The following is a 144179-nucleotide window of genomic DNA, read 5'->3' on the forward strand; positions in this document are numbered from 1 at the left end:
TGCTATCTGATAGAGTAGGTCACTTTGATAGCATACTTCATGAGACCTGCCTGCCCCAGAAGAATTATTTGATTTCATTATAAGGTAATGGCTTGTTTCAAAAGATCAGTCTCATCCATGCTTTCTCTGCTATTCCTTTTTAAATAACTAATCTAACACCTTAAACCTCCCAAGTAATTTTCTTGTCACAAAGAACATGCAGAAGAGGAAAGAAAATACCACTGCTTCCTCCCTCCATCCTTTTTCACTGTGTTATTTGCTTGTCTCTCCACTTCCCTTTTTGTCAGCTCTTTCCTGCAACAGTCCCTCTTCTTTCTGACTGGTGTATTTGTGTATGTCTATCTGCATAGTTTTGCAAGTAATAAATGACAAGGAATAGTATTTTACTGTCTTTTTTTAATGAGGTCTTCACACTATTCTTTCGTAGTCAGATAATGATCCTGAAAAATAGATTCTGCCTGCTAATTAGTGAAAAGAACTGACCTGTTTGCCATGTGTAAAAATGGCTAAAGCCTCTGCTTTGCAGTATGCAGCAGCCGAAGTAACAGGGAAGAGAATATTCCAATACCAGGTTACATGGTTATATTTACTGGAGTTTTTCCTGCTCTGGAAATAGAAGAGACCCCGAAATCTGCCACAGGTTTTCTCTGCTCCCCTGCAGGAACCTGAAGAGAAACCACGTGGTCTGCAAACTGTGAGCAGCGTGGAAATGGTTTCCTTTCCCATCACAAATATTTAAGCACGTTTGTCTTTTTATTTTGCTTTGGCAACTTTATGTCAGTAAATATTGTTTTAAATTGAAAAGTTGGGTCTTCAACAGTAAATGCAATGTTCATCCACTAACACCCATACTCTGCTTCTTCTATTCATCACAGCCTTTAGGACTTGGAGCCCTTTCCTGCCACAGGGCAGTAGTTTAAGCCATTTCTTAAGTTTGATCTCAAATCAAAATATAGTTGTTCAAGAAACTGCAAAAACACACCAGAATGCATGAATATTTCATTTGTAGACAGTCTTTGTTCATCTCGCTTCAAAGCAAACAAAGCCTTTTGGCTTCCCTTGTTGTGTTCTCTTAACATAAATGGGAACTCTGCTTTCTGCAGGATTGTGCAGATAACCTAACATCAAAGAAAGGCTGCCATTTGTATCAGCATGAAAACTCCTGCAGCACTGCACTTACTCTGCAGTTGCAAGCTTCTCAGCTGCCTTTTTTGCCTGCCGTGCAGAGGAAATGTGGCTGCTGCTTCTCTGCAAACGTAGAAAGTGTTAGAGTGTAAGAAAGTTGAAGGCCCAAAGTAGCTGCAGTTTGTCATGTCTTCTTTTGCTTTCAATTTTGTGCCACTCTAATCCTACCCATCTTGCAACATGGAAAACTATACTTTAGAGAGAGCTCTGGGCATGTTTGCTCCACCTGTGATTTCAGTTCTTTCCTCCCAGCTAATGAGCTAATTGCCAGGTTCTATTTATATGTTATAACAAAAAAAATATTCTCTTCTGTTATTGATCATTGTAACATCTTTGTTTTAAAAGAACTATGCCTTTTTATATGAGAAAAGGAAACCAGTTGGGTTTAAGATGTATTCTCTACTTAGAAAGGCATTCCTGTTTGACTGTAGTAGCTCACATGGATAATTCTGTGCCCTGCCTTAATCTGCATTATCTATTATACATCCACTGTCTGCTGGATTTTGCTGTCATGCAAAATAAATTCAAACTGGATTTTGGAAAAAAACAGTTGGAAAAAAAAGAAAACTAGTAAGAAAAGTAGTTAAAAGCAATGTAGAATGCTCTAATAACCAATGTAAGCATTTATAAATCAATGTACCAATATTGTGTCATTTAGGTTTAAATTAAGGCATGACATACTATTTAACTTTTTTTTTTTTTTTTTTTTTTTTTCCACCACAACAAAAATGAGGGAAGTCTGCCTTCATTTACTTGTCAAATCACTATCCTGCAACATAAATGGCATTGGCCCCAGCCCTGGCTGTATCTACCTTCCCAAATTCTGCACTACATATTGGATAATTTCTTTGGTAAGTCATGTAACATAATCAATTTGGGAGCAAGGAAATTCATTGGGCTCCTGCCTAGAATGGCTCTTCTTTTTTGTCAATGGGACCGCTGCTTTTCTCCAAAGGTGAGTGCCTAGAAAGTATCATCCTCCCTAGTGAAACTGAGATAGTGTAAAATCCTCTTAGCTCTGATACCAGACCTGGGTGATGTGCTGCTGAAGACTGCTATGAAGGTTTTCTATAACATTGTAGAATGATCAAGCTTTGTCCTGAACACAGTTCAGATTGTTTGAACAACACTTATAATCTCCTATAATTAATCTCATATGAGGGCTCTGGTTACTGATGCCAAGCCACATGCCTGAGCAGCATCTTATCAGCCCAGGGTTGCCCAGGAGCTGCACCTCCACTGCTAAAGCCAACCAAGGAAGAAACTTCAGGGCAGACACCTAGAATAGTTGCCACTGTTTTGTTTACCCTACTTTTAAAACCAGATAGGCAAAAGCACTAGAATCTCTTTAGAGTACAGGATGGCACGTGTGTAAAAGGTGCAGCAGGGTGTAGCAGCTTCTTCTAAGAATAGAGAAATAACCTAACCAGTGCCAGTTAGTTCTTTAGTATATTAGCAGCTGCAGTCATCTCTCCACTTATAAAACTACACACATTAAAAGTTTACACTGCTCATTTTAATTATAAAACATTAACAAAAAAAGACTGTGTAGGTCAGGTCTCACACATGTGTATTTTTGAACAGTACAGGAGGGAAGAATTTTAGAGAACGGACCTCAGTCCATACCATGCCTTTCATACAGCAGTTGCTTGGTACTTATGGCTTGCAGCTGCTTAATCATATTGAAATGAGCTAAATCACAGGTTTGCAACACATACCTTTTATTCAAAAATCTTTCTCTTTATTTGGTTCTACAGCATTTCATATAGTTATCCTTAGAGATTTCCCAGAATATCTTTCAGCCTTGTGTCTAAGCAAGCTCTTCCACCATACTTCCTTCTGCTCTCAAGAGAAATGAGTTCATTTTCATCTGAAGTCTTTTGAGTTATTACATGCATTACAAAATATTAAGATGTACAAGGTTTTATTTCTATAATTTCTATTTTATTACTATAATTTCTATTTTCTTCCCCCTATTCTGGCATTATTATTTACTAATTATTTACATTTACTTTTAGATAAATAATATTTTAAATGTCTGCTGACATCAGAATCTTTTTTAATAATTAAAATTATTTAAGGAAAGTTGTCTAATTTCCCATTTTGCACAGGATATTTCTTGGAACGTATGTATTTTGGGGGCAAAAAGTTTTGATACAAGATTTTTACTTAGGGTAAAATTTTCTCTATCAGAACTGTACCAACAGTTTCCTAAAACCTAAGCATCAACAATTTTTTACATTAGAATTTAATATTTCCTTAAAAGGAGAGACCTGAGGAGTCTAAACTTCTAATAACATTTTAGAGTCCCATTGGTCATTTTGTTATTGATTGAAATAATAATATATTACAAACAAACCATAAAGAAGAAGGAATGTAAACTCACATCCATCTTGGAGGACAAGAAGGAGAATCTGAGGAAGTCCAGGCCACTCAATCTGAACTGCATTCCCTGGGAATGTTACAGACTGGATACTCCTACAAGCTGTTTCCGAGTGCAAGGAAGATAAGGAGGTGATTTGGGAACAGCCAGCACAGAATTACAAGGGCAAATTATGCCCAAACAACCTGATTGCCTTCTGTGATGAGATGACTTGCTTCTGGGGTGAAGGGAGGAGCACTGAAAAGTTGTTTACTTTGATTCTAGCAAAGCCTTTGATATGGTCTCCCATTATCTCCCTGACATGCCCAATTAGAAAGGTATGGACTCTTGTAAGTGGATGATAACATGGATAGAAAATCAGCTGAACCACTGTGCTTGAAGAGTTGTAATCAACAATATGAAGCAGAACTGGTGACTGGCTGTACAAGTGGCATCCCTCCAGGAGTCACAGTGGGGATAATGCTGCTTAATATCTTCCTTCATGACCTGGGTGGTGGGATGCAGGGCACTCTCAGCAAGTCTGTGAGCAATATAACATTGAAGGGAGCAGATGTTATGTCTGTTATGTTGGGAAGACAGGGCTGCTGTTCAAAGGGATTTGGATAGTCTGAAAAATGATCTGACAGAAACTCAGAGAGAACAGGCTCAGAGATCTGGGTTTGTACAGCAGTGAGAAACGAAGGCAAAGGGAAGGTCTTACTGCTGCCTCTGAACACCTAATGAGGAGAGAAGCACAGAGAAGACAGAACCAGGCTCTTCTCAGAGTTGCTCGGTGACAGAACAAGCAGCAACAGAGACAAATCAGAGCATAGGGAATTCTTATTAGATATGTAGAAAAATGTTTCCTGTGCTGGGTGGTCAAATATTGGAATCATAGAATGTTGGGTTGGAAGGGACCTTCAAAGGTCATTTAGTCCAACCCCTTCTGCAATAAGAAGGGAGATCTTCACCTAGATCAGGCTGCTCAGGGCCCATCCAGCCTGACCTTAAATGTTTCCAGGGATGGGGCATCTACCACCTCTTGGCAACCTGTTTCAGGTGTTTCACCATCCTCATCATAAAAATTTTCTCTTATATCTAGTCTGAATCTACCCATTATCACTCATCCTATTGCTACAAGCCCTACTGAAAAGTATGTCCCATCTTTCCCATAAGCCCTCATTAAGTACTAAAAGTCCTCCCTGGAGCCTTCTCTTCTCCAGACTGAATAATCCCAAAAAGGGAAGATTGCAGGATTTCCTTCTTTGGAGACTTTAGAACAGGAATGGATGAAATCTGGAGCAAAATTCATGTGGGTGAAGTGCTGGACCATGTGAATTCTTTAAATATATGTAGAGCCAGATGTTTTAAATGTTGCTTTGGATAGATACCATATGGATACATGGGAGACCTGGTTTTCACAAAGCCTGTGCTGCTAGAGCTTCAAAGTTCTGTTACTGTTGTCACTTAGAGGTTTTCTGTCCAAAATGGAGGTATCCAACATAAAAGGATGGGTTTATAAATAGAGCTTTGAAAATTGTATTTTACTTTTCTATGATTTTTTCTAAGGCTAACCTAATTGGCACGAGGGTAGCTTTTCAATGTCTCAGCAGAAAAATGCTAGAAAGTCCTATAGCAACATTGAAAAAGCACAAACTTAACCTTCCCTTAAAACAAAACATTCAGTAACAGTGGCAACTGTCAAGAATAGAACATGTGGGAACAAACTGTAGTTCTCTAACAGTTCTTCAACTATTATAGTTCCTGTGATTAAATTCAGTAAGCAAGAAAGGCTAAAATGGCATGTGCCAAGGAGTCCATATTTCTGGGCTACAAACTGAAAAGGCTGCTCAAGTTCTGTAGCAGAAAGGAAGGTTAGTCTGAAATTTTACATAATAACAGCTAGAGGAAAGTGAAACTTACAGTGGTTTTCACTAAATAAGATAAGCCCTGCACCAAGCTCTTTTCTTAAAGGATGTGGAAGAAAATAAATTACATTTTATTTTCAAACTCTTATTAATATGTGCCTTTTTATATTCTTGAGTTTTTTAAAACAAGAAGCTTAAAATATCTTCAATAAGAAAACCAGCATATTTTGAAAAAATTAGCTTCCAGACAGGCATAAATGCAATTATTAGATTATTCAAGTGATATTTACAACCTCAAGTTAAGCAAAATACCTTTTAAGAATAAACAAGATGTATACGCAGAACATCCTCATTAAACTTACATATGTTTGATACCATTAAAAACAACCTCAACAATTTTAATAGCGAAAGCAATTATTTTGGATTTATTTGCTGGGGGAAAAAAATTACTTAGATATTGTTCTATATACTGCCTTCTAACACCCCCAGATGGAGCAACAGTTCTGCAACTTCCTAGCTGACTACACCTGATAAAACAGGAGCCAGGATCAACCGAGAAACATCAGAAAATCCCAGTTACTGTAGAAAGCTGCACACAAACAGGTCAGAAGTTTGGGCTGCAGTCACTGCACAGCTAGAAAGAGTTAAAAGCCTTCACTGCAGAAAAAGGAAGAGGTTAGCCCTTAAAGACTATATAAGCTGCAAAACCTGGCAGTTGTGGCTTGTTAAACTGCTGGGAGGTGGAACTGACAGCTGTGCTGCCTAAGTGGGGGAAGTCATAAAAGGGAAGCAGAGGGCCCCGGAGGGAGTGGGATATCTGGGCTATAGCATATCTCTGCCTTGGGAGAACTGACTCTGTCTGAACTAAAATGAACATTGCTACTGCTGGATGCTGATCATGGAGAGATTTTTAGGTGGCCTGTTTATGGAGGGTTGAACAAGGTGAAAAGAAGCTGTCCTCACTTCTGCCTCTTACAGGGTTGTGACAAGGAGCTATGCCTGTCTGCACCCATTTCCCAAGCCTAGACTGAAGCAGGTTGTCTGTTTTTCACCTTTAAAACTCAAACAAACAAAAAAAGAAAGCAACACTTAGGTTAGATGCCTGATCTCTAATTGGGGCTGGTAGTCTCTTTGCAGGTCTTTGGTTATGTACTGTGCTTCCTGCTTCCTTTCTGCTTAAGAAATTGTAACATTGATCTTTGTGAATTAAATCATGACATTTTGATTTTGTATTTCAAGTTTTGTTCCATAGATCATTAGGAATCTCTTGTAATAATGTGAAATTCTGTGAATACTGTAGCTCTTGATAGCACATCTGAAAACTGGCAGGCAATGCTTTCTGCCAGTAAATGTGTGTTGCCAGTAGGCATTCCCATGTACAGATTGTATTTGTTCTTCTGAATACATAGCAATTAAGGAGTCTGTGTTTTAAATAATTTCTAGATACTGTTTTTCTATTCTTTCTTTTACAAATGAAGGAAAGGCTTTGTCTTAAAAATATTTGCCCTGATCCTTATGTATTTCCAATAAAATGTTTAATAATTTGACATATTTGTAGGCTTCATGCTCTGGTAGAAGATTAACTCACTTCAGATATTATTTATTTTCATCATGTCTGTAAGACATGTTCTTTATAAACTGGCAGTATTTTAGAACTACAGGCTAGATTTAAAGTAACCCAGCTTGGCTTGAAGTGACATGTGCCCAGACCAATTTATAGACTAATGGAAGAATTTATGAGTCTGCCTTAGTTGAAATTAGTTTCTATGGCAGTTGGCCCAGGGAAACTCTGTGGGCCTTCTGTTCTTTGCAGCTACATAAAATAATTGTGAAGGGAAATATTACCTTCCAGTAGCTAGACAAAGCCCCACTGACCTACTATGTGATATCCTCTTCCTTAAAATTAGAGATGCTAATTCACCAGTAGAATTGGTCTTGATGACCAGTAAGCAAAAAGCAAGTGATTCATATACTTTTTTTCATATTGGAATAAAGTAAATAAGAAAAGCATTATGTTTAAATAATAATGCTGAACAAAACTTTGTGGCAAGCATCATAAAGAGCAAATAGTTTTTAGAAGTGAGGCTGCAGTTGTGGTTTATCACAGGCTTTTCTTTGAATTCAAGGTGAGACCTCACACCCATGTTTTAATTTATTGTAACTGGTGATGAAGTCAGTTAAGGAGAGCCATTCATTAGCATGGTTCTGTTAGATCATTCACACTTCCTCTCTCTCTCCTGTCCACTAACTTCTGTGTGAACGTATCTTGCAGCAGAAGTGGAACAAAGCAGAAATTTAATTGCAATGGCAGAAAAAACCTGAAGCAGCCAGGACAAAATAGTTTTCCTCAAGCCTTCCTTGCAAATTATTTCAAGCCTAAAAAGGATCTTCTTCTTGGTCTCCACAGAAGCTTCCAAATACATTCTGTTCTATTTAGGATAGTAAACTATCAGAGGCAGAGTACATTCTGTTCTTGCAAAATATTAGCTTGGTCCACTGATGATATCACACCTATTTAATAAAGTTTCCATGCACTATGAACCTATCCTGACAGTGCTCCCCTCTTCAGTCCCTGTGGAGTGCAGAACTTCACCTTCATGTACCACAGAACTCTGGGTATACTGAAGAACTCTCAAACACTTGTATATCTATGGGGTGTGGATTTCTTTAAAGTCAAATAGGAAGTGCCAGCCAGGATTTGAAATGCACAGTAACTCAGAGAATTCATCTTTTCTTCTATTTTCACGAGTGTTCTTATCAACACTGGAACCTACAGACCCTGAGTAGACATTCAAAAGGCAGCTAAGGAACCAGTGCAACCTCAGAAGAAGTTGTGTTGTCATCATTGAGCCATTCAGTCTCCTGTCAGTGCCTGGACCATGACCAGTGTCTAGGGTAGTTTGCTCACAGTTTATCTGTGAAGTGAAACAAGCAGTTTCACCTGCAATGCAGCATGAATGCAGTGGTGGAAATACATTGCCCAAGAGCTGTCTCTCTGTAGGCATTACAGGCAATACCAGGTTTGGTCTTAGCTCTAAAGTTTTTTAATACTGGCCCAGAAGGTCTTTCATCTCCCAGCAACATATGTACACTATGAATGCTGACTGAAACATATACACACATATTCATGCTATAAAAAAACTCCTAACTGACTGAAATACAACTTTCCTGTTATGCTGGGCTGCGTGAACTCTGCTCTCCTTCTTAAGAAAACGTGTGTCCAAGGCTCAGCCTGCAGGAAGGATTAAGGGCTACAGTTAGGTTTGGAGCTGGGGGAAGGACAGCCTGTTCCTGCAGCTGGAATGGGGTTACAAGGAAGCTTCAGAGAATAAGAGTGGGGTGCAGAGGGGAATTCGGAAGGGGAAATATTATGGTGTGGGCACTGGTGGGGCGTCCTTGTCTCAGGCTTGCCCTGTGGTTATGGTTAGGGCTGAGAAGAAGAGGATGCTAAGAGAGGGGCTAAAGCTACAGTTGGAGGGGACTCAGAGGGGCTGTCGAAGTGAGGGGTGGGCTGCAGAGACAAACCAGCTTCAGGAACATTTCTCTGTGGACATTGGCTGAGGGCTATGTCTGAGGTTCAGCCTCTGGTTTGGCTTAAAAGCAGATCTAAGCTTGAAAGAGAGAGCCAAGAGCAGTGGCACTGGGATGGAAGGGATAACTGAAAGGGTAGGCTGCAAGGAGAATTTGGTTGCCAGAAGATTTTGGTTTGGCCTGGTGAGTTCTAGTCCAAGGCTCAATCTTTGGTTGGATTTATCAAAATGGTTCTGTGGTGGATTTACCTTGGCTGGATGTCAAATGCCCATCAAGTGATGCTATAGTTCCCCTTCCTCAACTGGATGGGTGACAAAAATATAACAAAAGGCTCATGAGTCAAGGACAGCTATATCATTCAAAAATGACCATCAGGGGCAAAACAGGCTCAGCTTGGGGAAATTAAATTAATTTCTTACCAATCAAATCAGAGCGAGATAATGAGATGTAAGAACAAATCTTAAAACACTTTCTTTCCCTTGCCCTTCATCACCTCCCTTCTTCCCAGGGCCAGCTTTAATCTCAGCTTCTCCACCTCTTCCTCTTGAGTGCCACAGGGGGATAGGGAATGGCATTTGTGGTCACTGCATTAAACAGACACATCTCTGACACTCCTTTCTCCTCACACTCTTCCCCTGCTCTAGCACAGGGTTCCAATCACAGGAGACAGTCCTCCACAAACTTCTCCAATGTGGGTTCTTCCCACAGGCTGCAGTTCTTCATGAACTTCTCCAGCATGGGTCCTTTCCATGGGGTGCAGTCCTTCAGGAACAGACTGCTCCACTGTGGGTCTTGCATGGGTTCTCAAGTCCTGCCAGCGAACCTGCTCCATCCTGGGCTTCTCTCTCCACCAGTTCACAGGTCCTGCCAGGAACCTGTTCCAGTGTGGGCTTCCCACAGGGACAAGATTCCTTTAGCCACATCTGCTGCTTCAGCCTGGGCTCCTCCAAGGGCTGCAGGTGGCTGTCTGCTCCACCATGGACCTCCATGGGCTGCATGGGGACAGCCTGACTCACCACTGCCTTCACCACAGGCTGCAGGAGAATCTCAGCTTCAGTGCCTGGAGCACCTCCTCCCCCTCCTTCCTCACTGACCTTGGTGTCTGCAGAGCTGTTTTTTTCACATATTCTCACTCCTCTTTTCCTGTTGCTGTGTTTGTAGCAGGTTTCTCCCTTTCTTAACTGTTAACTCAGAGCTACTGTCACTGATGGCCTTGGTCAGTAGTGGGTCCATCTTGCAGCCAGCTGGCATTGTGGATTTGGCTCATCTGGACAAAGGGGAAGCTTCTGGCAGCTTCTCACAGAATCCATCCCTGTAGCCCACACCCCCACTACCAAAACCTCGTCATGCAAAATTTAATACAGGCTGGGATTGGGATCAGGGTTGACAGAAAGACAGAGCCTAGGGTCACAGTGAGTGTGGAGTTAGAAAGGGGTGAATTGCAAGGAGAAGATGACTGGGTGAAATATTTTGGTGTAGGCATTAAAAAGATGGGCTGCAGCATCTGGTCAGGTTTATGTCTGGTTAGAATTTGGGTTAGGAGAGAGCCTAGCATTCCAGCTGGAAAGGAGTGAGAAAGGGGTTTTGAAGGGAAAGTCTAAGCTCAAGGAGACCTTTGCTGGGCTGCCTGGTCTGAAGATCAGGACCTGCAGCCCTCAATAAAATATTTTCTCTGACACATATTCTTTACACTAACGCCCTTCCTTTTTCCTAGGAGCTTCAGACCAAGAGTCTGTGATCATTTCATTAAACATCATCTCTGATACTCCTTCTTCCTCACACTCTTCCCTTGCTCCAGCACAGGGTTCCAATCACAGCAGACAGTCCACCACAAACTTCCAATGTGGGAGAAGTAGGGAAAAGTGTTAGGGATCTGTGCTAGTGTCACGGTGGGCATTCAGACAGAGGCAGCCTAGAGATGCAGTGGGAGGGGAGCCAAAAAGGGAGTGTGCCAAAATAAAAGGTGGGGAGTAAAGAGAATGTGGCCTTGAGAATGTTTTGGTGTGGCCACTGGTTGGGGACCCCGGGCTCTGGCTTAGCATAGGATTAGGTTTTCTCTTTTACACAGGGTTAGTGTAATAGCTGGGAAAGAGAGCCCTCGAGTTCTAGATGGAAGGGAGCAAGAAGGGGGTTTGAAAGGGAAGTCGAGGCTCAAGAACTCTGCTGGGGAAATCTTTTGCTTGGGGCTGCTGAGGGAGGTGGTGTTGGTGGCTTGTCCCAAAAAGCCTCTGGTTAGTTTTGTATTAAGGGGTAGTGTTATGGCTGAGGGAAAGAGCCTGGAGCTCAAGCTAAAGCAGAACCAGAAAGAGATTTCCCAGAAGGAGTTCAGTCTGCAAATGTAATCAGGTAATCAGGTTTTGTCTCTTCAAGTAACCCATGTCCTGCTGCATGTGTATCATGTATTCAGTGAAACATCTGTACCCACAGTGGTTCCTACGGGGTAGACAGGTACAGGCTATCATCCTGTTCTGGGTGCTTAAAATTGGAGAGGACAAATCTTTGCCCCAGACCTCGTCATGAAGATAGCCCAGGCCCTTGATTTATTTTAATTCTGCTATAAAGGCTATAGTCAACATCTTTTGTTCCCTGATGAAACAACCTCCCTTGGTAAGGATTAATATTTTCCAGGAAGAGCTTTCTAGAATCTAGGCCAAGATGACAAGGAAGTCTCCCGGAAAAAAAGAGCAACTTCCTTCCTCAGCCTTGTCTTCCCTATAACAAACTTATTAAAATGCTTGCTATTTATTACATATTTATAAACAAAAATATTTCACTATATGTATTTACTCTGAAGAGATGGAAGACACATATGTGGCAGATGTTGGTGTTTGCAGCATTCTGCAGTGCTCAGATGTCATGTTCCAAACATAATGTAAGGAACAGAATGGGTACTGAACTCGTCTGAAAGTCTGACTTCAAATCTATATTTAGGCATCTAAGTGACCTGCTTTTATTCAAGGTGCTGACTATCCAGCTGCTTCCATTGACTGCAGTAGAAATATAAGGGATTTCTTTGTTGTTGTCTCTGTTTTCCAGGACAGAAATCAGTTTAGTCTTTTTGTGACTCCTGAGTAACTCCTTGCTTAAATATATATATATATGTATGTATGTGTATATATATATAAATATATATATATAATCTCTGTGGTCTTCTACTCTCTATAAGGTATAGAAAAGGGACCAGATAATAAATCCCAGTAACTGTTTCTATGCAGGACGGAGATAAACAATACTGGTTTGGGTTCCAACATGGTAGATAACTTTGCAATTGAGATAACAATGGCAAAACAGAAATGGAGAGAATGAGACTCTTAACCACCAGTGTTTGGTGGGACGAGCTGTGTAAGTCTGTGTCAGGGCTCTGAGCTCAGCTATTGACCTCAGTTGCCTTGAACAGCCTCACCTGGGAGAACCCTCTGCCCAGGACCTCCGTTTAAGCTCAGAGAGGGCTTGGTTTAGGTCTTTGCCTGAGCTATGTTGTAGGTGTACCTGACTCCAGCAGTGTGTTCTGGTAGGTAGCTTGTCTGCTGTCCTGTTTCTGTCCCTGTCTCCTGGATGGACCCTGTGTCTATGTTGTGCCTTCCTAGATGGACCTGGTTCACACCTCAGCTTCCCTGGGACAGGGACTGTGCATGGAGCCTGTGGGACTAGACCCCATTGCTGGGGCTCGGGCTGGGTCGACCCTAAGCTTCTGGTTTGTCCACCTTCATGGAGCAGCCCTGCCCACGCTTTTCCCTAAGGATCTGATCACCTTGCTGAATGATCAGTTGAGGAACAAATCAAGACCCACAGCAGGAAGGTCAGTTTCTATGATACAGAAGATGATAAATGACTTACTGTAGATGCACAGAAGATGTATGGTTTGTGCTATCTGTGTGTATTGACCCTGAACAGTGACTGCTGTTATCATTAGGGTTCCTCATTACACCGTGGCAAAGTGTTTGCTGTGTACAATTTTCTGAGTGGGGCAGACATGCTTTTGAAGGATGTCATCTATCACTGACCACATCCTCTGTGGCCACAGAGGCAGCTAAGAAACATTTTCTATTATTTTGCTGTCAGTATGAGCTGGAAAGTGCAGTTTATGGGAGTGCAACACTTCTGTAGGAGACTAGAGTTTTGTGTTTGCCGTCTACCAGCTGAGGCGAACCGCCCTGCTCACAGAGCGGTGCAAGGTCAGCAGCAGATGGCCAAGTCCTGCCCTAGGGAATCCTTCTCACTTCCAGAGGTTTCATCTCCCCAGAGACTCGGAGATGACTGCGTGGGTGGGCAACGGGGAACTGGGGAGGGGACGAGAACCCCGGGAGCCTTTCCGGGGTTCCCTTCCAAAGTCCCCTCACACCTCAGCGGGTGCAGCTCCCTCCTCGCCGCCTTCCCCCTCCTCCCGTCTCTCCCCTCCGCACCCCCAGGGCCACTATGACCGCCCCGCTCCCCCGTAGCGCTGGCGGCGCAGGCGCGAGCCCGAGGCGGGGGCGTGGCGGCGGTGCTGGGCATGCGCAGTGGGGCGGCAGGAACCGAAACTCCGCGGCGTTCCCGCGCCGGGAGGGGGGGAAGGGGGGCGGGGCTCTGGGCGCGGCGCGGTGCGTGGCGGGCGGCGGCTCCCCCGCGGCGGGAGGAGGAGGGCGAAGGGGGGGGGTGGCGGGGGCGGGGCCGCGGTGCGCGAGCAGAGCCATTTCAGCGCGCGGCACCGGCGGCCAGGCCGGGATGCGCGCGGCATCCCGCGGCTGCCAGCTCGCTGCTGCCGCTGCCGTCGTCGTCCGCCCCCTCGCCCGCCCGCCTCCGGGGCCGCGGCCGCGGCGCCGACTCGCCCCCTCTTTTCTCTGCCGTCCTCCCGCCGCTTCCCCTCCGCCGTCGGCAGCGCCATGGCGGCCCCCAGCAGCATCGTGCCCGTCATGGCGAGTAAAACCAAGACCAAGAAAAAGCACTTCGTGGCGCAAAAAGTGAAGTTGTTCCGGGCCAGCGACCCGCTGCTCAGCGTCCTCATGTGGGGGGTCAACCACTCGGTAAGCGCCGCGGCTCAACCCGCTGGCCGTCCGCCCGCCCTCCCTACCGGGGCATCGCCCCCCCGCGGGCTGCGAGGAAAGAAGGAGGGGGAGCGGGCGGCACCGGGGAGGCACGCGCCACCGGGAACCGCCTGCCGGTTGTCGCCCTCAGCCCCGGCGGGGGCCCGGGAGCGCCTCCCCGAGAGCGATGGGTGCGGGCGGGGGGCGCCGGGAGAGGCTGCGGAGCGCTGTCGGGGCGGGGGCGATGCGGGTCTGCCGCCGGGTGCCCGCCGCGTCCCATCGACCCGCGGCGCCGCTCGGGTAGCAGCGGCAGGGGGGTGCCGGTGAGGGGACGGGACTGCCGCCGGAGCCGCCACCCGCGGGCGGGCGTTGCATAAATGTACTGCGGTGAAAAAACCCAAACCCCGGCTATTCGCGTTTAACTAGAGAAGTTTTTGCCGTCTTCCGAGCAGTTTGCTTAAGCAAGTGTCTCTTGACGGTTTTGTGCGCTTGGGGGAGGGGAGGAGGGCCGGTGTTGATGTGGTAAAGCAGCAGAATTGCAACATTTGCGGAGTGCTATATCACCCTGCGGATGATGGGCTGCTCTGCCTTCAAAAGAGTCCCTATACTGGGTGCAGTAACGTTGGACTGCTGCTGGTAAGCGTTGAAGTTAGGAGCCTGGTAAAGATGTCACATGGTTTGGGCATTATGAGGCTCAAGTCGCAGCTTTACATCTTTAAATAGCTGACATGGGCAGGTTAAAAGTGTAGAGCCCAAAGATCAACTAATTTCGGGCATTGGAGCAGTTAGGACAAAAACTTCCCCCCTCTCTTGGTGGTGCAAAATCTGTACATCCAAATGTTGGGTTTACATTGTTGTTTCTTGTTGCTACAGAAAACCTAAGAATAACTGTCAGTGTGCAGTTCGAGGTTAGACTACAAATTTTGCAACAAGGTCATGAAACAGAGCAGTCTGAAGTATTAACTCAGTATTCCTTTTGTTTCCTACACATCCATATCCTGTGAGTTTTTACCCTTGTATACATTTCTGTAATTCTTGCCCCAAGCCTGGAGTCTGAGCATCAAGACAAGTGCTGTTAGATCTGTGTGAAACAGCACAGTTCCTGAAGTGATGGTCTAGGGGAAATGCTTTAACCCTGTGTACCAATAAGGAATAGGTGACACAGAGGAAGCTCTAGCGAGGTTAAATAGTCTGCTGAAGAAAGATAGTCCTCTGAGTCCTTAGGAAATGGTGACAAAGGATTTCAAGTTTTCTGTAGGTCAGTTGTAAGCAGAGAAATCCTATGCCCTGAGCTGATAAGAAACCAGATATTTATCTACAGAGCAAAAAGATCTCCAACCATGGAAGTGTGTGATACGCTGTTTGCCAGGGTTAGTCTTTACGATGTGAGTTTCTTTCATTCCTTTTTTAGTGGCTAGCATTACTTATAGAAAAATTCCCAAGCAGGCCTCTTCAATGAAAGCAAGCAAGCTGATAATTACAGGGTGAGAGAGTTCTTTCTACTCAGTGGCAGTGTGCTAGCTGTCGGGAGTCTCCCTGGGGAGATTGGGAGATCTCTCACAAGAACTGAGGTCTTCCTGTTGCCACAGCTCCTTACTGCATGTGTTTGTACTTTCAGAGGAAAGACCTCTCCAGTACAAACAGTAAGTCAATAGTGACAAGCACAACACCATGCATAACTCCTGTGGCCACGTACTGTGGCATACGTAGCTGTTCTTTTTAGAAAATGTAATAAAGAAGCATACTGGTTAATGCCCATACAATTTAAAATTGTAAAGTAAGATCCTTTCATTAGGAGGGGCTCAAAGAGCAAACTCGCCAATACAACAGGGTCTGAGAAATGCAGCTTCAAATGAAGATGATGGTTGTAGGCATGAGTATCTTGGAGGTACTCTTTCATTTATTTACCCTGCTGCAGGATATGATAATGAATAATACTTCTGGCTTCCACGGAACCAAAATCCCTCTTAATGAGGGAGCATAATATAAGCTAATTTGATGTGTCTGAATCTAAGACATCTCTTGGCTAAGAACACTGCATTGAAGTGTTGCAGGCTCCTCTGTTAGATGCTTACCCTGTCAGTTTGTAAGTCTTGATGTGGCACTGTCCAGCAAATGAAAGTGTGTTCAGTGTGGCTGGACTCAGTTATCGCAAATGAGAGTTTCTCATGGGAGAAATACAAATTATGTCTGTGGATTCATTAAGAGCAGGAGTTAAGGATCCTTAAATTTCTCATCAGAATAAACAGAAATCCATAAGGAAAAGACTAGGAAATGAGCATAGATTATAGTTCATTATGATAGTAATTAAATAAACTTAGAATATACTAGTCTTTTGAAAAATTTTACTTAAGGCTACTTCCAGTGTGGCTCATATCAATTAATGAGATGTTAGCAGTCACTGAAGCTTACAGGCTTAGGGCATAAGGATGTATTGAAACAGTGAAGCTGAGATGCAGTTTCCGCATCTCTGACAGGATGCAATATGTACTGTAAGAAAGCAGTTAGTAAAGATAAGAGAATAGCAGATTTTTCTGCAGGCCTTTTAACTTTTTAATCACAGCTCCAAAATACTACTATGCTTAATAGTTGAGCTTTGGAGGATTTTCTGCTTTTCTTGTTGTTCTTTTGATTTGTTTTTTGTTTGGTTGGTTTTTGGTTTTGTTTTTTTAAATTGAATGGGTGAAGAACCTCGATGTAAAGAAGTTAGAAGAATTGTTTCAGCTTCCTGCCTGAGGATGAAACATGACTCTAGAAAGGGAGATCTCAGGCATTGATGTAATCAAGCAGAAGGCTTACAGCAAAGGTGTGAAATCTTAATGGGAGGGAGGTGTCTGTAGCCCAAGGTTCTTATAAATTCTCTCCCCCTCCTTCCCCCCCCATCCAAGAAGCTGTAAGCAAATTGATTTGCTGATCTTGGTTGTTGCTTAGGTGGAAGCAGAGAAGTACTTAAAATTCAAAATCCTATTTGGTAGTGCAGTCAAATTCAGTAATAACTTAGAAGGTCATGTGAGGGGAAAACATGTAAACATATACCCAGAAAGAAAATATATGCTCACATTCAGAGATTTAAATTTGTTTCTCTATGTTGAACTAAGCTGTTGAATGAAAATTTCTAAGTGAAAGGGAAAGCAACTGTGTCCCATTCTGCAGATGAGATTATAACACCAATGCTTTGCAGTGAAGACTAATTGTAGGTGCACTTGGATCTTGCAGGCATCTGCATCATTACATATTGATTTTATCTGTCTTTTATCCTGTGCTACTGAAGCAAATACTTAAACTGTTGTTAGTATGACTTGAAGCTATATTTTTAGGTAGTTAACACAATTTGAATAATACTTCATTTACAACTCGAGGTACATAACATCCTACTTCTTACCTCCATATTGTTACTGCTGCTGAATTTCCAGTAACTGTGGGCATGTAACTTTTTGCCTAATGCTTTTGGAAGTAACTCTCCCTCCTTGTTTTCTGTGCCAAAAAAGAAAGACAGGCATTCTGTGCTTTTTGCAGCCTATGATGATTGTCCCAGGCACAAGGATGATGAATCTGCTGTCACTAGGCTTGGTTCTCTACTTTTATTGGAAGCTTGTTAGGAAAGCTGGGAATTTGTAGGGAACTTGGCTTAGGTGGTCCATAAAATATCACCCTCAAAGATGGAAGAAAATTGATTATTTTTGTAACTAATTTTGAATGAAAGAATGGACTATTGGAGGCCTCACCTGCTGTGTCAACCATTAAATTAAATATATTTAGGAGAGGAGAATGAATGCCTACTGAAGTTATTGAGCATACTGTACAAATTTAAAACAAAACAGAAACAAACAAAAAAACCCCAAACAAACAACAAAACAACCTGCAACCAAAACCAAACACCACCACCCTCCCCTCCCCAGCCTCTGGAATCTGTAATCGCCATCTGTTTCTTGGATGATTACAAGCTGATCTAAAAATTTAGCACTGCCTGACTTTTCAGTGGCACTTGCTGCCTAATAAGCAAGCAGAACAATAAGAATACATGAATCAAATGACTTTTTTTTCCCCTCCAGCATATTTCACAAAGGGCGTGTGTTCCACGGGTGAAAAATTCAACAGATAATAAACTCTATGACCTCCTTCATTTGCTCCCATGCAGCACTGTGAGCCTGATGCTGTTGCACACTCAGCTGTAATCTGGCTTGGTCTTTTTAACGAAACTGGAACACCACCAGTAATGAGAGTGAGAGCCCTGAGCCTCTTCTACTGGCCTGGGCAACCCCTGGATTCATTCACTGTTGTGGTTAAAAGCGAGGAGGGGAAAAAAGCATCTTTCTTTCTCCCTCATACGTGTTAGGATATATTTGATCATGTTAGGAAAGCTTCTGTAGCTCTGCAGAAAGCTGTAAAACGTCTGTGTTCTTGTCAGTTCTCAGTTGTTTGTTTTGGGTTTTTTTTCTTACCTAGTATACCTGTCCTTCCTGCTACATACTCTTATCCAGACAAATATATAAATAGCTCACTTATTCATACTTGTCCTTATATTTTAACGTGGCACTGGAGAGCTTGCTAGGCAAGTGTGTGCCCTTTTTGTTTATGGAGTAACTCAAATGTCTTAGTTCTTGGGAAAAAGGCTAGGTAGGTCAATACTTTGTATTTTGAAACACTTTGTATTAAGGAAAAGGTGCTTATTTATTAGATCTTTCTGAAGATGAAGCCTAAAATAATTAAAAGCTAGGTTATGTGCTCTGGAATAAAACCTGCTGACTTATGTTTATGATCAGTTTCTTTGGGGGTGGTGGTGTTGGTCCACAAAAACAAACCCTCATCACTTACAACAAGCAATAATACATCTTCATACCTTACAGGAATTGATAGCTTCTGGGTCCATGTGTCAACATACTCTTAAATGATGATATGTTGACTCGGGACGTTGGTTGGCTGTCAGCACAGCAGCTTTGTTGGAAGCTCTTGAGACAAAGAGGGCTACTCAGCAGTTACCTGTTCAGCTGTGTTGCTTGTTTTTGTATTTAATGCCGACCATAAATACTGCATGTGTGCTCTAAGTGGCTTTTCAAAATGAGACAAAGTAAAACTAAAGTTACTGATCTCGGTTGTTAACTCGAGATTTGTAACACTGAGCTTGGAAAAAAAAACCAAACCTTAGTAATTGTCTAGTAGTGGTGATGGTAGACTACAGGGGAGAAGGCTCTTTCTAAGAAGCAGGAAGAAACAATGTATTAAAAAGCATTGATTACAGCAGAGCAGATAATAAAGCAATTAAAACTATTTTAAAATGAAGTCATCTGGGCACTCAGCCCAGATATTTATATATAGAAGGAAGTAGAACAGGAAGAGCTATTTATTGAAAATTTGCTTCTTTTTTGGGTGTCAAGCTCTGTACTGCAGAAATGAATTTGATACTGCTTTTGCAACTGAGTAGATGGACTGGTAAAAATACAAATTATTTATTATGGTTCAGTTAAAGGTAGTAAACATCACTTCATGAAATACCAATGTGAGTGATATTTCATGTCCTTCTCTGAACTTCTGAAAGGGACACATACAATAGCTTCTAGGGATGAGATGGGAAGAGCTATGAGAAAAGCTCTGACAGCAGTTTCAAAGCTGCTTTCTGTAGTTTCTTCCACTCTGCAGAATAAGGTGCAGCAAAGGCTAGAGGATTTGTTTTGCCTGTAGGTTTTTGAAACTGAATTTCATTGACCCCAGCAGGGAGGGCTGGATGATATTCAGCAAGGCAAACAGGTGGCACAGATTTGTTTTGATGAGTCAACTTAGTCATCTTATTTGAGTATCCTGCACCAGATGCCTTAAGAAAGAGTCTCTAAGGGGATTATTTTTGAATTCCTTGCTCATTAAAGCAGACACTTGCATTATGCTTATTGGCCAGAGCCTGGAAGATGTTTATTTTCCTCCTGTAGTTTCAGGGTGACAAAATTTATTTAATATAACTGACTCACCCCATCCTGCAGTTCCTGCTGTACAATGCTTTTTTTTCTGCTCTTCCTTGAAAACATCATGTGCCATAGGGTTCCATGGGCTAGCTGTACACTGTGCTCCTTCATGACAGCTTTTGAGGAAGGTGAAACTACCTATTATTTACACATCTTTCGTGTAATTTGGCCAGAGCTGTGTGCTCAATTACAGTTGTAGTCATGTTGGCTTACAGATATCTTGACTTGTTGAAAGGTTAGTCCTATTTGTTGTTGAACTACAAAGTTTTAAAGGCTTGAAAGAAGTACATGTTCATCTTCATGTTTTCCTGACTTTTAAGTTCTGACTTCAGTATGAAATCATTATTTTAGTTGTACTCCCAAGGACACTTTACATGTTTTTTTACCACTTTTTGTATTTGATGCTTACTATTTAGCGGTCTAACAGAAGTCCTAATTTCCTCATTTTCACTGTTGGTAAGAGACATGTTTGCACTTAGCAAAACAGCTGAAGCAGTCTAAGAAATTGCTGCCTTGCTTATGGGTTGGCAATGATAAACCGTGTTAGTTTTCACAGTCTGCATCCTAATATGTGGTGAAATGGGTTAGCTTTGAATTGTTGAGATGGTAACTTCTTGTATGTGGCTTGTTATGTGAACATCTGTCTTATGATCCTTCCTTATAGGGTCTGAGCTGTTCTATAATAACTTCATTAGTTTTGTGTTGATAGATTGCTTAATAAGGGTGTTGTGGAAATTGTTTGAAGTAGCTGAATGCTGTAGTGATGGATGTCACAAACTGAAAAGAAAACATTAGCTTTATCTTCAAAGAGAGGGGTTGAATAGTTTGCAGTAGAAATACTTAATGGCCGTACACCTTTTAGAGTACTTATTTTTCATCAGACTTTGTGAACAGCTACCTTGTGTACTGAGGCAAGGTAATTAGTCTAATCCAACTCTTTTGTGTGCATGGTAAGTTCCCAAGGCAACCTTAATATTCTTAACACAGCTGTGAGTATATGCATGATCCCTTTCGATTGTAAGAAAAAAATGAAAAAATCTCATTCCCTTATGTGGCATTATTAGAAGGTCTGTGGATCTCCTTGGTGAGGCTGAGACTTCCAGAACTACCTTGCAGCTGCTTGAGCTAACTCATTTAATCTTTCACTTTTCCCAGTCTCCCTCTTGATGTCTCAGTTGTACGCTGTTTCGTCTCTCACAGCTCTGGTGCTCTTGTGTCTCATTTTATCAACTGGGGCTCTGCCATTCCAGTCTTCCTGGTTAACAAGTTCAGCCCTATTTGTTTTCCAGATCAGTAATTACTGAGCTCCAAAGCAATAATCTAGCAAACATAAATCATTTTGAGGAATTTTCAGGTGGACTGTAATTCACTGGAGTTCATTGTCCTGCCACACTCACAATGTGCCAGCACAAAGAATGCAGAATTGGTGCAGGAACAGAAAAGATGGGGCAAAACAACTGCTCTGTAAGAAAATGCCAGCTTAAGCTACCATAAGGTTAGGATGGTTACTTAGCATAAGGTGAATTAAACCACAGCCATTAGCTTGCTTTGGTATTTGTAAAACTGGGGCTGCTGGACTTGTTGTTGCTCTCTGGCACTGATCTGATCCTGTGTTAAGTTCATTTGGGGAGATGCATTGGAGGCAAAATCAATGCAGAAGAGTGAATAGGGCAGGGGTTTGATACCACAACAGGCCATGTCCACAAATGTTAGTCCCAGGCCAGAGGAGCTGCAAGCACACTCCAGGGAGAGTGGAGGGAAGAGACTGATGTATGTGTACTTTAAGATGAGCTTTTGTGTTTGCTTGGGACAGTGGAAGGGCCTCTGATAGCTTTAACGTGTACTCTTTGACTGACCAGTGATCTCCTGTCTACAGTTCAACTTCATAACTGGTAGCCTGGAGTCACACTGTGACTCCAGTAGTCCATAGTAAAAAAAACTTGAGTAGAAAGCTCTCATTGTGGATTCTGCACTTTAAACATGGAGACCTTTCTCAGTTATTTTAACCTTTTGAAGTAGTTGTGTATTTTCTAGGACATGGAAATGTGTTCCTGTCGGTTTCTGATCATATTTTCAGTCCTGGTCTTTGGAACATGCTGAACCATTTAACCACATAATTTGTCCATCTGGGTAGAGAGTAATTGTCTTCAGAGAAGTTGTGAAGGCTTCTGAGGGGCTGAGATTTTTGAATTTGCTTTTAGAGGTAAATGCCAGTATTTGCAAGACCTTCTAAATAATAGCAATTCTTGTGAATCCAATCTTAAATGTTCTCTTGCAGGGTGCCAAGCCTGTGGCAATAGCAGTCACCGTTTATTGGGAGTGAGGAAAATACCACCTTGGTTAGCCTAAGACCAGTCAAAAGAAAACAGCTTAACAATTTTCTTCCACCAAACTGATGCTGAGCAATCTCTGATTAGCTTGTGGTGCCAAGCCTCAATAGGTGTTATTAAAAGAATGGTTCTGAAATAATGCCCTTCATCTCTGGAGTGTCCTGTTGCAAAGTAGACTTAAAGCTGTTTTGTGGAGTTTAGTTTGCTTTGATCATACTGCCTGATGCTTTTCAGACCTTTGTTAGACCATTGAAGTACCAAAACCATTTTTTGGTCCATCTGTTTCTGATGTTGGACTTGCTGTCTGTGTTTCTATTAGTTTGGTATAGTTTTTAATTTTTCTCTCAGCTGTGCAAGTTGCTTGTAGTAAAGAGTATTTACTGGTGGTTACTGTGTGGTGTGGCCCTCTTTGTGGGCTGGGTTCCGGATGTTTGTAACAGAAAACCTTCTAGAGGAGCTCAGGTAGAAATACTCTGAAGTACAAAATTTACAGCATGCAAATCTGCTATAGTTGTATGGAGCTGAGCAAAAATCAAAAGACTGACATAACAAAAAGCAAAGTTGCTAATCTCTGAGCTTCCTGTTCCAGTTTTTCTAATTTTCTGTATTTTAAGCTTAGAGCCTGCACTGGAAAGCAAAATTTCAAAATAACAAAAATTCAGAAGGCAGTTGAGTAAGGAATGTCTTTCTGGTTTAGGTTTTGAAGTTTTGGGTTTGGTTTTTTGTGTGTATTGTTTTGTTTGTTTTTAATAAAGGTCTAGTGATAGACAAGGTTACTTATAGCTTCAGTGTCCAGAGAGCATTAGCACAAACACAAAAATTCAGGGTAGTAGTTTTAAAATCTTTGCCTCTTTATTTGAGTATATTTTATTTCTCTGGAGTTTGTACTTGTCATGTACTATTCTATTCCTATGTTTTTTTCCTACCTTTTCCAATCCGGAAAGAAATATAATGTGATCTTTTTCAGATTTACTCAGACAGCCTATATAAAAGATGTACAACTCCAGTTTTAAAGGTGGTGTGCAAATTAGTTCTTTATCCATGAAGTACATATCTGAGACTGTTTGATCCAAGTAGTGATATTTAAAGGCTTCTACTTGAAATAAATGGGTTTTTTTACAGTAAGTCCTTGAAGTGAAATTACTTATCAACCCATTCTGTCTCAGCTGGCTATTCAAAAGTGCTGGTTGTCTTTCCGGGAAAAATAGCAGTCTGAAACAAGCTGACTTCACTGGAAAGCCCATACCCAACATCCTCCTCTTTAGTCACCACAAAGTTGCAGTTGGAGGCTCAGAAATGACTCACTGGGAAGCAGAGTCAGATGCTTGGCGAGGTGCTGCAGCTCAGCACCACTCTCTTGTGCAGCATCTTGGGGCTGATGCAAACCAGGGTGTCCTTGCTGCTCTTTGTTTTTCCTCTCACTGGTGATAATAAGGGTATTGAGGACTAAAGAGAAATTTTCTGTCATAATTATTCTTTTGGGTGTTAAGCAGAATTGTCAGATCTGTGAGTTTTCAGCCCAACTCATGCTTCATTTGCAGTCAGTGATATGTAAACCAGCTTTTTCCTGTGCTTGCACAGTGGATAGGACTAGACAAACAAGAAAAGCTTTCACCCAGCCCACAGAAGACAAGTGGTAAAACTAATTTACAGAATCAAAACTCTTAGTGCTTGTTTACAAACAGGTGTACCTGCTCAGGGGCAAAAAGCCCTGCAGCCACTGTTATCAGAACCTCTTGCCCATTTCTATGGATGGAGGGAGTTCCTGATGTAGCAGATTCTCCAGCTGTTATTTTGTGCTTCATCTTATTCAACAATGCTGCTTTCTCTTTCGTACCTACAGCTGTGGGCAATTGGAGCTGGTAATTTTATTTCAGTGAGCAATGTCCTTTGGGCTGTTTTGGCTCAGGGATGTTAATAGGGTTCAGATATCTCTGGGCTCACAGAATCCTGCACTCCTCATCCCTTCTCAGCTTGTTCTGTTGCAGTACATCAAAGCAAAGCAGTATTGAAATCCTGTGTATCTTGAATCTTGCTAGTGCTCTATGCATTTTTCTTGCTTGGTGTGGGGTAGATTTTTTTTTCCTTTTCTACCACATGTTCCAATACCACTTCTCAGGAGTCTTTTTACCCACAAAGAGCAATTGGTTGGTAGTGGTGTTTTTAGTTTGCTTTTCAAGCTAATTGCTTTTTATACATTATTGTGTCCTTGCTGAATCTTTCAGAGGATGTGTGTTGCAAGTTTCTCATTGGAAGGAGTAATTTGGTAGGATTTAATATTCACATCTTGTTGATGAAAATGTCCTGGGCTTTCATATCGAAGTCATCAACTTTTTCATTTTTCTGTGTCTTTCTAAGGTTTTCTGGTTGAACGTGGTTTACTTCACAATTAAAGGCTGAGCACCTCAGAATTTACAGGAAGAGCTTGAAAGCAGTGATTCCTCCTGTGTGATATGTTGATCACCTGAAAGACTAAGAGGGTCCATTGGGATATGAATGATGGTGATTCTTTTGTATGGGCTTGTTCTTGACAACTAATATGCAGTGATGGGCCTGACCCCTTGTCCACACCATTATAAATGCCCTTTGAAATGCAGAGAAATTTCTTTCCTGAAAAGCCAAGTTTCTAGCCCTTTTGCAGTAAAACCTATGTAATGACTTGTAGTTTAGAGGATGTCCTTGTGCTGCTGTCCCATCCTTATGTTACTTACCATGTAAAAATGCTCATCTATCTACTCAAGAGTTACTCAGGCAGGAAAACATTCGTATTGTTTGGCTTTGTCACAGGATACTGTACTATTCTTGTGGAAGCATATTGCTGAACAAAATTTCTGAAATTAATTTTATTAAGAATGGAGGGAGCTGAGTGGTGTAGAAATACAGCTAGCTGGCAGATAGTAATTCAGTCACCTAAGTAGGTGTTGCTATGAGTGAGTGTTTAGCTCAAAAACATGGCTACCAATTGTATAAAAACAATTAAAAAATTAGTTTAAGGGAGTGTGTGGTTCTTTAGGATGAAAATATGATGGTTTAAAGCAATGTGTGTTACTTTTGGTAGCTGAGCTGGCCAAGGGCATAGACATTCTTGTAATGAGGTTGGTGGGAAGTAACACCTTAACCTCAAGCAGCCTGCTTGCTTTATTTGTTGTGCCATGGGACCCCTCTCTGAACTGAATATATCAGCCAGGAGATTTGTCATATATCAATACATAACTAATATTTCAGGTTGCTTGTTCTTCAGACTTGTAGTTTGACTGTTAGCCTCTTGATGAGCAAAACCAAAAGAAAGCTGGATTGTCTGTCTTAATAGCTGTTCCTCAAAAAAAAAAGGGGGGGGGGGGGGGGGGAAGTCAAGGGGGAAAGAGGATTTGAAGTGTTCTGTGAACATCACCTCCCTTGACACCCAGCTTTGCTGAGGAATGGAAATAACTCAGCTTTTCGGATACTGGAGAGTATATCTGAAGCTTTGCTCTGTGATTCTGATGTGCTCCATTTTTTCTGTACCAGAATGCAGTATGGGCTAATAGTAGTTGTCTGGGTGGTCATTTTTTTTCCCCTCTCCTCATGTGCTTGTTGTGCCCAATATTTTAATTATAAATCTGTGGGCTGTAACTGTGTAGAGTACTTAGTTCATGATAATGAGCTCTTGGGTGTTGAAATCTATTTACTTGAGGAATGCTAAACCTTGTTACAGTATTGTTGTTGATGCAGCTGTACCATACAGTAATCTCTACAATTTGTGCTGAATTTCTTAATCACTTCTTAAAAAACATCCGTGCCTGACAAAACTTCTGATATTAGCCAAGTCTTCATGTGCATCTAATGGCTTAAGCTTGAGGTAGGATGGGCAGAAGTGTCCAGTCCCACCTGCTCCATTTGATGCTGAATTAATTTTGCCATAATGGCTCTTCCAAACTAAGGCTTCAGAGACTGTTGTTGTTTTTAACAAGCCTGGCAAACCAGGAACAAAAATGCTCAGCTATTAGACTCCTTGAACACAGAATAAACAGTGTGCAGTGAGTCATAGCACTGCCACTGCATAACTGAGGGGAGCTTGTGATTTTTTGTTTAATATTTATTTTTTAGAAACAGACTAGTCAAGCCATTGCTATTGTTGATTTGTACTGTATCTTCCAGGACAAAACAGTTGATTCTTCTGCCTGATTAACCTATCTCTTTGTGGATAGTTTTCTAAAGCCTTGAGCTCCAGTGTGTTTACACATATTTGCTTAAGTAATTCGAGGAAAGTGCAGGATTCACTGTTGCACTGGCTACCGGTTTCCCAGCTCCCTCTGTGAGCAGACAGTTTTGCAGCTGCTTGGGAAGGCACATGAAATGAGAGAGTGGTAGAAATGCAGTCAAACAAATCCAGCCCAGAGCACTGCTCTGACTCACGTTGGCCCAGGTTATGGGCAGTAAAATCTGCTCTTGAAAGTATACAAGGTGACTGATTAGATAGAGTTGCTTATTGTGTTTTGGAACACGATAAAGTTTTTATCTGAAGTTTTGGAAGGATAATTGCCTGCAGTAGTTTGAATGAAAAAAAAAAAAGGTGCAAGATTGCTTCAAAGCTGAGTTAAGCTATCAGCCAGTGGAAACTCTCAACAATTTTATTAATCATACTGATCCAGGCTATGACTGCAGAATGCTTGCATTGCTTTATTAGAAATATTAACTACTTCCAGTGTGCATATAATCTTTTACATAAGTGGCATTTTCCTTGTCACTTAGCACCAATGCTGTGAAACTGAAGGTGTTTAATTAATCTTGTTAACTTTCCATGGTGAATTACAAATGAAGTTTTTCAATTATTTATTAGCACTTTTTTTTCCCCTCTCAGGGGTACTTAGGGTCAGGAAGCATGAAATAACTAACCTGAAGCCAGTAAAGCTGCAGTCTAATGGCCTGAAGATTTCCAGAGTTGTAAAACTGACTTTTCATCTTCCTTATCTCTGTTTGAAAGGGGAAGAGGGTGTATCCTACATCAGAGGAGAATTTCACTTGAGGTATTACATGTTTTGGGACAGAGTTGTTTCTCTGATTTCTGGCCAAGCAAGAGTGGGCAAATGTGGTGGAATGGCAGTGCAGTGGGGAGGTCCTGCCTAAAACCTTGTGTTCTGCCAGCAGTGCCAGTGTGTCTGTGTTGTCACCAGGATCAGCTGTGTCTTGTGCAAAGCCAAACCTGGCTGGAGGTGAAGAGGGAACAGCAGAGAGAGGATAGGGATGGGACATGAGTTGTTCTTGTTTAATTAGCAAAATGAGTTCATTTTCCTCATGACCTCTTTAAGCATTGGTAGGACCAGTTACTGAGCAGGACAGCAAATGTGGAATTTGAGTTGTGGGGTTTCTTGCTGCAGAGGAAAGGCTGAGTCTTGGCCTAAGCCAGATGTGAACCAAATCCTCTTCTAACTTGTATTTGTTTCTCTCCCTGTGCTGTGACTTTGAAACTTGAAAAGGGTCAACTCTGGTGATGATCAAGAGGCAGAGCAATAGAAGAAAAACTGAAATTGCTTCAGACTTGCATTTAATAAAACAGTTTATTCTTGAGTTTGTCCTCTAGCAACAGACATCAAATTATCTGATTGGGTTTCCTCTAATTAGGTCCACCCCTCTTAACACTTAATATGGCACTTTCTATGTCATGAAAAAATCAGTAAAATTTGATTACTCCATTGACAGTTTAAATACCAGTGTCTTCACTTTTTCAGATGTATTTGCAGCAAATGTTAGTCAGCTCAAGGGTCAAGGAAATGAAGGTGTAAAGTCTGTATAAAATTTTATTAAAAAAAAACAACCCAAAAACAAACTCCCCCTTCCCCCCAAAAAAACCAACCCCAACCAAACAAAAACCCCTATTTTGTAATGCAGACAGTCCACATCCATGATAGCTTTTGGGGATCTTGGAAATGCTTGTTTGTCACAGTGGGAGACACACCAAGACTAAGTCTATTGCTGAACCTAAAAATGGATGTATTAGACTTAATCCTTCTTAGTATTCTGTCTCTAATGCTGTGGATTTTTCTGTTTTCCTCTAAATGGTAAAGAAATCTCAGCAAACTGTTCTCCTGCATCTTTGTCAAGAAATAGGAAAATTATTGTACTTCTTTCAATTAATCTGCTTCCTGGCATTATGTGACACTATGGAAAGTCTTCTTTACAGAAAAGAAATAGAATCCTTTTTTTCCATGCTTAGAGTCTCTTCCATTCTATTTTGGAATGTACATCACTTGTGCTTCTATGGCTCTGTCTCTTTCCACTCTAGGGCTGTGTTTCAGTAAAACTTTCCCCTGAGGGACAATTTATGCTTACCCTGAATAACAATTTGCCAGATAGGTAATGTTATATTAGCTTGTTTGCATCTACATGTCTCTAGGGAATGGGACTGTACATTCCCAGTAGGAGTCTTGGAAAGGATAACTTTTAACTTGTGGTTCAATTTTAGATGTTACTTCACTTTTATTTCCTTTCAGCGGCAGGAATTGTTGGTGTTGGTCCTATTCTTTTCTTCCTTTTTTTGCTACTCTTGGTATCATGCCCTTGGCCAAGCTGTTTAACTTAGCAATTCAGCAGGAAAAGAACCTTTTTGCGGAGGAGGAGATATTTTTAGGAGATTAAGTAATTGGTATCTGGTGGGATGTGACACGTATGAGAGCCAGTGCAAAAGGGGTAGGCAGAACTGCCCAGCAGGGTGCAGGGAGTAGCTGGGCAATGAATCTGTCTCCTTCAAAATGGGACCAAGCTGTTTGGTTTAGTGTCTCTTATTCCTTAACTTCATTCTTTTCAGTTTTAACTTCAGTCATATTGGTTGCACATGCAAACTCTCACAGAAGTACTACTCTATAGCTGCCTTGAGCAGGCAGATATAATATTTACATGGGCAAAAAAGGTAAGAGTACTATTTGAAGGGATGTGGATTTTTCTGTGTAGCTGCAGTGCACTGCAGTGGTACATGCAGTAGCTAACTGGCTTATTAAAATGAACAAACAAACAAAAAACCAAAAGCCAAAAACCCAAAACAACCAACCAAAATACTTAATCTACTGCTAATACACTATTTTGTCTTTGTTCAGAGGCTGACACAAGTATAATTTCTCTGCCACTTGAGTAAGACATGCTATAAATTCAAGTAGTTTCTCCCCTGAGCAACCTATTTATTTTCTCTTATGTGGCCTTCCTACTAAACTCTGTTCCATCACTACAGATTGGAGCAGATCAGCAGCACTGACTGTGGTATTGATAACTCTGAAGCCTATCTCAACTGTCTCTGTGGTTTTAATAAAAAGAGGCCCTGTTTCTACACTTCAGTTTATGCTGGCTCTAGTATTTGTCTGATCGTTCAGTACATCAATTCAGCTTGCTAAAAAAGACCAGAGATGAATCTGACAAAAAGTCTGTGTCTTGGGCGTGCATTGTATTCTCATTTTTGTTGGGTTCATTGACTGAATCAGCTTACTTTCTGATCGGAGGGCTTGGTAGAGAGGGGAAGAGGAAGTGAAGCTGTTCTCACTTGCCAAGTGGCAAACTGTGTAATTCAGCTCAGCTGTGAGCAAAAGGCTGGAAACCCGCAGCTGGAGCTGCTCTGACCGCGGGTACTGCCTGGGTTGCTCTCCACCAGCTGAGCTCAACAAAAGGACCATCAAATGCCAGAGGGGTAGGAGGCTGGATCTGGCCAACAGAGCTAAAGTCAGATGATGATGAGCAAAATTAACACTCTAGTGCTGCATTGTGTTGTACAGAAGGATTTTGAGTTGGAAGTAGTTATACTGACAATGAGTATTTTCACTGTCTTATGCTGTTAGCCTTCCCTACATCAAACCTGGTATCTGGCAGTACTTATGTACTTAATGTGTCTTCAATACCATATTCTAGGCTATTCATGAGCTACGATGCATCCACTTTGTGCAAATATTCTAGCTCTTTAATGCTGGCAGGTCTTGCTGTGGGCTTGAGGACTCTTCAGAGTTGAGTTGAATTAACTTCATGTAGGATGTGCATGAAATACTTCTGGAGTATTCTGAACATGCTGCTGAACCACTGTTGTGTTTGGGATTTTTTTGTTTTGCTTTTTTTCTGCTTCCCTTTCTATAATTGTTTCTGCAAGAGTTGTTTCACTCATGGCTATCTACCCCCTTTTTTTTTCTTTTTTTTTACACCATAACCTTGATTTTTCTCTCTTACCTTAGATCAGGAAAATATGATCTGAAGGTCTTCCAGAGATAATTGTGACTGAATGCATGTGCAAAATTTAATGGGAAATCTAACACCCCCCATCTTTCTTGTTACGTGACTGAGAAGGCTTCTCTCGTTGTGATGTTATGTCATAAAAACGTTTATTGTGATTGATTTTAACATATCCTTTTCCTTTCAGCATTTTCTGTTCAATGCTATTGTAAAAACTAGCATTAGTCCATGTCATGTCTGAGCAGAAGACTTGACTGAAGTTTCTGGACAAGAATTTTTATATCTGCCTGTAGTATACTTGTAGATAGCACCAGCAAGTGCTTTGCAAAAGATACCAAACATGTCTGAAATTTAGGTGAGATTTGATTGTCTGACTGTATACATCTGCAAAATGCAAATGTATTGGTGGTGAGTTAGACAGTTGCTTCTTAGATGCAGCAAAAGAAAATTGTAAATGCCAAAAGTGGAGAATGGCATATGTGAATATATCCTTGTAATTTCAAGAGACTTAAAACACAATCAGTGGTCTTGGCAGATGGCCAAGGGCACAGGCGGCTTCTGGAAGACTTCCAGCTGCTAATGGAGTGTGGATTTTGGTTAAATTTAACTGTGACCGCTGATTCTTGGATTGCATGCTTCTATGTGTTAAAATGTATGGGGTTTTTGTAATTATTAATATTTCATTCTAAAATCTATTTTAATACTCAAAGGCAGCTGTACAGTAGCTTCATGACATGGATCTCTCCTGCATGTTTAGTACAGATTGAAAGACTGAAACACCAGCATTATATGAATGGGAGGATGCAGTCTACTACATCACATTTTCTAGTGCTCTACTATAAAAACTAGGTGTTCTAAGCTTGAAAATACTTTTTTATGTAGGCAGCCTCGAAACCTCCCAAGAAACACTACTCTATTTAGAGATACAAATTCTTTTCTATTGTTGACATAGTTGACTGGTTTAAAAAACAATTAAAATCTAATATAGCAGTGTGGTAGATGGGGGCTTTGACAAGACTTCAGACTTGTAGTTCGGACACAAGCCTGCTTGGATCAGTTGCCTGTTCATCCATTTGGCTATAGCTGAAATGGTTGCAAAGAAAAGGAACAGTAGGGCAATCCCTCATACTTCAAGATATGTTGGTGTAGAGAAGAGCATACTAAAGCAGGGTGGTCAGATAAGGTTATTCTTTTAATTTAATTTGGAAGAAATGAGGAATTTCTCAATGTCAAGCCCCAAAGAGAAAGTCCATAAGAACTGGTAGGGTAATGTCAAAGTCAAGTTCAGTTCTGCAAGTGCATGCCTTCTAAAATGTTTTTTACTTTGATATCACAACTAGTTTGGGAGAAGGGGAAAGTAGATTAATGTAGCATTTGTATGCAACTGCACTGATGTCATAGATAGGTTTTAGAGTATTTGAAATGTCCTTGTCTTTCCTACAGTGTTAAATTCTGTAATAAAACTTGCAATCTTTTGGTGCTGTTACATATTTTATGTTATAGAGGTATATGGGTTTTGAATACTAAGTTTTTAATAATGAAAATGTGTCTGATTCACTGCTGCATAACTTTTGGTCCTTCCATTGGTTTGCTTGCAGCTACTTAGAAGTGAAAAGGCAGAAGTCTGTCCATGTGTAGCAAGGCTGCTAAGGTCCTGATGGACTTCATGGTGTTTCTGATGAGGCTTCAGCAGTACTTGCTGCATTGTATCTTTAATCAAGACTGACTCCTGTGTCTTTGCTATGCATTTTCTTTATGCTGAAGAGATGAACCAAGACTGTATAGTGAGGGGAGGCTATTGTGTGTGGGATATGTTGATTCTTACAGAAATGGGAATATGGATTGTGCAGAGGAGAATTTTTCTATCTTGAGACTGTGGTAATTGAAACCAAGGGTAAAGCAAAGAAAAGGTGAAATGAGGGTATTAAGTCCTGTCATTCTCTTAAAAAACAAGGTAAAGTGAATTGCTAACGTGTAGATGAATTTGTTTCAGTGTGTTTTAGAGACAGTGTTCTAGTCTTCCAATATTTCTTTATACTTGGGACTATCAGTTGGATGTTAAATATGTCAAGTACTGAAATCTGATTTTAAACACTGAGATTTTGAGGGAAGACTAAAGAAATAAAAATGAAATCAATTTTTAGTATTTCTGAAACTCCATTTTGTCTTGTGGGTAAATAGAAGTCCTGCCTTCCCACTCTGGAGCAAGGTAAACTGTTTTGAAATGCATTAGCCTGGTTCTAAGCACCATTATTTTAGAAACTGATGAGAACTAATTCTATAGCTAATGCAAATCTAATGTTGCAGCATAAATTATAGAAATTTCTATCTTTATATAAGAAGTGATGCACAGTCTACAGCCTGTTGGTGGGAAAATGGACAAAATTAAGACTGTGTGACATGGTTCAGGTCTTTCTAGTTCCTGTATACTTAAACTCTTGTTCAGCACAAGTTTTGTTTTATAATTTGAATGTAACCTTATAGGCCTTTGCATAAGAAAAACTATACATAAGATGATAGGTACTTGGCACTACAATGTGTGTGTATGATACACATGAACTAACACCTGAAACAGTGAAACAGTTGTTCTTATATGTAGTTGCTCTATTAATTTTTTTGAGGAGAGTTTCCCCTGCCTGTCAAACCAGAACTGACCCTTTTAAAGCTGTCATGATGTGTCAGGTACATCTAACAGGTTCCTGAGCAGCTAACACAAAGCAGCCTGTCCAGCTACCATTGTAAAGGAGCAGCAAATGTGTATTGAAGATCATTTAGTGCTGCTCAACTATAGTTTCTGTACAGTAGTATCATACTTGTTTTAAGACTATTTTTCTTCTCTGTTTTTCAGTTCTGGATTTAACTCCTTTCATGAAGTAACCTGGGGAGTCTTTTCCCCCCAGTAGTCGAATATAGTTGAGCTCTTTTTAGAAAACCATTGGCTTGCATGAAGCAGGGAATTTGCCTGCTCCCAGTCCTTTCTCTCAAAAAGCACCAAACCCAGCACATTCCTGCCCAGTTCCCAGTCTCTGCTTTCCGATGTAAATCACCCGGGGGGGTGGGGGTGGGGTGGGAAAGGGCGGGGAATCGGGAGAGGAAAGAACTTACTTATGGTTATTTGTAACAACTGTAGCTAGAGGAAGAATCTTGAAGGAGAAATACCTATGAAGTGTGGATATTTCCAATTTCCCTACATAATATACTTTAATTTGAAAAGTCCCAGGTTGCCCTTTCTCTGATCAGAGCATTTGTGTTTGAAAGGACACATACTACAATGTTTCCTTACTGCTATAAAATGAAAGCAAGGTGAGGTTGAGCACAGAAAATGAAAGCAGATTATACTCTGCAGCAAATGGCTTAATGTCTGGGCTGCTCGTGCAGATCTGACTCTTATTCCAAATTGTATCAACTTAGGGATGAAAGCAACAAATAAGTATCTGTAAATAATAAAAATATACAGATATTTTCTCCTATACTTCAGGAATTGAGTTGTTAAGACTTTTTCAGTAATTTCAGAAAGTAAGTTCCGTCAGCCCACATTTCAGCAGCTATTGGAAAAGACATGTTTTATGCAAAATAAAGTACTCTGGCTAAAAATAAGTTTGGGGTATATGGCTTCCTTCTGTTTTGGGGTGAGAGGAAGTATAGGTAAAAGACATAACCTCAGTCCTTTAGTCATAAACTGCAACTTGCTCTTAGTTGTTGCAGTTGGTTTCCTTATTGATTAAATAATTCTTGGCCTTAATAATCATCTAAAAGTGTTGGAGTTATTCTTCTGTGCTGGGATTGTAAATCTTTGCAGTCATTTGACTTTTAAGAATGCTGGCATATATAGTTGCATTGAAATAAACACTCTATTATGCATGTTGGGTTTCTGCTTGATGGATTTAAGTGGCTGCTATGACCCCTGGAGACTTAATGAAAATACATTTTTCCTTGTGATGTATGTGGAACATGCAGTCAAAAGTACTACTTGCTTTATAAGTCATCTTTAATTAAGACTTTCTATGAATAAAGAACTTTTTATAATGGAAAATACAATGGAAAATAGGCAAAACAGACTTGAGAAAATTAGTTTAATTTAACAGCAATCATAGGAGAGAAATCTGCTGAGAAATAAAACCAAATCTTATAACACCTTTACCCCCACCTCTCCCTTCTTTTTGGACTTAACTTCAGATTTTTCTACCTCATCCCCCCAGCAGCATACGGGGGTGAGGGTTGTGGTCAGTTCATCACATCTTGCCTCTGACACCTTCTTTCTCTGGGGGAGGACCCCTCACACTCCTCCCCTGCTCCTGTGTTGGTTGCCACCCATGAGGGAGAGTCCTTCACAGACTTCACCAATTTGAGTTGTTCTTGTGGGCTACAGTTCTGCTTAAACTGTGCCTTCCCATGAGCTGCTGTCCTTTAGGAACATCCTGCTCCAGTGTGGATCCCCTGTGGGATCACAGATCCTGCCAGCAAGCCTTCTCCAGCCTGGGCTCACTACTCACTGGACACTGTCTGCACCACAGACTGCAGGAGAATCTCTGCTCCAGCACCTTCAGCACCTTCTCCCCCTCTTTATTTGCTGACCTTGGTGTGTGCAGAATTGTTTCTCTCCCTCCACTCCCCCAGCTGCTGTTTTTGCACCAGGTTTTGTGGGGTTTTTTTTGGTTGGTTTTTGTTTCTTCCCCACTTCTTAACTGTTATCCCAGAGCTGCAATCACCAGCACTGATGGCCTTGGTCAGTGGTGGGTCCATCCTGAAGCCAGCTGGCTTTGGCTCTATTGGACAAAGGAGAAACTTCTAGCAGCTTCTCACAGAATCCACCCCTGTAGCTGCCCCCCACTACCTAAACCTTGCTATGCAGACCAAATACAAGTGTTTACCCAAACTACTGATTTATGCAATGTATTGACAGGTAAATTTGAAGCAGGGTAACCTATTTGAAGTTGGTGTTAGCAAAAATTTTAGTTCCATGGGGCTTCAGCTGTAAAATTGTGTATACGTAACAACACATATGAAAGGATCAGATTAAAGATAAGCAGTTACTAATTCCTTTAGGAAATGCTTCAGATTGCAATCTGTATAAATCTGATCAGCAGACTTAAATATGGGAAATGTCTGCCAAAAATTTGAGTCTTAAGTCTGTTCCATCCTGGCCTTCTCATCTATTTAAATTGAGATCCTGACGCAACAGATTCATGTTTTTTATTGTTGACTTGTTTGGTTTTGGAGTGGCCTTTTTTTTGGGGGGGGGGGGGTGTTGCACTTTTTTTGGTGTTTTTTGTTGTTGTTATTTTGGGGGGTGGTTTTTTGTTTCTTGGTTTGTTTGGGTTTTTTTTAGACCAATTGCCTGCTGTAGTACGATGTAGAAACTTAATCTTCTCAGCTTGAAGCTTGGCTATTGAATGCATGGCTGCAAAAGGAGTAGCAGTGGTGCTCTTCTAGGTGCTGTGGCACCCTGGTCAGTAATAGGGTGCTATTAGAAGGCAGATGTAAGTTGGAAGGAAAATGAGATTCTCATACTGTCAGAGATATGATCTGTGTATTGGGAGTCTCAGAGTGTTGGGCACAAGTGGTTTGACAGCAGTATTTGATTATCAGCCAGTAATTAATGTATGCAATTCACCTCAGCTTGAGTAGCTGTGCACTGGCTGCTTCTAGTGCAAGCTTTGGCCTTGCACTCAGTACCTCTGGTACATTTCTGCTGTGTTGCAGCCTCTGGAGCTTTTTTGTTTTCTGTGACATGAGATTTTTGTGTTGTTTTTGTTTTTTTTAGTTTTGTATATTAATGCTCAGCCATACCAGTTACCAAAAAGGATGATGGAGATACTTTTCAATCTTTCATTTCAGAAAGTTGAAGAGAATGGTTCTCTTCAGCTGCTTTTAGCTGGTGTGCTCAGAAAACTAACTATTTTAAGCCTTTTCTGATTATGAAGAAACTTCTCCAAATAGCACAAAGTGAGAGCTCAGCCACTCCCCACCCCTCCTACACACTTCCAGTACATGAAACATCATACACAAGGATAATTCCTCTATGTTTATATCTCTAGGCTCTGCTTCTGCTGGGGAGCCTGACATTGACTTCCTCCAAAGCTGTATCATTACTGAGAGAAAAATAGGCAGCTTAATCACTTGCCTAGGGAATAACCCACGTGACTAAAAAAAATAAGGGGAATAGGTCAGATCTCCAGTTAGTGCCACACCATGTGTCTCTGAACTGCTGACTTACCTTTATTTTCTTCCAGAGGAACACTTCCCGCTCCCCCACAAAGGGATTTAATCTTCCTCTCCTCCCTCAACTCCTGTATGTTCCAGATTTTGGAGTTATCACATACTTGAAATGAAAATCCATGCTACTGCTCCTCCTATTGTGCAAATTCCTCAGTATTTGAAAGCAGACATGTATTTAGCCTATCTGCAAAAGACTTCTTTAAATGGATTTGACAGTACTGAGATAAAGCACATGCTTGTAACTAATCATATCTTAGAGCACAAATACACTGGTTTTCCTGTCATCTCTTCTTTAAAAATGTGTTACCAGATCAGTCATGTTTCTGTAACCTTTTGAAGCTTTTTAAACCAAACCTTGATCTAGCATGTGTGATTAGTGTAAAAGCAGTGTCTCTGTGTGCAGACTGGATCACAAGTGATTAACTATTGCCATGTGCTTCTTTCCTGTAATGGTTAAGGTTTGTAAACAAAATAAAGTGTTCTTGCCAGTGAGTGGTTTCAGGTTGTTTGTCGATAATCCACATGGACCCTGTCTATGAGGTATCTCAGGTGGTTTGAAGTTACTGACTTTCAGGGAAGTACTCCACAGTCTGGATGATAACATGGTGAGGGGACTGTGGTGGGGGGAGTTTGATCTTCATGTTTTCTTAAATTAACCTATAAATTAATTATGTGGAAACTGGATTTATAAATTAATTATGTGGAAACTGGATATATTCCAGTGCTGGTATCTTGGTGTGAGGAGGAGCTGGTGAAGAAATAAAGTTCAGCTAACACTTTGTATAATAAAACAACCAACAACAACAAGAAACCCTCTCCTCTCCCCCTCCCCCCCCCCCCCCCAAAAAAAAAACCCAAACCCAAAAAAATCCAAACCACCAAATTAACCAATCTGGGTGAAATTTTAGGAGAGCCATAACTTTTAACTTTATCAAATCCATGTTTTTATATCTTTGGAAATTTTTTTCTCTCTCCTTTTTTGTGTGGTGGTGTGTTTGTTTTTTCAGGTAATTGAGACATAATTTAAGAGTAAATGGAAGGTCTTCTTGTGTAACATTAGTACTGTGGTGTGGACCAGCTTATTACACAGTTTCATCACACAGCATGGCTCAAAGAAGTGGTAGGTGAGAGTAGACTAGTTTGTGTTTTTAAAGGAAGATTTAAGCCTTTGTCTCTTGTACATGATCAAATACATTTATCAAAGTCTGTCTCATTCAAAGAGATGCTATAAAAAAAAAGACATGTGGTGTGTGGTAGGGAAGCTTCTTGAAAAGAAAGTAACCAGACAGTTCTTAAAACCTAATTCTATCAAGGTAACAGGAAGATAGTGAAGGAGATGGAGATAGAGGATCTGGAGATGGTATCTGAAGCAGCGTGTGCCATCTAATAAGAAAACTGCAGAATAAAGCTGGATGTATGAAGGAGACAGCTGCAAGCAAGACAGCAGCCTTCAAACTAATAAAACAGGAACATACAATGAGTTTAATAATTATGAGTCTAATAGTCTAAATGTAAAAAACCACTTGAACGGTTTGTGGTTAACAGAAGGCATAAGGATTGATAATAATGCTTTCTTTCTACAGCTCAGGAAGTTTCCAGACTGCCTGCAGGAATTGTTAACAATCATGATGTTAATAGATTATATGTAGTAGGTACAACTTTTGCTGAGAAAGGGCAGAGGAAACTGTGGTTATTCTGGTTTCTGATCTCTTGCTTACTAGAGAGTCCAGCTGCTGGGTCTAACACAGTAGAGATAAGAGAGAGTGAAGTAGCTGGCAAACATGGTCAACAAAGTGGCAGGGCACTCTGGTTCTAAAAACTGTAAGAGGAAATAGTTGAATTATTGATGTGGTATATCAATTGTCTAAATCTGCCATGGTACAAGGGGTGCACAGAAACGAAAGCATTATGCTAAAGTTTAGGTATGGGAGACTATAATACTTTCAGGGCATAATCCTAATGTCTGAAGCAATCAAATTAGTGTTATTTACACATACCTGCTTCTGTTCTTTATTATAGTCTCTGTGTGGGAGAAGTGAGATTTTTGTAAGGAAACCTGTCTTGCAATCGTGAAGGCTGAGGGCGGGCCAATAACCAAGTGGATAAGACAAATTTAAGAGTCTTATTTTCAAGAAGATTTTGAGAGGATTGCTTTCCCAAGGCTTTAAAGTAAACTAGTTAGCCATAGTATAAGAAGGGAAGGCCTTTGTGTGGATAAATAATTATGTAAGAGATGAAGGACCTAGGGTAGAAGTAAATGCTGGCTTTATCAGTGGAGAAAGTCACTTCTAGGCAGAAAAAATTACTGAGGGAATCAGACATTTTCCTGAATTACCTAGAAGAACTAGAAGACTAGTGGTGAAGAAAACTTGAAGACATTAAATTAATTGCGCTAGAAAGAGTGAGGTACAACCACAAAGAGCCCCAGAGTAACTCAGGTGATTGAATTTCCAATGTTATCATTTGCCAGGGTAACTCTCTGCAAGGGGTGCATTGAGAGGGGCAGCCTCAGCTGTGTGTATAAACTGATGGATGCTAAATGTGCCACAGCCATTCAGGAGTCGGGTCTTAATGTTATGCCAGTATTCAATAGGAGTCAAAAAAGCAGTTGCTGTGAGTTACTAGAAGAGGAATAAAGAGTAAACAAGAAAATATTGCTGGGATCTTTGTAAACCCATCTTGCATCCATATTTTGAATGCTATGTGCTGTCCCCTCCTCATGCCAAGTGGTATAGCTCAGTTGAGGGCAGCAAGGATAGCCAAAGCTACAGAACTGCCTTTGATGTGAAGACTTGACTAAGAGTTAAGACTTCTCTGGCTGGAAAAAAGATGGCTGAAGATGTGAGATATCCTAAAAATCCTGAGTTAAACTCAGGCCTGAGGAGGAAGAGATTTTTGCTTTTTTCCGTGAAAGACACAGAAGCCAAGGTCAAAACAACCAAGTGTAGTTCTTAATGCAGTGAATCTGAGCTTTTAAAGTATATGAACTAATAATATTTAATCTTTGATCACAAGTCATTGTGACAAACTATAGACTTGCTGTTTACATTGCAGCTAGACCACTGAATTTCAAACTATCAAGGTGATATCTGCTTTATAGATATCTGCTTTATCAGTAACAAATTAACTCTAGTTCAAAATTGATGTAAGTTTTCTTTATTATTTAATCATCTTATAGTACAATACAAACTTCATAGCATTTTAGTGATCTTGCCATAGTGAATTTAAACCAAATCCAATTACAGCGCTACCTATGTTTTTATTTTGCTTGCCTTAGATTTTCCTAGCTAATTCTTTGCAGATAGTTTATATATTGCATATTTGTTGTTAAAATAGTTTAAATAGAAATACTGCTGATCAAGAAATATTGCACTATGTAGTTACTCATACGAATTTACACAGGGGATGCTACTCTGATAGGGCTTAACATTCCCTCATCAGTTTAACCTGTGAAACTTCAATTATATTTTAGACACAGTTCAAAAGCTCATCACTTTGAGGAAGGCTAGTTATAAATAATATATCAAATATATGATATAATAATAGCTGAAACTGTGCTTAGTCTTTGCTTTACCATTTAATTTTGATGCTTTCAGTTGTCCACCTGGATAATTGAAATGATTTCCCTTGTAAAGGACAGATGGAGGGGGAGCTCTGCTGAAGAGTTTATTGTAAGAAGTAAATCTTGCCCTTGCCTTTGACAGACTGCCTCAGCTAAAATTAAAGACTATTTCCTTGATTCAAGTAATGAAATCAACAGCTAGGTTAATAGCTTTTTCAAACACAGGCTTTTTACAGTGGAGGAGTCTCAAACCTTTATTTCAAGTGCTGGATCATCCAGTGGTGATGGCTCCTGCTTACATGGACCACTGACTTCCTTCAGTATGTATATATGTATTTCTGCTGCTGTGTTAGCTCTATCTAATTCTTCTTTTTCAAAATGTAACTAAATCCTGGTCCTGCATGGAGTGATACCATTGTCATTCACTTTGATTTAAGAGATGTGTAAGAATGAGTTAGAATTTTCATTTTTTCCATAGAGCTTTTAGCTGACGAGATGGATAAGGTACAAAACTGTGAGAAGTGACCTTTTATCGAAGCCCAAAGCTGCCACTTGTTCTGTTTGAGTCTTAATGAAAAAATGTAAGGCTGAAGTGAAAGAAAGGAATTTCAATGAAGGGTCAAAGTTGGACACTATGTAACGTCTCTACAGTATCTAACAAAATAAAGCTGTTTTCATGCTTTTACTCTAGGCTTTAACAGGATCTAAGCAGTTACGAATGTGAATTTTATGTAAAAAAGTATTAAAGGAAATTAATGAATTATTATTAATCCACCTCTCTGTAGTGTATGATGTGTAGAGTTAAAGGCTCAGTGTACTCTTTATTTATGTTAAACTATTTTTATTTATATGAGTATTTTAATAAACAAAAGAGGTTGTCATATGACAGCATGACCTTTACATTTGTTGAATTTTTATGTTCATTCTAGACTTAAAGTCTCTGGGTAGTTTCTCATTAGATACTGTTGCCCCCTTATCATAAAACACATCTTAATGTGCCCTGTAAGACAGTCATAAAAATTGCTCAGTCAGATTGAGTTTATAGGAAAATATGGCTTAAAAAAACTAGTGGTTGGTATTGCTGGAAGGTAGACATACTTCTTAATATAAAACCTCTTAAACCTCCCTGATGTTATGGTATGTGGTCTCAGAACTGACCTATTTATTCTCTTCAATCTGCCACCCTACTTACTGTGTCTGAAAGTGGATGAAAATTATGCTTTTTTCTTTTGTGTGGTAACTTTTCTTTTTTTCTGTGTTTCTTACTTGCTATTTTTTTGCAGTGCAAGCGTGTTGCCTACACACTGAGGCACATTAATCCTATCGTAGTTTATCATCTTTGGTTTGCTCTGTAATTTTGGGGTTTTTTTTAGTGTTCATTTTCTGTGAGTAAGCATTCTGTGTTAAAAGTTCTACTGATGTTTTTACAGATTGAAACTGACAGTGCTTTTACTTTTCCTTAGACAACTTCAATCATCTAAATGTACACAAGGAAAATCTGACTTTGTGTCTTCCTTGGCTACCTCTAGGTAAAAGGAGTTGCTCCTGGCACATCAGGGTGACCAATGGCATCAGTGGCTTCTGTGAGCCTCACCCCTTGGCTTTACCAGTGCAGGCATCATTGGTTCTGTTCCTTGACTGAATTGTGGAAAACTCCTCTGTTTAGTGGTCCTGAGAAAAATGCCTTCTGCATTTTAAGCTCTAGTTTCATTTGAGGATATTTAAGGTTTCACTAAGGATCACCTCTTCCTCTTGCCCCTTAATGCATGCTGCCTCCTCCAAAGCAGTTAATTTGTGGTTGTAGAACACCTTTGCCTCACAAAAGGCTGCTGTGTCAGGGTATTGGAGGATCAAGTTTCTGCTGTTTGTAAATTGCTGCAAGTCTTCTAAGTGTATAAAAGAACCTGGTCTACAATTCTAATACCTATAGTTTACTCACTCATATGCTGAAATATCTTGTTAGTTTTGTGAGGATCAATAAGAGCAGTATTTATTAACCAGGGTCGTTGGAAGGAGGTCACAAGACAGCTGTATTGACTTGCAATCAGGGAAATTAATCCTCAGTGACCTTGTTCCATATTAAGAGATTGTTAAAGATCTGTAGCCCTTTTGAAGAGACTCTTTGATAGCTTTTGTTGCACAAATTAATTCAATTATTCCTGAATTAAGACTGTAACTGTCAGCTTCAAAAAAATTATTAATATCAATATATCACTAAGTCTGTAGGAGGAAACTCTTTCCCAGGAAATGGGGCAGTTAATCTTGTCTTTTAAGTATGCACTGTGAAACAAAAACCTGTACAGTAGCTGCAGAAAAGAAAAGCTGGGTTTTCTTCACCCTCAAGTGCCAGCACATGTGGAAGGGTAGACCGAAATGACCTTCCCTCTTATCCATAGTCTTTTAGTTTAGTAGGCACTACCTCTTACCCTTTTCTTTGCTTTCATTATTTGTCTCTGTTCATTTCCTTTCCATAGTTCTATACCTATCCCTCTAGTTATCCCAATTAATGTGAACACTTACAGCTTTGTTTTTCTGCCCTGAATTTGGTACTCAAAATTACTTCATATACTTGTTAAATTTTGCGAATTGTGAGGTACCTAAGGCAGAAGGGGATTTTAATAAAATGTCTAGGTTTTTTCTCAGGCTTCTCAAGATCCATCTTTCCTGGAGCTAAGAGTAGTTTTGGGGGGCTTCCAAGATACACAAGTATATTTTGATTTCATATTTGATGAGTATGTCATAGAAGTAATATTCCAACTATCTGAGGAGAATACTTCTGTATTGTAATATTTGCTCCCAAGTGATGTCAAGCTGCATTGCTAACCAACCTGGTCGGGCTTGAAAGACAGGATTCCATTAAGCTCCTTTAACTTCTTGGAATAGCAGAAAGTTATCCTGTGCTTCCTCTCCATTTGCAAGTTTAAGCAACTCCTTAAGAGCAGGCAGAAGGCAGGGGCTCTGGAGCAGGTGGGAGAAGGCAGCAGGAATCTTCCTTTTTGGTACTCCTTGGGCTGTTATATAGGCTTCATAAAATGTGATGAGCCACACTCTTAAAATCCTCATGGATTTTCAAGAATTGAGCAACTTCTGAAGTCTAAACTTAAACTGTTGCTAAAATTTGAAACCAGATGACTGTCTACTTTCTTTTTCTTTTCCATGCATAAATGCAAGAGGTTGGAAGAGTCAAGTGGTGAATAAAATAAAGCTGTGCTGTAACATGGTGTGCTATAAGGAGTAAGAGCTCTGTTCCTCTGTTTAGGGTATCCTACCTGGACAAAGTTGGTAGTCATTCTGTGACCATCGAGCCTTGAAAACTCTGCATTCAACTCCTATGTTTGACTTAACTTTAGAAGGGAAAGCATTCTAGTGCAGGTTTATTTATCATAATCAAGATGAAGGCAAGTAATTTGTATGTGCAGTATTATCTGATGACTTCTCAGTATGGAACAGAAGCTTCGTTCTATGGTAGTGGATTGGGTAGAATACACTTATGGGTTGGTGCCTCAAGAGCAAGGGATCAGGTACTGCAGGACTAATTCCCCAGCAGAACTGACCTCAACAGGATGTGCCCATCCAGTTTTCCTGGTGGATAAAGCATTCAGATGATTGCTTCCAGTTTTTGGAGGTTGCATGAAATATGTTTACAAAATGTCTAGGTAACAGTGCTGTTCATAGCATAGGGGTTTTAAATCTTGTATGCAATGAGAAAAAATATTGAACAACTTCAATGATTTTCATACTACTTGTGGCTGCACCAGCCCAGCAGTACTGTTAGCTGCTGATATAAAAAAAAAGCAACTAACCATCCGCTGCCTTCTTTCTTCTGCTCTTTTCTTTCTCCTCTCCTCTCTTTTACAAAAAACAGCCTCCATTTTCTGTATTCTTTAAAGGGTGATTTAAAGAAATCTGAATTATTTTGTATCAAGATTGGGGTGCACAGGGTGGGACATTTTTCTTCTTGCAGACAACCTTTTCTCTAAAACTAAAACTAAAAAATAGTGAACAGTAGTACCTATTCACACTGTTTTGAGGATCTGACTTACTCCTGCTCTATCCAGGTAGTTACTGAATGCTCAAGGCAAATGTGGCCAGCAGCTCAAGCCTTTTCCCAGTGGAAGAGACTGAGGTCTTCCTAGTGTAAGAGACTGGGTTGCAAAAGATCAGAGACTGAAAAATAAGATGGCCCAATTATTAAATAAATGCTTCTTTAAAACTTGGAAGAAAATTATCTTGTCTCAGCTCCAGGGGCCTGCTACCCACACATCAGCATCAGCTGGCTGGCTCCATCTGGAAAATGCAAACATCAAACAGCAATAGAGACAATGCAGTCAGTTCCCAGGTACTCAAAAATAAGACCTGGGGAATAAAATTAAAAAGTAATTTTTAGTTTCAAGCATCTATGGGTTATATACTTTGGCATCTTTTGACAAGTGTGTGGGACAAGCATTTTAACTTTGATTTTATATTGAAGATACCAACAGTGATCCTAGAAACTAGAGCTTTTTTACCCAACAAATTAGCAAGATTTAATAACTCCAAAACAATACTGCTGTGCTTTAAAATCAATAGTAACAGGTTTTTGTATGTTGTTGGAGCAAGTAGGGATTTTATATTGTAGATGTACATATTGTGGGTTCTTTATTTGTATCTCTGTAGTAGAGAAAACAATTTTGTTGTCTTGGAAAAAAAATATATTCTTACTTTCTGAAGACAGTAACTCATAGTCTCTCAACTATACCATTTTAAGTAGCTATTGAGGCTATATCACAAAACAAATTGAGGGGGTAAGGGCTCATGGTAAAACAACAGGAAAATAAAATGTAGCAAGCAGTGATTGTCAGCTTGTCATGGATTTGCTTAGGATTGTTTTTTGCAGAAGGTGTGCATCCACCTGCTGGCTAGCATTGCACATGCCTTTCCAGCAACAGTGGCTATCAGCATAGAAGCGTAGCAGTAGAATCTGAGCTTTTAATATTAAAGGAACATTCTTGAACATGTAAATAGTACTGTAACTTCATTTGGTGTAGGAAAATAAAGATCCTGGTTAGAGCACAAATATGGCTTACATACTCCCATTTGACATGTGTTCACCATTATTTGTTATAATGGGAGCCATATAGATATAATATAGGTTTGTATATTGAATATCTGTATGTTCCATATAGAGCAAGCCATGGTTTGATTGAAGCATAGTAGAAAGCATTGTTACACAATTAGATATCTAAAGCTTTATCTGGTTTCCAGTTAAATCAGTAAGACTTAACTGATTCTAATGGGCTTTTGATTCTCACTCTGCCCATTTGCTGATGGAGCAGGGAACACAAGGGACTTGATTTTCTTACTATCTTGAGGGAAAAATTATTTCTGGCACTACCTTCTTGTCCTAGATCTGACTCTGCTGCCAAACAGTCAATTAGCAGCTTTTTCCAGACCCAGAGTTTGGACCTGAAAACCAAAGTGTGGCTAGGATATACATGTGTCCCTTCTTTAAAGAAGAGATAGTAAGGCATAACCCTGCTGCACATGCCTCTTGGCTGCCACCTGCCTTTGGAGGGTGGGCTCTTTACTGCAGCCTCCCCAGAGCTGGTGCTCACTAGATCTCGCCTAGACATGAAGATTCCTCACAGCACTTCAGGAGGTGGTTATGCCTAGAGTTTTAAAAATGATATTTTTTGGAGAAGACAAATGCCTGTTTAGGAGGAGAAGCAAGGCATCACCTAATACCTTCACCCCAGTCAGTTATGCAAGCAAGCAGTCATCCCTTATACAATATAAACTCAGTGGTCATTTGAAAAAACTGTGGAAGTGTAGAGTTTTTTAACATAAAGATGAATGCAAATGCAATATGAATAAAAATGTGAGTGGTAAAAAGCAGAGAACTGCAGAATAATGGGTTAAAAAATGGCCTCTGTTGATAAGACAAGGACACCATTCCTAGTTGTAAAATGTGAGGAATGTGTTGTTTATGTCAAAACTGAAAGCCTGAAAAAAAGGCTCTGAAGACTTCCTGCCAGAAGATGCTGCATCCCAGCACCAGGAAAATGGTGGTGAAGCTCTACGTAGGGCACCCTGTGTGTTCTCCCTGTTCCTCCTTGCTGGGGAGGAAAACCAGAAAATGGGCATGCAACCAGACCTAACTCTTATGGAAATGGAAGTTTAAGTGTTTTTGAGACAGAGGACCAATTGCTGTCACTTAGTGAGTTCTAAATGTCTGTCCAAAATTCGGTCTTTATCACCACTTGGGAAGCCTCACTATTTTTGGATGGCAAGATGAGGAGGTTTCCCTCTGTGGCAAAACTATGTGGTGGACCCAACATCACTGGGATTATAAGGAAGTGAACAAGGGAGATCTGAGAGTGTGTAAACAAAAAGTTACCTTTCCCCCCCTACCCTCCCAACCAATTTTCATCTTACCCTTCATGTCAAAGCTTATACTGAGCTGTATGGTACTGATTTTTTTACAGAAGCTTTGTGGAAGATGTTGAATACTTCATTTTATTGTTGTTGACATATTAAGTTGTCAGGGAAATTTAAGTTTAAAAATATATTGAGACACCCCCCCCCCCTTACCCCGTGAAGGGAAAAATAGGATCAAATATGTTTACTTAGAGAGTCCAACTGTGTGCAAGTAGGGATGTAGTTATACTGCAGGGTATCTAAAAACTCTGGGATTTATAACACACAACAAAGGAAATTATCTTACATTTTGGGTTCTTTGTCATGCTGATATTACTTGCTGCAGGGAAGTATGTGTCCCATGGGAGAAGTATTCATGACCATCCTCCTTCACATTGCATCTTCTCTGCTGTCTTCGTCTAGGGATGGGCTAAACTAATGCTCCTGGTGAATCTTGTTGAACTTTCAAAATTTGTCTTTGCAGCACTTGATGATGATGAGCTGAGGATAAGACTGGGTTAAGAACATCTTAGCTGTTGCCTGTGTATGTTAGTTCTGAGAGATCTCTGGAGGATACTTTGCAGTAAAGCATTTGAGGGCTCTTGCCTCTTGTCTAAGTGGTATCCTTCTGCCCTTGTGGCTGCAGCATTACAGAAGCCTCCTGAAAGTAATGCTAAAAGCCCGGTGGCACAATAAAGACTTGCCAGATGTACTGGCATGTGAAGCTGCCACGTTAAATTGTAAAATAATTAAAACAGGTGCAAGCACTTCCAAAACCTTCAACCTCCCCCAAAAATAGTTGCTCTGATTTGCAGGGGAAAAGAGGAGAGGTGACTCTTGAAGGACCAGTGAGGAAACACTAACTGTGGGACCTGCATTTCCAAGATGCTGTAGGGCCAAATACAAGAACAGGCAAAAAGGAAAGGTATCTCTTCCTAGGAAATACCCCTTTTTTTTTCTTGCTAAAAGCAGTCTTATGTTGAAACTACTCAAGCACTCAACAAAATTTAATACTTCTGTGGAATCAAAAATTCTTGTATTACTATAGCAGGAATATAAGTATGTAAAGATCATCTGTGAACTCTAAGAACAATTTGCGAAGCATTTGCATCTTCTACAAGTGTTATGCTTTTGCATAACAAAAATAGTAAAAAATACTGACAAACATGGATAATTATTGCTCATGTGTCATCATCACAACTGAGAAAAGAGAAGAAAAAACATAATCCAAAATTGTTCTCTACAGCTCTGGGGAAGTTTTACTTTGTTTCATCATATTAATAATGCAATGTTATTAAAAAGTATGAAAGACCACATAGGTGGTTTATCACGCTGCCTGCAACAGGCTCAAGAATTGCTGCCTCGTGAAAGAGAATTCATGCTCATGCAGCAGTTATTCAGTCCAGATGTTTGGCATATAGGAACAGCTGGAGCTGCAGCTAACCACTCCAGTTCAGGTCAGGTCACTGCTGCTGTACAAAGCCAAGTTCACTTTTTGGGGGGAAGGAACTGGTGTGGACTGGTTAGTGGTGGGGGGGGGTTAATATCTTAAATTCCTATAAGCTTCACATTTTAATCCAGATACATTAGAACCTAAAACCAGAAGGTTTAAGTTGTTTTGGCTCTGCTCCTTGACCAGGTGTTTCTGAACAGAAATTTTACATCATAATGTTAATATCATATTCTCTTTTATTTTTGCAGCTGATTCTTACTACAAAATTCTTGTCCCTGCAAGGTAGCTTTTGTTATAGCATCTGACTCAAAGTTTGGATTGGTGGGGTTTTTTTTTCCTGTAAGTAGAAAAGGGTCAGACTGCACTGTGGTTCTATTTAGGATTATAATCACTTTACACTGGAATTTGCCGCCTTGGAGTGGAGGACTACAGTTCTGTATGGTTACCCTTAAAGCATTTTAATCTAATTTTGATATTGATCATTCATAGTGCATGCATTAAAAGGAAGTTGATCTTCACATTCTTTTTATACTGGACAATTTAAATTTAAATAACATTGTGAGAGTTTTAAATGGATCATAAATAACAGCTATAACAACTTTTATTGTGCCTACTTTTTAAAGTGCTTTTTGCAAGTGTTGAATGCTTAGAAAAATGTCCTTCGGTGACAGGAGAATCAGAAGAAATCTACTTTACAAAGCAGCACTTAAATATTTTAACATGTAAATTAGTCTAGATTCTACAGTTGCTTTTGTTCTGATGGAAAAAAGAGCCGAAACTGGGCAAGCCTGGCTCTGTTTACATGGCCTCAGTGCTGTGTGTGACAGTTAATGACACCATGTTCCTCCCGAGATGGGAATGGCTAGTACAGATCCAGCTACAAAGAAAAAAACATCCTTGTGTAAGGAGGCAATTGAAGCTTTCCATGAAAGAGTTCAAACGGACAATAATTTCCATTGAAATCTAATTTTAAACCCTAAATATTGAGGCCACAGAGGAAACAATAGTGAGCTGGCTGTAGCACAACCTTTACTCAGTAAGTTAATTGTCTTTTAGAAACTGATTTGTTCATGGATTTCTGTGGAAACTTGGAAACATAAGGAATACGAAATTGCAAGTTTAATAGCTTATAGAGACTTGAAGTCTAATGGAGGTGGAATGGAACACCAGTTATTGCTTGCCTGGAGAGTGGATGTTGTCCTTGAAGAGAATCTGTTTCTGTAGTAAACAGCACAGGTTTCTTCAACAGGAATGGATTCTGTTATGGCAGTGTGCATGGGAATGAAGTTGAAAATTTCAGATTTGTGCAAGGGGCAGGCACATCACATCCCCCCCTCCCAGACTGCCCCTCCAGGAGAGAAAAGAAAGAGTTGTTGCCAGATGAGAAGCTTGCTGCCCAGACTTTACTTAATCAAATAGTATTCATACAAGAAAAAGCCCACCAAATAGGTCAATTTGCAGTCCTTGCTTATGCTGGGAATGGACTGAATTTATACTCTCCATCCTAAATTTCTGATATAGTAAAAAAAAAAAATTTTAATATCAACAAAACATTAACAAAAATAGCTAATTCAGTAGTGTCAATGAGAAAATCCTACACAGGCACAGTCACCTTCCTAAGAAATACCAAGCCCCTTCTGTTGCCATGCCCTGGACATATTTAAAAGACATGTAGATGTGGTGCTTAGGGACATGGCTAAGTGGTGGACTTAGCTGTGCTAGGTTAATGGTCGGACTTTATGGTCTTAAAGTTCTTTTCCAGCCAAAATGATTTTACGATTATCTTTCTCTCTAAAGTTTCTATCTGCTCTAATCTCCCTCTGCAGGCAAGGACATAGAAAGAATGTATCCTGGTGTGATTTTATTATTCATATTTTTATACTTATCTTTGTTACATTGAAATCTTTGGGATCTGGCATTTGTTCTTTTTAAGAAAAGGTCTTTAAACCTTTAATTCAGTCATTGCAGATGATTTGCTGCAGCACCCTGTAGTTCTTGAAACCCGGAGTAGGGATGCATAGAAGTCAGGAGTTGGCAGAGATTGTGCCAATATGCTCTTATAGGCTTGCACAACAGCAGATGAAATGTTGGTCCTTAATTCAATCTATATTTTTCACTTATCACCAAAAAATGAGGTATCCCTGGTATACAAAACCCTATTGAAAAGACAGAGAAAGACTGAATTAACAATAAAATTACTTGTTAGAGAAGTCCACTGTGTCTGGTGTCTGTAAGCAGTGATAAATTGTTTGTTGTGAGAACAAAACTATTTAGTAGTGTCAACTTCTTGTGTGGTGTGGGGTTTTTGCTGTTGTTTTTAGTGTGCTAAAATAAAAAAATATCAATAGTTGAAGGCAGACTCTATTTTCATCCTAATTCTTTGAGATTACCCCAGGAGTGGAAAACAGCATCCAGCCCTAAAAGTTCACCTTGCTTGGCTAGGGATTTATAGTACAGTTATGGACCCTGCTGCACCTGCAGTTGGGTTGGCAGCACCTTAGTGACTGGGACTGATCCGTGGCTGCTGCTGGTACTGTAACCACAGGAGCAATCCACACTGCTGTGCTTTCTAGAAGTGTAAGATTTATAGCTCCTGGGATGGGTTTTTGTGGCTTGGGTGGGGCTCATGCTGTGCATGTGTGGGCTCATTAAATGTATGCCCGTGTGAGCTCCTACTGAAGCTGTCTAGATTTAAGTAAAATTTCAGGTCTGATAAAGCTGAAGTTACTTGCATTGCTCTGCAATTTGCTCCCCAAGTACTGCTGGAGTAAACCTGGAAAACTTGGGCTTTTATACTTACCAAGGAGCTGGTTTGGACTGATTTATAGGAGCTGATCCAGCTGGGGAGCTTTTAATGCTTTTTACATTTCTAAATTGAGGATGTACTTTTAAGGGCATTTTTAAACTTTCAGGAAGATTAGTGCTATAACTAAATATAGGATTTTTCGTGGGACTACTTAATTTCTTTTATTTTCCAAACTGTCTATCAGACACTGATCACAAAATGTGATTTTCCTTGTACTAATCATGCATTATGGTTCTACTGAAGTTAGTATAATCAGGGTTACTACATGATCTTAATAGCAACCTGAAAATGTGGTGGTTCATAAAGATTTTTATTTTACCTCATTTGAAATTAACATAGCTTATCTGACGAGCTTAAAAAAATTAATATAGTCACACTGAGCGCTAAATGCCCTATTAAGCAGGTTATGGAGTGATTTGGTGCAAATATTTGGTTTTGGGGGGTTTCTAAGTTGAGGAAAAGCTGTATTTCCTGGCTAACCAGAGATATCCCAGAATAATCATATACTAGAACCTATTGTTAGCATTCTTTTCCAAATGAAACTGTCAGGATAGTATGAAAATAATTAGTTCTGTGAATTCAGTGTTTCAAAACATAGAAATACATCTTGGCAAGCTTCTGGAGTTTCAGAAAATTATGAGGCATGTGCTGTGTCATTTGCCTATTTGCAACTGTGGTCTGTCACAGTCCTATCCATCAGTGTGCTGAGGAGGTCCCCTTCAACTTGAGGCAAGGTACTTTTTGGTTAGATCCAGTTGATGACTTGGCAGCAACAATAAATTAATTAAAAAGTATTGATACAGGCTCACCCCGAAATTACTGCAGACTGTTCAGAATGAAGTACTGTACCACAGTATAATATTCTGCCTACTTTGCTGCCTGCAGTCATGCTATGTGTGTCCCTGTCCCACTCTCTCTGCTGGCTTCAGTGACAATGGGATGCAGTGGCAAAGCATTTCAGCCTGGTAAATCGCTGAAAGAAGAAGGAAAAACCACAGAGCAAAGCACCTTCTGGGCAGTGGATGCAGGGAGATGGGGAGGAAGGAGAGAGGCACAGAAGGGGGATGCACTGCAGCTCTTTGCAGCTTCTCAAATTAGTCAGCACAGGACCAAAAAATTGCCTTGATACTAGGTGCCACAAACGACGTGTATGGAAAGGGCTTTTCACAGAAGAAATGAAAGGCCACTTTGAGCACCCTTTGTTGTTTCTTCATACTGAGCCATTAGGATTTTGGTTGTTCAGCTTATAGAAAACAGTTAAATGTAATTGAGAAGGCAGCTGACTTAGCGCTTCCTTGCAATAATAAGATTTGGGTTAGAAAAGATTGGAACAAGAATAAAATGCTCTTTTCTATTCAATTTTAAGTGCTTTCCTTACAATACAGAGCTGCTGTTTTACCTGTATTATTGGTCTGTCTCCTTTCATTTGCTTTCCAGATCACTGTCTATGAAAGGCCAGGTAAGTGTCTTCTCTTCATTTATTTATTTAAAAACATGCACAACTACGAAGATGGACAGATGATAAATTTTAACTCCAAAAATAGATGGTTTAGGTTGAGCATCACGCTAATACCTTAGATTTTGCCTGGGGGGTTTTTGGCACTCTTTCTTCCTATTGCTGAGTTTCTCTTGCCTTCATTTAGTTTCTTTCTACAGTTCTTGGCTTTTCTTCCTGTTAACCTGTTTGTGTTCATGGGAATTTCTATTAAGTTACTGTAGTATGAATGCTGCATCCTAGGCCTTAATCTGTTGGATGTAAGGAAGACAAACACTGACAGTCTGATTCACCCTTTTTATTGCAGTGGCTTTGTAAGGCAGCTCCATAGACATCACTGGAGATATTTTTGATCCACAGCCTCTGGACTGAAAGCATTGTCAAGGCTGTGAACATCAGCAGAAGCTTCTAATATGAGTGTGCATCCTCACTGGTATCCAGAGACACCAGTCTGCTACCTTTGGGTTGAGACACTCATGGGTTCAATTACGTCGAGTTTGGAAGCACTAAGGATGTCTTCAGCACTGCTGCAGGCCTGAGCAGCTTCAGTCAAAGGCACCTTTATTTGAAATGTCATCTCTTTAAAGTATCTGTCCTGTGTTTCATACAGTATTAATTAGTTTGTCTTGCAACTCAGTATTGACATTGGCGTTAATTCTGTGGTGCAAAAACCAGTGCCTTTTCCCCCGCATGAGATAAAACATTTCTTTGTTCTTTTCTTTCTGTTTTAAAGGCTCTGGCTTGTTTTATCTTGCATGCAATGTTTTGTGGCATTTCAGAGAGAGGGGAAGGTTACCCACAAAAAAACCCTGCTGTCACAGTAGTTTAGTACATTTTGCTTTCCTTGGTTACTGGTGATTCAGCAGAAAACTAAGATTATTTTTTAAGAGACCCTGATGTGCATGTAGAAAAGACACCATATAGATAAGGGCCCGTTCTTGAATGCCAAAAAGTCTGTGAGGAATCTTCTGGCTGTAGACTTTTGCACACACTTTTCATAGTATTTTTTTGTTCATCCTGATGGTGTTCACAAATACTTTATATGTCACACCCAGTCCAAGGCTTCCTACAGAGTATATTTTGGGATGGAGTGGGAGAAGGAAATCAGTGTTTGGACTCAAATCCTGCTTTGCTTAAAGACAGAGATCTTTACTGGAGCTGTAAGACTGGAATGTGAGTGACTACGTTGTGAGCAGAACTTCCTCCTGGGATTGCTCTGGTCTTGTCAAGGAGCAAATCCAGGCTGTAATCAGTTAATTATTTACATTTCACTTGGAAACTATCTTTACGACTTTATCATTGTTGCATACTTCCGTTTCTGTTAATAAAGATTTCTGCTTCTGGAAGCTGAACATGTTTTGATTTTTCTGGAAGAAGAAAACTGGTTATTTTTGGCACAAGCCTGCTTTCCAGGTTGTTGTTCATCACTGTGTTGCTAAATTGTTCCTCAAAAATGTGGCAGTAGGTTTTTGCCTCTGTGCTTTAAGATATGTGCATGTTGCTTTTTGTAGGAATTGATCTAAACCCTGTCAAATCCTTCCTAAGGGTATGGCTGCACTCCTTCAGTTCATTAACCATTTCTCATGGGAAATGCTCCTGCTACAAATAAATATTTTAATCCAGACAGTGACAGATAGGAAAAGCATGGCTTCTCCTTCCATGGCAGCACTTTTCATTTTTTGTAACTCAGATTTCCTAACTAATGAACAGAAAAATCTCACTAAATCAAACTTGATGTAATTGTAGGTTAAAGAGTACACACAGGATTTTATATTTAAAATATTTGGGAGCCTTTCTAAAATTAAGTGAAGGTAGGTGTGGATTAGTGCACAAAATATAAAAGATTGCATATAGAAATTAAGGGTGTTTATAATTATATACTAATCAAAGAATCAGACTCACTCCACGTGAGGTGGACAGTCTTCTGGCATGGTTAAAACTTCAAAAATTAATAAATACTTTCTGTGGTGTAAGTGTGTTTTCTAGTTAGTATTTCCAGTCTAGCATTATTTTGGCTAATAGCTATTTTTTTTTCCTATATGGCCTTTTATTTAAAAGTGGGTAGCAATCTGTGTCTGGTTGTAAAATACAATTTTAAAACATGAAAAAAATTATCAGGAAACATAATCCACTGATGTAAAAATAGAACAAATCTCCAGCTAGTTACAGTAAAAATGACTGATAATTCAGATTTAAATTTAAGGCCAGGAAAATATTTTCTGTCAACAACGCTGCATATTTCATGTCAAAATGTGTTGACAGATACATTCTTGTGTATAGAAGTCACATCAAAATAAGTTTTGAAACCAAAACTGTGGCTTTGTATTTTTCCTCTTGCTTCCTTCTCTTCAGCCTTCTCACCCTGCATCGAGCATCGAGCAGTACTTCCAGTACTTCCAGTTCAAAGTAGTTGAACAGTTTTAATTCCTGCGAAAAGAGCAGCTACTTACTGCCTGCCTGCTTTTGTGTGACTATACAGCACTGAGAGGGTTTTCTCTTCACACACTTTTGCATCTGCTCTTTGCCATTTGCTCATCTGAGTATCTGTATTTATATTCTCTGTGTGGTAAAATGTATTTTGCTTTAGAGTCAACAATCTTTATTCTCAGATTCCAAAAATTGTTAATACTACATAATAGTTTCCAGTAAGTTGTGAAGGAATGATAAATAAAATCCACCCTGCCTCTACAGTAGCAGATGTCTAGAGCCAAAATAGTTGCTCTCATATCCACTTGGAATTAATACAGAGATGCTTTAAAGGCGTATCCTATGGCTTGTTTTAAACACTTGACCCTATCAAGATCAGTCTGGACTCAGTTTATTATTGACTAGATCTCCATCATAGTATGTGTAGCTGAGCCTTGTGCCTGAGCTCATACTCAGTTGGATTCTGCTTTGTGCATGTGTTGCTGCTCTAATGCTTCAGTAATAGTTGCAAAAACTATTTAGAACTTTAACAGTTGCCTTAAAGCAGCCTCAAGTTAAATCCTGCAGTTGGTGCAGTATCTGCCTAGGGAATCCAAAGTTTGCTGATGAAAGATGGAGGAAGGGAAGTGAAGAGAGTGAGCAGTGACTTAGGTGTTTGCTGTATTTCCTGAAAACTGGGAGTTACTAAAAGCTGATTTTGCTTAGAGGGCAGTAAGAAGAGAGGAGGTGAAGAGGCTGACAACAACTCAGTATGAACACTTTAGGTGCTTCTTGGTCAGGGTGCAACTGCGAGCTGGTAACAGTCTCCAGCAGGTGAGATCTTGGGTTTTATTTGTGCTTGTGAATGGGAACTGTTGGCAGCAACTGAAGCAGCAGCAAGTCTGAAAGGTAAGTAGCTGCTAGTGAATAGTCTCTGGGTTGTCCTGGGCATGGGATGTTTCTTCTGCAGTAAAAACATGCAAGTGTTTTGGAAGTGTCCTCACCTCAGAGAAGGAACACCAGATTTGCTTCTGGTGCCTGCTGGGAGGCATAATGTAAGTAGGGTACTTGAGCATACCATCCAAAAGCATTTGGTTGCCAAATTCAGTCGGTTGTTCAGGTACATTAGTAGTGCAAGGAAAGAAGGCAATCTGTAACTTGTGGTGATGTAAAAGCAAGTTATATAAATTTCTTTGTTGAAACAATTTACTTAATGTTTCTGATGTTGTTTCCCTCTTTATTAAACCAAACATTTTCAATATAGTTTTAAATTGAAGTAGATGTTTAATTGATAAGTTACACTTAATTTCCCTAGGTTCTATAAAACAATAAATACAGTATTTTGTAAACTCAGAAACATTTTCCCTTTAAGCACTCTCCTTTCAAAGAATCTACCACAACAAAAATTAAAATGACCAATTGTATAAAGATGGGATAGATGCTGTTAAAGACAGCTATCTAGAGATGCTGTTAAGCATTTCAATAATTTTCCTGCAAATGCTTCTCTTTCTCTGAGTGGAGCATTAAGTCCTTCTTGTGGTCTGGGCTTTTCGCTTCCTCCAGACCACTCATTAAACCAGAGTTCAAATGTCTGGTGTGCTGAGATGGTCTCAGGAGCTGAAAGAGAGATTGTCTGAGCAATGTTAGTTTTAGCAAATTGTTCTTTTTTTTTTTTTTTTTTTTTTTTTGAAAACAACAAAAAGCCTTGCTGCTGGTGACAGTTGGTGGGTTAGAGATACTGAAAGAGAAATGGTACAACTATGGTTTTAAGATAATTATAACTCTTCTAACATTTGCTCTATCAAGAAATTCTTTAAATATAAAAATTCATACTTTCTAAAATTAATGTTTCTCCTGGTTTGTGTCGTGGGCTGTAAGACCTGTATATTTTACAGGAAACATGATTATTGGCTAACAAAGTACCACTAGTCAACAGTGAATTTACCATTTAATGCTAACATATTAACAGAAGTATTTGCATAGTATCTGTTGTGGATTTTTATTGTGACTGTAACTGACAGAGTTTTCATAAGAAAGAGTCCTTAACAGCAACTAACGCTACTTCAGTCTGAAAACTCTGACTAAAATAAATCTGCATTGGTAAGGTTTGTCTCCTATTTCAGACCTCAGTCAGAAACATCACCTAGCTGGGGCTTAGGAGTATGACTTTCCCAAACTGAACAAAAGTCAGCGGAAGCTGTTTTTGTTGGGCACTCCTGAAAAACAGACCAGAAATGCTCTAACAAGGGCACCCAAAAATCCGTGGAAAGTTGAGTGCTGCAGACACGGGTGCACTATCCATACTTCTTGTGGCAGCTGGTTGCTGACACGCATCGCTGGTAGGCTGGAGCCATTATGTGTTTGCAGTTTGCTTTAAACCATACTGCTTTCAAAACAGTTTGAACCAGCGTCTCCACCTCATATGAGGTGAAGTAAGCTACAGTGGCAAAACTGCAATTTTTTGCTGGTATAAATTATACCTACATTGTGTTTTACTGGTGACACTTCTCAATTGCAGAGCACTAACTCCATTACAAGCTGGATGAAACTAATAATTTCCACGTGATTAACCAAAATGAAATACTATGACAATACAGCATTCTGTATATATAATTTTCATGTGTACTAAAACCTCAGAAGTGTCTTTCTGGGTGGTAATAGTCCTTGTTTCTACCTTACTGTTGAGGAAATTTGGCTGCTTTCCTTATGGTTTTCATCTGAACTAGTCATACTCAGTTCTCCTTTACATGTTTGATTTCATTAATGATTTCCTGAGAAACAATACCTTTCCTTCTGATGGGGGAGATAAGTTGTCTCATTTCTTTGTGTTCCCTTTACATTGTTCCCTCCAAAGCTAATGCCATGGCATCTATACTGCAGGTGATGCTCTGAGGCCCTTGTCTTGGAGGAAGGGCAGGACTTTTTCTCTCCTAGGTGGTGTACAGACATGGAGCAAAATATTAATTCTTGCTTCTAAGTCAGTCCTGGGTTTGGTAGGTGCTTTCACTGCTATGGTTAGAGTGGTTGCAGTACAACAGCATCTGTTTATCCATCATTCAGTGTTTTAACGGAGATTAATATGAGGCTATTTTTAGCACTGGCAGGACTGGCATGCTATTTTAGAATGTGTATTTATGTAGTTGTTTTCTTTGATGGTATCTGTGATAGTATTTGAGGTCACTTGAACGAGCCAGGGCCGTAGGACTCATTTTTATCCCATTAAGTTTACACATTATGGTCTAAACCAGTTCTTTTTAGGTTTTTTCCCCCCCCCCCTTTTTTTTTTAACTCCCTTGGAATGTGACCCTAGAAAAACAACATATTCCTCTTGCTGTGCCAAGTGCAGCTGTCCTGAGAACTGGCACTAGTTGATCTGTCTTGTTTTTTGGGCTTATCTATTACTAGACAGGAGAAGTGGGAGGGAGGCAATACAGAAAGCCTGGAGACGAGAAGACACCATTAGGGTGCTGGCAGCCTTCCTCTGTTTGAAGCCTGCAAAGAAGTCTTCAGCCTAAGGAAGAAAAATGGAGATGAGCATTGGAAAGATGTTTCAAACTGACAGTCCAGCAGAGCTTTTTAGTTTACTGCTGTTTGAATTCAAATTTTGGAGTTTGTGACGTGAAGTTTGCTGACTGATAAAGAGCTTGTTGATGATCAGCTATGTAACCACAGGTATAAGCCCAGGCAGAGATAGAGTGCACTAAAGAATTTATTAATTACTTCAAACTTTGAAGTTCTACAAACCTAGTCCTATGTGTTTCTTTTTATACATAGAGTCACTGTTGTGGTTTTTTCTCATATCTGGATAGGATACCTCAGCTTTGTATTTGATAAATAATGCAAATTTAGCATGAGTTTCCTTTTATATTGAGACTAAATTTACCTTGGAAAAATGTGTAAATACTGAAAACCTGTTATACAGATGGATTAGAGAACTGCAATATTTTAAGATTTAAAGAGAAAACTTGTTGCTGTTCTTTCCAGTGTTGTATATTTTTTCAGTCTTTCTGAGGCTTAGTCATGGAAGTTTTTAGGCAAGCATTTAGTTTTCTTAAGTACTTCTTAGTAGTTGTGTGTATTCTTGCTGTGAACAGATAAAATTCTATTTTATTTGGGAGTAAGGAAAATCTCTTCCACTGAGATTCCAAAAGTTGGCCTGAAACAAGAACATGTCAAACAAGGCTCTCCCTAAGTGAGCCTGTAGAACTGAGGCAGAAGACTGTAGGGAATTTTAAAGCAGAAGTTTAAATTTAAATGAAGCAACTGATTTTTATTAATATATCATTTATTTTAATTCTGTTTTGAATTTGTATTTAATGAAGTAAGTACTGTCTTTCTAAGTAGGAAGGTACTCTGCCTGTCTCCTCTGAAGATCTTTAAGTGGGCTGGCAGGCAAGAGTTTGTTTTTTAACGAAGAGACCTTTTTTTGAATAACTTATGTCAAGCTCTGTCTGATGAATTGCAAAGCAATGCACTAAGCCAGCATTCTGTTTCCCAAGTTAAATAAAACAATCTTAAATATCCTGGATCCACAAAGTGGAAAATAACTTAATCAAATCAATTTTTATACTTGACTTAGTAATATTTTTTTTTAAAACAAAGGAAGTATTATCTGAAGACTATAATTAGTTCAACTTATGAACATGCCTTAAGATTTCAAAACTCGATCTCATCTTCCATAACATTTTTTAATTAGGAGACCAGAAAAGGAAAACAAGTAATTTTGCTTTTTTGACTCCCAATTGGTTTCTCAACTCTGAATGACCTGTCTGTTCAACTTTGTTAGCTGAATGAGCATGAATCAAGAAAATATTCTGCCTGCACCTGAAAAACAACTTAGATACCCAAAGCTGATTTTGCAGTTCAGCAAACTGATATTGGGGGTTTTTTAGCAGCAAAAATAAATGTTAAAATTGTTTTGTGTGCAGGAAGTTCAGTCTTTAGTGCAAATTACTGTTATTTCTCACTGATGTATTTTACAAGGTATTAAAGTTACAACTTCGATTTCAAAAACAAAGGTTCAGATTAATCTTTATCCATCTGGTAATAACCAAATCTAAGACCTCTGGCAGCACTTCCAACTTAAAGGTTTTTAGCTCCAAACCATGTAGTAGTCTGAACTTTTTAAACTAAGGAATTGAAGAAAGAAGCATTTCCCTGCTGCCTTTGCTCTCTTTCTGCCTTGAAGAGAGGGGGACTGGCAAAATGATAAAAATAAAAAAAATTATTTTTAACAGGTTTGGGTTGGGATTTAAGGTGGGTTCATCACACTACTGTCCACACATCCATGTAAGACAGGAGAGGAAAAATAATGGTTCAGTAAGTGCTGCTTCTGCAAGAGTGTGTTTTCTGCAACACCCGTGGGCTCACTGAACCCATTTGCCTCTTGAGTCCTTTCTTGTAACTATATAGAGGTGTCTCTTCTAGATTTCCTGAAAAAAACTTGTATTTATTGTGATTTTCAGTCAAAAGTTGTATAAAATCAAAAATGCTTCCATAAATAATTGGAGGGGGGAAATCAAATACAACAAAAAAAAATCTCAATCCTTCCTAGTTTCTGGGTCTTTCCTTATGGCAGAAAAATAACAAGCACATTCCTTAAATTGCTGCTTGTGTACTTCATTCTAACTCCTCATGGCTTGGATGATCACCACCTTATCCTTGAGCCATTCCACCTTTCTGCCACTGAAAAACTTACTGAACAGTAGAAATTAGTGTCTGTCTTGTGTTCAGGAAATTCAGTCATTAGTGCATGTTACTATTATTTCTCATTTTATGATGCATGTTACAAAGATGGCAGCTTGGTCTTGTGTTCCTCGAGAAAAATGGGGGTAGCTTCCCTGTGAATTTCTTTTTCTTTTGTTTTTTCTTATTTTTTTTTTTTAAAAAGGATCTTCTTTCAGTTCTTTAGGTTTATATTAAAATTAAAACTAAGGGCAGCGCTTCCTTTCCACTGCTGTTCCTCCGAAAATATTTCTTAGTGAGGCTGAAAGTGGAAAAAGGAGTATGTGAGCACTGAGGAATGTGGAGGGCAGGAGGGTGCACATTCCAGATCGCCTGTGCTGGTGCCGTGATGCAAAGCAGCTGCAGCTCCAGTTAACTGCCCCTTGTACTGCCCAGGCAGCCTGCATGTGCCTCTGCTTCCAAAAATATTACTTGGTTTTATAGGAACTGGCTTTAGATCTTCAGAAACCCATTGGTGTGCTCACTCATTATTCAGAACTCTTTTAATTTGCACTGGAGAATGATTAGCACTAATGGTTGAAAATGCATGTTGGTAGCTCAGGGCTTTTTCCATTAATTTATTTATATGTGTATGTGCATGTAAAATATGTATTACCTGCCTATGAAATTCTTGCTTAAGGGATACGTTAAGTCTGTTAAATGTATTTGATTTCGATTTTCAAGTATGGAAGTAATCAAAAAGCTAGATTTTCATTCTCATACTATTCATCAGTAATACATAACCTGAGTCAAATGTCAGTTATGAGAGAGTTTCTGTGGGCTGGTTCTGCTCTCTGAGTCCTGGAAATGTGATTCTGGAGTCCAGAAAAGGAAATGAGTGGCAGCTGATCAAATACTGGTATCACTCACCTAATAATGGGAAAATGTTTTTTGACTGGATTTGGAACAATGTTACCGTGGATAGTATAGTAGAAACTACTACAGAATTTTTTTTATCTCTATGGTAAAAGTGATGGGTTTTTTGTCAGTGTGTTTACTGAATGACAAAGTTTGGTAATTTCTGTTTGCTCTGCCTCCAGAGAGGCACCATGATACAGGTGTGCATTCAGATTAACAACACTAAAACCACGAGGGTTGCTTATTATTTTTATGGACTATGACAAATATAAATAGAAAGGATTTATGTCATCTTGCCTATTGAGCATATCCTGTTGTCCCCCTAAGCTCGTGAAATCCTCCTGTAACAAAAGTCTGACCTGTACACTGAGGAAAAAGGTCATGCAATTTTATTACATTGCTTTTAACTTAATATCTTTCATTTCACATCAATGGCTAAAAAAAAAAGTTGTTTACCTTGAGTTGTATAATCATTTAAAATCCCAATTTAATTGGACTAAGAGGGTGATGAGACTTGAGAGTCGAAGAGCTGCTGGCAGCTCGGCTGCCCTTTGCTTGCACCCCTCTTCTTCTCTGAGGACATGGAGGCTTTCTGGGGATATGAAATACCAGGCAGTAATTTAAATGCTGTCACAAAACGAAGGTTGCAATTGTTCTATCTGGGCAGTTATTATCCCATGTGTAATGATAAAACCATACAATTTTGTATAAACTCTTACTACCAAAATAAATCAAGATTTATTTTGAATAACTGGCATGCAAACTCATGACACCAGTAGCAAGAAGCTGCAGAATATGTGTGTGTGTATATGAATGAACGTGTATTTCTTATGTCTGTCAGAAGGAGAGAGTAATGCATATCTAGAAACTCTGTTTGAGAGAACAAGCAAGAGTTTCTGCCTGTACAACCACAGACGACATGGACAGGAAAGTGCTAAAAATCAGTCCCAAACAGCTGTTCTGATATTCCCATCCTTCTCAGGCTCTTTTTGGTTTCTTTGGGCCTTAAGGCCTTTCACATCTCCTGCCAGGAACTGTCATGCTGTCCTGACCATGAACCATTTCTGCTTTTGCTCTGACAGGATCTTTATAAACACAGCCGGTAAAGAGGTTCAGCTGTAGCAAGAAAAATATATGTCTGGATGCCATAATGATAAAATCTGGAAAACTGGTTACCCTCTCAGGTGATTACAGATCTGAGTTTGGCCTCAGGCATTGCACAACTTAAAAGGGGAAAATTTTGTGATAAATGCAACATGAACACAGTGCAACCAAGATGCATTGGGGCGATAAATAAAGGAATATTTCTAAACCAAGGAAACTCAACACAGTGCTGCACAAAATTATGAGTTCTCTTGTAAACTAAAAAAAAAATAAAATAGAAATGCTGGTTTAGATGAAGGCTAACATGTGCTGGGAGCACGTTCTATATGTTGTGCTATCAGATTCCTCTGTAAATATAGAGGAGAACGAAGAAACAACTGCTGTACTGCTTTACAGAGCAGTTAAATTCTTGTAGTATGACCTTTGTGTATTTCTGGGGTCTCTACCATTCAGCTAATAAACTTAAAAAATTAGATTTATATAATGCAAATGGTATTGCTTACAGAAAATTTGCCTCACAGCTTCAGCCTTCACCTAATCCATAGTCAGAAATAGCCAGAAAGTATCATGTTTTATTGTCATCTTTTCACAAGTCAGCAGTTTTCTGAATAATGACCTACTTGTAAAGTTGGTATGTGTGGCACTACATTAAAGTATGTTCCCAAAACGACAATTTAGAAGTTGGTCTTCCTTCTCCTAAATAATAATAATGTGAAATACATTACATTACATACGCCAGTATAAAAATAACCGAAATGTTCGGTTTTTCTAAGTTTTTTAAATTATTCTGAAGCCCATCTGATGCCTTTAATTGATGCTTCTTTTTCTGTTGAATTTTATTTTGCTGTTACAGCATTAAGGTAAGGCTACAGTCTCTCTGTATCTGTTCAACTGCATTGGCTCATTTTTCCTGTTCAGAAAAATTTTACTTGTAAAATATGATCTTAAGAGCTGTTATGAGAGATAAGCATTATATAACATGCTCCTTTAAGTCTTCTTTTTGGATGGTTGATTGATTGATCAGTTTGGTTGTTTTCCAGATCTGAGTAACACGATTCATGGAATATAGGTGTAATTTCTTTTCATTTTGTTACTGCTTGTTGAACTTCTCTTCCAGAATCCTCAATTGATAATTTAGAAAATTATCACAGCATTTATCTGTGAGTTGTGTATTACTTTGTATATTGAACTTTTTTTTGTTAAATGTTTCAGTCTTTTGTAAATAAATAGTTGGTGGGTACTAGCATCTTGTTCTTTTTAGATATTCTCTTTTGAAGCTTTCAGGACAAAGCCGAGTAAACTAAAGTTCATCTGTTGCCAGCTGAGCGTGTTGTTATTCAATTAGAAAAACACAGACCTGATTGCTGTCAGACCTTGTGACAAGTATGTGTATTTTAAATCAATATTTCAGACAATAACTGAAGGTACCTTATTGCTGTGAAAGATTGCATTAAAGCACATTAACTTACCAGTATGCAAATTGAAGTTTAAAAAGACTTGAGATAGTTCTGCTCAAAAAATAAAATATTCTTATGTCAATTTTATGACAACTTCACTAGCTAGTAGCTTGTCATGTTTTACAGGACCATTACATTAGCCAAGAAGGATGAGCTCATCTGTATTGTGTGCATCATAACTCATCCAAATGTAAAGGACTTTCGTTTCCTTAGAGTTTCCTTTTGACAGAGATTGCACTTTATTTTTGTATTCCATTTGCTACTCAAGTTGTTTTGCAGGTCAAAAATCACCACTACAAATAAGTCACATTTCTATTACTCTCTTTTTCATTTTGTTAATGGGCAGTAGTATCTCTGCACACTCCATTGCATTTGTCCTAGCCTTTGGGAAGAATGGGAGATTATCATGACAGACATGAGCTGCTTAATTTATATTTGGTCTTTGATTATTTGGCACATTATGAAGTGTTAATTTTTGCACTTGCTGAAAGGTGTAAGCAGATTCACAGGAAGTTTAACCAAACCTATAGAAATGTGTCTTCATGCTGTCTGACACTGTATAACACATGTTATGGATTTTCTAGACTGTGTAAATATCCAAGTGACTCAAAAGACTTAAAAACCTTCATCAAAACATTTGTAAAGGCAATGTGAGTTTGATGCATTTGTTGTAGTTCCTTTAAGAAACTGTCACTCCAAACTCTCAGAATTGGAGTGATAAACAAGCTATAAAATCATGTTTTAGGCCCTAATATTTCAAATTTAAGATAAGCACCAAGAAATGGATGCTCTTCAAAAGCATTTTTTTCCACTGTTCTGGGACTGTATTCAGTATGTCACAATATCCTGTTCAGAACTTTCTTGGGTATGTCATAATATCCTGTTCTCCATGTGGGTGCATGTGCTGCAGACCTTCCTTCCCCAAAAATATCATTCTGCTCTTGAAAACAGCAACTAAAAAGTTTCGTGAAACATCTGGGGTTTGCTGTGAAATTTTTTTGCTTTCTTTTTTTTTCCAAGTCAAAACATAAGATTTCAGGAAAGTCTTGCTACTTTTTTAAAGTAAATAAGTTGTAAATAGTCTGTATTTGATGTGTTCCTCTCAATTTCTAAATCTATGCAGTATACTTAATATTTGTATAAAGTATTTCAGATACTCTGTGCTTAGTAATTTGGGAAGTGTCTTTCTGCACTGGGGCCATTTGAAAAGCATTTGGTTCCATTTGGCCTACTTTTCTAGCATTAGATGATCAAATTTCATTGAAGACCAACAATCTGATGACCATTATCACCCATACTGGAAAAACATGAAGCTGCTTTAGTAATTACTGGTAGATGTTTTGAGACATGTGAAACTTCAATACCTATTACTTTGGCAGCTACGTGGACTTTTATGTTAGTTTGGGTTTTTTTCTCTCCATATTCCCTAAACTAAAATGATGCCAAAGGCTCAGAGGAAATATTTCACCCAGTGTTTTTCTTAGTCATATAATTGCTTTAATTTTAGGCCTTGTTTCTGAAAAGGTAACCAGAAATTACTTCTATAGGAGAAGTCTACTATGCCATTTAAACTCCTAGCACATTGTGTGGTTAATAAAAAAAGTCTGAGAAGATTTTTTTACCTTGTACTTTTAGGGGTGGGGAGAAGAGATTAATTTTTGTGTGATTGAAACGATGAAAACCTCGTTTAAAGCAAATTAAGGACTATTTTTCTGAACTGATTTATTTCTCTACAGCAGAACTCAGCTTAACCTTTTATTTCTCTTGCAAGAATGGCTTTGAGTGTAATTTAAACTGTCGAATGACATTTATCAAATGATGCCTTTGCCCCGTAACAGGCAAATGTCTTCCACAAAACTGATTAGCTGCTGACCTCACCCACCCTTTCCAGACCCTTCAAGGTAGATTTCAAAGAGTTGTAAAATAATCACTTCGCTTTCAGTTTATGCTTCAACTCAAGGCGTTTACTGTCCCAGTAGTGATTCTGTGGCAGGTTCCACATCTGGGAAGGAGAGGGTGTAAATGCCTGCCTGTAGCTCTGCCTGTAGCTCTGCCTGTAGCTCTGCCTGTAGCTCTGCCTGTCACTACCCGGTCCCTTGTACTTTACTCCTTGCAAAACAGGAATAGCTTTGGAAGTGGCTTTTTACAGGACGATAGAATAAGATTAAGTAACCTTATCTCCTAGATGACTGTTCTCTTGTAATCAGGAAAATGCTCAGTTTGCTAAGACCTGCAGGGTGTTCAGTTATCAAGAAGGTGCTGGAAGAATGAAAAACAATAGTCTCCTAAATGTGAAATTTTATACCCCTAACAGTTTTTGTCTGTGGTATTCTTATTTTCCAGCCTTATTTTGTAACAGCAATCCATTAGAAGCAAATAGATCTGCTTTTCTAAGCACTAACCTACCAGTAAGTGAATAAATCGTGCTTTTGAGGCAGTCCTGTGGCTATATCAAAATGGTGGCTGTGTGTCTGAACAAAAAGTACTGCCCGATTATTTTTTTCTCTTCACAGCTCTGTGCAGGTATCTTTGCCAAGGAAGAAACTGCAGAAAGTAAACCATGAACATGAAAGTCTTAGAACTGCAAGCAGTGTTAAAAGTTCAATTATATTTTTAGACCTCAATAATTTCTTTCTTCCAAAGTCTGGAGTCCCACTTCTTCCAAAATCTGTGTTTAAAAATACGCAAGTTTGTGAAAAGAGCACTTGACTCTCTCAGAGTAACAAACCAGTTGTGGCTTGTTTGTCTCAACAGACTGCTGTTCACTGGCTTTCAGTTCAGAGAGTTGGGAGATAAAAAGAGTTGAAAGGAAAGAAGCTCTTCCACAGCTTCAGCCCCATCCAGCATCAGGAAGAGCAGGGATGTTCCTGTGTGGAACTGCTAAGAGCCATAACTGCAACTGAGACATTTTGTCAAGCTTTTCAGTGTGAAAGCACCTCATCCCTCCATAGGTTCAGCCAGCAAGTCTGGCTGGCTGATATGGTAAATTAAAAGATAACAGTAGCTCTTTAAAGCTGAGATACTAAATACAAGAAACCACAATCAGAATGAAGGCTTTATATAGGAAGAGAGCTTCAAAATGACCCACTAGGCAGTGCTAGGTAGTCTGCATGTCATTTTTGATAGGCTTGTGATTAAATTTTTGACATTGGTCTACCTGGCTGCTTCCATTTTAATGGGAGATTTTTGGTGGTGGGTTATGTGGTTTTGGTTTCTTTTAAATCGATAGCAGCTGTAATGTGTTACACAGGTTTCTTGCTGTAGTATCATAGTGATAGGCATCAGCTTGTATCTGTTGGAGAACAGTATCATTGTTCTGGCTCCTCTAGCTAAACATGCAATATATGCTGTAAATTGCCTTTATTATATGCTGCTTAAATATCTCATTGTCTGCTTTGCATACAAGCAATTTATTGCTCCTTATGTTCTGACAGAATGAAAACTAATGTTTAATTATGCATTGCCCTAGTAATGTGATGTTTAGGGTGAATGTATCTGAATTAAATAAGAGCCATTAATAATGCCTAACAATTTATGATATATTCATTGCTTGATTTCAAATCATATAAATTAGAGAAGCTTATTTGAAATGTCACCAATGTAAGATGGCTTTGTGGGAACACCTTTCTGTGTGCTAATTTCAGAATCATTACCAGCTGAGTCTTACTATTTATTCAATGTCCAGTAGGCCTTTATTATTCCCTTATTTGCAGTTTAATTACAACCTCTGTTTTCCTGACAGTGGGAATTCAATCCTAAACCTGCAGGAGCAAAATGAGTTGCAATCAGTGGGTTTTTGCTTGAAAGCCTCTGTTCACTTCAGCCCCCTCCCACCTGCCAGGGCCGAGCCACAGCTCTGAGCAGATCCCTTCAGCCACAATTTTTTGTACCCTGTGTTTAAAGGGGCAATGCCAGTCTAAGGTGTTTAAAATTGCTCTTCCTTAAAGCTTGCAAGTCATGGGGAGTGTCTCCATCTCACAAAACCACCTGGTTTTATACCAGTATCACAGAAGATATGTGAATAAATTGCTTAAAGGGAGGTTTCTCGGTCACTTATTAATATCTTGTGTGTGTGAGTTTATGGATGTTATTAATAGACATGATATATTTATACACAATATGCATGGTTACTGTGCAACTAAAATCTTATTCATATTTAAAATAATCCATTCTCTGAGGCTATTAGATGGGATTTAAATTCCTCAGAGATACTGTAAGCACTGCCTGTTTCCAATAGCAAGACAAAATAGCAGCAAAACTTCGTATTGGCAACAAGAAATCAGAGTAGCTAAAGGATGTGAGCTGCAGGACTAAAAACTTTTTGTCTCAGTATGATGCACAAGCATTTATTGTAGAGATAATCTAAATCTGGGTTCTCTTAGAAGTACTTGTAATTAAAGGAATGTTTGATCCTGAGACCTCAGCAACAAGTCAGTCCTCTATCCAGCGAGCTCTTTCTGCTTCATTTATTGCATCATGACTGTCTCTTGTGGGAAATTATTTGCTGCTTATGGTTTTGTTACATTTAGAAACACTCCTTAGAGGAAAATGGATATTACTTATTTCTTGGGTAATTGTTACAGCTATTGTAACAGTTTCTGTTGTAATCAGGAATACTGAACTTCCATCCTCACAGTCACATTTCATTAGCTAATGATCTAGCTGTATTTAACAGGCAACACACAGACTTGCACACAATAATTGGCAAAGCTATTGTATGTATCTTACTTAAAATTTTGTGTCATGCTTAATTTTCAAACACAGACAAAAGGAGGCAAAATCTTCATCTGAGATGAGTTGGAAGGCTCAAAATGTCTGTGTTTCATATTTAGTGTCTTTCACTGTTTCTTAACCCAGTAAAAGCAAAGCAGAGAATTGATTCCTCTGACCTTTCCCTTTTCTTTCAGCTTTTCAAGATCTCTTTGTGGGGGAGTTTTGGATATTGTTTCTTCTCCCTTCCCCCTGCAATGTGGTTCTAGTTTCCACCGAGATCTAATGACATGGATATTCTTTTCTGCCTTGTGTGCACTTTCCAATCTGGCTTCATCAAATCTATACAAAAAATGTACTATTGCACAAAGAACCAGACCTTACACTTGAAAGGTTTGACTTAATTAATGGCCTGTGCTGCTGGGACATGCCATTACTCAGCTGGTGTGCTATACCAAAGGTCATTTCTACTGTGTTCATCACCTGCTTTTTTTTTTTCCTTCTCCTGATAGAGAGGAATTCCTTTAAAATATTAGAGAAATTGCTCATACTTGAATGAACCACAAAACCACATCTGCCCTCCCCAAAAATCATCTCCCCCTTTCGCTTTCCAAAAGAACAAAACAAACCATCTCTAAACCTTATTTCTTTGCCTGATTTGATGGGGCAATGTGCATGTGTCTGTGTGTACATTCACACCTTGTAGGGAACTTCCTGGGAGAATTATTTTTGAATTTTTGTTTAGAATAAAAGATTCTCTAAAGTATGCAAATACGAGCACGTTGGCTGTGTTATTCTGCTGCACAAGTGACATTTGTAAGCCCTACAGGCACAATTAGAAGTGTGCAGTTACAGCACGAATTTGAATATTCACAGCATGAAAGCAATTCTGTAGGTGTAGGTCTGTAGGGAAACTTTACATCCATAAATTAGGAAGTGACTGTGTGTGACAATCAGATCAATGTGGTTTTGATAATCTAAAATCCAAATTTTCATGGAAACTTGCATGTTGTAGTTGGGAATTTTGAAGATCATTAGTTCAGCATTCAATATTCAATGGAAGATAATCTTTGTACAACAGCTACACTAGTTCTGCAGACTCATGAACCTGCCCTGTGGTTTCAGGGTGAGATTGATGTACAGCAATATTAGCAGCACATACCTTAGATACAGTGATTTTCGATCAATGTTTTGTTATTTTTTTGGTGTATTTAATGAGGTGTCAGCTTGATTTATTAGGTTTGTACAGCTGTGTTTTCAAAAATTTACTGGAGTTTCTTCTTTCTCTTCCTTTGGAAGGAGGAAAGAGCCTTCTCCCTGCAACTCCAAGGAGCAGAGCACGCTCATCCCATCTCAAACATCTGTTTCCTTCCTTCTCTCTGCTCTGTAACTGCCATCCCTCTTTCTGAAGATGCATTCTGTAAAGTAAATTCAACAGATTTCATCAGTTCTCGCGGGCTGCAGGGATCTGAATAATAAAAATGAGACGTGGGATGTTACTGGGACTTGAAAGTACTGAAAAGTGATGAGGCTGCCTGGCCTGCCTGCTTGAGTTGGTTGCTTTCCTCTGCTCAAGGGCTATAAGGCCTCCTCACTGTTTTCTTTGTTTATCTTCAATTCTGCAAAATCTTATACTTGGAATGAGTGCATTTATTTCCTCCAATAGTTATAACCTATAGCTGCTTTAGTGAAGGTTTCTGCAAAATTCTCTTAAGCAGGGTGGCATTTATAGGCAACTAACAGCTTCCTAGTTGGAAAACAGTCTTGGATAAGCAGTGCTAAGAGCAGAGGAGCATCCCTATGTTGCTGTATCTACTCCTGGTGTGCATTTGTATTCATATAGAGTGGATTTTCCCCCTACATCCTGTAGAAAACTGCTGGAGCAAAATGGGCTCCATGTGAGCAAAAATATTTGACCAGGTAAATCGAGATGCGTGACCAGGGTGTAGGGCACTGTAAGAACATAAGTAAAATGTATGTCACGGGTATTTGGTGACTGTTGTTGTAATGGGTATCTTGTTCAGGGGCTGAAAGCACTTTTGCAAGCTCACAGTTCTGTCTGTTTATCATGTCTTAGTTAAAAATTACTGAGGTAAGGCTAAATTAATATATGCAGTAATGAAAAAATGCCTAGAAACTAGGTAAAATTATGTACGTTTTGTCTTAAGGATGTGGCCAGAAGTGGATTTAAAATATGCGTGAAAAATCCTATCTTGAGAAGACTGACAATATTTGTTTCAAAGCTTGAAAGAACAGACGGTCCTTTTAACATAACAAAATAAGGACAACCTTAGAACTTCTGCATCTATTTCTAAGCAAAAACTTAGCTATTTAAGTAGTTTGGTACAAATTGAACGTCAAAAAAGTCCTTGAGTGCTGTTGCTGTGACTTGCAAAAAATTGGCGGAAGTCTTCACTGTTGGAAGAAACAAGCCTCTGCTTAGTGAGCCCAAAGTGTGAGCATTCACATGTAGGCAAAATTTCATGTTATGTTTAGAAATGGTTCAGGACACAGACATGTTACATTGTCCCATAAGATACAAAGGTAAGGAGTTTGAAATACAGAATTTGACTTACCTTTGGAAAGCATAGCTCAAGTTGACATAAAAAGAACAACGTATTAAGATTAAAGACCATTTTGCTGGCATCCTCATTGACCATCCATAAAAAGTACACTCCAGGTGTGCTTTGAAGCACTTTTTTTCCTGCAACTAATATAAATATGGAATGCTGTTTCTTCTTTTCCAAAGCATCTGTTTTCTGATTGTATTTTATCTGGAAAGAGTAAATCTGCTTTTGCATTCTTCTTTTATTTTGTTCACTCCCAGGTTTACACAAGTAACAGTAGACTGAATAGTATTTTTGTAATTAGGACACATGCAGCATCTTTGCAAAGACATCAGCACCTAAATATATTCTGTTTTTTCTAGATCAATGAACTGAGCCATGTTCAAATCCCTGTTATGTTGATGCCAGATGATTTCAAAGCGTACTCAAAGATAAAGGTGGACAATCACCTTTTCAACAAGTAAGTACAAGTAACAATTCTTTGTAGCAGTGGATAGTGGCAGTGAGATTTTTATGAAGTACTACAAACTCTGTGATTTTTCAGTTGATGGGACTGAAGTTTTCATGATTAAGTTAATCCTGCAATAAACATAACCATCTGTGCTGTTCTGAAAAGCAACAGCAGGGGCTGCTGGGTAGTGGTTTTTCCTCCTCATAGTTTATTATTGCCTTATGAGTACCTTACACATTGAAAGGCCATCCTTTCTTGGTGCAGTTGTTTATTGCTGATGCAAGCACTTTTGGGGCTATTTTCGAAAACATAAATTAATTTGAGTGTACTTTATATTAAAAAATATTTGAATTTGAAATTTCTCATTGAAAAACAGAATTTGAAGCATATATCAAAGATTAATAATGTTCAGGATCTTATAGTCCTTAATGGGAAATTATACTAATCTTGTAGAAACTCCAGAAGTATTGAGATCATTTCATGTAATATCTACATCTCCTAAAAATAAAGTGCTCCACAACCAGTATGTACAGGCATGCAAAACTATTAATGCCATTCTGTGTATAACCTCCATTTTGTTCAAGGCTAGATTTGGAAAAAGGAAGAATTCTGCTACTTTGGGTCTTCTGATCTGTGGCAAAAGTCAAAATAACTTCTCTCACTTAAAAGTCTGAATTTAACACTAAGGCATCAAAATTAGTCCAGTACTGAATGCATCCACTTTTCTAGAAGCCTTGGCACTGTCAGCACGTTTTGGTGTCACAGATGGTAGATGCTTATATAATCCAGTCTAGAATTTCACCTTTGAAGTAATTTTAGGGCAATGGGAAAACATTCTTTCCTGCTTTTGAGTCCGTGTTCCAAAGTTATCAAAACATAGTTTGTATTTATTTCATCCAGTTTTGTTTTAGCTTGTTTAGAGACAAAAAAAAAAACCACCAAATGTGTATAAACTTATTAAGATTGTGAATAAAAAGAAAAGAACACAGTGAGATGAAATCTCATTGAATAAAGGAAAGTGCTTATTAGAAGGGAGATTGTGAATCTTCTTATCTTCTGCTTGGAGACAGAATACCCTAGAGTTACTTAGTGCAAATGCAGGTGAATGAAGTTGATTTGGTTTTCTTTCCTTTCAGAGAAAACATGCCAAGTCATTTCAAATTTAAGGAATATTGTCCAATGGTTTTCCGTAATCTAAGAGAGAGGTTTGGAATTGATGATCAAGATTTTCAGGTAAGTTTGCTTTCAAAGCATCTAAACTGGTGATGCATGCAGATTTTAAAGGTTAGTAATGTTGCAGTTGTGAACAGTGTTCTGAAATAAAGCTCTTGCTTTTTCTTAAGTTGGAGGAAAACTAGGAAATAATGGCATTCTTTTTACTTCTTCCCCCACTCGCAAGCAGAACATTTCTGTTTCACCTCTTTGCCTGCCTTTTCTTTCTTTTGGTTCCTACCCTTCTATTTTCAGTCCTCTTTGTTTCCTGTTAGAGTACCTCCCAGTCATAAGCCATGTTAGAAAACTGCAGGGTGATACCTCTTGCAGTAGGGAATAAGTTAAAAATAATGCCTGGACACTACTGACAAGAGATGCTGTATTCAGCTGGGTCACTCAGATAACAATTACTTCAATGGTGTGTTTGTGTGAGATGTGGTTTCTGAAACAACCACAGCCTTTTTTTTTTTCTTCATGCTCTTTTTGTTTAGAAAAGGGTGAGTGACCTGTGGCCTGCCAACTTCATACTGCTTCATTAAATCTCCATTTCCTGTTGTTGAGAGGAACTGGAAACAAATAACTTGCATAGAGCAGATACAGCAAACCAAGAAATTGCTCTAGATTTGGCAGGGTTGTTCCTTCCAGTCAAAGCTTCTTTCTCTTTGCAAAAGAAAGTTCTTGAACTCTACTTTTGACTGATTTTCCAACAGTCACTGACATTCCCTTTTCCATTAACTTCTAATGCACACTGTTTCAGTCAGAGGGGCAATTCCTTCTCCAGTCATACTGTGAGGTGTCCTGTCCTGAAGAGCATTTTCTGTATAACCCAGTGTCTGCTTCCCATCATGTTCTTTTAAATTGTTTTGATGTGTTTGTAGTCTGTTATTAAGATATATTGGGAGCAGATATTTAATAAACAGTTTCGAGTAGCTAAACAAATTGTTTAAAACACGTTTGTCATAACACTCTCATTCTTGCTACATAGAGCAGATTGAATACTGCAGCCAAGTCTGTGTCTTAAGTCCTTCATCTGTCTCCTTTACCAGTGTTCCACTTTTCGGTATCAAGAAATGTGGTAAAAATGTGTAGATGGGTTGATGTGTGCTGCCAGAGTGTAGATGCAGATGAAGTTATGAATCTTGGTATTTGACCGCTGCAATTGTGGTAAGACATTTTGCCAGTAGGTAAAGAAGAGGGTTAGGTTGGTTTCTTTTTGGTAGAGCTGTCATGATCCTGTCACATGATTTTTCATGATAATATTTCTTAAGAACTATTTAAAAGGACACACACCAATTTTCAGGTCAACGGTAAAACCAATTACTTCAAATTTCATCCCTGGTTCAGTTTTACTGATGAACCAAAGAGGATCCTGTTGTTCAGGAAGTTATTTGATCCTTTAATATGAAGATTTCCTTTTTCTGGATGAAGAAAAAGGATCACTGTGTCACAGAGGAATGTCATTGCTCCTAAACTTCAAATTGTGGTGTCAGTTTATGCTTGATATGTTTTAGAAGATGGGTTGATGATGTTTCTAGGAAGTCAAAGTTGTATTTCAGTAAGTACATTAGAAGACAAGATGCTGTCATTAGTTAGAATTGGCAAACAGCATAATTAAAAATCACAGCGCTGTGAAATGTTTCCATCTCCACTACTGTTCTACAACAGAAATTCTGTTGTACCTTTTTGTAACACATTGCAGTTTGGTTTTATTAATTATAATAGTGATAAAACATGTAGCTCTGTGTTTTGGGTTTTTTGACACTGTAACTAAACAACAATGCAGAAGAAGAAAACGCAACCATATCCTGGCTTTTGATTCAACAAAATTACGTAGTGGTTGGAAAATACTCTTCAATGCTGTTTAGTATGTCAAGTATATTTAGCAAAAAACCAGAAGGTAGTTAATATTAATTCTGACCCAAGGGAATGCAATGTCTGCATTCATTATTCTTTTTTCCTTCAAACAGTTTGTCACTCTGAATTCTTATTCTACTGGACTGTTCTGATAATTATACTTCGGTTTAGCACTCAAAGTACTAATGTATTTTAAACACACTTTTAAAATAATTATTTTTAAAGAAATATACAAACATGAAAATTTATGTCACCCTTTGTGTAAGATAGATATTATCTGTATTAGAAGCAGAAGTTGTTTTCCTTTTAATGGTATGTTCTCTATGATTTAAAGAGAGAATCTAATTTGACAAAGGAAGATTTGCTGTATATACTTATTTTCAGATAATCTTTGTATTCAAGGAAGTTATTCCAATGACTATTGATTAAAATTATTGTCTTATACTTGAAGACAGATGTGAAATGGAAGAGCCTGTGCAGTATTGAACTGAGGAAAAGCTTACAGAGGAGATAGCAAATAATTTTCTCTAGATAGTTTTTCTTATATAATGATTTTCAGGAAGGGAGTGCTAATCAATTGTGAACAATGTCATTCTCATTATTGAGCAAGATTGGATTGGTGTAGATAAGTAAACCAAATTAGCTTATTCATTAGTCAGACACATCAGTTTAAACCAGGGAGAACATTAATTTTAAGTGTTTTTGTTTTCAGAATGTTCTACAGATATTCTTGATGAGTTGTCCTAAGTGCCAGATAGTGCTTACTCATAAGGCAAGACTGAAATAAACCCTACCTCATGAAAAGATTTTGGTAGTGTATGCTCTAATTACTGGGCTATACTAATTTTAATTTTTGACATTTTGTTATTAATTTTGTACAGTGATTTTGTGGACTGCTTAAGACAAAGGCTTAGTTCAATATGTATCATAGTATGCAGTAGTTAATTTTGAAATCTTACAGAGATCTCCTCTTATCACTGAAGAGAGATTTAAATTGCATAAAGTACAGGTTTTTTCCTACAAGCAGTCTGACTTCAGAGTCAGGGGAATTCCTTTAACTCTGTATGGTTCATGGCTTTCAGGAAGCTGCCCTTAGTAATGACAATTCTGATTCCTATAGTGGAGTTTCTTTTCAGCCTGATTGGTATAACTTCTTATCTTAAAAAATCCAAGAGGACTGTTATGTCAAAAGTGTTACAGGAATATCTTCTGTAAACTGCAAAATTAGGAGAGATCAATTGCTTCCTTAATAAGTTTGCAGACAACACCAAGTTGGATGAGAGTGTTGATCTGCTCGAGGGTAGGAAAGCTTTGCAAAGGGACCTGGACAGGCTGGACCAGTGGGCCAAAGTCAACAGAATGAGGTTTAACAAGTGCCTGGTTCTGCACTTTGGTCACAACAACTCTGCAATGCTACAGGCTTGGGGATGAATGGCTGGAAAGCTGCCAGGCAGAAAAGGACCTGGGAGTGCTGAATAGGAGCCATCACTGTGACCAGGTGGCCAAGAAGGCCATCAGCATCCTGGCTTGCATCAGGAATCGTGTGGCCAGCAGAAGGGAAGTGATGGTGCCCCAGTGGTGAGGCTGCACCTTGAGTGCTGTGTTTGGTTCTGGGCCCCTCACTACAAGGACATGGAGCTGCTGGAGAAGGGCAACCAAGCTGGTGAAGGGTCTGGAGAACAAATCCCGTGAGGAGAGGTTGAGGGAATTGGGAATGATTAGTTTGGAGACTATAAGGCTGAGAAGAGACCTCAGAAGAGCTCTCTACAAGTGTCTGAGAGGAGGTTGTAGGTAGGTGGGTGCTGGCCTTGTCTCTCAAATGAGCAATGATAGGACTAGAGGAAATGGCCTGAAGTTGTACCAGGGGAGGTTTAGAATGGATTTGAGGAAGAATGTATTTACTGAGAGAGTGGTTAGGCATTGGAATGGCCTGCCCAAGGAAGTGGTGGAATCATCATCCCTGGAAGTATTTAAACACCATGTAGATGAGGCACTTCAGGACATGCTCTAGTGGACAATACAGATATTGATAAATACATATTTTGGGGGGAATGGTGACAGTTGGACATGGTGACCTTAGGAGTCTTTTCCAACTGTGACAATTCTCTGATTGTGTGAACAGGCAAGCAACAGCCTTAACACCCCAAGCAAACTCTAGAAAAGTAGGATCTACTGCAGTTACAAATGCTTCTGCTGCTGTTGCTCTGGGAAGGAAACTTACTTTACTGTGCTCCAACACATCTGTTCTTGCTTAAAGTTATTGCTGAGTCCCACATTTGCAGTCTGCTAGGCAAAAGAGGGAGTCTGGGTTCTTGCCCAGTAAAACAGAATTACTCTTCCCAGAGGGCACTGCTGTCCCCCTGGTACCTAATGATCCTTCTGTGGGGCACAGGAAAGAGCTCAACTGACCTTCCTTCAAGTTTTAGTACTTAGGGTACCAGGAGGTATGCTCAGATCTCTCTTTGCCTGTCTGCAGGAAGTTTGTGTTGGTTCTGTATACAGGGACAAAGAATTCATAAAGGACTTTTAGCAGTTGGTCTATAAATTCTTTTTAATTTAGAGATGCTTGCTATTTCTCTATGTCCATTTTTTCATATAGAAGATTGAAATATAAAATGAAAATTGAGAGTTCTGGCTTTTAAGCAATTTCCTTAATAACAAGCCATATGAATTTATTACCTTTCACTTCTCCTGATACGGATATCTCCTTATCTTTCTGTATTTCTTGCAGCTTTCTATACAGAAGGGTTTATAGGCCAGACTGAAGTGTGGCATCTGACAAACAATGGAAATTCTAAGTCCGTTTTTCACAAGTCAGCCTTTAATATAATTTTCTTCTTAAGTATCTAAACTTACCTATGAATACTTTTCTGCATTTTGTGTGGCTTATCCAATCCTAAGGCATCATATTAAGAGCTTAAAAACTACTTTACAGTCTAAGATTATATGTTTCTTCAGACAAATATTAATCAGAACTTTGCAGGTGCTTCTACACTAAAATTCATGCTCTCATTTATGGCCTCCGTGTTTGGGAAGGAATGAGCCACCTCTGGCATCAAACTGCAGGCAGCAAGATCCTCAATAAGTATCTCAGCAACAGTTATGTTAAGAATTAAATCTTTTTCCTAAGACAAGATATTACAATTGAATGTTTTGTAAAATCCATGAAAAATCCTTCAAACGAGAATTGTCCAGAAGAGACCATTCCCTGTTCTTTTTAGCACAATAAGTCTGTCATGCATGAAAAGTTCTTGAGCTCCTCTGTCAGATGAGGTACCTGTAGCAGAGTGTACATTGTGTGCATCCCAAATGGACACTGAGCTATTTACATCTTGTTTGTGGTAGGCATAGGCAGTAGTGGTAGGTAGGGTGTTGAGCCAGCTGTGCTAACAAAATCTGTGGCATTTGAGGTCTTTTGAGCACATAAAAAATGAGGTTTGCAATTTGAATACAGTGTTCTAGGATTCGGTGTATGAAGTATGAACACAAATAAGGTTTTAGTGACTGTGAGACATAACCTTAGTATGTATGGCAGCAGAAATTGTAACCTCCTGTTTCTCTTACTTTTCCTTAGAAAAAATATTTCATTTGGCTTGTTTTCAGCAGTTCCTTGCCCAAAACAGGTATCATCCACAAATGAGTATTCATACTAAAAAAATGAAATTTAGTATACGCTGTCAACATCAAAGTAGTTCTTTCAGGTACCCCCTCAGCTCTTGCAGAGATCAGTGCTGGGAGAGGCATCGAGCTCTGCAGGTCTGAAGGGGAGAGGCTCCCAGAGAAAGAGCCCTGACTCTTTCCAAATCAAGTGTATCCCTTAGCCTGGCAGCTCCAAATCCAGACCTACAGTCTCAATAAGATAACTCAGTTTAGGCAAGAATCATGTTTTATTCATTTGTCTCTCATTCAACCAAGTCAAGGAACCCGTAACTCTTCTCCTGGAAGGATAGCTCAGTGCAAAAAAGAAGTTGGTGTTTCACCTTTCTCTGCCAACATTTTTTAAGTCTTTCACTGCAGTAAACACTCCTTGATCTATACATTAGCATCTTAAAAAGATTGTAGAAGAACCTCAGTATTTCTGACAGGTGCACCACAGGACCAGTGGTGTCTTTTTTTTCCTCCTTTGGAGGCCACATGACATTCATTATATGTCTTTAGAGAGCCCTTTGGGCTGACCAGAAATGATCATGCAGTATTGTCTGTATACTACTGAATGTGCTTGTAGACTGTGTTCCAAACAAGTCTGCTTTGCTAAGTGCCAGGCTTCTTAAACACGTGTCAGTGTGTAGGACCAGTGATTCCTGGTCATGTTTTTCCCTCATAGTTTCCAGACATGAATCTACTGAATGGCATGGAATTGAATGCATGGTGCCAGCATACAAAGTGAACCCAAAAGTCTTCCCTACCTGTCCCCTAATGGCAAAGCTAGACACCTTTGGGTTCAGTGCTTCAGTTGTATAACACTACACTAGTACTTTGCCTTTCTTCTTCCTAGAAATCACTGTCAAAACATCATCCTGAACACCATTACAGAAGGGGACTGCTTGTTTCAAATTACAGCAATAAAACTTGCAGCATATGACCAGTTGTATGACACTGTGTCTCTCTGATATGCTCCTTAGTCATTAATCCAAGTCTGGATTCATCCTTATCCATCACTCCTGAGATCTTGTAAAAATCAAAAAAAGGTTAGGGGGAGCTGCAAGCTTGTCTTCATCAGAGGCATTGGTGCATGGGCCAGGCAGCACCACTGTCACTGCTGTCACAGGACAGCAGCCAGACTATGTGTACGTAATCCTCTAACAGTGATGAACCACTGCCAGGCTTTTCCACTGACCTATGATTTCAGTCATCACAGAGCATCATCTGTACACTTGTTGTTGCTTATTTGTTCACGCAAAGCTTGCCCAGAGGCACTCTTAAACAGGCTGGGATGTGATCTGATCTGTCTTTAGGGTACGTTGGGCTTTTGGATGAGATCACAGTACCAGAAACTGCTGTTTGCCTTTGTCCAGACACTGTGGAATGGGAAAGATTTAAATCAATGAAAAGCTGTTAAGCCAGTTTGAAAGATTACTGTTCTTGAAGCTCTCTGTTCTTTTTCACCAGAATTTTTCTATTGCTCTTTTTTTTTCTTTTTTCTTTTTTTTTAAAGGTCAGTGACAAATTTCATTAGGCTCCTTTTTTAGATTAGTTTCATGAAGCATTTGTATTACATCCAACACATACTTCACATGTTCAAAGTTTCTAAAATATAATCTTGTCTACTGAAGTAGCAGTTAGAAAACAATGACATTTACATTAGATGTGTTAGAGATTAGAATGAGCTAATTAAATTGACCTTTAAATCTCTCCACCCTCTTGGAGGCTGTGGCTAATCCTTGGCCTCCCACTGTGGAGATAAATATCCGTGCTGTGAACATTTTAAGAAAAGTGGGCAGAGGAGGAAGAGCCTCACCAGCAGTTTGTCTTTGAAGAGGAGGGCAATACTTTGCCAGTTATAAATATAGCTTGCATTTATGGAGGGAGAGGGGAGGACAACCTTTTCCTGTACTTTAGATGTTTTCTCACAAAAACGGTTTCAACTGGAAAAATAGCTCCAATAGCTTAACTTGTTGCTTTTAGAAACAGCTAAAGGTTCTCTTGAAATAAGTGTGGTTTGCTTTTTTTTATATGCTGTATTGGTGTAACTAGCATTATCAATAATACCATTAATGTTAATTACAATAGGCTGCTATTTTTATTGACCAGTGTGCAAGTTAAAATTGACTTTGAAAGAATAAAACATTTGGTGATGTTTTAGCTGCCGTCTAAGGACTCTTGAGGGTGCCTTTTGCAAAGTATCTGGATTGATATTTTGTGACTTTGATTTTTAAAATGCCAGTTCTTGTAGGGCTGTATAATAAAAAATACAAATTGGGTAAATAGATTATTAAATTGCATCAAAATTTAATTCCCAATGAGCAATTGACATTTCATGTAGTGAAAACTTACCAAAGATAAAAAAATTCATCCAAATGTCAAAGTGGGATAAAGACAAGATTTAGTGCAAACCCCACTTGGTCACCTGACACTCTGAGCCTGTCCAAATGAGATGCCTTTGTACACACAGGTGAATAGTTATATGGCTTTAAAAAGAGTGCAGAACTACAGAAAGGAAGGCTGCATTCAGGGAAATAGTAGCTCTGAGAAAGGGACAAGAGGTTGAAGGCAGCAAGAATTTAGCACTGCTAAAGAGGTCCTGACTAGAAGGAGTAACTATACCTTTAGCTCAATAATCAGAAGGGATAATAAAATAAGGCCAGTAAGACCTCATGTTTTTTTAACATCTGTTTATTTTGTACCTGAAGCTAACACTCTATATAATTTTGGTGCTAGTGAATTTTAAAAAGGATGTTGAAAATTTGGATATGTAAAAAGTACAAAAGAAAGGCATAAGAGGCATTTAAGGACATGGAGCATACCTTGTGGCAGTGGAAGATTTGGACCTGCTGCACTTGCAAAAATTATAATTGAGAGGTTAAGTAGTATGTAAGTATCCTTGCAGAAAAAGAATGCTAGATACTTTAGGAAAGAATAAATAGTAATGACTGGAAAAGGAAATAATTCAGATTTAAAATTAAACTCACCTTTTCAGCAATGCAAATTATAAAATACTAGAAAAACTACAGTGGTGAATGTTGGTATTTTGAAGCTGGAAAAATTGAGTCTGCTTTTCTGAAAGCTGTACCTTGACCTTGAGATTGGAGTTCAGTTTAGGAATAGCTGGGTGAAATGAAATGGCTTCTAATGAGTAGCAGTTGTTTTGGATTCTAGTTTATCATGTTGAAGGCTCCAGAAAAGCTCCTGTGAACTTCAAAGAATTGTAAATCAAGTTGTAAGACTGCCTGTGGAAAAAAACCTTTTTCCTTACCTAATATATTTTTACTGTGGGAGATAAAACTGTGCAGATTGCTGAGATTTGGGGAAAGAGATTCTGAGGGAAGAGAATGGGTATATAGTAAAACTAAATCTTTCATTTAATTTGCTGAAGAATGTGCCATTCTTGGGTGAAATTATTGCATATAATTTAGGTGTGCTGATTAACTTTTTGTATCAAGAGCTCTTTAGGAAATTGTAAGTGGTGTAACTTTTACCCATTTATATTTAAAACTTAACTTTTTGGTATGAGACAAATTCATTGATTTGTAGCCTCACAGCACTGAACACTAGATGAGCATTTCTGATTGCCTGCTACTCAATGAAATACAGGTGGGTGATATTTTTTATATTTATTAATGTAAGGGCAGTGATTTCTCTGAGGGGAAACTATTTGGGAGAGAGGGGGGAGGTATGTGAAAGAGAAATTTATCTACTAGAGGTATCTCTGAACTTGGCACGTTAAATGGGTCTTCAGTTGTATAAGTAATTACACAAGTAAATTAACGTAGTCTTTAAATGACCTCATAAGAGTATTCACATTTAAAAAGTGCAGAACCTTTTCTTCCTCCTGAGACCAAAAAAACAGCAGGCACAAGATTAAAACTTCTCGAATGAGAAGCGAATGGGGAATTGGCAGAACACACACACTCAGAGCAGGAGGCTTGCAGTGAGTTGCTAAGTGAAGCTGTAAAGTGGAACAGGGTATGTGTGGCTGACAGATGTTTTAATTGTGCCAGTGGGCCAAGGCACGGTGTGGCAGAGCTGGAGAAGGCTGAGAAAAGCTGAAAGGGAGGGCACTGTCACCCTCTTTTCTTTGAGTCCTGTGCTCTCTACACTGCAGTATAAGCAAAGAGGTGAATTTCTTTTAGCTTATTATGACTTGCTCCAGCATTGTACAACTGGGTACATACTCCACTGGTTCCTGACACAATATGGAAGTGCTGTGAGGTAGCAGTAAGTGATGGTAAATGGATTGTTAGATCATCAAACCTGTACCTTTTGGAGGATAAGGATTGCATGGTTTTTTGTCTATATCTGAAGGATATCCTCCCTGTTCTGGCTTTGTGGCTCATAGATCTGTGCTAAGTGAGGAGTGGCTCATTTCCCATCTGTTCATATTCCACTTAGTCTTCTCCTAATTAAGAAGCACAGCCAGAGGGAATTCAATCTGGTATCTGTTGTGATCTATCTCTTTGTATCTCCTTTCCCCTTCCCTCAACCCTGCTTATATCTTCCTTTTGGAAAGGGGAGATGCCTGAGTTTCATTGTTTACTTCCTTCCCAGTCCACTGTAGATGCCTCACCTAAGTTGTTGTTGCTGGGGACAGGGATGGGTCTCTCTTGGCTGCCTTTAGAGTTGAACGAGGCAGCAGAGGAAGAGCTCTACACTGCTGCTCTCTTGCAGGCTCAGTCAGCTTTTCTTCAAAGGCATTTATGCATGAATATCTATAGCGCAGCTTATTGTACCCACTTTTTGTACAAATCATCACTGAAATGTATCTATGGGTTTTGGCAAAAGTCATCTGAATCACCTGAGTCTCACAAAACTGCATTTGACAGTAAGAGAGACAGTTCTATACAGTGCATCCGAGTAGTGGTCTGAACTGCAGAGCAGCACAAGTCAAATGCATATTTTCAGTCTCTCTGATGAGCATTATTACATTTTTCTTATTGTGGGCTTTAAGATAAAGTTGATTGACTTAAAAAGATGGGTTAAAGACTTAAAAAGATGGGTTAAATTCATTTTTTTAAAGTTAAACTTTTTTACTAGGTATGACTAAAATAAATTTTAAAAAGAGAAAAACACCACAAACTTTCCACAGTCTTTGTGGTGTAAAGTGTATATTGAACATCACACATGGTATTACTTGTATTTTTGTCTGAGATTTCTTAACAGTTAGAGGTTTGCTAGTGGTTGTGCTTTAATGAAGCTTAAGTGCAGGACCTTGGCCATTTTGTGTGTTATCTTAAGAGAAATATTTTCCAACAAAGACTCTCCTCACACCCACTATACATGTATTATTAATTTGCCAACATTTGGCAGGGTTGAACGAGGTGCAAAATGCTTTGATTTATACTTAACAGTGCTGGGTCAAACAGGTAGGTTATCTTCATCTACATCAAAAGGGAGGATATTGGTGTTTTTAAAGTATTTTTAAATAGCCAAATCGTTTCCTCTTTGAAGCCCCTAGACTCCTTTAGTTTAATGCTTTCAGTGAAGCTGTGCCTTGATTTTACTTGCTAATGATGACTTACCAGAACAGGCCAAGTCTTGTGGTCTTTTTATTTAAACACTCGGTGTCGTGATCAGGCAACAGTACATGTACCTTATTGAAGTCTAATTTCTAACTGTAAACAAATATAACCAATATAGCTGTGTGGTAAGGTTCTTTGTGTTGTACCTCAAAGCTTTACTCCAGCAGAAGTTTGAGCTCTTCTGTTCTGTGAGAGTTGGCCATTACAAGTGAAGCAGGCAAAACCAGCCATGCATTTATCAGCACAAGAAAGCTCTCATGTAATTACTAGTAATCTGCACAATATAATGGAATTAGATTTATTTTTTCAGCTTTTTAAAACATACTTATTTAATAAACATGCAATTAACAAAATAAAGCACAACAAATAGTGATATTAATTGTATTCTCCATGTTCCACTTTCAGAGTTCAAAGGAACTACATTCTGTATCGAATGGAGTATTATATTGAGTTATCACAGCTATATTGGCTGTCAGCAGGATTTTTTGTATGATAGTTCTATTTGCAGATAAACTTGTTATAGTTAGCAATTCTACAGTCAGAATTAATTTTCATTTTTTAAAAAAACAATAGATATTGGAAAAAACAAGAATCTATAAAAAATCAGTGACTTAAAGTTTCCTCCATTTAATGTAAAATATGGCTAAATGTATTTGTTTCTATTTGAATCTGACTAGTTTCTATTTTTTTCTGTCTAGCCTGAATTGTAGTGAAAGAACCATGATAAAAAGGAGTATTGGTTGATTCATTATCTTGGTGTAACAGCTGTTTTTTTAAGTCAGAATTTCTAATTGCTTATGCTGTTCCATATTTTTAAATACATCAAGTATCCTATTCCATCATGGGCAAAAAAATCTGAATAAATTTTTGTTTGTTTTTATGGGATGCTACATAAATATGCCTATGTACTAGGTATTCCTGGTTATCCATGGGATGAAAGGAGATTCCTGCAAAGCAGGAAGAACTTTTATTTCAAGAGCTCTCCTGTGCAAACAGTGCTTATGAAGACAAAAGGACACATATTTTAAAAGAGCAAATGCTTATAGAAATAGCATTTGGAAGGTTTGAAATCAAAAGTTGTTCTTTTCATCCCTTTTTGGCCTCAGAATTAGTAACTGAGCTTCAGCAGCTGAAAAGTCCAAAGAAGAGGCATCTCCCATGTGTTGTATTTAAATCAAGACATTGCTTGCAAGAGATTTCATTCATACTGAATATTCCCAGGTCTGAATTTCACTCAAAGTTGAGAAATCGTCTGTTGAAGACTGTTAACATTTACCTTAAGAGTATTTCAGTTTTTGGATAATAATGCTAACTGAGGTCCTCCTTCCCATCTTCCCTCTCTCTCTCTCTCTCTCCTCTTTAGAGGTTCAGTGGCAGACTGGCAGGTATACTTTTTTTGCACCTTTTATAGTGCAAAAGTCCCTGTCCCTCCCCCAGATTAATTTCTTTCAAGATTTATACCACATTGCTTACAGTTTGAAGACTGGGTTTCTCTGGGAAAAACACATTCAGAAAACTCTAATTACTGCTTTATTGCAATAGTTAACCTCAGAATAATACACTTTTTTCTACTGGGAACAATAAGAAATAATTACCCAGTAGCCCTTATTATTGCTAACTGAATTGCAGCCCAATAACTTAGCTGTAGTTTAATTCACTACATACATTTAAGATTACCCATGCTTTAGCTTTTTCCAAAATTAAAAATAATTAATATGTTACATCATATTTAATAGTTTGTGATGAAGGTAACTGAATATGCACATCATTTTTTAAGCTGCTAATATCAGTTCTTCATGTTAAACTATTAAATATATGCCCTGGAAATTAAGCCAGGTCCCTTTTCTAGAACAGAGAGGGTTTCTACAGAGGATGGTTTCTAAGACTAATTCTTTGATCCACTCATGATACCTGTTCTCTTGAATAGACTTCATCAGTACGTGAAAACATTTCAGTGCTGCAATGGTTGGAAACTAATTTGAATAGGAAACATCTGAAAACAGCAGTAATACTTAAATTCCCTTCAAGTACTGTAGGTACCCTACAGGTACTTAAATTTTCACAGGTACTGTCTGTGGTAGGCTGAGCCTATTTTTTTTATTATTTTTGAAAGCATCATCATTGTTCCAGTGTAGATCTGTTTTGTTACTTAGCTCACAGTGCCTTATCGAACCACACGCGTGTGTTGTGTGATGTTGCTGCTGGAGCTTAACTTTGCTGTTTAAGAATCTGCATCATTTACATTTATATACAGAATTTTATTAAAACTTGCTGTGAAAAGGGCTTTTCTTCTAGCAGGGAGAACTATGCTATGGGTAGAATTCCAAAATAGGAACAGCTATTTATGCAGTGTGCTAGAGGCAGTGAGGAACTACAGCAGGAGTTGAGGTTTTCTGCTACCAGCAGGGATATAGGAAATGCGTACTTACACAGTCTGTAATAAGCTTGTTTAACCTTTTCAGAGTATGGTCCATTTTCATGAAAATAGACATGTGGTGTAAGAACATCATTGTGTTTTCTCATGGCTGTACTACTGCTGTTACTGCTTGTTTTTAAAAGAGCATAATAGTGTTATTCAAATATCTAAACAATTGGCATAAACTCTTACTGGTAAGAAAAGGTGTTCCAGCCAAAAGCAACTTTTTACATTTTGTCTAACTTATTTTTACTGGTAAAGAAATATAACCTCAATACTTCTTATTTTTTTAAAAAAACAGGAGGCTTCTTTTGCTACTGTTGAAGCATAGGTCTAAAAGTGGTCATTAATCTCTAGTAGTTTTTCTTCTATCTGCTATGCAGGCATTAGCTAATCTTCCCCTCTTTGAGTCTTCAGGAAGGTATTTTATAAAAGAAGATAGTGTACCATAATATTCCTTGCTTAACACCAGATATGAAATAATTGGAATAGCTCTAGTACTAGAACTCAGAAATCTAGCTATGGTCTTGTTCATGTACTAGTTCATACTGGCTGAAATCCTGTGTTTTTACTACAGATTAATCCTCTATTTATAGTTATTATGGTGCTATACACTCTTTAATTTTTAATGTCTAAATTTTCTTCCCAAAAACTGATAATGTATACATAACAAAGTGCAGGAAATTCTCATTCAGCATTGAGAATGACTTGTGAACCAGTGATGGTCAGTGCCTTCCCCCAGACATTCTTTTGTTCTCATAATATTTTGAAGGTGTGTGTCAATCCAACGCCATCTGTGATTGCATGCTTTCCAGAATTCATGGGCTGAAAAAGTTTTGGGTTTTTTAAAATGTAAATGTATGTATTTGTTCTAGTTAAAGTTGTGTATTTCTGTCTGACTTGATGCTTTTTTGTTTTCAATCAATTGACAGAATTCATTGACAAGAAGTGCACCCCTTGCCAATGATTCCCAAGCCCGCAGCGGTGCCCGCTTCCATACATCTTATGACAAAAGATATATCATCAAAACTATAACAAGTGAAGATGTAGCAGAAATGCACAACATACTGAAGAAATACCACCAGGTAATATACTATTTATTATCAGGGTGTGGGATTGCTTCTTAAATCGTCTAATGCCAATCTTTTTTAGAGTTGGAAAGGTTTTAAAGGAGTAGCCAGACTTTTTCCCTTTTGCTTGAGCAATTTCTTGTATGTCTGCAAGTCAGAAGGCTGTACTCTTCTAAATATCTAAGCTAGTTTTAAGTGAAATTATGTCTGCTTGGAGCAAGTTGAGGAATTCTCCTCCCTGGAAGCATTCAAGGCCAGGTTGGATGGAGCTTTGTCCAACTTGGTCTATTAAGAAGTGTCCCTGCCCATGGCAAGATGATCAGAACTATAACATTTAAAGTCCATTCCAACCCAAACCATTCTGTGACACAGAGATACTTGTAGGATGTAAGCTCCTTTGCCTTACTAGGAAGATGCCCTTTCTTTCAGGTAGTCGCAAGCTTGAAGCTACTATGTAAAATTCCTGCTAATAAAAAAACCAATTTCCATAAACAGTGTTAAAGCCAAACATGAATACTGGAGATCACTCAAATCAGCCTTGGTAGCTGTCATACTGTGCCAGTGTACAATTTGTCTGGACAGCACAGGGGAAAGCAGAACTTGGGAACTATGAGAAGCCTGAATAAAATCAGCACTGATGTTCTTAGCCCTAGATTTGCTTGAATAAGCTTTAAAGCTGCAGAAATCAGAAAAGCCTCTAAAAATCATCTAAAATATTATACCCAAAAGAAGGGGGTTTAATCCTTCTTTCCATCTTTCTGCTCACTTCTGTGGGTTGGTATTTCAGGTAAAGACTTGAAGAAATTTGGGGTTGAAGGTTTTGTCTTGCAATGTTTTTGTTTGGGTTTGTTTTAAATCCTGCTACTTTTTTAAAACCAGTCCTAAAGTTATCTTTTGAGGTAGAAGGGAGGCAGAAACATGACTGGGGGGTTGGTATTGAAGGTGTTTTCAGCCATCTTTGTGGTGCTGCTTGTTTACCTCTCCCGTTCTGCTCTTCCAACACTGAAGGGACATCTCTAAATACCATCCCAGTCTAGAGTAGCTTATGAAACCTTCTCTGAGTTAGATACAAGCTCTTTTTTGTCTCTACATATTGTTCTTCTGTTTAAATAACATGTAGGGTCACCATGTGTTTAACATAGATAAATATCACTATCAGAAATGTTCAGAAGACCATCTTTTAATTACAGTCTTGCCAACAAGAAATTTCAAATTATTATCTAATTGTAATTTGGGGATTATTATTTATTAGAGTTTTCAAGCTTACAGTTATACCTTTGATCTGAAAGGATTTTGATATGTGAAGCTGTGCAACAGAATTAAAGTTTTAATCCATTTCATATTTGGCATCAGAAGCTAGTATTAATGATACAGATTTTGAGACTTAATCCATCTGAGAAGTCATACTGCTTTTCAAAGCAGTCATCTCCTTTCAAGAGCGTCAATGAAGACAGTGCTAGCATGAATGAACTTAATCATTTGGAAATTTTTTTCATCACTGCTTTCAAAAGGTCACAATTCATAGGAGGCTAGCTTACAAATAATAATGATCTGAAAGTTATCTGTATCAGGTATCTGCTTTCAGTTTATATGGAAAAGTATCCATATAAGAATGGAAACATGAGCTTACTTAGTCTAGGCATTTTTGTTTCTATATCTGAAATATTTTGAGTTAGAAGCTTTCACAGTATCTCTGAAAGAGTCACAAAGATACAACTTGTATTTCTTTTTGTCTCAGCAGTAGAATGCTTCACAAAGTATAATAAATTCTTAGTAACTCAAGTGCAGAGGTGGTTTAATAACTAGACTTTTTAATTAAATAAATTATTTTCAGTATCTTCAGCAGTGTGCTGTTAAAAGAACAAAATAATTTGAATTAGTTAAAGAAAATCTAAACTAAACCCCACTAACTCTGGTGTCAGCTGACACTGTGTCCTGTGTGTTGCTTCTGGAAATCGAATGCTTCTCCTCCCATTTCTCTAGATGTTTTTTCAGACAAGTGAAGCTTATGTTAACCTGCTGGACAAAGTCTAGAGAAAGCATTGCCCTGGTGGGAAGGTTTTAAATCATTCTCTTGACCAAATAGCCTACATGAATTGGACTTAAACTACATTTCTGCAATGCCAGATAACAGATCATCAGCAGCTGGGCTCATTGATGGTCCCTCCTGTGATTATTGCTTTCAGCCAGCTAGCTGTCTTCCAAATAATTCCAGGCAAGGTTCAAGTTGTTAACTTAGGCCAGTTACTATTCGTACTTACGAGTTTGAAAATGAGCATCATGTTTTAGAGAACAGCTTAATAATTTGGATACAAGTTACTCCAGTCCAACTAGAACTGAGGTCAGAGAACAGTCTAAGACCTAATTCACTAGTACAGATGTAACTTTATGATTCTGTTGGATGGCTTAGTTGCAGTAGTACAGGGCAAATCTTGGAAATCTTTGTCAGTAAAACAAGTTTTCTTGAATTCAGTTTTATTTTGGTATACTTTCTTCTGCCAGTAGAGCAAATATCAAGTTCCCTATGCTAATTTACATACATGTCTTACTGCCTGGTAACTTCTTAATAGTAATTATTGCTACAGTTGAAGAGGCTAATTGTAATTAAACAGAAAAGTGCCACAAATATGGGAGCTGTAGGGAAAAGTACACTTGTTAGCTTTTTTCCAGTTTCAGTTCGTTGGTCACCAGCAGCACTTAAAGATATGTAAAAATGTCTGTCCCAACTCAGTTTGCTTCACAGCCCAGTTATGATTGTGTTTGGGACTTCTGGTGTCATGCCCTTCCATCAGAGCCTGTGCCAGGTTGCTCCTGGAGCAGGGCTGTGTTTGCAAGTTTCAGTCTGCATGTTCAGACCCACTTTAAAAGACTGTGTTTCCCCCATTCCCAGGTCTTCCTTGCTAGAGATCTATTACCCCAAAAGAACATGAAGTTAGATCCATCTGTCCGTCCTCAACACCAACTTGTAAACACTTGTTATCTTGCACACCCTTTTGCCTGCCTAAGAAGGCAGTAATTATTGTCAAGTTACTTTTGACATGGTTATGAGTGAAATTCATACCATTTATGACAGATCATATCTTTGCTCTCTCTTTCCCAGGCTTGTTTCTTTCCTTCCACATTGAAACTCTGAATAAGTTTAATTGAAACCGTAATATTTACTTGCCTATTTCCTTATTAAGACTGGTGGGTCCAAGCTTATGGAGTCATTCTAGACCTTGAAAGTACCTGTCCTTGCTTAGGGACCAAACAAACCTTATCAAGTGTTTTCCAAGACTGCTTGAACTTCTTAATGATAAGTGCAGAAGGAAAGCTATCTATAAACAAAGAATACAGTGGAGGGGACCATGTCAAATCAGAAATATGAGACTCTGGACATGTTCTTCATTGACACAAGTAGCCTTTACCCCTGGCACTTGCAAAATAGCTGACATGCTCCTTGCATCTTTTGAAACTCTGAATCACTGAGAGTTAGTGTTAGCAGAAAAACAGCAGGGCAGTTTTCCAATGAACAGGTCTGTTACTTGGAGGTGGATTTCAGTGATTTTGTGTGAGTCACGGAAAGTTAGAAAGAGAGATGTAGGCTGCCACTGGAAAATAGAAATAAAAATAATTTTATCAGGAACTGGAGTTCGTGGAGATGTATAAGCCACAAACCCATCCAGTTGTTGTTCTTCCCATTTCACTTAAGGTTCAATAGCTACACAGTTGTTATACTTTGGTTCTTACAAAAGGAGTAGGAATTGTGCATAGCCTGTAAACTTGTCTAAAAATACCAAGTCTAGATTGCCTGCTTTTTAATTAATCAAAGTTATAATGGACATGACTGTACATCTTAGAGAAATCTTAGCTTATTTTCAGGAGGCAAAATGGCAAGTAACTTGCTAGAAGTGAAATTAAATTTGTTTGGCCAAATTATCAGCTTTCTCCTTTCTGGGTGGAGCCCCATTGCAGTGTCACATGGCATTTTTCAAAAGTTAGGTGCATCCCAGTATGTAGCAGTGTTACCACTACTTTAAAAACAAACAAATTATCATGAGTAAAAACCAAAATACATACTAGAAATCTATAAATAACTAAAAGTGAACCAGGAATATTTAGTATGAATGAAAAAGTGTCAGGAGAAATTACTATAGAAACCAATATATATAGCACTTCCAAATTTAAAATATTGCGTTGTAAATAATACTTCTGACAATTTAAAATTATAGTTTCTATTAAAAATTATTAATTGCATTCATTTATTTACCCTCTGATGTGATGCCTTTTTTGTCTCACAGTGGCAATCAAGCCCACAACCTCACACAGATGGTGAATGCTTCAGTCTAAACACTGACACTTTCTGTCAACTCATCAGATGATTCTGACACTTTCATACCAAGTAGAAGAAACACTAGAGATTACTATTTTCTCTTGCAAAGTTAAAAAAAAAAATAAAAAAAGAAACCAACCACTTAATTTACCACTTCTAGGCAAACAGGGGGACTCTTTCATGCATAAGTTTACAAAGCATCGTATTATTTATGACCAGACCATAAAGTCCATTGTGCATGGACCAGATTTTTATCTTCATTTAATTATAAAATAGCCTAAAACATGTACCAAGTAGGTTTCTAAGTGTTATGGTAAATAAAAATATATATGGCGTGGTAGGTTCTCATGCCATGAATTTCCACACTAGCCAGTTTCTTGCTACTGTAATATTTTATGGTGCATAGTGCCACCTACTCCTTTTAGTCACATTTTACTGATAGTTTGCAATTGGTTAGGGCTGCTTATATTATTGGTATACTGTGAGTTATTAGTAGAACTTTTCTTGCTACTCATTAGATGTTACTTCAGCTGAACATCACGTGCTTACCAAATGCACTAGAACCATTGCTGTGCTCAAATGGGTCAGACTTTGGAATATTAGAAAAGCTGTCGCTGCATTGGCTCACTGAGGTGCAAATTAATCAAGTGAGTTCATGTTAAAAAGTATCTGAGGGCAAAAATCAAATATTTATTTTAAATACTAATCTAGTGCAGTTTTGTTTTAAACCTATGCTCTTGATTCCAAGAGCACAGACCAGAAAAATTGAGTTAAACCTACTGCTCCCTTTTGTATTGTTAAAGTAAAGCTCAGCAAAGGCATCTGAGATGGTGAGTGCATTGCACCCTGTATTTATTCGTCCTGTATTTGAAGAACAAGTAATACCCTGCTTCCTCCTAAGGAAGAACTTTTCATGTCAGCATTTATGCAATCTGTGTTTTTATTTCTTTGGAATGTATTGTTCTGTGCAAAAAATTCATTAATTTACATACAATGCAGAATTTACTATTTTAGATACTGACATAAATGTATTTTCTAAACTGCAGATAAAATTTTGAAGGGCAGAAATAAGTGACAGTTGAGTTAAATTCTGTAGGTATTGTAGTTTCTGAAATGTCTGAATCAAGATACACTGCTGTTCCAAGTGAGATAAACTTGCTTTAAATCTTAAATTAATGTAAAATTTGAGAATAAATGATGGGCGGGATAGAAATTTTTTTTAGAAAAAGGCAGGCAAGTTGAGTGTTTCAGAAAAACCAACACCTTCTGAAAACCTTTTTTTTTTATTTTTATTTTTCATTAAAATGGACTTCAGAAGGGATTTATTATTTCTCAGTGCAGACATCCAGGTGACTTCAGTAAAGAAAAGAAATTGAGAAGCCATCTCAAAGCAAGTGAAAAAGACAGAACTGTTAGCATACAATCCTTCCAGTATAAAACTACTCATGAGTGCAGATACCCTTTAGGTTTTCTATAGTTGGCTGTCTCTGTTGACTGCACGTTCTCTCCCTGCACAGGTAATTGTATTCAGAACTGACACCCACTGCACTCTGTTTGTCTCCCTGGCAACCAGCAGAAATAGTGAATAGTGGTAAAGGAAAGGGACTACCCATTTACTGGAGGCTGCAAACAGCAGAGTGATAGGGAAGTGAATGGGAGAAAGAAAAGAATAGAATGAGCAGAAGAGGGAAGACGACAGCACAAAGGAGGGGGGAAATACCTGTAGAGGCAAAAGATATGAAAGAAACAGGAAGACATGAAAGGGAAAAAAAAACAGGCAATAACATGAAAAAAGGGGAAATGGCACCAAGAGTGGGGTTTAGGACTGCACAGGAATTAAGGAATAGCATCAGGTTATTGAGTGGGAGGTAGGAGGAAACAGTCAAATAATAAATAGATAAAAACCCACTACTGTAGACTAAAAGCAGTTTTGCCACAGAAGTGGTGATTACATGGGCTGGAGAACACCCCAGAAAAGAAAGCAGGGACTAGATGTCAGGAAGTTTGCACTGAGATAAGGCAAACACCACGCCAGTAGGTTGCTAAAGCAGAGCTATATTTAAGTCTGTGTCAGCCTCCATCCACATCACTACTTGCTTGGGTAATCAATGGCTTGCTTCCCCCAGCCCCCCCTCCCTGCTTCCTCATGAGTTACATCTGTACATACCACAAAAAAAAGGGAGAGGGTGGGTAAAAAGGCAAAGCAACAAAATATGATGTACTGTTATTTAAATGCAGATGCAAAGAAGGATGCAGATGATATAGTGGTGGCCCTGACACTCTGTATGTTCCAGTGTAGTAAGAGTTGAAGATTTATGGGAGATCTGTGACAAAACACAGACAAGGAAGGGCCTTCAACTGGTTCCTCATGTGATCCAAGAGGCTGAGCATAACATGGCTATCACAGTAACTCTGCTAAGATAACTGACCTATAAAGTTGCTCTGATACGAAAAACCACGACAACCAGAAAAAGTAGACATGAGAACATGTGTTCTTGTCTCCAGACAGTCTGCATCTCACCTGCATTCATGGGCCTGCTGTTTCCAATAGCAAAAGTGACCCTGAAACTCACTAATGTGGGTTAACTAGATGGAATTCAGCTTGTGCATACTACAGGCTGGAATGGCTAACAAAAAACACATTCGAAAAATTCGCTGAAAGTTGTGAAATTTCATAAGTGAGTATGTAATTATACAAACCAATAGAACAGACTTGGCTGCATGGGCTCTATTGAGGCCTGGTTTTAACCAGCAGATGTTTTCAGTGCCCTGTATGCAGCATTGGTGAGGCCACACCTCAAATACTGGGTTTGGTTCTGGGCCCCTCACTACAAGGACATGGAGCTGCTGCAGCCAAGTCCAGAGAAGAGCAACCAAGCTGGTGAAGGGTCTGGAAAACAAGTCCTGTGAGGAGTGGCTGAGGGAGTTTGGATTGTTTAGTTTGGAGAAGAGGAAGCTGAGGGGAGACGTAATAGAAGCTCTCTACAGCTACCTGAACGGATTTTGTAGTGAGGTGGGTGTTGGTATCTTCTCACAAGTAACTATAGGAGTAGAGTAAATGTCCTGAAGCTGCGCCAGGGGAGGTTTAGACTAGATATTAGGAAGATATTTTCTTTACAGAAAGAGTAGTCAGACACTGGAATAGGCTTCCCAGGGAGGTGGTGAAGTCACCATCCCTGGAGGTATTCAGAAATGGTGTAGATGTGGCACTTGAGGACATGCTCTAGCAGGCATGGTGGGTTTTTTCTGGTTGAAAGAAGGTTGTAGTGAGGTGAGTGTTGGCCCATTCTTCGTAGTGACTAGCAATAGTACAAGAGAAAATGGGTTCAAGTTGCACCAGGGGAGGTTCAGATTAGATATTAGGAAAAATTTGTTCACCAAAAGATGGTGACACCTTGGAACAGGTTTCCCAGGGAGCTGGTGGAATTGCCATAACTGAGGGTATTTAAAAAATGGGTAGATGTGGTGCTGTGGGAGATGATTTAGTGATTAAGGTGGCGTAGGGCTGATTCTTAGACTTGATGATCTTGAAGGTCCTTTCCAACCATGATGATTCTGTAATTCTGTGACAGTTGGACTCAGTGATCTTAGAGGTCTTTTCCAACCATGGTGATTCTGTGATTTTATGTATTGATTATTTCTGGTGCTGTGCAGAGCACTTTCAGAAGAAATCAGCATGCCCAGTGACACGTTTGTTGCGGTAGCAAGTATAATGTCTCTGAATATTCTGAAACTTTACATAATTCTTTGGACAACTTTTTAAGCTTCTTTTTTGTGGAGTGATTCCTTGTGCCAATGCATATCCATGCAATGCATTAGTGGAGAGTATTTTCTGATTGCAGGCAAGAGAATTTGAAATAGAAAGTTGAGAAGCTGTGCAGAAAAAAATGAAAATTGTCTGAACTAACAAAAAAATGCTTGGGTGTTTATTATAGCACTCTTTTTTTAAATATGGATTTTGTTACTGCATATAAGGTCTTCTAAATGTGTTAGCTAAGTATTACAGTGTTACTTAGCAAGGCTGCTTGATAGAATTGTTGTGATGTTCTTTTTAGAAAGAGTTAAGTAAAGGAGTGAAGGTCTTTTCTTTTACTGAAGTTTAGCAGTCCTGTTAAGCATGTACTGGCTTATTTTCTAGGCTCACTTTTATTCCAGCTGTGAGTGGGAAACTTCAGGAAATCATTCCTTAAAAGCACCTTGAGGTGACTAAATTGCTACTTCATTTATATCAAGATGGACAAATTGAAAATCTGCCAACCACATTCTCGAGTGCAAGTCCTGCTGGACTCCCACCCAAACAGATGACACGTTTTGCCTCCTCTGTGATGCAGATATGGGGGATTGATAGTTTCAAAGGTAGGAAGTTCTAGACCAACTTTGTAGATGCTAAAAGAAAGTGGCATTCCTCCCTCTTCCCTATGTTTCCCCATCAGAACACGAAATTATATAACGGGTAACACTGAAATCATGTTAGAGGCTTTTCTTTGAATTGCAAGGGTGCAAATTTCTGCAGTCAGCAGTGAGTAGAAAGCAACTGTTGGAACACATGGTTTGCTTTGAGAAGCAAACCTGCTAGAACACAGCCAAGTCCCTTTTCATCAAGTACTACCAGAGCTTTTTATGTACTGTGTTGCATGCTGGTAACACTGCCCTTTCATAAGGCTTGTTTGCAAGATACTAAATTGAAACAACAGCCTTAGCAAATGGCTAACCCTAGCTTGCAACTGGGACTTAAATCTCTGGTTTTAAATCTCCTTTTTCCTTGTCACATAATGCAGAATGTTTAGGAGGGGGTTGTCTATTGCTGACCTAAGAATTTATTTCATGTTATTATGGTGGATATGTTGCACGTATTCTATGTTAATGTCATTGCTGCTTTACAGATGGGGAAGCACGAGACCAGAAAGGTTAAAATGGGAGAGTTAGGGTTGAAGGAGATGGTTTAAGTGTCAAAACTGTGCCTTGGCAGTTGGGAGGAAGCGCAGGGGATTATTAGTCTGGTACTTGAGATGCTGAGCTACCATTCCTTCATGTGGAACAACCTCTCTATGTGATTTTAGATAGTTTCTGCTGCTCAGATTCCCATATGGAAAACTGGAGTAATAGTATTTATTTATGCACAGGAATTCAAATTCTGTTGTTGAGTGCCCTAAGCTTTTGAATGGCTGGATCTATTGAAGAGTGAAATGACCTGAATTCTCTGGCAATAAACCCTTCTTGGATGCTAGATTCACTTTTATCATCCTTGCAGAACCTAATCATCTTGGAGATGGAACTGCTCAGTACATGTTTTTGTAAAAACAAACCTCACCTTCTACGAAGCATTAGAAAAGTACTTTTAGGATATATGCCAAGCACTTGATGTTTATAACAAAATTATCCATGTGTTTTGAATAATAGACATCAGTATTTTAAACAAGTTTTCTGTAACCTCAGCACTAACAGTTGTAATTTCACTTTATGATGAGATCTCTAAGAGGAATTAGAATGAGCTATGTGTATTGTAATGTGTTATAACTGTGTTGTGAGGCTGATAACAGCCCTGTGACTGAAAATCCTCCCATTCAAGAACTCAGAGTTATAATTTCTGCATCTGTGCAACACAGAAGTCTCATTAGGTGCAAACTGATCAACCTTTGTACACTGCTCAGGACTGACATTGCTTTTGTGACCTTTTACTCTCAAAATTCTTTGTATTTTGCACTACGCAAACCTGTCTTCTTCCTAAAGTTCTGATGTGCATATACTGACCCTCTGCTGCAGATTAAGGTGTTTTGCCCATTTGTAGGTATTTTGAGCTTAAAAATATTTCACTCTGAACTGGCACGACCATGGCATGAATTGTGTCCTTTGCTTTGGGCTTGTAACTTCCAGTGCAGTGTCAGGGCAGACAGCAAGGGATGTTACAGCCAGCAACATTCAGCAGAGCTCACGTGTCAGAGCTCTTAGTCAAAATTACATTCAATTTGCAGTCAACAGTTTCCATCTTTGCTGTTCATTCATTTTGTTTCTTGCCAGACTGGATTATTTTCAGGGTTCTTAAATCTTTCTAAAAAACTGGGTTTGATTTTGCCATTTAAATAAGGGAAGTCTGTATCCAGTATGTGCAGATTCCAGTATTAGGTTGAGAGAAATTCCTTAAAATTAGTAGAGGAGCACAAAATTGCAAAATCTCCAGGGTTTCAAGAGCTTTGTTATATTATTTGTTACCAAGTATCTTTGCTAAACAATCCAAATGGCTTATTCTGTTAACCTGTTCTAAAGTCTCCTGTATTGCAGAATAATGTGTTTCTAATAACCAAGTCAGTCTGGCACAAAAGAAACAGCAACTCAGTATCAATGAATATTTAAAAGTTGATCTGTTTTAAAAGCTGACTGTTTGTTAGTTTACATGTTTCCTATTCAGAGCTTGAATTCTTAACTTTTCTCCACATTCCTCTGTTTGAGAATTGGTAATAGAAGAAAGAGGAAAGCTGGTGACTCCTTTTCTGGTTTGCATGATTGTGGCTTAACTTTTCCTTGGTTCCACAAAATATGGGTGTATGTGTTCAAGTTGGTTTTTGGATTAATACAACATGGACATTTTTATTCTAAGAATAAATAATCATTCTTGAATAGTTCTTGTCATCACTGTAATCTGTAGTAGGCTTTAGGTGCAGGTGGCAAACTTTTCAAGGTTAACAGCCCACTGGTAATGGAATATGGTGACTTTAAGGAAATTTAATTATTTATAAATAAAATCATACAGGGATTCTGCACTGCACTGCTTAAGTCTATGCAACCATCATGTAGGAACTAGCAGAAAGTTGATGATAATAAATAATACCCCTTGCTGGTGACAGCACCATGAGTGTTCATCAGAGTAAAGGAATATTGAGGAAGGAGAAACATACAAGTTAAATACATTCTAGAACAACAGAGTATAAAGTACTCTGGAGTATAAAGCAGTGTGATGTTTGAAAAAAAATATTACTGTTTCTTTACATCGGTACCAAATATGTTATGTGCTTTTGATGTGCCTTTTTGGACCCTAAGAGTAGAAAGGTCTACCACACAGAGCTTGCTTTTTCTATGAGGTTGTCTATAGAAGTCAAGGCTTAAAAGTTAAGCAGTTCGAGATTTTATGTTTTAAACACTGGCCTAAAAACAGGATAACATCCTGATGAAGGGTTTTGTTCTGGAATGATTTTTTGAAGGTTTGTCTCCACACAAATAGACCTTCGGCAAATAGATGATGTTGTTTCTGGGTGTTTTTATCTTATAAATGTATAAATATTTGTATTCATACAATACATACCAATTTTAATTTCTGTTTTTCCCTTTGCTCCTGCAGTTTATTGTGGAGTGTCACGGGAATACCCTTCTTCCCCAGTTTTTGGGCATGTACCGGCTTACCGTTGATGGAGTTGAAGTATATATGGTTGTTACAAGAAATGTGTTCAGTCATCGTTTATCTGTTTATAGAAAATATGACTTAAAGGTGAGAAATAACTGCTGATAAAATAACTGACAAAGGAACTTAATATATTTATAGTAAATGTTAGATTATTTTTATGCTTGAATTTTGCTCAGAATTTTAATTAATTAAAGATTTTTATGTAAAAGCCAGCATTAACTTGTTTACATTCTGCATCTAGGTTAAGCAAATCTGAAGAATGGTTTTACAGAAATTGTGCAAATTTCTTTGTATTGCGCATGTTTTAAATGAAGCAATTTAATGAGGCATGTTTGTTAAATGTAATTAATGGTTAAAGGTAAAACCCTTAACACAAGTACAATTATAATTCCGCTTCTTAAAGGTTTTTTATCAACATTATGGAAAGCCACATCTGATTCTGCAGAGGGCTTTTATATAATAAAGCCATCATTTAAACCATTAAAATGCTACCAACAAAGAACATCGCTAATACAAAAGCTTCATACTTCTTTCTGTAGTTTAAAAGTAATTCAAGTTTTTAAAAAAAGAGAAGGTTCTTAAAAAAAAATTTCTGTTGCTTTTATCATAAGGTGCATTATACTTATGTTTCAGAAGGTTTATCAGCTCATTGCAATTTTGCCAGTAGTTAATATTGAGTGCTTACAACAAATGCCCAAATGTCTTAGTCTGTCTACCCTAAGCAAGGCTGTATTTTAATTTCCTCCATATAGGCTTCCCTTAGAACCTACCTATTTCTGATACTTTTAATTTTTATGTGTTGAACCACTAAGTGCATCTGCAAACTTGTTTTAAGATGTCTATTTAGTTTTTTATAGTAACAGATCTGTAATGCTACGTACTGCAACATTTTTTCCAGCTTCCAAGTATCTACCTAGGAATTGGGTTTACATAGCTGACTGAGCCTGATTTATAAGCCCTAACAGCCACATTGTCAACAATTTTTGGTATTTAGTGTTATTGGCAGCAGACCCTACCAAAGGAAGATATATTTTTAATCTGAGAGAACTATACATATTTTAGAGCATCGTAATGTCCAGATGCATAAAAAAGGAATGAAAGTACAACAGAAATAAATTATACATAGTACATTCTTATCATTCATGTCAACAGCTATTGCTACTGGTTACCTCCGTGAATGTTTCTGTACTTACTCATTTTGTCCAGCAGGACAGAATTGCTTTAAAGATAAACTTGTCTTGCATTTAAGTCAATATCATATTACTCTTCAAAACAAACTCCTTCACTGAGCAGATTTGTAGTGACACTGCATATATTATAAATAGGTTTGTCTAGATTTTCACTGCTGTAGCATCTGCTGTTGTAATTTCAGAGTCATTTCTCATGTGTGAGTATTTTTATACCAGCTTAGAGCTCACTTGAAGTTCAAGTCTTTACCTGTGTAGGTATTAAGAGACCACAGATCAGCATAGGATTTCAAAGGTATTTTTCTGCTTATTATTCTGTTGGGGTTTTTTTTCAATAAAATGAGGCATTTTATTTCAATAACTTCAGTGTTAAATTTGGCAGTCTCCTTAATTTTTGCTATTTAAAAACCACTTTCTTCTTCCAGTTTGGTTTCCAGATGATTTTTTTTCAGGCCCAGTAGCCTGTTGGAGCAGTCAGTTGGAGCACAGAATACAACATAGAAGGTGTATCATCAGTAAACTAAAATGTCAGTCTTTTAGCAGGCTTTATTATCAGTTAATGATATAATGCAATGAAATCTCTGCTTACTGAGCCATATATAGTAACCAAGGCATAGTGCTCCATTTATCTTTTCTTTCCATCCTTTCTAAGCTTTTTAAGTTTTTCTTTGCAAACAGAATAAAACATGGTATAAAATGCTGTGGTTGGAAATCCTCACATTCTTAAAGCTAGCATGACTCCAACACTTCTTTACCCAATGCACACATTTCAACAAATGATAAAGTTAATTTACCCATCTTTCAGTGGCCAATTACCATGTTTATAGTTATTATTTCCTGGAGTGCTATTATGTGATGAACACACACAGAGTACTTAAAGATGTGGTCCTGCTCCAAGAAATTTGCAAAGAGATATATGTACAGCCATTTTTTGTCACCTCCAGCTTAATCAGAAACCACCATATTACCTACTGGTTTTAAGGTAAAAGCAAATTTAAAAAAAATAAAATGTCTTTGGCAATCACTGTAAACCTTGTGAATCCACAGTTAGTCTCATCTCTTCTTTTGAGTTGATGTTGCTGTGAGGTGCTTTGTTCTTGTTTGTACTTTGTGATCTTTTAAATATTTTTGTGTTTATATTTTGTGACATCCTCTTCAAATGTGTATTACATATGTTCAGATAGTTATATAGCAAAGGCAATTCCATAACCATACAGATAAATTGGCACAAAAAAGATGAGAAGTCTGTCAAGCAAACAACTTTTCTAATATGATAATCTCAAAAAGAGATACAAGAAGAAGGAGAATAGATGTAGAGCATTCAGGGGTTTAATCCATCTTTCTTCTCTGATGCTACATCTTCTTCAAGTGATTGCAGCAGTGCAGCACCCTGGGCATTCTACTTACTGTATCAACTTTCTTTAAAACAGCTCTCAGGTTCAGAAGGATGCAGTTCCTCCACTTTTTGACCTGTTATCGTAACATTTTCAAATTAGCTTCTGACATATGCACATTTTTAGATCCATTTTTTCTGTTTCAGGGCTCTACTGTGGCTCGAGAAGCCAGTGACAAAGAAAAGGTATGGTGCATTTCTGTTTCTTTTTCAGTTATCTAACCTGCTAGCTAGTCTCAGGACAAACATAACCAGTGCTGTTCTGCCTCTTTTCTTTGTTTTCTGTCATATTCTCCCCTCTTGAGTTCTACCTTATTCCCTCCTTTATCTTTCCTCTATTTTCTGCAGACCTATGAATATTGGTTTGCAATGGTGTTGAGATTTCAGAGGTAAGTGAGACAATCCTCTACCTCCTCCTTTTCCTTTTTTCTCTTCTCTTCTTAGTTTCTTCAGGGCCTGCCCTGGAGTAGGAAAACATCAGGACTTTCTTCTCTTCCCTCCTGCTTCTTCATCTTCCTTCTCTTGCTCTTTAATTTTGAAATTTCTGAATACTCCATGTCATTTAATGGAATTATGTGATGTGGCACAACTTCTAATATGAATGCAAAGATAAACCAAACCTTGAATTGTGAGAACCTTTGGGTACATAAAGCTCATACAAATGAGTGACCAATTAGCAGAGATAGATGTACATATAGCTGTAATGAGAATTAGTCTCCCCCAGATTCTGGGCTTAAACTTTACTCTAAAAGAAAATTGATCACTTTATTTTTCTCCAACTCTAACTCCAGTTTATTTGGAAAATTTAAGGTTCTCAAAATCAACATATCTCTGAGGTTTCAGTGAAATAGCTGGATGGCACTTGAGGAGATGTTTTTATAGAGATTCTATAGATAAGTGAAGGTGGGACCTAGTCTCCGTCATCAAAGACATCAAATCTAAGAGATTTGGTGTAATCTAGGAACCTATGACACTTGTTTTCTTATTTTTTCCAAGCACATTCCTTCTGGATTAGCATAACGTCCTTCAGCAATTAACATAAAAGACTTAATTTTATGTTGTCCTCAAGTTTCATTCAGATAATTTGTTTTTCTCCTCAGCATTAGTTTTGCCATACCTGCCTCTTTGAGTCTTCTACAGATCACACAATTGCTGTAATGAGTAAGGGGCATGCAGTAGCTGTCAGCCCTACAGTTCTGGCTGCATAAAAAACTCTGCAGAGTTTTTCCACTGTGTCCTAATGTATGACAAAAACACTTAAAATTCTTCTTCAAGCATTAAGCAACAACCATGTCCCAGATGCCAACTGGAATTATCATAGCATTAGCTCTCTTCTGATGCACTGGAGCCTCAAGATCACATCTTGAATGGTCTTCATTCTTTTCTTGTGGTCTGTTTTTATTCTTGTTTAGTAGCACAACTCTAGTGTTTTTAAAGCAGAAGAATTAACCCTTCAGTGTCTTGCAAACAATCCCTAGTGTCATTGAAAGCCTGCACTGGTAGTACTAAAATAATCTGATAGAAATGAGGAGGACACATTATTTGGATGGGACTGCTTCAGGTTGTAACATTAATGCTTGGTATAATAATGTAAAATTTAACAATATTATATATATTTGGTTAAGCAGTACCTGATACTATGCAGATATTTACTGCCCTGGTTTTCATGAGTTTTAGGAGTATGTCTCATAATAATAAATAGTTTAATAATAGTGTACACGTACTATGGTTAATTTTGTTCCTATTTAAGTTCATGCTAAAATTACTATTGAACTTGATTATAGCCAAGTTAAAACAAAGTTTTGTAGTTTTGCATACCTGTATAAAACAATTATTTACTAAATTTAACGTGAAATCATAACTAATAACAAAAATTCTTATCAACTTCAATGTTTCTAGAATGTCCCCTTTCCTTTTGACTACTACTTTGGAAGAAATATAAAAAGACCTGGTCCCTCCAATTCTGCTGCTGCTAATTGAAATCTCACACATTATTTTATTTCAAAGGTAATTGATTTCTTGAAGACAGAACTACACTAAGCTTGGTGATGCTGGAGGCAGATGGGCTGAGGCTGTTAGAACAGCCTTCTGTCACTCATCGTTCCCCTCAAATGCCAATGAAATGCTGTGGGAAGCCACAAGCTTAACACTCAGAACAAATATTTCTAAGAAAGGGAATCACTTGGGCAGATGTCTAACTTCACAGAGGGAACAACATTTTACAAACACTTTGACAAAGACTTAGGGATGTAAGCAAGGAAAAAATAATATTTTGCTTATTACATGTTTTTTATCTAAATCTTGGATTCTGCTGTTTGATTTGAAAGGGTTAGAAGAATCCTCTCCTTTGCCTGTGTTGTGGATGTTCAAAATATTCATTGCCACAGCAATCTGAATCTCCTACAGTAAGCAGTAAACTGCAGTGGTTTCCTTATCTAAACTACTCAAGTGTTTCTGACATAGTTTTTAAGCTTAAATAAAAATAAATAGCTTTTACGCTAAAATAAAGAAACTATATTTATACAAATAGACAAGGAAAGTTTGCTGTTGAAACTGAGCAGTGCTGAAGTCCTGCTATCATGGGATGTATCCCTGCATGCTGGGCACTGATTTCAGGGCCTTGAGGACTGCATGGGCATCAGTATGTAAATGGCCCATCATTTGTAACTGGCAAGTGTGAGCCCTGTAGAATGTTTATTCCTTTCCATTTTCTCTTACGTTGACTTCACTATTTCAAAGTTTTTTGTTGTCTTTTGTGGGCATTCCAGGCCAATCTTAAAGATGTTAAGTTCTTAATGTTAAATTTTGTCTTGAAAAAGGAAAAAAAGGCATATTTAGTAAATGCTCCGAAGAGATTTTGTCATCTTCTGTGTTAGAAGAAATTGCTCTGAATAATTAAACAAACCCAGACAATCTCAAATACTTGGCTGGTGTAGTAATTTATTAACTAATTTTTAGCCAGAGGCAATTTAAATCATCAATTTATTAATAACACCCTGAAATGACATTAATAATAATAGCAGTCCCATTAATGGCAGTGTTATTTAATTACTTATGATAAAGGTATCAACTACTATTCACATTTGAAAAACAGAAGAGTAATAAAACACAGGAAGCTTTTGGTGCTAAAATACAGGCCTAGAACATCTGGCAATGCTGTAGTTTTTAAGTAGGCTTTTAAGTAATTCACATTTCATTTCAAAAGCCAATATTCAAGTAAACAAATGGTTTTCAGAATATTGAGCATAGTGTGTTAGCTTCTTTTAAGGCTGCAGAAGCCAGAAAACATGAGGAATGTTCAAATGGAGACTGCAAAGTTAGGTAAATTACTTTGAATTGGCAAACTTGGCTAAAAGGATGATATTCTTGAATGTCTATCCTATCTTGTTATTTACTCAATTAATAAATAAGGGTGGTCAATTATACAGAAAGATTTAATTAAGTGTAAAATAAGTAATCAGAAGTGCTTTTTCTACTTTAGTTTTGTAGTGTAAAATATGTATTAGTTGTCAACACTTTTTTATCAGTTTTTAGGAAGAAAAGCTGGCTGGAATGATTTTGAGAATGTTACTTTTCTGTCCTGTTTTCTGTTTGACTGTCTTCAGCTGTTTAGTATCCTAACATACTGATGATAAGCCCTGAAACTGTAATTTCATAATTTTGTGATAATCAGTGCAGAGACAAGCTTCATCCCTTTGATTTCACCCTAACAGAATTCATTTCATTTGCATTATATGTGATATTTTTCATAACAAAGGCATCACCTTCTTGGCAACAAGTATCATAACATGCACTTAAAGATTTCTTCAATTTTAAAATAACAATGCATTTCAACAATTGTCAAATTCTGACAGCTGCTTCTTTCTTTTTATGCTTTTTAACTGTCTTTGTTTTTTATGTTTATTTTTTTAATAGCAAGCATTTTCTATTCATTCCTTGGACAATTTTGCCCTCTTAAGTGAAACCAGGATAATGCAGAGCTCCCCTGGTGGTCTCTCTGCTCACAATTATGCTCGGCTTGCAGTATGGCATCAAATTAGCAGTTCCAGCTGAGTGTACTTGTACTTAAAAAGAACTTAAGCATGTTGCTTGTGAGTGAGCAGCTCCAAAGGAAATATGAAGAAAAATAAAATCTTAACTGAACTAAAGCCCACCATATTTCATCTTTCTTGAGCAATTTCAGAGATCAGAACATGCTTTTAAATTAATCCAAAACTGGTTTCACTGCCACCTCTGTAGTGTGTGTTGTTTCATAAATAAGTGTAAATGCATAAAAACAACGTTAAATTAATTTGAATAAGAGATTTTCTATTCAAGTTCCTTTTGGAAAAAAAAAAGCTGTAGTTGAGAGCTATGTTACATCTTAGTTAAATTTTATGGCGCATACATACCTCTGATATTTAGATTGGAAGATGCTACTTGATGTAACATATCACTTCTGTGCTTTACCTTTTATATTATATTAGAACACACAGGAATTTACTGATTTCTGAGAGGACAGTAATGACTAAAAAAAGGATTTGGGTATAGCAGCAAGATTACTCCATCTCGAGTTACATTTTTTCCTGGATTTTTTTGATAGTAATAGCTAAAACTTCATTCAAGATAGATCAACCCAAAATCTTAGCTGTTTTTTCCTGCTTCAAAATTGCTAATTTCAGAACAGCATTGTTTTGCTTACTTCATTTGGTGATTTCAGTCTTTTTCATATGCTGAGCCACATGGCATGTGTTGGATTCCTCTGTGAAATATAAATTCTGAAGTTGCATATAAAGACATTATAACTTCCAAAACATCACTTTGCAATGCAAGGCAAAGATAGGAGTAGACATTGAGTTCCAATTCCTATTTCAGTATTTAGCCTCCACATGACACCAACCCCATTACTGTTTTTTCAAAACAAATTATTTTGTCCTTGTCTTTTTTGTTTGTTTGTTTAAAATACGCTTTCCATATTTTAAAATAATTTTCAAATATTAAATTGGTCTTGCAGTTTATATGTTTCACGTTCAATTTTCAGCAGGAAGACTTTAACCCTGGAGATAATTCTGGATGCATTTCCCTGAGCATTCAATGTGTAGTTACTGCTTCAGTAGATACTTGAATTCCTAATCCATCCACAGTATCCTGTGCAGTGTTTTTGTCCTACAAAAGTGCTTGTTATGCTGGCTAAAACCATCGCAGTGTTCCTCTCAGACCCCATTTTGGGGTTACAGCCTATTCCCATTGCAATTTACAGTTCTGTGATGGAAAGTGCATCTGCAGCCCCTTGTATGGTTTGGAACCCCTGTCTAGGACAAAGCCAATTGTGCAAAGAAAGTTTGGACCCAGCTCCCATTGCTGCTGGAGGGAAGAAGTTGCAATCTTCAGCCTTCCAAAGAGAGTTCCAGTTACTCTTCCATCTTGTGGATCTAGTGACTCCAGACTTTTTGATTCAGTCAAACCCAGCTGTGCCAAATTATTGCACACTCTATTAAACATACAAACCTTTTTTTAAAAAATACTGCCTTTGATACATGCTGGTGAGCCCAGACAGTATAGAAGTTAATCTAACTTAGTTAATCTTTCTTTAAAAATTTATATATGAGCTATTCACTGTAAAAAGAAAGCCAGGGTGTGGAACTTCACTCTTGGCAGATGTTTTATGCCATTTTCAAAAGTTACAAACTCCAAGCCAAATTCTGCCATGATTGGCTGTGGGAATAACATGACTCTTAGGTAGTTCCAAGCAAACAGGAAGACTGCTCTGCAGCATTTCTCCTGCATCCTAATCTTTGCCTTTCTTAGGTGAGAAAATGCTGCCAGGTTGTGAAGACAGTGCATTTTTTTCAGTCCAGGACTTATTCTAAAACTTAACTGTCCTACAGTTGTTTCAGCAAGCTTCTTCTAAAACGTCAGCATTAGTGTTAGCCATGATTATTATTTTTGGTTGTGGTGCATCAGAATCCCTTTGAGGAAAAAAGCAATTGCTAATACCCACTTAAACACATGGGTTGCAGAATTGAGATGTGATAAGAAAGCTGCAAAATCTACTTCCGTGTTCATATAGAAATAAAGCTTCACCTGGTCTTTACCTTTCAATGATTGAGGTTTTCTCAAAAACAATTTTCAGAGGGCTGTTTTACCATAATTTTGTTTTTGACTAAGTCTTGATCATTCTGTCATCTTACTCAAAGAAAGCTTTATTGCTTTTCAGCCTTTTCAAAGGCAGAAAAATCTTCCTGCGATTAAAATTCTCTGTGACCATGGCAAACTTTGGAATGCAAACCTGGAGTGTGAGAATAACATGATTTTTAATAAATAAATACTCAATATTTGTAATATATATTGTGCCTTTCTTGCATCTTTAACTAGGGGATTAAAAACAATGGAGATGGTTCAGAAAAGAAATCTATTATTAATTTAGTGGAAGTAGTTAGATGTTCATCTCCTGTGCAGCTCTTAAAATATTTAGTTCTTTAATGATAGTGATATGTTCATTCTAATGAATTACTAGCTAGGAGAATCTTTTTCCAACAAGGATTTTGCTTCATTGGAAATATTTGAGACTTCATTAAAAATTAACTGTATCAATTATTTCATTAAAGCAAAGTCTCTATTTCTTCATTCACATAGTGCTTTAAACTGACACAATGTGGTTTTCTTTGTAATTATTACAATGCATAAGAACAAAATATACATATTAGGATTTTTCAGCATGAATGCACATATTATGAATTTTAAATGACTACAGGAGTCCCTCGTAGTTGCATATTTCATAAGTTTTAATTCCTAAATCCACAAATAAATTTTAAGACATGGGTTTCAGTTAAAGTACTACTAGAATCACTGCTAGTGCTGGCTTCATTAGTAATATTCAAGACTGCAACAATATCCTAGGGTTATTCACCTTTAAATAAACTGGAAGAATGGTATTGTCTAGTTCACACACACACACACACACACACAAAAAAAAAAAAAAAAAAAAAAAAAAAAGGGCATCATACAAATAGTGTGGTGACAAGAGCCCCTGACATAGGTTTTTAGTTTCAGTTTCTTATAGCAGTTTCACTGCTTCTCTTTCTTCCTTTTTTCTTTGCATGTCTCAGTACTGGATTTTAATTTAAGCAATTCTATACTTCACAGCTACAGGCACTTGGGTAAAGAAATAATACCTCAGATAAAAATCTTCAGAGATATTATTGAGGACTAGGGGAGACTGCACACAAAACAGTGAAGAGTTTGGGGTTTTGGGAGATCTGATTCACTGCCCTGAGTTTCTTAGGAATACCCCTTGGGTCTCATGCTGGCAGACAAGAAATGCGACTGGGTCAGCTTTGCTGCCTCACTTTTATTAAAAATAGACTACAGACAAGGTTAAAGTGGAGTGTGGCACCTGCACTAGCTCTAGTGTTTTCCAGAAAGGTGGTGTTTGTTTTTACTGAAGCTTGGACTGTCTTCAGTGGAGAAGCATCTTTCCCCCTCCCACAGCCCACTGGGTCTGGCTGCCCGGTGCCGGGCTCTGCAGGAAGTCTGTGGCAGAGCCTAGAGATAAACAACGTGCATCTCAGCATCTTAACCACAAGCACATCCTTCCTCTTTACCCAGCCCCCCAGCTTTAAACAGCATTAATAGTTGGGGGTTTTTTTCAGAGTTAATGGGTTTGTTTCACTCTAACCTCTCCCTAGTTTAATAAATAGCTTGGATATATGAGATGCAAAAATAATTGAGGGAATTTTTTTTTTTACTTTGGGCTAGAAATGAAGAGGCTTGGTTTCCTGCATTCTTTTCCTTGTATCATCTCTAATTTATTCATCCAAATTTCCTCTCCATTCTTAAGCATCCCACGCACTGGATTCCATCTTCTGGTGCTGGCAAGATCCCTGGATCCTCAGTCCCGCCTCTGCAGAGTTCACCCTCTCTGTGACAGTTTGCTCAATTGTGTATGATAATCTCTACAGCTGTTAGTCTGGAATGTTTATCTGATGTTTCCCCTACTATTTTTCATCCTAAATGATATACTGAGTAGGCCAGAAAGAAAATCAATGCACACTGTGCTGTCATATTGTAGTAAACAATTCATTGTGAACTTAAAGAAGTGTCTAACACCATTAAGTAAAGCACTGCAGGATGGCTTCTCCATAGGAGGATTCTGGGATGGATGAAGTTTAGATCTCCATCTCACCTCTGTGGTTTTTTTTTCTTTTTGTTTTAAATTAAAATAGAGAGTCTCTATCTAGAGGTTACTGGAGGGTACTTTAATATGTCAAAACATTCTACATGCAACACAGGAATAAATCAGAACAACCAGACTAGGATCTTATTTTTTTCCAGAGTTCCTAGGTGCCAGGATGCAATGGATTCAGCATGGATTCATAATTATTAAAATGTTACTAATTGCTTCAATAGTCTTGGGCAATTATTGGAAAAGAAGGGTCAATTATCTGAACAGAAACAGCATTCTGGGATCTTAAGCAATTCACATAAATTTGGACAGTTGGGGAACAGCATATTTTGGCCACTTGTGGGTGCACAACCCAACAGTGAAAAGACATTTTGGCCATTGTGAAGATCTCTAAGGGCATTTCAGGGTCTTTGATGATCCCATTTTAATACTGTGCATTAAAACATGTCTTCTGTACATTTTGGAGAAGAGACCCTCAGAGTTTCTTTTCCTTACTGTGGTGTAGGAAGAAAATTGCCTTTATGAAAAATACCATCTCCAGTTAGGTTATAAACAATGTCTGAGTAGTTAAACTTATGGAGGACATTGCAGTAGGCTGATGTTAAGTGCCTTTCATTCCTAACTGAAAATCAAGAGGAAATTATTTTATTCAAAGTTCTTATCAGTTCATGGTCATTGAGGGCAGGCAGAACTTGTTTTTTTTTGAACACTTCCTTCATAAAGAAAATGTTCTTCCCTACTATTGATTAAAAGTGAGGGCAGGCAGAAAGGCTGGTCATTGCTTTTAATGGGACAGTTTTTTAAAAGACTTGCAGAAGCCTCTATTACTTCTAGTTTGCTTGGCTAAATAACCTGAAGCTACTGTGTTTTTGTTTGTTGGCATGCTAGTTTTTTTTTTTAAGTAAACTTCAAGCCCTCAGAACATGGAGCCTGTTTGAGGGGTCTTAATACTGAAACCAGCAGTTTCTGGGTTTGTGCTGCTCATCTGAAAGTTTCTGGCTTTCCTTAGTGCTGTTGCAAATCACTTCACAGGAGAGGTGAAGATTATCAACTAATGCTCCAACATCAAGAAAGTTTAATTACTTATTTAAAAGACAATGGTCTGCTCTGGCATTTCTAACTTCTAGGCAGCATAATTACATAATTCATGTTCACTTGATGCTTTTTAAATAATCATTTGGTATTAGGCATTTATAAACATTCACAGTAGCTATGTAAAACACAGTCCAATCTGGCTTCATCCATGAGATCTGCTGCAGGCACTTTGTTACGTGGTGTGGGTTGTGTCTTGACTTCCCTTACTGCCGCTTTGACAAGTGGCATCTTGGAAGAAGCTTGATGCAAACAAAGGTTCAATGCAAATCAAGTACTGAGTCAAAGGTTTAGTCTCAGCTACATTTGCTGCAGGCCCAGGAAACTTCCACCTTGTAGGCCATTTACAGGAGAGCTAAAGGAAGCCAGCGGCTCCGTGGGTGCAGCTGTGGTAGGCACCTCGGCGTCCCCTCGGCGGTGCCGGTTCTGGGGCACAGGGTGGGTGCTGGGGTGCCTCTGCCAGCAGGGGAACCATAGGAGTTCACCACACTCCTCTTTGTGATCTTGCTCTTACAGGAGTTTTGGTTTGTTTTAGGCCAAAGAGCTGCCGACGTTCAAAGACAATGATTTTATAAACGATGGTCAAAAGATTCATATTGATGAGAATAACAAAAAGATGTTCCTTGAGAAACTCAAAAAGGATGTTGAGGTAAGAATGTGTCTGTTCAGTTGCATGTGATTAAAATGTGTGGCAAACTACAGATAGCCTGGGAAATCACACCTGTAATTCATTAATGAAAATACTTGTTTTAAGACTGTTTTAAGTGAAACAAAATTTAAACTTTCAGGAGTTGATCACTGCTTTTGCTGATGTGATAAATGGCTTGCTGCCATAGCTGGCTGCCATAACACTGTCCCTGCCTTGATGATGTGATGTTAACATGATGGTACTGCTTAGTACTTAAGCATTTTACCAGCCTAGTACTTCCAAATGCCCCCGAGAGAGGTGAGTATTATGAGTTGTATTTTACAGGTGGAGTTACACTGCAGCGGAGGACAGGCATGGTCCATAGTCCATAACAGAATACGTAGCATCCCCTGTGCACAGCCACACATCTTCTTTTTGATTCATACTAATAATCCAGTTTTAAATCATTCTTAGTATTGTAAGAGTAGAATGCCTCAATAATTTGTATACAGCACTTGGACTCGTTATTTTTGGACTACATTATTTTAATGTAGTTTTCTCATATAAATTTGTAATTGGCTGAATATAGCCAGTATTTAAAAGAAACGTGTTAATATGTCTATTTTATTATAACTCAGTTCATCAAATAAAAGAAAATAACTATTAGGTTGACTAGTTCACACAGCTTGACTTTAGTTTCCATAATTGAAAATAATGTCACTAAAAAAAATTTGCAATCCATAAATTCAGAGCCTTAAAAACTGTTTTCCTTGTTGAAAGAGACCTCATAGCAAAATGTCTCTGTGACTTAATAAGACTTTCAGCTATTTATATCAAAATGGCTCTGTGACTTGACATGTCTAGTTCTCCAGATTTGTATCTTAGTAGTACAAAACAAAAGTACTGTAACTTTGGAATTTATCCAATTATTTGCTTCTAGGAAATCTAATTTCCCATCATAATAATGATGAGAAATTTATGGTGATGATAAGTACAAAAACATAAATATTTGAAATACTGTGCTGGAAAACTGCTCTGCTGACGTCACAGATCCAGAGATAAGTTTATTTGGGTTTACAGTCTGTCCTCTTCTTACATGTACTGCTGTTGCTGACTAACTAAAAGCATTTTACAGTAAGTGGGTAGCCTATGACATCTTATGTATGTGCAATGAATGTGTAAGGTACTTTGTTGCCCCAGAAAGTGGATTGTGTGTGTGATCTACATTGTTTTCTGGATTGTAAATATGGTGGACTCCAGATCATGTCTTGAGAGGCTACATTTTATGGTTTTGAAGTTTATACAGTGCATTGTTAAATACCCATGGAAACCACAAGTGTGAAGTGATCTGATTCCCTGATTTCAACAATGCCAAGCTATTCTTTGAGCTTGTTTTTCTTCTAATGTTTCTTTTTCCTTTGTAAGGTAACTGACAGTAAGCAGTTTGTAACCAATGTGCTCAGGTTTCACTACAGTGAGAAGACATGCACAGCACTTGCTGTACAATCATCTCATCACACAATATTCATAGTTATCCCTATTATGGAGTAGTGCACTTCACTGTGTGACTTTAAATCTATTCTTGTTTGTCATTAAGTAACTTGTGTTACTGTATTTCTCTTATAGCTGAGTCTCATGTCCCCTTCTTGTTTTCAGACAAATACCTATTTCTGCTGGTTTGGTGGCCTTTTATCTATTTTCCTGCCCCCTCATTCCAGTGAAAATGTCCTGAGAAAAAGCACATATTTTTTCCATTTTAAATCAGATTATCTTTTCTTTGTGCTAATCTCTCTAAGTCTCTATGCTATCATCAGCAGCACACTTTTTGCAAGAACCATTTCCTTCTAATGTGCATTTCACTCATTTTTCCAGGAGTCTGTTCTTTTTAGTGCTTTTTCCATATGATTATTGGGAGATTGTCTCCTGTCTCACTCAATATTTATCAGCTACCTAATGATAAGATTTGAGTCATTGCACTCTGTTGCCTTTGGCCAGTCTCATTTGCTCTTGTATATCATGGTACATCATCTCTTCCAACCTAGCTCTCTTCTAGTCTTGTGATGTGTCTTTTAGTTTATTATAATGAAATGCATAGAAACTAATTTCTTCTTTCTTAAAACCTCTTCTCAATCTCATGATATTTCTTCTAGCACCCAAATTCAGTCATTTTTTCTCTGATTCTTTTTCTCAGAATCAGGATTTTGACAAAACTGTAATTTCTCATTTTATACTCCTCTCTTTCATCCCTGTTACTGTTCCAAGGTCTGTCTTAAATCCCTTCTCTGGTCTGCTCTAACTTCTTTTTTTTAGCCATTTGGAGTTTCTGAAAACTGAAACAAGTTGTGTTTTCACCCTCTTTCTATGCATATCATAAGCTGTGCCCCCACCAGTTCAAAATCACAGTATTGTTTCAAGCTGCAGCACAGCTCTGCCCTGCCTGCCCCTCACTTCCTGAACTGTTATCCCATCTTCTTGCTTTTGTACTTCCCTTATTTCCATCTTTCTCTCTTAGCTTTCTGCCTTATGCCAAAGGAATAACCTATATATCAGGTGCATTCATTTTTCAATCTTCAAATTCCCACACTCACTCTTCATTCAAAACCCCACTATATTCATATTCAGGTTTTGCTTGTATGGTTTAGATTGTGAGCCTGACACTGCCATAAGATGTAGAGCTTTGCTGCTTTCCACTGCAAGAATATTTAATTCTTTTTCATGATTCTTTAATAAGGCTTTAAAAGGGAATGAGAGGGTGGATTTAGCAGCAGTTTGTAGCATGCCATGTGCCTGATAGCACAGGGACTGGTCTGGACATCGAGCAGTGCCCAAATAGCCCTAATGGAAACATGAGGCAGGAGTGACAGTCATCAGCTCACCCAGGCACTGGTCTTTGCTGCAAGAAAATTATTTTTCCCTGATGATTTAGGTAGATTTAGGCTGCAACTTTTTTATGACAGACGTTGCAAGTGACTTGCTGTTAACTGTATCTCAGTAAATTCAAGTATCCTTCTGCTACCTTTCTTACTTAATCTTCCCGTTTCCTCTCTCTTGGCAGTGCCTGTTTTTCTTGACTGATCACATCTGTGTGCAACGTCTCCAGTTTGTAAGTGGAGCTTATATTTTTCAGTGATACTGATAAATTGCCTATTATCACTTTCTAGTTCCTTGCTCAGTTGAAACTCATGGACTACAGCTTGCTCGTTGGAATTCATGATGTTGAAAGAGCTGAACAGGAAGAAGTAGAGTGTGAAGAGAATGATGGAGAAGAGGAAGGTGAAAGTGATGGGACCCACCCCATTGGAACCCCTCCAGACAGTCCAGGAAACACACTGAACAGCTCACTGCCCTTGGCTCCAGGGGAATTTGATCCATCTATTGATGTTTATGGAATAAAATGCCATGAAAGTAAGTAGTAATAAATATTTTTGTGCTAAGATGTTTTGATTCTTATACCAGAATCCTGAAGTCTTCTCAGTCACATAATGGCAAAGCAAAACTGCAAAATACGAATTTGCTCTATGGAAGATTAAATGAGTTGTTCTGTAACAACAGGAGAAAATAGAAAGACAGCAATAACTTCTGCAGAAAGCAGAAGACACCTATAATATCATTGTTAGGAGTGCATTTCTTAAATATTTTGATATGTGGGGATGCAGTCAAATAATTCACCTACAACACAATCAAATCATATCCTGGCTTAGCTATTTATTTACAGCAGTTCTCAGTTAATTCATGGGGGTTTTTCCCCCCTTTCAAGAAATCTAGTATCCTTAATTGTTCTTTTCCTGGCAGATAAGAAAACTATGTTTAAAAAGTTTAGAAACAATGAGAAAAGCAGCATTCTGAATTAAATTTCACTTTTTGGGTTGCTTTGGTTGCTTTTTGAAAATCTGTGCCCTATATCTGTGTTCCAGCTAAGTAAGTCATTATAAGAAGAGTATAAGAATCCTGAAACTGGGTTTGGTGTTAGTGTGCAAAATTAAGTATAACTAGTTACTTGTGGCTGTTCAAGATAGGGGGGTTATCTTTTTTGTTTCTTCCCATAAGCATTTACATTCATAAATGCATGGTTTTATTCCTAAAAAAAAAAATATTATCTTGTTTGTTGAAAAGAAGCATTACTTTTCATATAAAGGTTCATATTTTTTCTACAAAGGAACATGAAATCTATATACTTGAAGTGAGCAATGATTCCTATTCCTATATGCTGGTGGTTTATTTTACACTCACTTGGGAGATTTTGCATTATTTATGAGTGCAACTAAATTCTCAAATGAGAATGGCTTGTGCCTTCCCAGGGTCTTTGCAGGTCCTGTGATTCTGACTGACATGAACCTCTCCTAGCTGCTGACTGAGACTTGTAAAGTCTCCTTTCTTAGAAGGAGAACTCAATATTAAGATGTCACCAAAGTCTTTCTTACTGCCATGTCTTTGCCATTTGCAGATGCACCTAGGAAGGAAGTATACTTTATGGCCATTATTGACATTCTTACTCATTATGATGCAAAAAAGAAAGCTGCCCATGCTGCTAAAACGGTAAAGCATGGGGTAAGTATCTGGGTTTGGGGTTTTTTTCCTCTGATTCCATTTACACTGCTGCATTTTTGTTGTTTTTTTGTGCTGATACAGCACAATTCAGAAAATCCAGGGAAAGGAGAAATAGATCAGAATTTTTTCAGGTCTTTTTCTAGTTGAATATGTAATAGGAAAGCAGCAAGTAACTGCTACATGTTATATACTGAGAACGGAGCACCCTCTTTTAGCTGTAAACATTTAAGTTTGTTCATTAATTGCATCCCCTTTTGTAAAACGGGAAAAAATATAAATATGTCTTAAAGCCATGAAAACCTCCAATAAAAAATATGAATGGAATTGTTACTTCATTGAAATAGCAGTTCTACAGCTTATTCAGTGAGTCCAGATTTAAATGCATACATGTTGAAAAGGTGTAAGGTATTGTTACCATATAATCCGAAGCATGTTATTTAGCATTCAAATAGCAATACACCTTACACAACTATTGACACACCAGATCTGATATGATAATTTAGTGTTCTCTATATGAAGGCACTGCTGCTCAGCAGGCCAGAATCTGTTGAAGTATCAGTGGGTTGCATAGTGAAAGGTGCAGTAGAAATTAGAGCAGAGAAGTGCAACGAAAGTAAAGGGAAGTAAGGGTAAGTAAAGAGGGAACAATTAAAAAATTAAAGACAGATGTCCTGCAGTTAGGGTGGTAAGTACTGAGTATCAGTGTTCTCACATGAAGCCTCAAAACAGATCATTCTTGTTGACAGCCATTACAATTTGTGCTTATAGTATCCGGGTCTGAGACTGCAAATGAAATTCATTGAGTGAGTAAGACTCGTGATGGCAAAGCATCGAGTAAAACACTGGCTCTTCCTTCTTTCCCCTCCCAATTCTCTCTGTAGGCTGGTGCAGAAATTTCAACTGTTAATCCTGAACAGTATTCAAAGCGCTTCTTGGACTTTATTGCCACCATCTTGACGTAACCTATCGTGTTACGTAGGACAGACACGAGGCCTGGGGACAGCAGCAGTGACTACAAGTGTAAGGCAAAAAAGGAACTCAGAGAAGCACTCATCTTGAAGAAAGCAACCCCTTTGTTTACATCTGCTGGCAAAGATGACTGAAGTGGGGTGGAGTACTCGCTTTAACAGCTGCCTGATATTCCCAGCATAGTTCTAGCTATTTCTGACTCTGTGTGCAAAAAAAAAATTAAAATAAATAAATAGAAAGGCTTATTCAGAGTGCACTGTGACAGTAATACTCTGATGCTACCAGCTGAAACGGAATAAATGAGCAAAGAGGTGTGGGGTGGGGAAGAGTAAATGCATGTTAAATCCACAATATTGATATCAAATTGTAAACTGTGGATCAGTTTATTTTTTGAACTAAAAAAGATACGTGACAGTATTCTCATGATGATGACGATAATAATAAAAACCTTACTGCGAATGTTACACCCTGCACACTGGCACTCCTTGAAAGAACAGCTGCAACAGCCCTTAGTGCCGGAGGCTTTTTCCATTTGGTTCCTAGCAGTTGGGATTTTTTTCCTTTTTTTTCTCCCTTTCCCATTTTTGTCTTCTTCTCAGCACATTGCGTCAGGAAATTCAGCCTCTCAGACATCTGAGAGACGGCTTCTCTTACAAAGAGCTAAAGTAATTCATGCTATGTGTACATTTTTGCTGCCGTAAACTTATGTTAAGGGAAAACTTTGCTTATTTCACTTTGTTATGTGAAGTTTTCATTTGTTTTTATATTATTGCAATATAGGAACTAATAATGTTACAAGATGAAAAAAAGCTTATCTGAAAAAGCGCATAGTTTTGGGCAATAGTAGCTCCATCTTTCGTCCATTGTGAAAGATGTGCACACTGATAGAAATTCCATTTGCTTGGATTTTACTGGGAATTTGAAGTTTAAATGCTTATGTTGTACTGTTGAAACAGCGATATTTTATTATAGATTATCCCTCAAAAAATGAACCCTGAATTTTACTGTTTACATTATTAGGAAAGCAGGGATATTTCTGAATTTCAGAGCCGTGTACAATATATGACTTTTGAGTTTACATGTAAAGTTATTTTGCAGTACAAATGAAGTAATGTTTGTCATCTTCCAAGGTGTGACGTGCAGTAGTGTACTAAAGTGAATGTCTCACTCACCTCCGTGATGGACTCTTTTACAATAAAAATGAAAAAAGGTATTTCAGAGGGATTTTTTCCGAAGGTTGTCTTTTAGCATCAAAATGACCTGTCCTACCATATACTGAAGTTTGATTGTATAGTACATTGCCTAAAACTGTGCTGATCACATTTAATGTGTTTAAAATTTTTAAACAACATTGTATTTCTTCTCTTCTTGTATTTTTCCCTGAAAGACTCCATGCTTGAAGAGACAAATTTACATATGCTTAAAAGTTTATCTACTTATACACTGTGCTAAAGCTGTGCCTTTAACATTTCTTTATTGAAATTGTTAGATTTCGTAGGCAACATAAGAGAAGTCAAACCTTCCCCATCATGGTTTGTAAGATGGATCAGGAGTGCCAGCATGCCTTCTCTGTTACTAATGCCAGTGCTGTTAAGCCTGCGACTGTGCATAACGTACATAGTGGTTTACTTCAGAGGAGCCTATACAATAAGAACCCCTTACACTCTCTTCAGCAGCCAAAGGCAATACTATCCCTGTTGCTGTGTACTAATTTTTTTTTCTCCTTTCTCCGACCCTTCCTACAGGATTTTTTGTTACATTTGACTTAGTGATGTCTGCAGCACTGTAATGTATGTGTATACTTTTGTATTGTATGTATTTAAATAAGTTGGTACTGTGGCTTGGTATTTTTTTTGTCCTCTCTCTATATACCCCAGCTGTCTACCTTCTCACCCAGTTTTTTTTTTCTAAAGCATGCTGTGGCTTTTTAGAAGTATGAGGCCACAGGGAGACCCTAAAGTAAAAATGAGGTACACCTATTGGGAGTACATGTCAAATTGCGGCCAACAAGTGTACATTTTTAGACAATATTAGACATTTACAGCAAAGCATTCTTTTTGTGTAGCATTTCTGTCACTCGTTGTTGATAAACTGTTTATTTGGACAGGGCAAGGAAGACTCACTGTATATGTTAGTGCTTAGATTACACTCCAAACATGAGCAAAGCTTTATAAAATAAAGCACTTTGATGACTCACTAGGTAAGTCATTGGTTCCTGTGTTTCAACTGACTTCTTATCATTTACAGGTGAATTTTGGATGTCAAAATGAATGTGTAGCCTATATCACAAAGGAAAAAAGAAGAAACTTAAACTTTTTATTAGATTTTAGACTGCTTCTTCCATGCTTACTTTAAGTGGCTTGAAATAACGTAGCCTTTGAGTTTTTGGGCTTAGGCTATTCTCTGAGAGTGAATACGTAATAGTATTTGGACAACTGTATGGACTAAATCCTTACATTACTGCAAAACCAGGATGATCATCCACAATAGATAATTGATAGAAGGACTGGCAGAACTTTGCTGACATGTGTAAGATCTTATGATAAAAGAGCTATTCAAAAAGTACTTGGGAATAAGCCCAAATAATTCATGGGGAGGAGGGAGGGCTTTCTGTTCTAGAATTTCAAGGCTTTGATCATTGGGGCTTTCAGCACATGACACAGCCTGTGCTGTGCATCGTGGGCAAATGGCAGAAAAGTGCCTTTTTGTCTTTTTTTTTTTCTGACTAACTTAATTCTCGTAATACATTTGTCACTTTGCAGTTCTTTTCAGTTTGTTTCACAGACGTAGGAAGACAATATTTTCCGCAATATTTCTACCTGTCAAATCCGGGTGATAGAATTAACGATAAAGTAGACATTCCCCACAGGCAAGATGCTTGAGAGGCTATTTTAGAAGTAGGTGAAGTGATAGGGAGAGGAGAGATTCAGCTTCTTCATTACACACTTAATAATGTCTCTAGTATTAATTCACTTCACACAGATACTCCACCTGCTTAGGGTTTAGAACAAACACAGTGCTCAAGGAATGCAGCTCAAATTAGGTGGCTGTGTTAGCCTTGGCTAACACCAAGCTCCCTGGCTGGTTCTCTGTGCACATCCCTCAGACCAGCAGCCCTCTGAACAGGCTGCCAGATTCTTGCACTGGTTTTGTAATACAGATGCACATGGATGCTTAGGAGGTAATTTCTCATTTCCACCTCCATGAAAACATAAAGTTTCTAATATACAAAACCAGCACAGTGTACCAGTGCTCCAGTTCTCCTGCTCCAGCAAACTATTCAACAGCTGAAGTGTTACTTAAGCTTACCACGATTTCTGAACGTGCTCAGATGTAACTTTCCAGTTAGTAGGCTACATTTCAGTTTTAAGCCAGACAGAATTACCTATTCCATTTTTTGTAATGCCTAACTTTAATAAAAATAATTTGTTAAAATAGTGCTTCTTACTTGTCAGTCACATTCTGTAAATGGATTTACAGATTACTATTCTGAGAATTTCCTAGCCATCCACTTACCATCTAATAAGAAATTGTAATAATTGTTGTTTGAACAGAAGGCAGTTTCCACATGAGCATGCAGCTACTGCTTAGCTGTAATTGCTATAACTGCAGTAAAATACTAACTGCTTTCCTCTTTTCCCAGAGTAAACAATAACCTTAGCTTTCCTACTAACAATATTTCTTTGACATTCTCTTCCCACAGCTTCTAGTCTCATTCCTATGACATGACATAAAATAATTATTTGGTCATAAGATACAAAAAATATTTCTTTACAAGCTGGCATAAACTCATTCCTACCTAGTGCTCTGAATATTTGCAGATATTTTAGTTATTGCCCAATATGTTTTGAGTTTATAAAGAGCTCCTGCTTTGTTCCCACTCAATCTGATTCATTCATAGCAACTCAATTTGTTTAGAGATGTGTATCCTGTTGGAATAAATGGGGTTTGTGAGAGCCGTGTGTTTTGAAGAAGTTTGGCACTCACATATGAGCCCAGAAGGTGATTTAACTCATTACATATCTCCATTTCTGCTATTTTACCTCTGCATAGGAAGGCCAAGGCCAGGCCTCTGTTTTTTTCTCCTTTCTATGTACTTTATTAGTGGATGCATAAAAATATTTTGTTACAGGAATATCTCACTCTAATATTAGTCTACAGCATATGTGGCATACCAGGACAGATACGAGGGCTGCCTGCAATTACTGGGATGACAACAATTCTGTTTTGCCTTCCACCACCTGAGGATAATTGGGTCATGCTTGATCCTGGTAAAAGACAGTCCCATGTTCCTATGATGTGGCTGCTTATCCCAGCAGCATGGATTCAAGTTATGCATAAGAATCCTTTCTACCCACATCAGTCTGTTTAATTAATGCCTACTTTAACCAGACATATAACGCTAAATTGAACCTAGCACTCTGGGTCAGGACCCTGTCTTCTTTTGCACTGTGTAATTGCATAACTAAACCCAAAATATCCTTTGCCTTGAGTAGCTGGTCTTATAGATTTCTTTGTACATCTGCTGCACCAAAGGCTTTGTATTTAGAGTGGAAGGCTGTCAAAATAACAAATTGTACTGTGCAGTTATGATCATCTCTTTAGAGGGCAGAGTGGAAAGAATCTGCTTTTGGTTAAGCGCAGTGATGAGCATGCTAGTAGTTAATATTGCTGTGCTGCTTCAGACCTAGGAAAGCTCTGTGTGGAAGGAAAAAGGAGTGTTTGATCTGAATACATTGCAAAGGGCTCAAGAGCTTAAAGTTTCCAAACCGTGTGTCACATGCAGACACTGCAGCAGCTCTGTGCTGTGCTGCGCTTCCACACCGGGGTGCAGGAGAGTGGAATGGCTCTGGGTCTGTTGAAAGGGGAAATACTCTGTTTACATTTGTAGTCCTGGAACTGGACCCAGCTGTACAATGGTGCTTTTGGAGGCCCCAGTTTGGAGGGAGAAAAACCTGCTTTCTGTACAACCTACTGTTTCTTGAGGAATTGTGCTTGGAATTGCATCCTGGATCAGTCCTCATGCCAGTTCCCCCATCAGACAGCTGCCTGACCATACTGAAATGCAGCTCCCTGGTTACCTTCTGACTGTTCTGCTCTGAAGCAACCAAAGTGTGTTTTGGGGCCGAGAAGGCTCCTGGGGCTCCTGCAGTGCCAGCAAGTGGAGGAAAATAGATGATCTCCCTCTGTTGTTTAAATGTTTTATAAAAACATTTTCTCTTACACTATGTAGCCTGCTGATCTCCCACACCAGTGTCCTTGTCAGACATGCTCCCCACATCCACACTTTAGGAAAATGCATATGGCTTATTGTCTACATTGTTGTCCACCTGTCCCTGCCCCCTTCCTTGACAAGGAAACATATAACTCGTTTGCCACCAAATTGCAGGAAAAGGTGGACAAAGCTACCCAGTTCCAGCCCAAAACAACTCAGTTTATAAAGAGGAGGAGGGAAAAAAAGACAAAAGGGATGACTGAGTGGGGACAGACACATGGACACTGCCTGCTCCACCCAGAGCTTGGCAGCTATGGACAAATGCAGGGCAGGCAGAGACCTCTCCAATGCTGCCATACAGCTGCCTGCCTGCACAAGCCCTCCAAAAAGGATGGCATCTGACAGACAGGTAATAACCCACCAAGCACTGTCCCACCACTGTGCTCCAAGTTCTCCCTTTCCCAGGAAGATCATTGTTCAGCAGCCGGTTTCCTTGGTAGAGGACTTAATCAAGCAGGACTAATCTCGTAAGAGAATTGATTTGTTTACTTCTAGGAAGAAAAAGAAACACCACAGATGCAGTAGCAAGGGTTCAGGGTAAGGGAAGGGCATAAATGAAAAACTTAACCTTTTCTAAAGCATCAAGAAGGAGACAGTAGAGAACTTAAAGCTGAGAATGAGAAGCAAAATATAGAGAAGCTGAGATTTTGACTCTTAAAGGTCCCTGAGCAAGGGGTGTCTGCTGCATGTTCCTGGATTTGGCATTAGTTGCAGCTGCTCTAGGGTCAGGGAGCACAGACCCATATGGATTTCTTTTAAGGAGCAGAGAAAAATCTCAGACCATAAAGATCATGTGCAGAAGGAAAGGCACAAAATATTATGTTGACAACATAAAAGCATTTTGTAAAAATCCCCATCTTACCTGAAAAAATGTTAAAGGTGCTATGGTGTAAGATTAAAAGTAGAACGTGGTAGAGAGGAGAACAGATCAGGACAGAATGCAGAATAATAGCACCCCATTAAAAAAAAAAAATCTTTGCAATAAAAGCCTCAAGGAGAGACCCATGCAAACCACAATTAAGCTGCTGGCCTTATGTCATGTAGTAATATGTTAATACAGGAAAGATTCTGAGTAGAAGGATGGTTATGCAAAACATTTGCATCATCAAAATAAACTCTTTCTGTGACTCAAACCACTCTGTGGAAATGCAGTTTATTTGGATGGGCTTTGCTTCCATCAGACACAGAAACATTTCCACATGTATTATGCAGCCTGCTGACTTCTTTATCCCTGTCTCTGACAGACACACAACCCACAAACACACTTCTTGGCTTCAGTCAGGTTACTAAGTTGTCTGGTTTAAACCAGATAATTGTTTTCACAGGTAGATTAGGACAAGTGTGAGGGAGGTGACCTGCTAGAGAGCAGTGTAGGTGAAAGAGACCTGGGGGTCCTGGTAGACAAGAGGATGACCATGAGCCAGCAATGTGCCCTTGTGGCCAAGAAGGCCAATGGCATCCTGGGGTGCATTAGAAAGGGTGTGGTTAGTAGGTCAAGAGAGGTTCTGCTCCCCCTCTATTCTGCATTGGTGAGGACGCACCTGGAGTATTGTGTCCAGTTCTGGGCCCCTCAGTTCAAGAAGGACAGGGAAGTGCTTGAAAGAGTCCAGCGCAGAGCTACTAAGATGATTAAGGGAGTGGAACATCTCCCTTATGAGGAAAGGCTGAGGGAGCTGGGTCTCTTTAGTTTGGAGAAAAGGAGACTGAGGGGTGACCTCATCAGTGTTTTCAAATATGTAAGGGGTGAGTGTCGGGGAGATGGAGTTAGGCTCTTCTCAGTAGTGACCAGTGATAGGACAAGGGGTAATGGGTGTAAATTGGAGCACAGGAGGTTCAAGTTGAATATTCGGAAAAATTTTTTTACTGTAAGGGTGACAGAGCCCTGGAACAGGCTGCCCAGGGGGGTTGTGGAGTCTCCTTCACTGGAGACATTCAAAACCCGCTTGGACACGTTCCTGCACGATGTACTCTAGGTGGCCCTGCTCTGGCAGGGGGGGTTGGACTAGATGATCTTTCGAGGTCCCTTCTAACCCCTAGGATTCTATGATTCTATGATTCTATGAGGGCTAATCCTTAAAGAAACAACCTTTTCAGATGTGAAGATGGATGTGGAAAGACTGTAGGTCTCTTCAGGTCTCCTATGAAGCAGTCTTTTCCTTCTCAAGCATTGGGAGTTAGTTGAGGACCCTCAGTGCAGCCTTTAGGTTATTAAACTGAGCTCTTACTGGCCATGAGAAAGTGCATCAGCTGTCTCACCAGTCCAGTAGCTGTAACCACTGCTGCACTGAAAAAGCAAACCACAGCTGATGCTGTTCTAGAAGTCAGCCAGTCTGATTTGTACTTATTGTAGCTGCAGGCTCTTGCTTTGGATGTGTGGCTGTTCTGGAAAATTAGAATACAACACAAAATTCTCTCCCCCCCAAAGTTTCTGTACTTATGAACCTCCAGAGAAGAGCTTCTGTTCTGTACATTCCCATGCTGGTGAGCAAGGCTTAATACTCAGACCCTCTCCAAAGGCACCAGAGTGCACTGCTCTATATTTTAATCACTGTTGTAGAAAATTATCTCACCTACTCCCTACAGTCACAGTCAGGTTTGGCTTTAACTTTGACTTTCCTGTAGCAAAGATTAATCTTGGTAAAAAGTAAGCTGTACTATTATAAAGTCCACTCTGTTAAGCACAAGCCATTCCTTCAAGCCATCATTCCCTTTGGAACACATTCCATGCATCAAAAGAAATCTAGAGGCACTTAAGGTATTTGTAAGTTAGAAGATATTTCAAGTTAGAAATTAAAATTTGATCCAAAGCCCAGGAAAGACTCCATCTAAGTACAATAGTTATTGAACCAGATTCTTCAAGCATAACCTCTTCATCATCAGTGACTCACACAAATTAGTCCCTGCAAAACTGAAAGGTGTTGCTCTTTTTACAGTGCCAGCATAAACTCATATTTCCTGTCTTTCTTACCATCGATCTGGATATGTCATGGTAAAAGTTCTTACATTGTTAGCCCATGTTCTAGTATTTATTTAGGGTGCTTAATGTACATTCTGCTCTGTACTAGCAGAAGTATGACTGTACTTGTACTAAAAGCTTTACAGCGTAACCGCTGCAGTAAAAGAAGTCAAACTTCTCACAAAAAGGTTTACTGAGTATATCAAGTAGAATTAGTCAGGAAGACAGATGTTTGGACAGACCTTCTCCTGAACAGTATCTTCAGTCCCATGTATCTAACGCTCCTGTAGTGCTCAACAGCAAGCTCAAACATCCCTTCAGCTGTCAAATAAATTCCCACACACCAGATGAGAGCAGAACAAACTGAGCTCCAGCACACTTAGACTCTAAGTGCCAGCTTTCCTTCAGTGTAATTAGTACCATACCAGTCCTCTATGCAACAGGATAACTCTCTGCCCAAGGGAAGGGAAAGCAAGCTCACGCTCTCTGTCTGTGTTAGACCTTCTTCTCAACCTCAGATGAAAGAGGCTTAAATGTGCAGTATAAAACACAAGCATGAACACTGCAGCTTTGAATTGACAGAAGTGATGTAGTAAGATGACACCCTTCAGCCTGGATTGCCCTGAAACTTTCCATGAGGAGTAAGACATGTCAGAAGCTTGGTTCATAGCCAGACAAAAAAGCTTTAATGAAATGAAAACATGGGAGTAGTACTTCTTTAACAAATGTATCATATAAAACCAATTTTGCTCAAAGCCTTTTCAGTGCTACTCATTTTTGATTGAGAATAAAATACAACAAAATCAACCCAAAAGAATTTGATTGAAAAAACACATCAGAGAGCAGACCTCAGTCCCAACATAGACCCAACAGTTTGCACCACTAAAGAACCTGTTCCTTTCATAAGTATCTTATCTGTAATGTAGACCTGTGTCAATGCTCCTCCCCAATACAGGAAGACATGCAAGAACCTGCCCAAGTGTTCTGCTGACTCTGTTCTGCTGTTGAGGTAAAGATGGAAAATGTATCAGCAGACTAATAATTACACTTGCATTTATGAAAATAAGTTAGAACAAGAGTCTCAACAAACCTAAGCATCAAAAATTTTAGCTCACCAAGTTGCAGTATGTGGGAGGTGAGCAGAAGAGAAATGAAGGGTGACAGCTGTTAATGTATTTGGATGACACACACCAATGGATGTTGTTAAAGAGCAGAATGGTGTCAATTCCCATTTTTGCAGCTATGGCACACCTCTTTATTCACACAACACTTGAGGCACAATTATCTTGCAGAGGTCACAGGAGTCAGCTATCCCTTTCATCTCATTCACATCAATTAGAAAAATACGCCAAAGTTCACTGAGATTGATTTCTTTTATTTTTATGGCAGTTAAGGGACTGATTCTTGACTCCAGAAGCTCACAGGCTGCTATCATGCCCTCAGGGTGAGCAGGCCCTGCAAACAGCAAGAAATAGGCAGCTGTTCTTTAAACAAAGTGAGAAAATTAAAGATACCTTTGGTGCATAAGCCAAAGAAACAGTATTAGAGATGCCCCTGGAAGTCACAGTCATTATAGAGAGAAACAATAAGGGAAATGAAAAGGATGGTAGTGGCCTGATTTGATTTTAAGGCAGCAATTTCACCACCCACAACTAGCTGTTTGTCAGGCAGGAGCACCAATTGTGCTGGTCCTGGGACAGCTACCAACTATTGTTCTCAAAATGCCCATCCCCAGCAGCACTATTAGCTGTCAGTGCATATTTCCTAACGTGGTGACATTCCTGCTGCCCTCTTGCTTTTGTTTGGACTTTAACCTTGTAAGCAGTGCCAATCTTCTTCAGTGTTTTGTTAGCCTGTCCATCCTCAAAGGCCCTCCTGTCCTCTGTTGGGCAGCTATCTCTAGCTTCTTCTCAGAGAGGCTCTTTAGGTAATGTGTATTTCTACATATACAATAAGATTCTGGTAATGTATAACCCATTGAAGGGTCCCATTGCATAGGATCCATGCATTTCTTTGGCATAAGAGTTTGTAGTGTAATGTTCAAACCCATAAATACACACATGCAGAAAAGTGAACATCCTTAGCTCCATAAAATTAACGATTCCTTTTCAAGCTTTCTTTTTCTATCACGAGGCTTAACTGTAAAACAGAGCTCCTGAATGAAAACCTGCTGCATCACATCCTCCAGTGCCATTCTAGGTTATCACCTCATCAAGAGAGAAACCTTCTTAAAATTAAAAATAGCATCCAGACTCAAGTTAAGGCAGCAAAATTATTCCAAATGAGATAAAAAGAAAAAAAAAATCATTCTCCACCTGATTTATTAAAACAGGCAAAGCACATGTACACTGAGACAGTAGCATACTTTGCTTTCATGAGGAGAACCAGTCTGGACTCATGCCCATATCTGTTCCCCACACACACAGCCTTTCAGGGAGCTCCATGTTCTCTGCTCCATCACTGTCTCATACACAGCTTATGGGAAAACAATGCAAAGCCATACTGAAGAAAAGTCTTCTTTTTTTTTCTTTTTTTTTCTGACCTTATACACCCCTCTAATATCTTCTATGGTAGTTAAGGGTTCCACAGTTTCCATTTTAAGGAACAACAAACCTAAGACAAAGCCTGAAATCACCCCTGACTGTTCAAACAGTGACCTGCTCTGCAGCAATCTGCCCTGAGCTGCACTAGCCCAGGTCTCCCCAAACATGTCCCCTTTTCCAACTACTTATCATTTGGAAATGCAGTGCATTTCTGAAGTTCATATCAGATGTGGTAGAGCAAGGGGCAATGGCTTTAACTGAAAGAGCATACATTTAGATAAGATATAAGATAGATGATCTTTAAGGTCCCTTCTAACCCAAACCATTCAATGATTCTATGATAAGGAAAAAAATTTTTACAATGAGGGTGGTAAGGCACTGGAAGAAGCTGTTCAGAGAAAATGAGGATGCTCCCTCCCTGGAAGTGTTCAGAACAAGGTTGGATGGGGCTTTGAACAATTTGGTTTAGTGAAAGATGTTCCTGCCTGTGGCAGAGGAGGGACTGGACTAAAGGGCCTTCAAGGGTTCCTTCCAGCCCCAACTGACCTTTGATTCTGACTGTACGTTCACACACCATAAGTCAGATACTGCCTGAAAGGTTCAGAATTGCCACTAATAGGCTGCATGGCTGATTCACACATTCACAGTAAGCCCCTAACACTCCCCAAGTGCCAAATTCATTGCAGATTTACAGTAAATCCAACACTTCCCAGAAGCTTTAGACATGGTATGCACAACAGAAGCATGGGGATTTCTGTCTGGGAAGTCCCCTGCACACAGCAAACAGGGTGACAGCTCTCACTTGGTGGCTAAAATGAAACCCATCATGGCAGCTGTGGTGCTGATGGCATTGGGACTGGGAGGCACAAGGAGACCAAACCCTATTCTGACATCCAAAGCAAACCCAGGAATGATATTTCTCTCCCTCCTTGCTTCTCTAGATGCTGCACAGGAAGGTGCATCCACTGAAACCTCCTTTCACTGGCAGCTGCTACTTGCCTTTGAGCAGGAATCCTTGTGTGAGGGGCCACCCACCTGAATTATGCATCTCTCCATATTTCCAGCTCCCTTGCCGGGGGAAAAGACTCTCACTGGCTGGTCTAAAACTATTTACATTATATACTGCTCTTTAATTATATCTGTTCTTTCCACTTGCTTATCTTATATCATTAGAAATATTTATCTAATAATTTTCATATTAATATAATCCTTCTTCCTGTTGAAATAAAGTATTTCATTGTAACTAGTGGCAATGGCACATCAGCAGATAATGGGGAGTTTGCTCAGATTTGTGATTATCTGTACAATTCACCATACAAGAATAACATTCTTCAGTTAATAAAACTACCTCTCAGATTTCCTTTCCACTTCTGCAGTTACACAAAATCTATTTTTGAAGGTGCACTTGAAATAAATGGAGAATGTTAGTGAAGCAGCTTATGATTTCAGTTTAAAAGAAATACATATAATTAAAGCAAAAAGCTTCTTTGCACAACAGAGACTGAAATTCCTAACATCTGGAAAATGTATAAACTCTCAATCATTAGGCTACAAAGTCTCAGCAATTGCTAAAAATTATATGGATATTCAATACTGTGTCACATTTCTAAACCTCCAGAGCAGTAATGTATGAAAAATGCTATTCTCCCACTTTGCAAATAAAGCAGTTTATTTCCGTTAGCATATGCACAGATCATATCTAAATTATTTCCAAAGGGTTTATTTCAACACAGCTTATCATGTGAAATAGTAAGTAAAATTTGAAACTGTCTGGCAATTACATTTCTAGAAGCCTTAGCTTTGCAAAAAATAGATCAAATCTGCCTTAAAAACTGAACTATGATGTAGGGTTTTATTCCTTGCCCTGTAAGGAAATAATTTGCAACCTGCATCATCTAAAGAAATTACTTTTGGACAACCATGGTGTTTCATTTTTTCTCAGAATTTCTATTATTGGGGGAAAATAGAATACAGAGACAAAAATATTTTCATTGACTCCCACAAGACTTTCATTAGACTCAAGAGGCAAAGAAAACATGTAACACCTGGAAGTCTGTTGGTAAGAGGAAACTGGAATTATTTTTATCTATTTCCCCTCTATACCTCCACTACATTTCTTCAGCCCCTCATTAAGTCATACATCAACTCTTTTTCTCCAAACTCCCTTTGACAATGCATTTAATCTTCAGCTCATTTCTACAGCATGGAGTTTTTCTCTCACATTTAACCTTCTCAGAGAAGGATCTCACCATTTTTGCCCAAAGTAACACACACCCTCCTTTGTTTTTTAATTCATCATTAAAATGGTATTCTGTGCTTCAACCAGGTTAATCACAAGTGTGCACCAGAGACATTACCTCATCTGTGCAGCATATGCTGTTCAGTACATGCAATCTCCTTTATGTGACAATCCCTTCAAGACTGCAAATTATCATTTCCCTATCAGAGACATGAAAGCATTTTTCACATTATGAAGAGAATGATGGCACATAAAGGCACCATCAAAACTTGCATGATCTTTAAAAGACAATGAATGCAAGGTAAAAAACTCCATATGTTCTTGTTCACAGGGAGTCAACAATGGTGTCATTTGGTTTTATAAAGAAATTAATGTTTTTTTCTATGTATGCAGTTTCTTTTTTCTTCTGTAAAACATTAAAGGCTGCAAACTTGTCTCTGTGTCCTAGCTGATATATATTCCATTAGACCTAAAGGGACAATAATTATGCAACCTATGCACGCAGCAGTTGTTCAAACTTAGCTGCTTGGTCCAGCACTAGAGCAGACAAACCTGCATTAAAGAAATATTTTTAGTGCTTCGTGTTTTGGCACAAATTATTTATGACCCAGGATGGCTGGAAAATTATTTCCATAAGCAGCTTGCTTTTCTTCTTTCTTTTCATCAATTTTTCTCATAGTGCTGAACTCACCATAACCCATATGTACATTACTTTATGCATTCTGCTAGTGACATTCAGTTCACTTTTGTTATTGTATGCAATTTGTGGATACCTAAATTGCATGTATTAAGCATTGCTAATTTTTAAGCATTTAAGGTTCAATCCTATTCAAGTTGGTAAAACTCTACTGCATTTCCAATAAGAACAAGTCACTCATACTCTCCTATATGCTGTTATTTAAAGAAACCTTCATAAAGTGTGCATTTTCTTTTCTATCTCTGAGAAATAAAAAACTTGATAGATAACAATAATTTTGTTGCCTAGAAAACAGCCACATGCTAAATAAAACCATCTCCAAACCCACATATATAATATTTCAAAATCTCCCAATCTAACCAAACAGTTTGCATTTTGAGTCCACATCTCCTCTAACACCACAGTTGCATCTGGACCATTACATTTAATAGCCCTCAGTGGACCTACCCCTCCCTGAACCCTTTAATAGCTTTGGCCTCCACAAGTGTTGCATGTATTCTCAGGCTTTTGCCTTGTTGCAGACCTAGGAGCATGAATTAGCTGTACTGGCAGAAACCTGCAGGAGGTTTGAATAGTGTGTTTGGAGGATTAAAATGGTCAATACTCCAGAGCAGAATAAAATGGCCCTTTAACAGGGGAAAAAAAAAAAAAAAAAAAAGGAAGAAACCATTACCCCACAACCCGATTAAAAAAATAATAATTTCTGTCTTTACTATTTAAATTAATAAGGGGTTTTTTTATAAATTTAAATATAAATTGGGGAAAAAAGCCTGGAAAAAAAAAATCCCTGCACCTCCTCATGTCGTTGATTCTACTCTTCAAACTGTTTGTGGCAAACTCCAAAGATAACAAAGAACTGACCTTAAGGCTGATCTCCATCAAATGACTTCTACATTGCTTTTAAGTTTGTCTAGATCTAGACAGTGTGTAATATACAGCACCAAAGCTAAAGAAAAAGAAGAAATTTCTACATTAAACATAGATAACACCTAAATTACTTCTTAGGAGACATAAACCACATCCCTGATAAAAAGTAACTCAATCAGTATTTCCAGGACTATGAACTAACAAATTCAAGGGAAGGGTGCAAAAGATGAAAATGTTTGTTTAATTAGTAAAATGTAGCTCAGAAGAGGGACTGGCTATGTATGGAAGCCTTAAGTTTCATTAACTCTCACGTTTTGCCAATGACAGAGTCTGAGGGAGAGCAAGTACTGTGCTGTGAGGATGTTAAGGAAAAACCCCTCCCAACAAATACCAGGAAATTACCATAATGCTGCACTACTTTATTTCCAACATAAAACTTCTGCTTTGCATTCCCCTACCTGAAAGAAGTCGAGTAACACAAAAATGTTCAGAGGTACAGACACAGTCTGTGCAAACTCAGCAAACAGACACAAGCACAAGAGAAACACACAGGTAACTGTAACCAAGAGTTTTGTTAAGGTACAAATTCTGCAGAGAATAAAATATTTATCATCGCCACAGGTGGTGTAAGTTTGCTGTGCAGATGCTCACAAGCCTGTCTATTAAAGCTATAAAAGGAGCAGGTTCACCAGCTCAGGTTTACCTGAACTCAGAGCAGTGACTGAAACACAAAACCCTTAGGTAGGGCAGAGTCCCCAGACCCCCTTCTCTTTGAGTCACTGTCCCTTGCCAAAATCTTCTTAACACAGATGACTTTTTCTGGACACACACGTTACCAGAAGGTTGGGAAGAACTGAAAGGGATCTAAAACTTGTGGCTGTGAATGTTGCAATTGGAGTTGGCATCAAAGCAATTCATCTATCTGTCCTTCATACAGAGCCTTGAACTCTTATGGTGCATAGTCCCATGCCCAGAGAAAAGTCAGGTATGCTGGGGAATACTTCTGAGCACCTACTCAAACAGCAGAAAAGCCACATCTAATTGCAAAGACCCAGGAATACTAAATCAACCAACAACCAGAGCTCCAGCCCAGACTCAAGTCTCCAGATGCTCTTCCTCTTTTCATTTCCTCTCTGTACTGCTCTCAAACATCTGTGTTTCCTTTTAAATACCATGCTAAGATCCAAAGGCATTTGTAAAATATGATAGTTTATACCAGGGTGGAGTGCTAGCAGATAAATACAGGGGTTATGTATATACAGAACGTATGGCAGAGCAAACGTCCAGAAGGCAGCACGTCCTGTTCATGATCCCTTCAGGCAGCATCTCCCAGATCCTCATATACTTACTTCTGGTGAAAGTGTGCCTCTCTTGTTGCTGTTTCTTATTTTCCCACCTTCAGCTGTAAGGCAGCCTGGAAAGCAACACATCTGCTGAGGAAACGAGATTTAAAAAGCTTCCTATTCTGTTACGTTGTGGGGTGTGTTGGTTTTTTTCAAATCAAGTCTCCTCACATTTAAATTCATTTTCAGAGTGAATGAGTTTTCAGTTGCATATTTATGCAGTGCTGAGCCCTTAGACTGCTAAGAATAACCAGCAAGAGCACAACCAGGGGTCATCTCAGCTACGTAGCAGTTGGAAAACCCAAGCAGGCACAAAAAGTCATGGAGGAACAGCACACCAGCCTGCTGCCTACAGCAGTATCTGCTCCTACTCCCACCTCATTAATTGCTAGTTTTCCTGATTATAGAAACAGCTTTTTCTGCTGCTGAAATGTATGGTGTTGTGCCATTTGCATATGCAAACTGACATACAGACAATGAACCAGTTGCACAGTTCCTTAGAGGGCAACAATGTAGAGGATTTACGGCATGTACAGCAATGGGCAGGGAGGGAACTGGGGGGAGATGGACACAGAAAACAGATCATGATGTTCTTTATATCATTTTTCTGATAAATAATCTTTAATCTTGTTTCTTGGCACACAATTTTTAACATGTTAAAGGACTCTTTACACTGGATTCTGAGTAAGAATAGAACTAAATATCTGTGTCATTTTGCTTTGCCTCCAGATGCATCCCTGTTTATCAGATTTCAATATATGATCTCTGATTATGTGAATGCACATTGTTCTTCCACAAGATATCTACTTTATTTGACACGGAGAAGACAGAGTTTATTTAATTAACAGACTACTAACATTTTGTTTTCTTCCGGCTATTCAAGATATAATCAAAGACTTTACTTTTATCTGTTATTTAAACACTACTATACAAAAGGAATCGTTCATTTCCTTATGGATGTTCATCACTGTATCAGAATACTTGATGAATTTTTTGTTATTTTCTCCAAGGTTAGATGGCAAACAACATTATTACACCCATTTTGCAGACCATGAGCTGAACCAGAGACAGATTAGAAGAAAAAAATAAATAGTAATTTAAAATGCCAGAAGCCTGCTTTTTCTAAGTGTTTGAGATTATATAGGACTTCACAAAGTCAAAGCACAGCTCTCATTGTGTCAACCTCACCTCTGTGTGTCTAGTTATCCCCACAGGTCTTATTTCCCAAACATTAAAGCAGTGACTGCCTATGGAAGATTTGGCTTAAGTAATCTGACCAGGAAAATGTAGATCCTTGTAGCAATGGCAAGGGTAGGCTCCAGTTCTCCAGAACATCATCTGGCTGCCTTAATCACTAAACAATGGTTATACCATCACAATGACAAATGAAGAAACTTTCCTGAAGAAAACAGAAAACAAAAGCCAAGATTGTATCATATGGATTGGTGCTTAACCACAAGGCTCACCACTGGGACTACATCCTTAGATCCAGCACCAGCACACTTGACACTGGAGGTAAGGCACCAAGTGGCAGCAGGAGAAGGTTCCTACATCTTCATGGACCAGCACTGGTAGGGAACACAGGACAAACCCACTAGAAATTTTCTCAACTATTTGCTTATTGCAAAAGTAAGGTGAAACTCAGGAACCCTAAATCCCATCCCTGCTTTGAGCAGGAGAATGATCCAATAATCACAGGCTTCCAGTCTTTCTCCTCAAGCTCACCCCCTCCCTGCCCCATCATCCAATGTGTTTCAGGCCCACCCACAGACCTTGGTTGCACCTCAAGCTTCTCACCCTGAACTCATGAGCTTCTTTCATGAAAATAATAATGCATACCTAGATTAAAAAATAAACAAACAAACACCTTCCTGAAGAACAAGCAAACATTTGAAATGGACTCTTTCCTGACTGAACCTTCTGGAACTAGTTCTCAGTCTGTTCATGGATTTATCTATTTATTGATGATGTACATGACGCCATAAGATCTTGATCAGTAGAGCTTGTGCATGACACTACAAGCAAGAGCTGCACAAAGTAACAAAAGGAAAATGTTATTCTTACGAGTTCTCCTAAATGCTCAGAGCCCTACAGGACATTTTAGAACAGCCAAATAGTAATCAGAAATGCAGGTGATACTCAAAGGATAGAAGACTACTTTGAAAATCAGTTTCTCAGAGGGAAGCCAAAGAGTTCATTCAAATAAGCACCAGAACACGAGCTTGTGGCATAAGGTGCAAATGGAAATATTGAGTGAAAGGAATTGATTTTTCTGCAGTACAACCCACTCCAGAGACCACCACTATTATGTGAAGCCCTAATGCTCACTTCTCTGAATCACTCATCTTCCTTGCAGACAGCTGTGTAAAAGTGATAAAAATTTGGAAAACAACTCATAAAGGTGTGAGTCAATGAAAAACTGCATGGCTAGGTTGGGCTGGATAGCTGGTGTCCTTTCTGACCCTGGAACTGGTTTTCAACTCAGCTCCTTTATGGGCAGTGGCCAGGCTCATAAGTTCTGCAGCTTCCCATGAAGACAGATGTGGGGTTTTTTCAAGTTTTGCACACAAGCTTTCTGCCATTAAGTACAGGAGTCATAAAGGAAGGATTTACACACATACGTGTGTGTGTGTGTGTGTGTGTGTGTGTGTAATAATTTGCCTTCTGATCTTAGGAAAAGACACAGATGTCATTTTTAACTTTGTTTCCTATGGAACTAGGGACTCACAGGCATTATGTGTCTCTGTATGTGTATAACCCAGTCATCACCCAAACCCTCTTGACAGCTTTAACCAAATTTGACAGAGAAGTACTGATTGCTTTGAGCTACAAAGTTCCTAGACATTTTCATAGGGATAGGAGTTTGGGTAGAAAAGGGAGACTTTGTAAGCACCCTGAACAAGGAAAAGTGATGGCAGAAGCTCTCAAGATTCTGGGCACTGAATGAGACACCCCATGATTATTCTACCCACAGCAAAGCTTCACTCATAGCTCAGAATCAATCACAAAACACAAATTTGTAGAAACTGTTGGAAGGAGTGAAGGCAAATTGACAGATTTATTTGGGTTTGTTTATCTCAGAAATAGCAGAGCTTGGCCCCAGCTGCAGAAAGGTGCTGACAGACCAGAACACAAGTGAGGGGAAGAAACCCACCCCCACTGGCACTGCTGCTCCAGGTTGGGGCAAGGTGCTGCTGTCAAGTCAGAGGATAGAGACCTTGAGAAGGGTTCCTTTTCCCCCCACACACACACACATTAAATACAGTTCACCTGCAGGAAAACCCCCAGCCATATCTTCTCTAACCAGCTCCCTGTTGTTGCAGGAAAGAGTTAAAAAAAATTTGAACTAAGTCAGTCTGTAAAAGTACTTACTAGATTTTTCTCCATTTGACTCATTTGATACCTAAAAATGCAGTCACCTAAATATAGGTGAAATTTCTACCAACTAAATTGTATCCTTCTGTTGTAAAGTACATACACAGTGCTAGATCCAGGGAAAAATCCCTTTTTTTTATTAGGAAGATATACAATCCAACTCACTGTATTGTTACAAACACTGTTTTTCAGATAATATTTAATAAACTTCCTTAATTAACTACTTCATTGTAACATATCTTAATAAATCATTACATTATTTGACTGATAGTCTGCAAACACCACTGATACCAAGTGGAAAAAAAAAAAAAATAACCAAACAGCCGCAAACTAGGAAGTTAACTCTGTCTTAATATTTTTGTTGCAACTCTAATAAACCTACAGTAACTTCTATTAAACTATTCACAGTGTTCCCAGCAACTCTGGAAACACCATTTCCCCAGTCACTCTCTCCTTTCTTCTTCACTCCTGAGGATTAACATTTAGTTTACACAAGAGCAAGCAATTTTTACATTATATTGGTATTCAACATTTTTAGCAGTTTTCTCTTGTTAACTTTCACTTTCACTGATATAATTTGTGAAAAAAAAATGTATTTTGTGTTCTGATCCCTACAGACTAAAAAGTTTACAGGATCTAATGCTCACAAGTGTATGGAAAGATCAAGTGCTCAAGTATTATCAACCTCCACATGTACCTGTAGCTGTACTTCACAGAGATGACACACCTGAGAAAAAAATGCTTCTAAAGCTACTTTATCATTTCTAAGGCCACAAACCAGTCTGCTAACAGTTATGCATTTAGTATCTGAGGATTATTTTCTATAAATAAAACAAATGGGTTTGCATACACAGTTGTAACATTTTCAACTGGTAGAGTTTTTTATGTACAAGCAAATACTTTTAGGTTTAAATTGTGGGAAAATTATTGCTAAATCTATGAACTTTTGAATTAGTATAATCTGGTGGCATTTCTAAATCAGGCCTCTGTCACAGCAAGGACATATTTCTTTAAATATTTTAAGCAAAAAATCCTCCAGGGGAATAAGTAGGACAAACATGTTTATGGCTATTCAGTGCTGTAGATTGCTGGACTGGTGATGTCAGCTGAACAAGGAATTTCTGCAGGGAAAAAAAAACCAACAACAACAACACACAAAACCCCAAGATGCCATTCAAACAGGCAGATCTTTGTCCCCACATTGAAAGTAAATTCCTCATCCTGCTGGCCCAGAACAGGTGAGAGGGATTTGTTCGTCACAGATGCATGTTAGAAAAATCCACCAAAAGTAACATTAAATATGTTGAGCTTCCAAACTAATATATTTTGAAGTACTCTGTGTTAGCAGAAAGCAGTATATTAGTAATAATTACTTCACATTCAGTGTTCTTTAACGTTTTGGAAAGGAGAGGAAAATCTATTCCCTCAAATTCTCAGTGAAATTCTTAGTGCTGTGTGTTTAGCAGATCCCCCTGCATCACACGTCCCTTTTGATGAGCACGGGAGCAAATGCTGTGTTACAGGATGACAGGGGCTGTGTTCCTGACATGACACAGGGCTTCTTGACAGGCCTCACTGTCACTTTGCATCAGTGCCCATGGAGCTTCCTCATGGCTCATCACCAGCTTCAGCATCTGACAGAGGGCACTGTGCTGACCAAATCCTGCCGGCTGTCTTCTCCGGCTGGTCCATGTTTCAAAGCCCTCCATGGTACACCAGCTGCTGGCACACCTGCAGCTGTACCACCTTGTGCCATGCACACTGAAGCCGAAGCATCACCTGGGCCACAGAGCAGCTTGAGCAACCCACTGCCACCGCAAGCATAAAAATCATTCCAGCGGGTATCAGTTCTTGCTTGGCAATGAGCTAAAGCACCAGCACAGCATCAAACCCTGGTGCCTTCATACGGGTCAGTCACAAAATCCAGGACTTGATTTTCTGTCATTTAACATCCCATCTTAGTTTGTCACGAGGGAAGGCAAGTTAACAGCATCTAATTATCCCGGCCCTCTCGTAATGACACTGTGCCCCCTGCAGTTTCCACAGGATAAGGTCCCTCCCCGGCCTCCCTCTTCTGAGCTGAGGGGTGCAAGGCTCGCTTACCAAAATTGGTTTTTTTCAGCCCAGTGAAGGTCAGGGTTGAGACTATGCTGGCAAAGCTTGCAAGGGCTGGAATCTGGCAAGGAGCACAACATGAGAGCTTGGGCCAAAAGGAGTCCTGCATCTCATTAACTGCTTTACATCGCTGCAAAGATACGCAGCGCAAAGTCTCGATCAGCACAAAAATGTATTTCCAGTGAAAATGTCCTTTTTGCTCTGGAAGCTCACCCTCACTCCTTCCTTCGCTACCAAGCAGGCCAGAGACCCCTGTGCAGCATTTCCACATTATCAAACCAACTCCAGGCCCCACAGAGCCAGCAATGCTCCTCCAGCATCCTCCCTGCTGCTCCACCTGCCCATCGAGGTGGGATGCTTCTGCAAGGACAAAACTGAAATTGAGTCCAAGAGCACATATAGTTGCATGGTGGGGCTTTCTAACCAAATTTGCTAATAAATAATATCTGCAAACTCAGATGCTACGCTACTGGCTCTGTAAGTACCACCCCAAATCATTTTCTCACACACAGTTAAGCACAAGTCCACATCAATCCTAAATTATTAATATTGCAAACAATGTTTTAATGCTATTGCAAATAATGTACAAAGCAAATTAAATACACAGCAGATGATATCTCTGCAGAATGACTGAGAACTAGTGACAGCACAAGCTTCACTGACTCTAGCTATTTGTAAAACACTAAGATTTAATCTAAAACTTCCCTTCTAAATAAACTATGGTTTCTGTAACATAAATAAAACACTTCTCTGGCTCAAGCCCAGGGTGCATGTTAACCCATTTACACAACCATAGTTTCCTGCTCATAGGCATTAATTATTACATCTGTGTTTGCTTCCACAATTGGATTTTTAAACATGATTTCATTTACCTAAAACAGGGACAGTTTTAGGTAAACTTGCAGACTCAAGGAAACAGCTTTCTTTAACACTTAGGGCTCACCAAATCCACCCTGACCTTGGCTGAATTTAAGGAGGCAAAGGAGTGCAACATTTTTTGCCTCGTGTGAAATAGTGATGATGGAGTCAGGCAAAAATTCCCACTGACTTCAACAGGGCTAAAATAGGGTCATCTCTGCCACTATACCTCCCTTCAGCGAGTAAAATTTGGGGAGGAGGAAAGTAATACACTGTGCACCAAAAAAATATTAGAGTATAATATTAAGTTTTGTAGAACAGCTAATGAGCCTGTTGAGTTTTGAAGAACCTTTCAGTTTTTAAGCAAGTCATCTTCTCAAAACAACAGCAAAGAGTAAAAAAAGAAGCATCCAGTTCTTTTCTCTCATGTGACTGCTTTAGGATGGGATCTGCTGTTGTCATGTTCAAGTGGAGACTCTCCAGCCTCTCACTGTACCAGTAAGCTCTCTGTAGGACTTTCTCTGATCTTCCCACCTTTCTAGCTCATTTCATTAGAAATGCTAAATTATTTGCACTACATCTCTGCGAGGCAAGGTGGCATTATTCTCTCAGTTGTATGTGCAAGACCTTGAAAGACAAAACTTAAAGCTGAATTGTTAGATCTCTCAGTTGATTTTTCTCAGTTAGCAACAAGCTCTAGTTGGTCATTAGGGGCTCGCAGGGCAGGGACTCCAGCAACCTACAGCATCACTGGGGCATTGGGTGAGCTGGGCTGATGTGGAGTCCTGGGCCATGGGCAGGGTGGGGGAGGCTCATGGTGAGGCTGAGCAGGGATAGTTAGACGTGTTAGTGCCCTCAGTTTGTGATCTCCCAACCAGAAATACTCAGAAATGGGTCTTGTGAAAACTTACTGTTCTGTAGTGCTTCACAGATTCACAGCATAGCTCTCAACAACATTAACAGAAGCTTTTCCCAAATCAGATCCCCTTCAGTCCAGGTCTCAGCTGCTCTTCAAGGACCAAAAATAAGAAAGGCACAAAATAACCCTCTCAGAAAAGTTTGTGTCAGGGTGAGAGATGAGCTTTGCAGCAGGGCCAAAGCTGTGCCCCCATCAGGGGTCATCTTCTACCTGTAGGGTCTCCCTCCCATGCATGCCCACCCCTGCTGCCAACACAATGCAGAAGCCCACAAGAGGGAAGGACAGTAACAGAAACCCAACCTGGACTCACTTGCAGGACATGGGTTCTCTTCTGCATTAAATGTGGGAGTTTTGCAGCAAAGATAATGTAAAATCTCAGAATCCAAATGGACCAAAATCCCTTTACAGTAAGGCCACTTTGACTTGGTGAGAAAATTTTCAGCCTCTCATTTACTAATTTTTGAGTGCTGGATTTCATAAACTTACTCACTTGCCAGTATTTTATTGTGTGAATTTCCTACTCAGGAAAAGCTCCCACTGAGTAGACTCAGCATAATGAAAAATAAACTTTCCATTAATTATAATTCTATCTATCCCACACTCCACCCCCTCCCAGCTTGGGACACCAGGAGCTGCAGGTGAGTTCTGTGTGAATTGTGTTAATGAAGATGTGTAGGAGTGTTCCTTAGAAAGGGAGATGCACAATTTCCCAGGAGAATTCAGAGTTATTAGACTTCAGGGGGTTAAGAAATAGCCATAACAATTCTTCAGTCTGCGTCATTCATGGCCACACTAATAACTCTGCAAGCACAGCACTGCAGGCAGGACAAGGGCAGGAATGAATCAACTGGAGATAAGAGAGGAAGAGCTCCTTACACAGCCTCAGCACCAACCCAGAGTGAGCAGAATCTCCTTTGTGGCTACCAAGGCAGTGTGCTCACGTGGCCCTTGCACTTAGTGCTGTGGCAAACTAACCTGGAATTTTTAAAGATCTTTCTGAAAGCTGGATGCCACATTTCCTGCACAGAAAAAATACACCATTCAAACAGCAGTTCTCTTCCTTTCAGACTGAAAGGCAGCACATTAGATGAAGACTTCACAAGCAGTAACACTAGCAGAACACATGTAACTGGACATGCTCGAGCATCTGCCATAAAAGCCACTTACCTATTTTGTATGAGAATCACTTCATGAAATGTGTCAGTCTCACAGGGGGCAAAATTTCTGTCTGTCTCTGTTCTGCCAGAAGGTCCTCAGCATGGACTATGGCCTACCTTTTGATTTGCTGTCTTGCTGGACCCTCGAATCTGCTATTCCTTTCTTCACAGCACCCCAGTTTCATCCAGAGGGATGCATGTCCTTCAGCAGGAGTAGTGCCCTCAGCTATCTCCAGCTTGGGGAGAAAGCCAAGGCTTATCTCACAAGCCTGAAGAAGGTTCTAGAGCCCAGATGCTGGTTCCTTGACAAGGGCTCAAGGCTGCAAGGAGTGGCACTATGCCCACTTGTCAGGCAATGTGTTGAGGAAAGAGGCACAGCTACACCACTATTTTTGCACACCTAGGAGGTGTGCTGTGCCCTCTCTAGCCTCACCCACAGCTCAGCTATACGGTGCCAGGCCAGTCAAGGGATTTCTGTAGGAGATTGACTCATTCTCTCCCCCCCTAAAATACGATGGGAACACACACGAGTTTGGGCAGCATCTGCAGACAACGGCCCCAGCACCAGTGACAGAAGTTGGCCCGAGTTCCACACCCGCTGAGGAGCTGGCGTTCCTCCAGTCCTGGCCTTGCGGGGCCCCGAGCGGCCGGGCAGCCCCTCCTAAGCCAAAGGAAGGCCTCGGGAAGCCCCCGGCAAACCCCATCCGGCAGGGCCGACAGCAGCGTTGTCGGGGCAGAACAGGGAGGCGCGGAACGGACCCCGCCACCCCCGGACAGCTCCGGGCCCCGCCGCGCTGCGGTGGGACAGGGGGGACGCGGAGGGGCTGCGCGGTAGCGCTCGGACGGGACCGGTTCTCCAAAGAAAGGTTGCCCTACGGCGGCGGGGTGTGGGAGGCCGGGACAAAATGGGTCCACGGCCGACGTGGGTTCCGGTACAGAGCCGCGTCCGGGCATTGCCCAGGATGCTGGCCGCCGTTCTCCCTGCCGCCAGAACCCCCCAGGACGGGGAGCTCCGGACGGGAGCTGGCGGCGCGGGGCTCCCCGAGGGCTCGCCCGGTCCTTCCGCGTCCCTCTGCGGCACGTCCCGCTTGGGGCAGAGCCTTTCCCGGGAGCCGGGAGGGTCGGACGGGCTCCTCCCGGCGGCGGGGTTTCCCGGGCGGCGCGGCACAACGTACGGCTTTCATGTTGCACTGCTGCCTACACAAGGACTAACATTCAGCCCAGGGATTCACTTGACATTAAAAAAGCCCTAATTACAATAATTTAGAGGTGCCTGAATGACAGCAGGCTCAATTTTTTGTTGAATTTGCAATTAAGTCAAGATAATTATGCCTTGCATTAGCGCAGAGTATTAATATTTATGGTACAAGCCAGAGGATTCTTTGGCTGGCAGGATGCGGCAGAGCAGAGGTTTAAGCCCCGCGGTATTGGGGAAGGGAAAGTTTGGAGCCCCATAAAGCAGAAAGACCGCGGCTGCCTCCATACTGCTGATGGAAGCCAGACTCCGCCAGAGCAGGCAAAGACTTATACATACCCTTTTTATATATATTTATATCGCCTGAGATACGGATACTTCCTCTATAAACCTTTTACCAATCAACAGGCACCTCCTTCACCTACTTCGTTCTTACTCTCGACTGCCGATCCCGGGGGTTTTGCGTGCCTCAGTAACAGATCGGTGACTAAATGAGTAGAATTAATTTTTAAAACCGTTTCATTTACTTTACTAATCACGCAAATGCACCCTTGACTACCTTGTGTGTCCGGCTTCCTCGGCACGCAGTGTGTCGGAGAAGTACTCTCATTAGGGTGGGAAGTGGATTAAATGGGGAAAGAAAGGGGTTTAAAGCCTTCCCAACGTGCCTCTTCTGTCTCAGCGCCAGGGTGCCGGCCGCTTCCTGCCGTCAGCCCGCTATGGATGGGGCATCACCTGCCAGCGCCTTTTAAAGACAATTTACTATTCATTTAGCGACGCCTTCGCCGCTGCCGGGCTCAGCGCAACAAAGACGAGACGTGGAGCGGGGGCGGGGGCATTTCTCCGACAGTTTCGGTCACTTCATTTCGGAGACAGAAGAGGGAAAAGCAGCTTTAAAAACTACCGCTCGCCCTCCAAAATCTGCCTTCCCCTCCCTTCTAGCTGGCTGCTCCGGGAGGGCAGGCCAGCGGCGCGGTTACCTTCTTCCCGGCCCGGCCACCTTCGCCGCTGACCGAGAGCCTTAGCCCGGCGCGGAGCGGTACCGCGGCGGCTCCGGGGCGCCGGTCCCATGGCAACCGGGAGAGAGAACGAGCCCCGCGCAGCGGCCGCCACTATCGGGCCGCCCTCCCGGACCGCGCCCCGCCGCGACCCTCCGGACGGGGTCTAGCCGCAAGTACCCCCTCACCCAGGACGGGTGCCACGGTTCACGGAACCCCCTCGCCCAGAGCTACGGCTGTCGGTGCCGGTACAACGCTTCTGACACTGGGGTGGTCCCGCGTTCCAAGCCGCGTCTGTGAGCTCTTTGGTAACGTGTCGTGTTCCACATGTGAGCAGTTAAAAGCTGCTGGGTACACCTCGGCACACGCAGGCACACTCCCGAGCTCTTAGCACGAACGTGTCATGCAAATACGTAAATGAGTCAGACACGTAAGTGCTCCCGTGTTTTTCTGTATGCCAATAATAACCACGCTGCCGCCGGGGAAGTCTCATGTATCCCTCGCTAAGACAACCCCCAACAATTAAAACAAAATATTGTGAGTCAGCAGCCATAATTTGATTTTCCCTCTCTCTGGACTTCCACTTACTGGCAGAACAGACTT

At 39.2% G+C, this 144179-nt stretch overlaps 1 protein-coding gene across 2 annotated transcripts; it reads left to right on the forward strand.

Moving 5' to 3' along the window:
• The first annotated feature begins 13586 nt into the window (after positions 1-13586).
• On the forward strand, positions 13587-119232 carry PIP4K2A (phosphatidylinositol-5-phosphate 4-kinase type 2 alpha). Of its 2 annotated transcripts, XM_030446011.1 has the most exons (10): positions 13587-13949; positions 71534-71631; positions 72759-72855; positions 87213-87365; positions 98996-99142; positions 101786-101824; positions 111430-111543; positions 114684-114927; positions 115967-116070; positions 116952-119232. In XM_030446011.1, the coding sequence occupies exons 1-10, from the start codon at positions 13809-13811 to the stop codon at positions 117030-117032; spliced, it is 1218 nt and encodes a 405-aa protein (XP_030301871.1). In that variant the 5' UTR covers positions 13587-13808; the 3' UTR covers positions 117033-119232. The 2 variants fall into 2 exon arrangements, with proteins under 2 accessions (XP_030301871.1, XP_030301872.1); XM_030446012.1 differs by lacking the exon at positions 115967-116070 and having other exon boundaries at positions 13640-13949; positions 116952-118252.
• The last annotated feature ends 24947 nt before the right edge of the window (positions 119233-144179 follow it).

This window comes from Calypte anna, chromosome 2, assembly GCF_003957555.1.
Source record: "Calypte anna isolate BGI_N300 chromosome 2, bCalAnn1_v1.p, whole genome shotgun sequence".
NCBI lineage: Eukaryota > Metazoa > Chordata > Aves > Apodiformes > Trochilidae > Calypte > Calypte anna.

Coding starts and splice junctions, on each gene's coding strand:
- PIP4K2A (XM_030446011.1), top strand. CDS start 13,809: ATGGCGGCCCCCAGCAGCATCGTGCCCGTCATGGCGAGTAAAACCAAG. Junction 13,950..71,533: donor TGTGGGGGGTCAACCACTCG/GTAAGCGCCGCG, acceptor TGTTTTTTCTAG/ATCAATGAACTGAGCCATGT. Junction 71,632..72,758: donor GACAATCACCTTTTCAACAA/GTAAGTACAAGT, acceptor CTTTCCTTTCAG/AGAAAACATGCCAAGTCATT.